Source organism: Danio aesculapii, chromosome 1 (assembly GCF_903798145.1).
Source record: "Danio aesculapii chromosome 1, fDanAes4.1, whole genome shotgun sequence".
Taxonomy (NCBI): Eukaryota; Metazoa; Chordata; class Actinopteri; order Cypriniformes; family Danionidae; genus Danio; species Danio aesculapii.
Genome location: NC_079435.1, coordinates 34,845,337 through 34,989,515, shown reverse-complemented (window position 1 = coordinate 34,989,515; position 144,179 = coordinate 34,845,337). Strand labels below are relative to the sequence as shown.

At 35.0% G+C, this 144,179-nt stretch overlaps 7 protein-coding genes and 1 pseudogene across 7 annotated transcripts; 5 read left to right on the top strand and 3 right to left on the bottom strand.

The window, feature by feature from the left end:
- Nucleotides 1–11,203: 11,203 nt before the first annotated feature.
- tet2 (tet methylcytosine dioxygenase 2) lies at nt 11,204–40,256 on the top strand. Its single transcript, XM_056459273.1, has 10 exons — nt 11,204–11,581; nt 26,710–29,350; nt 29,554–29,644; nt 29,724–29,817; nt 29,985–30,193; nt 30,325–30,475; nt 30,553–30,642; nt 30,824–30,961; nt 31,127–31,463; nt 35,325–40,256. The coding sequence occupies exons 2-10, from the start codon at nt 26,743–26,745 to the stop codon at nt 36,659–36,661; spliced, it is 5,055 nt and encodes a 1,684-aa protein (XP_056315248.1). The 5' UTR covers nt 11,204–11,581; nt 26,710–26,742; the 3' UTR covers nt 36,662–40,256.
- Nucleotides 40,257–43,983: 3,727 nt separating this feature from the next.
- On the bottom strand, nt 43,984–50,458 carry ppa2 (inorganic pyrophosphatase 2). The gene is made up of 12 exons (XM_056459260.1): nt 50,246–50,458; nt 49,876–49,940; nt 49,684–49,722; nt 49,552–49,605; nt 47,704–47,823; nt 47,519–47,605; nt 47,216–47,342; nt 47,005–47,132; nt 46,829–46,917; nt 44,904–44,973; nt 44,777–44,816; nt 43,984–44,702 (listed from the first exon to the last, which is right to left on the bottom strand). The coding sequence occupies exons 1-12, from the start codon at nt 50,418–50,420 to the stop codon at nt 44,680–44,682; spliced, it is 1,017 nt and encodes a 338-aa protein (XP_056315235.1). The 5' UTR covers nt 50,421–50,458; the 3' UTR covers nt 43,984–44,679.
- Nucleotides 50,459–59,375: 8,917 nt separating this feature from the next.
- On the top strand, nt 59,376–85,519 carry arhgef38 (Rho guanine nucleotide exchange factor (GEF) 38). The gene is made up of 14 exons (XM_056459248.1): nt 59,376–59,755; nt 65,633–65,817; nt 66,531–66,648; nt 67,979–68,126; nt 68,215–68,232; nt 68,930–69,129; nt 70,539–70,672; nt 70,770–70,874; nt 72,028–72,150; nt 74,600–74,911; nt 79,429–79,560; nt 79,633–79,834; nt 83,092–83,294; nt 85,135–85,519. The coding sequence occupies exons 1-14, from the start codon at nt 59,530–59,532 to the stop codon at nt 85,315–85,317; spliced, it is 2,289 nt and encodes a 762-aa protein (XP_056315223.1). The 5' UTR covers nt 59,376–59,529; the 3' UTR covers nt 85,318–85,519.
- A 1,012-nt stretch (nt 85,520–86,531) lies between these two features.
- Nucleotides 86,532–90,705, bottom strand: ints12 (integrator complex subunit 12). Its single transcript, XM_056479000.1, has 6 exons — nt 90,238–90,705; nt 89,991–90,149; nt 89,712–89,896; nt 89,103–89,262; nt 88,867–89,019; nt 86,532–87,341 (listed from the first exon to the last, which is right to left on the bottom strand). Exons 1-6 carry the CDS (start codon nt 90,391–90,393, stop codon nt 86,724–86,726), a joined length of 1,431 nt encoding a protein of 476 aa, XP_056334975.1. The 5' UTR covers nt 90,394–90,705; the 3' UTR covers nt 86,532–86,723.
- An 813-nt stretch (nt 90,706–91,518) lies between these two features.
- Nucleotides 91,519–104,545, top strand: LOC130246032 (ras GTPase-activating protein-binding protein 2-like). Its single transcript, XM_056478904.1, is given in 16 exon segments — nt 91,519–91,874; nt 92,307–92,427; nt 92,521–92,602; nt 92,676–92,849; nt 94,902–94,992; nt 95,366–95,368; nt 96,223–96,273; nt 96,276–96,321; nt 99,153–99,339; nt 99,482–99,583; nt 100,133–100,235; nt 101,755–101,814; nt 101,917–101,958; nt 101,961–102,041; nt 102,165–102,283; nt 103,964–104,545. Coding segments are annotated over 15 exon segments (1,518 nt in total). The 5' UTR covers nt 91,519–91,874; nt 92,307–92,332; the 3' UTR covers nt 104,246–104,545.
- An 11,155-nt stretch (nt 104,546–115,700) lies between these two features.
- LOC130221083 (rho guanine nucleotide exchange factor 38-like) lies at nt 115,701–119,440 on the top strand. Its single transcript, XM_056453403.1, has 3 exons — nt 115,701–115,817; nt 115,890–116,091; nt 119,316–119,440. The coding sequence occupies exons 1-3, from the start codon at nt 115,725–115,727 to the stop codon at nt 119,438–119,440; spliced, it is 420 nt and encodes a 139-aa protein (XP_056309378.1). The 5' UTR covers nt 115,701–115,724.
- Nucleotides 119,441–122,894: 3,454 nt separating this feature from the next.
- Nucleotides 122,895–126,570, bottom strand: LOC130245952 (integrator complex subunit 12-like; annotated as a pseudogene).
- A 1,925-nt stretch (nt 126,571–128,495) lies between these two features.
- On the top strand, nt 128,496–142,478 carry LOC130230283 (ras GTPase-activating protein-binding protein 2-like). The gene is given in 15 exon segments (XM_056459235.1): nt 128,496–128,593; nt 128,687–128,768; nt 128,841–128,887; nt 128,889–128,926; nt 128,929–128,984; nt 128,986–129,012; nt 131,064–131,154; nt 132,384–132,486; nt 135,320–135,506; nt 135,649–135,750; nt 136,312–136,414; nt 137,939–137,998; nt 138,102–138,227; nt 138,329–138,447; nt 140,135–142,478. Coding segments are annotated over 15 exon segments (1,518 nt in total). The 5' UTR covers nt 128,496–128,498; the 3' UTR covers nt 140,417–142,478.
- Nucleotides 142,479–144,179: the final 1,701 nt, after the last annotated feature.

Genomic DNA, 144,179 nt, shown 5'->3' with positions numbered 1-144,179 from the left:
TTTGAATATAATGCCACAAGCTTGGCACACCTGTTTTTGAGAATTTTTGCCCATTCCTCTTTGCAGTACCTCTCAAGCTCTATCAGGTTGGATGGAAAGCGACGGTGCACTGCCATTTTCAGATCTCTCCAAAGATGTTTAAAATGATTTATTTTGGCAGTATGCTTTGGGTCATTGTCCTGCTGGAAGATGAACTGTCGCCCCAGTCTGAGGTGAAGAGCACTCTGAAGCAGGTTTTCATTCAGGATGTCTCTGTTTATTGTTGCATTCATCTTTCCCTCTATCCTGACTAGTCTTCCAGTTCCTGCTGCTGAAATAAATCCCCACAGCATGATGCTGCCACCACCATGCTTCACTGTAGGGTTGTATTAGTCTGGTGATGAGTGGTGCCTGGTTTTCTCCAAACGTAACGCCTGGCATTCACTCCAAAGAGTTCAAATTTTGTCTCATCAAATCAGAGAATTTTGTTTCTTATGGTCTGAGAGTCCTTCAGATGCCTTTTGGCAAATTCCAGGCGGGGAGTGGCTTCCGTCTGGCCTCTCTACCATACAAGTCTGATTGGTGGATTGCTGCACAGATGGTTCTCCTTCTGTAAGGTTCTCCTCTCTCCACAGAAGAACGCTGAAGCTCAGACAGAGTGACCATCAGGTTATTGATCACCTTCCTGATCGATCACTCAGCTTAGATGGCCGGCCAGCTCCAGGAAAAGTCCTGGTGGTTCCACTTAAGGATGATGGAGGCCACTGTGCTCATTGGAACTTTCAGAGCAGCAGAAATTTTTCTGTAACCTTCCCCAGCCTTGTGCCTCGAGAAAATCATGTCTCGGAGGTCTACAGACAATTCCTTTGTTGTCATGCTTGGTTTGTGCTTTGACATGCACTATCAACCCTGGGACCTTATATAGACAGGTGTATGCCTTTTCAAAGCATGTCCAGTCAACTGAATTTTCCACAGGTGAACTCCAATTAAGCTTCTGAAACAGTGGAAGCAAATGATCAGTGAGCTCAATTTAGAGCTTCACATATGAATTTTCAGGTTTTTTATTTTTAGTAAATTTGCAACAATTTGGGGTATTGAGTGTAGAATGAGGAAGTAAATGAATTTAGTCTATTTTGGAATAAGGCTGTAACATAAAAAAAGTGGAAAAAGTGAAGCACTATGAATACTTTCCGGATGCACTGCATACAATCTAAAAGAAATTGCATCATAAGCTTTCAGACTCGAACTCCTCCCAATGTGCAAACTCCAGAGAACACACTGTACATACTCCAGGGAGAGTGAACGAAAAGTATAGATTGTCCCTTTACTTATAATAGCCTCAAGCTCAACACTGGATCCCCAAACTTTCTAGCTCATGCAGCACCTCAGCAATCAAAAAATTATAACAACAGGGATAGCCAAATCTGGCCATTCTTTCCTCAAAAAAAATGTACAAACCTTGAACAAGATTGAAGATTTTAAAATTTTAATTTGAAAGTAGTTCAATGGGTTCCTTTAGGCACAGCCTTTAGTCAGGACACGAAGATAACCCTGTGTTCTACCCCGAGGATAATGTTTCAATCAGGTAATGGTATGATTTCATATAAACTTTAGATACCTGCCACACCTGAGCAATGTTCCCATAAATCAGCTACTGATGTGGCACCAAGTGAACCCATAAAAGTGAACAGGTAAACTGTAGTTAAATATTTTGAATATTTTAGAAAACTTGTTCACAAAAGTGGCTAGTTAAAATCGAATTGTAAATATGTAAAAACTGAAATGAGAAAACTTAAGTAAAACTTGAAAACTTATTTTATTTATCATCAAGAAGATTATGGAATGTATGGAAATGAAGCAGACATAATAGTGCCCTCTGTTGACTTGGAGCTGATTCATTGGTCACAACTGTCAAGCCTATATACTGTGTTAGTTTTAGCTTGCATACATTTAGCATTTAGTTGTGTTTTCTTATTTCCAGCAAGCAAGCTAGATACAATTGTGGCAAGGAACCCTTTTCACATTTCTGTGTTTCTAAGCAGCAGAATTCATCATCGTTGATGAGCAATGAATGGGAGTGTACAACAAATAGCTTTTTTGCATTCCTATTCATTCAAATAATAATTTTTTTAAAAATGTGTGACACTGATAACTGCAGCCAGAAGAGAGAAGAATGGCAAATTTACTGTACCACCCATAGGCAATGCTTTAGAAACTCCTCACATAAGTTTATTGTGTATATTGATTTATTGATAATATAATGCAAAGTATATATGTAAAAACGTACATAGGTTCTTTGTTTTGTTTTGTTTTTTTAATTTTCTAGGATTTAAGATGCTGATGACAGGGTTTCTACAGGTTTCAACAAGTCACCAAGTTAAGACTTTTTAGATTAGATTCAACTTTATTGTCATTACACATGTACAAATACAAGGCAATGGAATGCAGTTTAGGTCTAACCAGCAGTGCAATAGCAGCAAGTGCAGGACACAGATATAAGTTATAAAGTGCAGTTATAGAAAAACTATGGTGATATTTACAGATGGATGTACTATGAAAATTATTTACAGGTTGTATTAGGTTGTATTTAAGACCATTATGAATAATATTTTAGACTTATACAGGTCTACATGCTAAGGATTTTCTTTCTAATGGCACAGTTGGTCTAGTGGAAAATATTTGTGCTTACCCCATCTAAAAAATGTATTAGTTATTCCCTAATGTGTCAAACAAGCAAACAACCCCTAGTTGTATACAGTACATCCACATTTTCTAACACTACTTATAAGCTCTTTAAAAGCTGGAATAAACTAAATGTATGCACATGCAACAGTCTATCCAGGTCAGTGTTCTCCACCTATTTGGTCTATAAATACATGGAGAACTTTCAAACAAATTTTATTGTAAAAAGATAATTAAACTATATTGGTTAGAAAAATATTAAATTAGCTATTATAATATTAGTTATAAATAAAGCTTTGTTAAATGTTTCACTGAGATGGATTGTTGGTGATTGGATGACTTTTTGCCTGATAGAGTAGCTTAACATGGACATAGTAAAATTAAGACCAGTTTAAAATGATTTAAGGCCTACAAGTTAATGATTCAGTCACTTTCAAACTTTTTAAGGCCTACAATTCCGTTTTTAAAATTTGAGACATTTTAAGATTTTTTAAGACCCCACAGACACGCTGGAGGCTGAGTCACAACTGTGAAAAGGGTCCATAGTGGGAAAACTGCATTTTGCATTTTAGAGTCAAATATTTGAATAAATACATTAATTCATTAATTCATTTTCTTTTTGGCGCAGCCCCTTTATTAATCTGGGGCCACCACAGCGGAATGTTTTATGCAGCGGATGCAACTGGGAAACTTCCACACATACACTATGGTCAATTTTAGCATACCCAATTCACCTACACCACATGTCTTTGGACTTGTGGGGGAAACCGGAGCACCCGGAGGAAACCCACGCGAACACGGGGAGAACATGCAAACTCTGCACAGAAATGCCAACTGACCCAGCCGAGGCTCAAACCAGCGACCTTCTTGCTGTGAGGTGATAGTGCTACCCACTGCGCCACTGACCCGCCCCTGAATAAATATATATTTCTAAATATTTATATTTTGAAAGATATTTAAATGGCATATGAGTTTTAATTATGGGTTTGTCAGTGTACCTCAGCTATAGCGTTAGATTGCTGCAATGACGATAGTTAGCCAACAGATGGGGCGCATTTCTTCTGTCCTTTGAAAAAGGTCATGGGTCACATTTCGTTGCACTCTGAAGCAGATGTTTATCTGGTTGTATATTTACAGACTGAGGGCACATGTCCCTTCAAGCCAGAAGTCCTGGGAAAATGTGTTTCTTTATTCAGATACTGTATTGAAAAAAGTCAAATCAAGTAAATGAAATTAATGGCAAGTTCTTATTATTAAAACTGGATATTTGTGTTCAAAAAAATCATATTTAAAAGTCACAACAAATTATTTTGCTAGCATTCTTTTCTGGTATTTATTGACTTTATTAACCCTTGAGCACTGTTCAAATTCACTACCCTTTTGTTATGTTAGAGATGAAAACATCCACTAAATTAAACTGCTGTAAAATGCATCAAATAATTTTTTACAATTTAAAAAAATAATAATAAAATAAATAAATAAATAAATCTGTTAATCAACCTCAGTCTTGATCAAAACTACTAAATTGCTTAGAAAATTACAGAATTTTAACTTATTAATTGCCAAGTTCACAAATGATGTCACTGATTTGGTTGAAAAAAACACAAAATGACGTATTTTCAATATAAAACGTGGTTTTGGACTGGATTTTTTTTAACCTTTTATCACAGTCTTGGACATGTGAACAAGTAGCAGCAAAATTGGCTTTGATGCATTGTAAGTTTTATTTTTTTTTCCCTTAATTTACTGTTGGTGACTGTTTTTGCCCCATTGACTTGCAGTTTAACCATATTTGATGGTGCATAAATACACAGTCTTTGTTTTTATTTGCTCCATGTAGTTCTGAGAGCTGAAATGTATATTTTGATTTTCTCAGACACATCAAGGTAAGTGCGCAAAGGTCACTCTCACACTCTCACAGACACACAAACACACACTTTAATTTGCTGTTATACTCCATATAAAATCCAGAAACTACGTTTTTTTTTTTTGCACAGGCCTATCTAACAGGTTAATGGTGCCAATTGATGATCAATAGTAAAAATTACACATTTTACCTCTTCCCAACAGGAAAAAATGCCAACAATCAAAAATGCATGATTATATGGTGTCATGGTTTTGTTATAAAAAACTGTGATTATACTAGAAGTCAATAGGGCAAAAGCAGCCACCAACAGTAAATTAGGGGGGAAAAAAATGAAAAACTAACAATGCATCAAAGCAAATTTTGCTGCTACTTGTTTTGCTGCAAAAACATACATCACCGGCAATGTTATTTCACATGTCCAAGACTTTCATAGAATGTAAAAAAATCCAGTCCACAATTACTTTTTGAAAATACGTCATTTTGTGTTTTTTTTCCCAAATCAGTGACATCATTTACGAATTTGGCAATTAAAGAGTTAAAATCCTGTAATTTTCTAAGCAATTTAGTAGTTTTGATCAGAACTGAGGTTGATTAACATATTTATGCAAAAAAAAAAGAAAAAAAATTCATGATGCATTTTTTACAGCAGTTTAGTTTAGTGGATATTTTCATCCCAAACATAATTAAAGGGTAGTAAATCTGTGCATTGTTGAGTTTTTTATTTTTATTATTCAAAGCATTTTCTCAAAATATGTCAAAATAACATTTGTCAGCAAAAAATCATTCTGCTAGTAGAAACACCGAAAAAAATTATAGCCAATGAAGACTCAAAATCCCCCCAGAGTGGATGAAAACATCCCCAACAGTACATACAAGTTAAATCTTTACAGACACTTCATTACTTTCACGTGACTTTCTACCATGATTAAAATCCCAATATGAGCAGTGTGCATGAGAATTTATACTGGACACCAATAAATGTGGAACAACAAAAGGTTTTGTATTTTAACAGTATGTTTCCACATACAATGTGTGACATTACAAAATAATTATTTATGAGCTTAAAATGTTTTATGTTTAGAGATGGAATATGCCTGTCTTTATATGTTTAAGCTACGTTTGTTAACATTTAATGGCAATTATTAAAAACAACTTGTTTTAATGTTTACTAATAAATCAATTCACTAAAAAGTTGAACCTTTTATTATTTTTTAATAGATCTGAGCTAATATGAACACTGAACATTCATATTTTTTATAAATTGTGTAATAACACATCATTGTTATTGTATTACATTTTAAATAATGACACCATTAAAGTACTATAGTTATCACCTTTGGTTTTAAAATTCAATTCATAAGTATATATAATCTCTGTGTTTGTTCAGTTGTGAATAAAATATTAGTCTAGAGTTTGTAAAGCAGAAGTGGCACTGATGATCACGGGAACTCCTCGGGAAAAGAGAGAACCAGCAGTGGCCACAATATGGTCTCATCCCCTCAAGCCCTCCGTGGCCTGTGTCTGTGCTAAGAGAATAATAAGCCTTTGTGAAAAGAGCCTCGTAAAATCCTGCATCCCTACAGAGAGAGAGAGAAGCAGGCACCTGTAATGCTTGAAAAGAGCTTCAGACCTTTTCTCTTTAAGCAACCGCTTAAGTGTGTTAACTGAAAACTGCTAGAGAAAAAAATAACTGGAAATTAAACTAGTGAAAAAACGAATTGTGAAGATTTTCACTACTGGTTCAGCTTTTCTTTCTTCGATTGGTGATGTGGCTACTGCTGCAACGTCTTGTCCTCTCTGTACCCTCCCGAACTCCCCAATTTGAATCTCTCGCCCTCCTGCGGGGCCTGTGGTAATTAGGAAATGTAGTTCTTATACTAACGAGTCTCGCAAGATAAGTGCAGAGTGGTCCTATTGTCAGTTGTGTATTAGCACAGAAGCTGATTTATTGCACTTAATGTTACAACCATAAAAGTCATAAGTTGGTTTTCAGGAGCACATCAAATGTCAGGTCTCATGTGGCTAGGATCTCTCTCGAGTTTACTTGTAGACCTGAAGCATCACAAATGTAGCCTCGAGCCCTCCAGCTTTCAAAATAATGCAGTTAAAGCCCTCTTTAACGCCTGTAATCAACCGGACTTGTGAGGTCACTCATGTTAAAAGAGTGTGCATTCTGTCTTTGTCCCTGGCGGTGTGGGGTCAGCCTCTTTTTCACACATAAAGTGAGGGGTTTCCCCCCTAAGAGGTGAGGAGTGATTTGAAAGGATGATTTGTCATTTCTGACACCTCTTCAAGAGGCATAACATTTCTGCAGAGGCTAGCAGGAGGGATGCTTAGTTTTGGTAGCTCATTATGGCAGCTATGTTGTTTTTCTTATGGTGTCTATAAAAGCTGCTCTGTTTTTATAATCCAAAGGGTTCTTCTGGACAAAAGTGGAAAATATTTAATTAGATATAAAAAATCATTTCACAAAAAGGGGGGAAATTGTTCTGTTTAGAACTGTTCACTGAAAGGTTCTTTAGGGAATAGTACATACACTGCTATTCAGAATGTCACTGCATTCACTGTAAAGACACTGCATTGCATTGGATTCTAGAAAATTGGAAAATGCAAGAGCCGTTGGTATGAGCACTAACCAGAACATGTAAAAAAATAAATAAATAAAAATCCCCCACTTACAATGCAATGTAAAGTGCATAAATGCATAATGCAAAGTATTGGGCTACCTTTACATGATAGGTTTTAGGGGGAAAACTCAATTTTGATAGTAGCACAATAAAAGAAAACTAAATTAATATAAATTAAATTAAATTAAATAACAATTATTCATCCATTTTCATACTGTAATGTGTATACACCCAAAGCGCTTCACTATCATGAGGAGGGTCTCTCCACACCACTACCAGTGTGCAGCATCCACTTGTATGATGCAACGACAGCCACAGGACAATGGCGCCAGTGCGCTTACCACACACCAGCTATAGGAGGAGTGGAGAGACCGTGATAGAGCCAATTAGGTGAATGAGAATAACTGGGAGGCCATGATCGGTAAGGGCCAATGGAAGGAATTTGGCCAGGACACTGGGGCTACAAAGTACCATGAGATATTTAATGACCAGGACCTCGGTTTAACGTCTCATCCTATAAAGACGGCGCTCACTGACAGTATAGCATCCTGCTTCACTATACTGGGGCATTAGGACACACACAAACAGCAGGTTGAGCGACTTCTTTCAACAGCAACCTTGTTTTCCCATGTGGTCTCCCATCCAGGTACTGACCAGGCTCAGCCCTGCTTAGTTTTAATGTGTAACCAGACTTGGGCTGCAGGGTGATCTGCTTCCACACAACTCTCCGTCCACGATATACCGCTGAAAACGCACCTCGCGTGACCACACACACTCTGGCATGCACTGCAGGGATGAGAGCTGTGCACGTTGGACTGTTACCGCTGGATCTAATCTCACTATATTTGTTAAACATGATATTCATCTTGTTGTTTATATAATTAACTACATATTCCCCATCTTTGGTCTTTTGAATCTATGACTTGTTCTCAGGTTTTGTGTTTTGGCTGAGTGCAAAGATTTATGTAACTGCGTACACTGATTCTGCACATTTGACTGATTGCTTGCATTAATTTACTATAATGTATAAACTTATTGTACGTTATACTTTTATAATGGCTATTATTGATGATTAAAACTTATATTCAGCAAAAGAGAGGGTATGTTTCATATGTTATAGGCTCCGTTTTGATATAAATATGCATACAGTGAAGATGGCGGTCATATAAATATGTAGCTACACAACGACTCAACATTTTTGATATCTGTTAAGTTGCTAATATCAAAATGAAAATTGACAGTTCCTCAAATCATGTTTTCATTTTATTGTTAAAATAGTGAAACAACGTAGCCTGGGTGATGTGAATGAGGTTATACAGTGCACTGTTCCCTTTACAAATTTACCCAACGTGTCCTTGGGAGTTTGTTTTCCATATATAACTTGCGAAGCCTGAACTTACAAGGAGAGGATGCAGGACTGAACTGTGTGTAGGCTACTTAAAATGAGGAAAAAGCCCCAATCAGAAAAAAACCTCCGTTTTCAGATGCAGCAGCAGTTTAAAATTAAAACGGCCTCTTCAGCGTTTCCAAAAAGCTCAATGTTTGAAAACTCCGGTGTAGTGTGGACGGATGGCATAACCATAGCAAAACTTATGCATTGTAAAACTAAAACGCATTAGTGTAAACAGAGCCTAAGCCACATCTTAATGATTCCACCTGCTATTATTATGTTTGATCGCCAGGTGGTCAACCAAGACACATTTCCATCTGGAAGTTAAATGTTTTTCTTGTGGCCACCAAATTTCTAACAATAAAGTCAAAGTTTATTATTATTATTATTATTATTATTATTATTATTATTATTATTATTATTATTATTATTATTATTATTATTATTATTATTTGCCTACACCCCACTTTAAATAATTTAGGTTTATGATTGCAATCAAACATATCTTTTGATTTTATAATATTCCATGCAATGTTTGTTGTTTTAAAATGGATTGAGTGCAACCTGCCTAATATTACTCTTATAAAAATAATGCTTGACAAACAGATACAGGACATATACAGTCAAAATCAGCTTAATAAGCCATCTGATGGAACATTAATCTTCTTCAGAGCTCAGAACAATGAAGTGTGCAGAACATCATCATCCACTTTGGGCAACAGCAGTGACTTTGGGCAGGTTATCTACAGCTAGAATCAAACTGGATTGCCAGGTTTTGATATGCTTTCCCACAACACATCCTATCTCAATCAAATCTTAGATCAGATGAGTATTTATTTATTTTTTATTTTTTTGGTGTGGCAGTATGAACATATTCTTAGTTGAGTGTTTATAATGTAATCATAGTTTATCCTATGATGCTTTTTTATGGCTCGCACCAACCAAGAGTATTTCAAGAAATGTGCTTTTTCAGTTATCTACGGAAGTGGAAAAAAGTAGACAAGATCAAAATATTCTAGACCACACTTCCATCTGTATTTACAGTCAGGGCCATTTGATTGTAATCAGAGTGTGTCTTCATGCACCTGTTGAAATAGGAATACAGCAATATGGGAATGCTCTCAGGAAGTCCAGAAGAGAAGAGTTACTTTTTGCCCCAGATGTGTTCCTGAATCTCCAGATAAAGAGAAATTCCATTGCAATTCCAGAGAGACCAAGACACGCTATTTATATATTTGTTATTAAATTTTATATATGGATGGCACGGTGGCACAGTGGGAAGCACTGTCGTCTCACAGCAAGAAGGTCACTGGTTCGAGCCTCGGGTGGGTCATTTGGCATTTCTGTGCTGAGTTTGCATGTTCTCCCAGTGTTCGCGTGGGTTTCCCCCACAGTCCAAAGACATGTGTGTGAATGAGTGTGTATGAGTGTTTCCCAATGATGGGTTGCAGCTGGAAGGGCATCCGCTGTGTAAAACATATGCTGAATAAATTGCGGGTCATCCCGCTATGGGGATAAAGGGACTAAGCCAAAAAGAAAATGAATGAAGCAATGAAGTGGTTGCTTTACATTCAAATCATATTATTTGTTTAAGTTTGATAATATAAATGTGTTATTCAGTAGTTATTACAATGTCTTAATAAATAAAACTATGAAAGTTACAAACATGTCAACTACATTTGTTCTTAAAAAATGGTGGATGCACTGAAATATTCTTTGCTAACTGTTATAAGCAAGCCTATTCCTTTCACCAAAGACTGATTGGAGGATACAATTATGAAGCATGCGCCCTTGCTTCACCATTGCTTAACTGGTCTATGTGGAATGGCCAGTTCTGGTGATTACTGCTCATGCAAGGCTTCTCTGCCTTCCCCCACTGCCCTTCCTCCATGCGGTGTAACAACAAATCTCCTTTTCTGCTCTCTGCCTGAAACTATTGAGTCAACAAACGTCACTCTAGCCAGGCTGCAGCCCACAGGAAAGAGGTGGGGTCTCCCTTTCACAACTGGAAAGGAGCCAAAGGCAGATTCTTTTTTTTTTTCAGACAAGAAACACCTGTTAAAATTCAGACGAAACAAAAAAAAAGGGATGTTTAAAAGCTCTAAACGGGGCATGGAGGAGGAGAGGAGTCAGTGCTAGCTTTCACATTTACATGACTGCACACAGGGGCCATAGTGTTAAATGAGAAGCTTTGAACTTACAGAAGTACAGAAGACACTGAGCATTAGTCCAAATGTCAAATGTCTTTTTTACACTAAATTTCTCAGTGGCAAATTTAACAGGGTTGTTCTGCTCCTGCCTGTCAGAGAACAATTCACTCTTCAGAGTTTTTCAAGTGTTGTCTATCTGGTCTAAAAACAGCCACAAACTTTTGTGCGCTAAAATAAGCCCAAGCGTGTCAAGGCTTTGCAGAAGGAGAGGCACTGCTTCACTATCTGATCTACGATCAAGAGAAAGACTGACAGAAAGGTTTCAGAATTAGTAAGACAGAATGACGTGAGCAAGTTTTTGGTTTCCATTTGTCACAGAAGCCATGAACTGTGCAATCCAGTCCGGTGCTTCAGGGCAGCCAGTAAAGTGTGCACTATTGTGTGCGGCTGGAAAAAAAAAAAAAGAGAGAGAGAGCAAAAAAGGAGGGGGAAGCAAAGAAACCCAGTTTCTTTGTGTGGAGAGGACCCAGCAGGAAAGTGGTTTTGCAATTACTTCAGCTTGCCGGCAAAGCAGTCTGAGTTCCTCTGTTCTGTACACACTTGCACACTGGACTGTCTCACTCTGTTCTGCCTTTACAAGCACATACAAGAGTGAGCGTGTGTTTATGGGCTGCGTCTGGACGCGCTTTGAGAGCCAACAGCAACGCAGGGCTTCTGCTGCTGATGATGAAAGCAGACGTCAGACCAGCCCATGAATATTGATATGGAGGTAGTCTGTTTCATAGACTGAACAGAAGGAAGCAAGATGGCTGCCCTTTAGGATTTGTTTAAGAGGAGACCTAGACGGTTTGTTGGAATTCTACAAAGTGGAGGGACTTGAAACAAGGTGAGAGAGTATTTTTCTGTTCGTGCCCTCTTCCCTCTGGCCCCCAGGCTCTTTTTAATGGCTTCCATCTCTCGGTTAGCATTGTACTGTCTTTTTAAAAACCGTGAGTTGACATAATAATGAAAGGATATTAGATAAAGCTTCACCAACATGGCTGACATTTTCTGGCTCTCTTTCTCTCTCCCTGTCTCTTTTTGTGTGTGTTGGCTCACAGCAGCCAACAGTATTTCAAGCATTTAAATCTCATTTGTTTTGTTGTTGTTGTTTATTTTTTTTTTCATCTAAGATGGTGTGCGGTAGACAGCTTTAGGAATGTGCTTGCTCTGAAAAAAATAGTGATCTTTGTGAGGCTGTTGGCCAATTCTTCAGGCATTATTTCTCAATGCATCTCGTGTGCTGGAAGCAAGACTAAACAGTCACACTGCTAACAAAATTATCTTATCTCTTCAGTCTCCACCGGCATCTGTATTGTGCAGTTACAAAAAAGAGGAGGTGAAAATAAGTTTGTTTTAATATTTATTCACAGAACAAAAAGCTTTTCTTTAAACTGGTCAAGGTTTAATATGGCATTATTCTTATTTTTTAAATTTCTCTTTTAATTGTAATGTGCATTATTTCAATGTGGGAGTTTGACCAGGAATATTAGAGCTCCTTGCTTTCGCTGCATTCATCAGTGAATGACAAGCAGACACAAAGACTAGCAAAAAAAAAAAGCAGAAGAGCGTAGTGGTGGAAGCCCACAAGGTCAGAAGCTTAAAAAGAACTGAAACCCAACCCCATAACACCATTAGATGAGGGCCACTGGAGAGAGGAATTTTTGCCTTGACTGACATTAATAGGATATGCACTTTTATTTGTATACAAAAACATTTCGTTTGTTTATTATATTTGAAGTATTTCAGCTATACCAATTTGGTTTAATTTGTTCGGATTTTAAGTCAACTGTTAAATACTTGAAAAAACATTTATTAATCATATTTAAATGTGAAATGTATTAATTATTCAAATCAAAAATCAATACTATTTAACATATCAGAGCTTTTTCATGAACTATCAATGTATTTTTAACAAACAATTTAAAATGTTACTTTTCACTGTTCATTAATGCACTGGTAAAGTTAAAGTGTTACTATATTCAGAGTCCATGGTGGGTCATAGTTCCCTGGAACATGTTTGACATTAAGTTCAAATTTGGCCGTTGATTTAATAAAGTCAACATTAAGCTGTATATAATCAAATCTGCATTATTCAGCTATAGTTTTGACGTCACTGTTGCTTTTGACGTGCAGCAATCAAATGTATTAGCTTAAGCCAACTGTTACTAAAGACAACAACAGCACTCTTTTATCAGTGCTAATGAATTGCAAACGCCACCTTTGCTTAACTGATTTTAACAGCCCTATTAGAATTTGCATCATAATACAGATAAAAGTCCTGTGCCCTTATTTTGTGTATTTAGTTTGTGTATTCTGACATTCTGTTGAGAAGTGTGGAAGTTAACCCATGCCTGCAAGGGGATGCTTTATTGAGTGTTGTCAATAAACACAACAGAAAGGTGGTGCGAATGCTAATGCAAACAACAATGAAGAGACCTGGAAAGAGTCAAGTGCAGTGTCCTTTATACTGTATAAACTTTCAATAATAAAATAGCTCTTTATGCGATTTGTTGTTTGGTATAAATTGTGAGTAAAAATATTTATGTTGATATAAATGGACCTCTGCTTACAGTTTTTTGTTTTTCATAAAAATACCATATATTACATAACTTATGACAACACTTGGTCCATAAAAGTCATTTACTTTATAACTTAATACTGCATAGTAACTTAACTTTATTGCACTTTATTTAGTAATAGTAATAAGTCACTATAGTTAGATAATTAAGCAATGTCTTTGTCTCATCTTTAAATAAGTCAGTAAATGTTTGACTTTAGCCATTCACCAAACTGTCCAAGGAATATTATTTTTTTTATTTAATAACTTAGTAAAGCATAGCAAATTAGTTTATAACTTGTATTACCCTTACTTGCAATTTCACAATACTTTAAGTGCAAATTGTTGCGAAAACTAGATAATAAAGCCATATCTTTGTCTCATGTTTTAAAGCAGTCGGTAAATGTTTAATGCTAGCTACGCCGCAAACTGAGGAGGTATTAGTGTATGTATTGTTGCAGCGATTTAATCTTGGACTGAATTTACAAGGGCATCAAATGAAGAGTGAACTCCACGTGCGTAAGCGCACATGCTCACTCTGTTTACAAACACTACCTCACAACCCAGTCACACGGTTAGGTAGAGAAGTGTACTTACACCGGCGAAGGAACTTATTGGAAAGCCAGCTCATTGACTACACCAATTTAGATCCTTTCCAGAATGCCTGCATTTACAAGACTTTATCTAAGTTAAACTCATGGCACATGGCTGGCACTGTACTGTCAAGTTTATAGAAATCTAAAGAGAAGTTCTTTGAGCTATATCTTTGTAAACTCAGCGAATAACTAAAAAAAATAAAACTACAGTACTTGTTCACTAGCTTAGTTTTTAAAATAAAGCCATTATTGGTTTTGTACTTTTCAGAAAGTTAAACATTGATTTCCTGTGAGGTCACTGACATGATGATGCATTTATAAATGTGGTTTCAAAAGGTTTTCTTTCCAGTTCCAGCGAGTGATGGGTTTCCCCCTTGGTGATCAAAGACTCAGAAAAAAAAGATCATGTGCCACGTGTAAATTTTTTAAAAATGTGGTGTCATTTCGGGGTTGTGGGGAATTTTTACCTATGAATTTCTCAGAAATAACACAACCAAGAAGTTGTTGCATGTGTCTGTGAAATCTGCTGTGTGTGTATGTGTGTGTGTGTGAGAGAGCGAGAGAGTCCACAAGTGTTTGTGTGCACACATCTAATACCAGCAGACACACTAATCACAACCAGGCTGCTCACAAGCCCAATGGCCTCAATGCACTCAGTGCAGCACAAATGAAACCTATAGGTAACACTTTACAGTAAAGTTGTGTTAGTTATTGTTAGTTAAGGCATTTACTAACATGAACAAGCAATGAACAATACATTTATTACAGTATTTCTTCATGCTTGCTATAATCAGTTAATGAATATGCATTTGTTTATTGTTACTTCATGTCAACTCATATGAATAGCAACTCTTTAACAAGAGTAATTAGTATATTAATTATAATTAAAACGCTGTACAAGTATTGTTTATACTTAATTAATGTTAGGAAACACATAAACTATTGGTGCAACCAATATTGAATATATATTAGCCAAAATATATAAGGATTTTTCACAAGGTCATTTTTAAAACAATGATATTCTGAAAAGAAGAGAACTAAATGTATCGGGAGTGTATCACCATTGGTTAGTAAACCTAAAGTAACCTTGCTGACAGCAGATTTACAACAGAGACAGCTGGATCTCAATGTTATTCAAGACTGTAAACTACCCATAAGCCTTGCATGACATTACAATCCATTTCTAGAGGTGAAAGATGACCAAGGGGTTGATCTGAATCTTATCGAATGAAATTTGGGTCAGACAGAGAGTGATTCAATGTAGTCAAGATATTCCTAGCAAACATTAAATGTAAACACATCCTCTCAGAGTCTTTTTCCCTGTGCATAGACCCCGCTTATTAAAACCTACAATTGGAAAACACTAAATAAAGGAGTAAACGAGGTCTGAAACATTTTGAACTTGTCCACTTTTCACCCCTTCTAGAGGCATTCAAAAACACATTTGACCGGACTGTTTTCATTGTGCAAGCGCTCATGAGGTTGAATGTGTTTGAACAGCCACGAAAGGCCTCCTCTCTGCCTACTGACCTAATTCTTAAACACTGTGGGACATGCTGCTGGAAGCGCTAAATACAAGTATAAACGAATTCATTTTGAATTTGTCTGCTTTCAACAATATTTAGAGCAGTGTCAAGCAGGCCTTTAAGCTAGTAAGTGTACACAAACCTTTTTACAGTACATGTTTACGGATAATGCCACTAAAACAGTGCAGGTATAAAGAGAAAGGACAAAAGACTGAGACATTTTTTTCACCTGTGTTATTTTGGACACCTTGTTATTTACACCAACAAAGTGATGATGATCCGTCATGTGAAATCTTACACCTCAAACAATCATGGAGTCCTAATCACCTGTCTGTGCACAGAACGGCGTTGTGATCATTTACACTACCCATCAAATTTAGCTTCCAACACTACATTTGAATGGTTCTAAGTTGGGGTTAGAGTTTGGGTAATATTACGGCTCACACCAATGCACATCAAAAACACACTGGTAGAACAATCTGCTGGGTAGCATATTTTGCCATCATCAAGATGTGCTACATATTTTTTTAAATGGGAGACTTTCTCTCTCATCTCTACCTAATGTTGGGTTGGTGTGTGGAGGCCTATCTGCTGCACTTTGGCTGCTATGCATTTCCTCCATCCTAGGATATAATACAACTGTCTACACTGTCTATACATCACATTACTGTGTGAACATAAATTAAAAAAGAATAGTAAACTAAACTAGGGCTGCACAATGAATAGAAGGTGATTGCTCTGTGTTTTTTGTTAGCAAATCCGGTTCTGTAATCAGCAGTAAATTTTCATGTGTGTTCAGATGGAGCAGCATTTACTACACAGTCTAGCTACACAATTGAAACGCATGCAATATAATCATGAAATAATCAATTCGCAGATAATCATTGTTCTATAATGGCAGGTGTTTCTGTAGCTTCCCTGTAAAGTGTGGCCCTAAGTGCATACTGCTACATTTAAAAACAAGTTGAAAATTACATGTAATGGCATGTTTTCACTACAAATTCACTTCATAACTTCAGGTGTATGTTTGAAAATAAATGCAAGCAACATATTTCATGGTATTCTAAGCAGTGACAGGCATTCCATTATTAAATACTTTATTATCAGGAAAATTATAATAAGAAGCAGATAAATCATATGTTGTCGTAATGTTGTGTTTGTTAGTCATGTCGAAGCAATGAAAGAAGTTAAATCTTCTGTTTATTCACTAACCGCTAGGTGTTTTTTAGAGCATCTTCCATGTTTGCGCGCAACTAGAGAGAGTGCCCTTTTGCCTTTGGAGGAGAATTACTACTGCTTTTCTGAAAAGATGTGCATGATAATTGCAAAATTTGCTGAATTGCGAGTGCAGTTTTATCTCGATTTATCATCCAGCCCTAAACTAAACCCAAACAAATGCAGTTGTTCGCTCAGTTCTCCAGTGCCTTGACTATGTTGATGCTAACCATCAGCATACCATGATGCATAAATAAAATAGCAAGATACAATTAATATAACCTATTAATATAACTTTTAAAAACTCCTGACCTTGCAGGTTTCAGGGCTTGGCTATACTTTCTTTCCTAAAAATGTTTAGCATTTTAAAATATTTTCAAGTGATTTCTGATAACTTTTAAGTTGTTTCACCAATCAACAAAACTTGGAAAATGTTAAGAAAATGTTGGAAATGTTGGCTTAGCATTTGAAGCAATGCTCCTGCTGAATTTGGTAGTTGTGAATAAGTTTGTATAACTTTTATGAAATAATGAGATATAATTACTCTATGATAGAACTTAAATTCTATGTAGACGTAAACATACAATATGATCATGGAGATGAAGACAGTCTTACAGTGGATTAGACTGAGCACAAATTTTTTCAGAAAGTCTGTGTAAATCAAATATTATTTTGTCTATTATTTGGCTATAATAAGCACTTCCAGTAATTTAAACTGCATATTATATTTGCCAAGGGTTCCAGAAGGGTTCTTTCATCCTGTGTCTACTCATTCACATTTGAAATATGAAGAAAGTGAGAGCTTTCCGGTTCAGTGCTAAATATTTGATAGTAGACAGATAAAATCTGGTTTATGTGCTGGATACGAGCTTAAGTTTTCTTATGGCTGGCCACCAGCATAACTGGAACAACCATGAAACAAACAAAATGCATTACAAAAACGTGCCTATGGCAATATATTTATTTTAGCAAAAATGCTAATACGTTGACATTTCAAAATGAAAGTCTGAAAAGTGGTGCTAAAATATGTTTAGTTTTCTCAGAATAAGATTTAAGTGAAAGTAGGAATATTTTATTATGTACAGGCCGGTATCCCAGCAGTTTGGATGTCAAATATCTGATTGGGGGAAAAAATGAAAATAGCATATCACATACTGTACACTATCAAATGCAGCCGATACGAATACAGAGTCCCTGTCATGGTGATCGGCCGATAGCGAGTACCGATTCTTATGCTTCAAGCTTTATAATGCATAAAGCACATTTTCCCTCTAAGTATGAAACTTAAGTGGAGATCTCACCTTACCTACGAGAATAAATAAAGATTGTAGCACATAATCCCATAAACACTTCTCTTATAACCATTAGTGTGGACATGTGAATGGTCAGAAGCAGCTTTACAGAAAATAATAGATAAAACAGATTAAAAACAATTTGGTAAAAAAAACGTTTGCGTTGCAACTTGACATATCTTTATTGCTCTATAAATTTAACCCAACAACTGTAATGCTTGGTTGGAACATCGATGTGTCTCTCGCAATCTGTTCTCTTGCTCAACATCCACTCTCGTCACCATGATTTGTGGGCCTCACGGAGCTGCTATGAATATGCGGGAGACTCGCCGATCGAGTCATACAATGTGATTATCGGCCGATACTGATCTTCGGCCGATAGATCAGAGCATCCTTACATGACAGTTTACCCTTTTTTACCCATCTTTAAGCTCTTTAATAAAACATTCTTACCAGTTTACATTGAAAAATCCATACATATAGAGGTAGCTCTGATGCAAGCACTAAAACTCTGTATATACTCATGTAGTATCAGATAAAAAAAAATAGAGAAACACAGGGGTTAAAAATTAGCTTTTTGTTCTATTGTAAATGACATCTGGGGGATTTTGTATGGCCTCTTATGTGGAAAAGAAATAAAAAAATGTATCCAAAAAAGGGTAACACTTTATAACAACTGCACACTATGAATAATCTATTAAGCATTATAGCAAATAGTTCATTCACCATTTGTTAAGCATTAACTCTAGACATAGTAAGCAGATTATACAGCTACAAATACTGAAATCGTAACAAGCACATTTATAATGTGCTTAATTATTGCATTACATTGTTATTGTTGTATTACATTATAATGATTTCATACTTTGTTAATGATTAATTTTTCATTACTAAATTAAGTATTGCATTATTTACAAACCAGTTATTTAAGGGTAGTTGGTGGTTTTCGCAGATACGTTAATGGTTACTTTGTATGCTAATAAATGCTTTATTAACACAACTTCATGCAGTTTAGTGACATGATCTAAAGTGAGCACTATTTATGCTTTGTAAATCCCTTATAAATGATAATTAAAGTCTCGTATAAACGATTCATGACAAAAAAAAATATTCATTTAATAATACAAATATCAAATGAAGAATAACAATATCAAATGAAGAATAATGGTGAGAGCCATTTTAATTTAAGGCCAATGGATTTATTGGTAGGCCGACTCAAATATCAACTACCAGGATATACTTTATTCCGCTTATTACAATGGCTATTTGCCAAAAAAAACAACCAAAAAAAACATTTAAAAATGTACACAAAAAAGTCGTAATAGTCTATTAATTATTTAACGGCAAATCTGGCAGAAATGAAAACAGCTGAATGTTGCATAAACTAACATATGTATTATTAAGTCACAAGATAAACAGTCAAAAACAGCAGCTTGACAGACAAGCATATCATTTATAAACATAAACGTATTCCCTGACAGTCACGATGATATTAATATTGATGTTATTAAATTCAGTGGTTGTTATCTTGGAATAACATACCTTGAAATGAAGCGAGTGAGAATATCAGAATCAATTATTTCAAACGTGTAATAATAACATAATGAAATTCTACCCTATAATCATAATTAGTGCGAAAAGGGAAAAAGTGTTGCATTTGAATGCCTCTGTTGTTTATTCAGCAGCAAAAATGCCATGAATTGCATTTATGTTTGTGTTATATTTTTTAGTTTTACTAAAATATTGGTAGAGGCCTTCTCAAGCTTGCCATGGGCAAATAATATATTTCAGCTTTGCTTTGTAGCTCTAAGGGCAATTGAAGGCCTTAACCTCTAAGATGGAAGATCTGGAGGATGAGCTTTCATGTGATGATAGTAAATAAAACCCTGTCACATATCTATAAACGAGATTCGATCACAACAGAATCAATGTGCTCAGCACATGCGTTCACTCTTTCACATTTTCTCTTTCTGTGTCAGTCAGTCATGCTCGGTTAATGTTTAGGGCAGATGGCCATGCAGAACCAATATAATGATCACCATGGCTACCACGCTCTCTGAAAAAAAATTTGCTTCGCGCTGAGCACAGTTCATCAAATTAGCCAGATATATTGACTGGTGCAGACACAAAGACATGGAGCTGAAGCAGCGGGAATAAGAGGAGAAAGAAAGAAGCCTAGAGAAACGTATAATAGAGGTGTAGTTTGAAAGTTAATTTTAGGAAAAAGCAGGATGTTGTATGGCAGAATGTGCTCAATTACATGTGAATCACACTGTAGTAATCTCTGCCTGCGTTTACTGTGCCTGCTGTCTGTGTTTGCATCTGAACCAAAAGGGTCAGTAGGTTTACACCGGTATAGCTAGACTTCTACAGTCAGTTGCAACCTATGCTGGGTTAATTATCAAACACTCTTAAACCACAACAGGGAAGGAAAGATAACCAAATAGAGTACTACAGCTTAATCTTTTGTTTATCAGCTCCTAGTTGCGCATGCTCCTAGCCGGAATTTAAGTTGGGACTGACTAACATCAGTACAAACAATCATTTCCAAAACAATACATTATAACTGTAAATCCTTGTTTTTAGCAACAGCTAAACTATTGTAACCGAATATCATAAATTGATATGCTGTATGGACTTTCATTAGAAGTAAAATTTAGAAATACCTTTGCAGCAATAGATGAACATCCAGACACAGTGATTATTAGATGAATATGCAAATAAGTGCTGTACTCTTTCCACTAATAACAAAATAAACAAACAAGAAAATTAATAAGGGTGAGAACACAGCCGTGAAGAAAACACTTGATCGTATTAATATGAACAAGCTCTGCAATGGATTAATAGATGAGGTAATCAAATTTGTACTATTAAGAAAGTTTGATAATAAAATAACGTTTAAAATGCAGAGTTTGCTTATACACAGATCTGTCTATACTTTCAATAACCCATTTTCTTTGCATGAAACATTTTAGTAAAGAGCTGCTGCATTACTTTAACAATGCATACCTATTCATTTCATTGTTCATGAAAACAGACAAAGGCTTTCTGAAACACAAGTAAACAGCACATACTTTAGATTTTCTTGTCAAAAAATGTCATCAGTCCTTTACTTACAAACATACAAAGTCCACAGACTTATTTTGGGGAAGGTCTAAAGTTTAGCTCTTTAAACACTGGCAATAAAAAAAGCTATTAAGACATTACAATTTTAAACATAGCCCCATTAACTTCACTTCTCCTTTTATTTCTAAAATGTAAATAAATATGCTGCAAGAAATTTAGAAGTAAAAAAAATCTGATTAAATGTTCAGCTAGATATATGTTTATAAATGTTTCTGATTTTATCAAAAATTTCAATGAATTTCATTTAACAGACATTTATTAATACTTCTTTCCAAAACAGTTTGTCACCACAAAGTTGGCACCCCTCAATCTTACAAAACAAAAACTAATTTTAACAATCATAGGTTGCTAATTTTTTCTAGGTCAGCTTGATTATGCAAAAATTTGGCACCAGTATTTTATGACAAAAAAAAACCTAAACTTTAACATAATCATAAGTTGCAGGTCATACAAAGGCCATTTGGAGTAAACGAGAGCACAAAGAATTCAAGTGACTGCAAAATGTTAGAGCACAGCCACATCTGCCTTCTATTAGCAACAAAGGACAATGGCAGGTTCAACACAGACTGGACTCTTCAGAGGGGACCAAGCTGTGGGTGAAATTACAAACAGAAGTGTATATCTGCCCAGCTTTTGAAGTAATCTACCTCTCTTCAAATCCTCTCCCACAAAGAGGATTTGAAATGTCATTGGGGATGAACAAAGAGTGCACAGGCAAGAAAAAAATGGAGCAACTTTAAAAGCATACAACTTTTAATTTTTTTTTTTCTGAAATTAAATTCTAAATATTATACATGTGAGCAATACATAACAAAATCAAATCTCTCACCTCCAAACTCTCTCTCTCTGAGACAAGGCTTATACCTTCCCCCGTACACATGCTGATTCTCTATAAATACCAGTTCATTTCAAAGGGCTTCTTCCTTTGTTTCCATTCTTATGCTTATGTCTTCTGCTTTCTTATAGAAAATAAGAAAATGTCACGGATATTGGCGGCACTCTTAAGGCTTAGGCTGTGTTGTTCAGAGCCCAAGCTAAAATAGTTTGTTAGGTTTAATCATTTTGTTTCCTGATGTCATAATGCTGATGTTTTGAATGGTGTGAGAGTAACAGTTTGCCCCCCTAAAATAAAAACACATTCCAATGGCAGCATGAAACTTTAAAGGGAAAGAAGCGCTGATCCTGATTACGTTTCCTGACTTGCGGTTTCTTTTGTTACTCTATATACCAATTTGAAAAATATGTTTTCAAGTCATAGTTGTTAAGCTCATGTCAAAATAGTAATTAAAAGTTGACTGTGAAGGCTGTCATACTTGCTGAACTTGTTTCCTTGTCTGTATGTAAAGCATGGTTAATGATCGGAGCAGAAGAGTGAGAAAGACACTTTTACAACCTTGCATGCGTGACATTTAAAGCACACTTGCACATGAGTTCTATGATCAAATTACAGTGGGAGGAACCGAGGGATGAAGTTTCACTCAAGGCAAATACTCAACAGCACCATGTTTACTAAAGCTCACATGCACATCATGCTACATGACGTTATCCATTTATATATTTAACAAATAATAAATAAAAAAAACAATAATAAAAAAAAATTATTATATATATCAATACATTATATATATACATTCAATGCTTTAGAAATTCAAGCGGATGACTTCATTATGGTCAGTTTACACACATATTGAGTCCAATCAAACACATATACCATTGTTAAATTTTTTGACCATGAACTTTTTTACATTGTGTGGGTTCAAATAAAATCTAAATACAAAATCACCTTTAAAATTGTCCAAATGAACTGCTTAGCAATTACTATGCTAATCTAAAATTTAGTTTTGATATATTTTCAGTAAAAGATTCATGGAAATCATCATGGAACTTAATATTCTTATAATGGTTGGAAATTAGGGCTGTGCGATTAATCAAAATCGAATCGCAATCTGAAACATTGCTATTTGCTAATCTGAAGAGGCTGTGATAAATATATATGTATTATTTAATTTTCCCCACCCAGAGCAAATGTGTGACTGCCGTTTGTGTGTGACAGTCTTACTAGCCAATTAATCAATCACAATTGTGCAACCGAACTAAAACAAACAGGAAAGTGCGGACAATTGGTATAGTGGCGTTTGCTGCTTTAAAAGCAATAGACAAATAATATTAAAGAAAAACTGGACATCGCTAATATGGGAATATATGGTTTCAAAATCACAGACACCCAACAAAAACAGGTAATTTTTAAGAGCTGTCGCAGAATTGTTGCCATGGCTTACAGATTATTGAGCTGAAGCTTGACTACAAATTTAAATGGCGAAATCAAATCGCAATCGCAATATTTGTCAGAAAAAAAAAAGCAATTAGATATTTTCCCCACATCGCACAGCCCTATTGGAAATTAAATGCATTGTATGTATTATTTTGACCCATACAGTATATTCTTGGCTACTGCCAAAAATATTCCTATGCAACATAAGTCTGGTTTTGTAGTCCATGTGTGATGTTTCGTATTAGTTCTGATTGTAAAACAAACGTAAATAAACATCAAGTCAAGTTTACTATCAGACCCTATAATTGTATTTTGAAACCTCTGACTTTTAAACACAAACTTCTCAAAACACAAACTCCTGCCTCGTCGTGATAGAATAATACTAATAATAATTCACTTGTCTGTATTGTAGGGTCAACTTAAATCATTTAAAACCTGAAAGTTCACTCCCAACTGACTAAATGGTGCAACCCTGAGGCTAAGGAACTGTTAAATAACTTAAGAATAAATGCTATTGCTGTACTAGCTATATGCTTTCTTGGTTGTATTGCTTCATCAAGCAAAGCACTGATCAGTTGTACAATTGTATGTGTTACAGTGGTAGATCACAATAATTTGAGGTCATTTTAAAATACACATAGAATTTGCAAAGGAGAAAAGAAAAACAGGATGGACAACAAACTGAATTCAAAGCCACTCCTACTTGTCAAGTGACAAGATAAAGAAGATAAGAATTTGTTTGAAAATGTTTGCTGTGTTTTAAGTAACAGAAAGACTCATTAATGCACTCACAGGCCCTGGATTATCCAGTGAACTTCTGATAGCACATATTTTAATAAAAAGTCTGTTTTAATTAAAAAATGTCTTCCTTTTTTAATTATATGTAATCCGATATATACAGTTGAATTCAGAATTATTAGCCCCCCTTTAATTTTTTTCTTTTTTAAATATTTCTTAAACAATGTTTAACAGAGGAAGGAAATTTTCACAGTATTTATGATAATTTTTTTTCTTCTGAAGAAAGTCTTATTTGTTTTATTTTGGCTAAAATAAAAGGAGTTTTTAATTTTTTTAAAAACATTTTAAGGTCAAAATTATTAGCCCCTTTAAGCTATTTCTTTTTCAATAGTCTACAGAACAAACCATCGTTATACAATAACTTGCTTAATGACCCTAACCTGCCTAGTTAACCTTATTAACCCAGTTAAGCCTTTAAAATGTCACTTTAAGCTGTATAGAAGTGTCTTGAAAAATGTATAGTCAAATATTATTTACTGTCATCATGGCAAAGATAAAAGAAATCAGTTATTAAAAATGAGTTATTAAAACTGTTATGTTTAAAAATGTGTTGAAAAAAATCTTTTCTCCGTTTAACAGATATTGGGAGGAAAAAATAAACAGGGGGGCTAATAATAATAATAATTCTGACTTCAACTATATATATATATATATATATATATATATATATATATATATATATATATATATATATATATATATATATAGTTAAAGTCAGAATTATTATTATTATTATTATTATTATTATTATTATTACTATTATTATTATTATTATTATATAGCCAACGCAATCTCTTTGTGTATAGCGCAAATGAAGAAAGCTTTCAGCTGAGATCTCGTGCTATGTCATTCCTTCTCAGGGATTTGTGCGTGCGTGCGTGTGTGTGTGTGTCTGTTGCTTTCGGTGTGGATTTATCCAACTGTGTCAAGCTGTTTGGCTTTTGTCAGCTGTTTGGAAGCTCTGAAACGGATCTGGAATGGATCCATATTCAAGCTTCATATAGCACACATGCAAGCTCTTAACCAGTCACACCCTCCTTGAAGATGACAATAGAATTAAATTTAAAACATGTCATTATGATCATCCAGTACTTGGTTACAGTATTTATTCAATATTACATTTTAAATATAAAGTAAAAAAAATATCCAATGTGACTGTGTACATTATGAATGTCACAACAAGGTATTTTGCAATGTTTTTAAACAATATAATATAATATAATATAATATAATATAATATAATATAATATAATATAATATAATATAATATAATATAATATAATATAAATAAAATAATCTGTTTCTAAACTCTACTAAATCAAAATCATAATCACTCAATGGTAAAGTGCGAGTAGACTAGCCATCCATTTCAAAGATGTTTTGTACTTAAATAGATAGAAAGAATTCATAAAGAATCCATGACATCTGTGCCAGTTATTTCTATATAAATCTGTAGATTTGGTGACAAAAATGAGGAACGTGTTTTTGAATTTTGAAAATGTAAATGTTCTACAGAGGACTGACTTTCTACAAACTAATGCAAGGGTAAATGCAAGTTAGTATAATAATTCCATATTGACCACAGCAAAAAGGTTTTTCTTGTCCCTAAAGGCACTTAGACGGATAGTTCACCCCCCAAAAAATTTATTGACTCACAATTTACTCACCTGTATGTGGTTTCAAACCATTGTGAATTTCACTCCTCTGTTGAACACGAAATAAAATATTTTGAAGAAAGCTGTGAGCCTGTAATGTGAAATGGTTACAGTTTTCAGCTTTCACATTATTTTGTGTTCAACATAAGAAAGAAAGTCAAAAGAGTTTGGAAAAGGATGAACATAGTACTAGGAGCTTAAAAATAAATAAATAAATAAATAAATAAATAAATAAATATATATATATATATATATATATATATATATATATATATATATATATATATATATATATATATATATATATATATATATATATATATATATATAAAGGGAGCTTTTAAGCATATATGGTCAAATCTAAATACTGAACATGGAGACATGGCCAACATTAAACACTGAGATGCCTAGTACCATTACTTGTAATTAAATATTTAGCTAATAATGGGGCAGTGGTTTTAACTGAATCTGTGAGATTCAATAACAAGTTAAAGCAGAGTAAAGGCCATTGGTATGGGTATATGTACTACACAACCCTTGCCTGTGAGCTACTGGAAAACCCAAAGCATGCAAAAAATGACAAGTGTTTTTTTAATTTTAAAAGACTTATTTCAGACATAGGCAGCACAAGCAGTGGCTAGAGAGGGAAAACAACTTTTTCTATCTTGTTTTTCTTGCTTACCAATTTTCAGCATATCTTAACATAATTCATGCTTCCTGTACACACAAAAAGAGTGAAGTAATGTTATATCTAGAATACATTAGATTGAGTAAACTTAAGGTCTTGATAAGGTTTCTACTTTCCATAATCTTGCAATTGTATAAACAGTGCAGATCGTTAGCCCTTGCCTCACTATTACATAAGAACATTATGCTAACTACAGTACATGATATATTTTTACAATTATTGATATTTTTTCCATTCTTCTATGTAGGGCAGCCTTGTGAATGGACCCAGAGCAGACCAGATGGAAACAGAAAAGACCAGCAATGAGACGGAAAAAAGTCATATACTTGCAAAAATCAGTGCCACTCAGCAGACAGACCTTCTCACCAAGCACCAAAATGGAGATCAGTCACCCGAAGTCTTGTCTCAGCAGAAGGTCCCTGCTAACTTGCAGGGGATATTTGATCAAAGTATGTTTGGAATGAATGGACAGATGAAACATGCTCTTAGTGAACATGAACAGGCACTTTTGGACTTTCACCAGACCAAAACATTGGTGAATGGAAATGAGAACCCGAGGATTTGGGATAAAAGTGAGGCAGGAATGGAAAAACGATTAGAGGTATTCCCCAAACATAACAAGGCAGGGGATTTAACACATGGTAAAATAAACTGTAACTTTTCAAATGGTGATTTATTCTCACTGTCACGGAACACGCAGGTTCAAATGCCCAATGGTGCTACAACAAGCCCCCCTTCAGTAAAGGGTACAACTGGTGACCTCTTAGAGAAAACATTGTCTCAGTATTACCCAGAGCATGTGTCCATTGCACCTCAAACCAATTCATCTCAAGTAGATCAGGTCACCAGCAACCTGCCTGATCAGGCAACTTCTTCACCTTCATTTACCTCAGGTTTTCCTATTTCACCCCAAATATCTGCCTCAGAGACACTTGTCAAGGCACCTCCTGAAGTACAAAACTCTGAACTTGCAGTAAATGGATACTCCAGCTTTGCAGCTGAGCAAAAGAAGCCTGCTTATTCTCTCTCTGACCTGCCAGAGTTGAGTCAGGAGGATTCAGAGTCTAATGTGCCATCACAGACAGTCGTCAATGGTTCCTCGCAAATTCAAGAAGATAGAGAAGGCCTTCCAAATGACTCTGAGTCTTTAAACATGTTTTCCAATTCCAATCAGAATTTAAGTCATGAATCTTACATACTGCCTCCGGTGACAGCAGGTTCCCCCACACAAACCTCTCAGACAGGTCAGCATAACCCCCAGATTAAAGTGCCACAGAAAAAAACAACTGATGAAAACCTCCATGGCATCAGAGACTTTTCCTTGCTTCAGCAACAGACTCATGAGCCACAAGCAGTAGAGAGCAAGTTGATTCCCCAGTCATGTACTTCCTCTTCTCAAAATCAATGCAATGACCAAGACAACAAGCCTAAATCAGGACTAGGAAAAACACAGTCAAAGAGTACAGATCCCCAGATGGAATGGATAGATTTAAACTCAACTTCTGCTTCAACGCCATCTACTGACCACTCCCAGATGTGGGATTTGTTCCCCCCACAGACCCACATGCAGCAACACACAGTCCCACAGAGACAAAGTCAATGTATAAATTCCATGCACCCAAACAACTTTCAATCTCACAATTTCAGTAATTCCAGTTTCCCCTCACATGAAATTAAGGCACAAGAGAACAAAAGCATGCTACCTCCTACACAATTTTCCCACAGTGCTGCCCCAGAAAGTCAACAGAGAAATTCTGGTATGCACAATCATATTAAGATGCAATTTAACAACCCGCAACATATGTCCCAGCAATTATGCAAAGATGATCAAGACCAGATACTATCCCCGAGCTTCCTTTCCCAACTACCACCTGCTGAGCCTCATCAGCAAGCCACCAGCACATTTTCCAATCAGCTCCCTCAGGATAGGCAGAATATGCAAGCATCTCCACTATCACGAGATGTTTCCCGTAGTCAAGAAGTTGAGCCACTCTTAAAAAGGCTTAAAACAGAGGACTGTCTTCATTCAGAATCCCAGATGTTATCTGCATGTGTCAAAACACCAGCACAAACTCAAGTTTCAAGTAAGGCCATAAGAGAAAACTTTCTCACAGAGTGCTCACAGAACATTAGTACACAACAACAAATCTACCAGCAACCTCAACAACATAGGATATACAATCATTCAGAATTCTCACAGTCTCTTATTTCTCAGTTAAAACATTCACAAGCTTCTGATGGTCTTCAGACACCTGTTCGAACATTGACCAAAGCTGAATTCCATGAGTCCTTTGCCCAAATCCAGAGAGAGTCTCTCCCAAGCCATGGTGCTCAAGTGGATGTTCAGAGGCATGCAGCTTTGCGAATGCACCTTCTGCAGAGGCAGGAACGGCAAAGCCCCAACAACATAAGACAAATGATGCCAACCATAAAAAGTGAAAACTGCTCAGGTTTTGAAATCCCAGCTCAACCTATGGAAGTGCAAAGGCAACATGAAGACCACACCAAAGTCATAAAGGCTGTGGTAAAACAAGAGCATCCTCATTCTTCATGTGATGAAAACCAGCAGAGGAGTATTCTAGCTACCATGGAGCAGCAGCTTAAACAGTACCAACTCTCACCTGTGTTTGAAAAAAAGTCTTTGGCAATTAAGTCTCCCAATAAGGTGAAAGTGGAGATGGCTGGAGCTGTGACTGTGCTCTCAACCAGTGCTGAAGGCAATGTAAAGGAACAGTGCAAACAACAACATTTTACCCCACCTAAAAAGATTGAACCTGGCTTACAAAGCTTTCTGGAGTCACCCATGAAGTTGCTTAATACACCAATAAAAAATCTGATAGATACACCTCTGAAGACACAGTATGAAATACCTTCATGCCATTGTGTTGGTAAGAGACTTCTAGTTTGTGCACATTTTGTGCTGCTTATGCACACTAGTTGAAATCGCTAACAATGCATGTTCATAATGTTAACAGTTTAATATTGCTTAGCAACATGTGCTTCTTTATTGACATTGAATAATTTTATATTAGTTATACCTTTTTGATAACCTTTTCCAGAATGCACAATTTTCCTATTCTTTAATCTACAGAGCAAATCAGTGAAAGGGACGAAGGCCCATATTATACTCACTTAGGATCAGCATTGAATATTGCAGGCATCCGCAAAATTATGGAAGAAAGGTATGTTTTTATGAACTCCTCTCGAGCACAATATAAATGCTCTATTTTCACTTACAATACACTGCATTTTCCTTGACAGATCTGGAATGACTGGAAGTGCTATTAGAATTGAAAAAGTTGTGTACACAGGCAAGGAAGGCAAAAGTGGGCTGGGTTGCCCAATTGCTAAATGGGTATATTTTTTCTTCCTTTGTTCTTTTTTGAGTATATTGCCTCTTTTTGTCCCTTTCAGTTATTAAAAATTCATTGTCCGCACAACCCACTATTGAAAGCAATGTCTGTTGAAAACTGCTTTCTGTAAAAAAAACATTTTTGAATATATTTTATACATATTTTGTAGGTAATACGAAGGGCAAATGTAGATGAGAAACTCCTGGTCTTGGTACGAGAGAGGGCTGGCCACACGTGCGAGACATCCTGTGTAGTAGTTGTCATCCTAATTTGGGAAGGGATACCAACCAGCCTGGCTGATCGTCTCTACATGGAACTCAGTGATACTTTAACAAAACATGGAGCCCTGACCAACCGCAGATGTGCTCTAAATGAAGAGTAAGGACAAATGCTTATTGCTTTTAACAAAAATTTGAAACACGCAAACTAAAATATTACATTCTAGAGATTCTTAATCAATGTTATTCATCTTAAACTTTAACATTTTGTCATTTCATCACTGTCCTTAGGAGAACATGTGCGTGTCAGGGTTTGGAAGCTGATGCTTGTGGAGCTTCTTTCTCCTTTGGCTGCTCCTGGAGCATGTACTATAATGGCTGCAAATTTGCTAGGAGTAAAATTCCTCGCAAGTTCAAGTTGCTTGCTGATGATCCCAAGGAGGTGAGATGCTCACACAAACACACAACAAATAACATTCAAAGTTAGAAATAACCAGAGTATTCTTGATTGCCTTACAGGAGGAGAAAATTGAACGAAACCTCCAAGGTCTTGCTACCTACATTGCCCCAGTGTATAAGAAATTGGCACCTGATGCTTATAGTAATCAGGTATAGCTCTCTACTTCAGATCATACTCAGTTAGCAATTATAAATCGGATTTTCTCTAAATCAGAGTTTCCTGAGACCTTCTATAATATGCAGCAGTAGTAGAGTTACATTACATATATTTTCTTAGGAGCATCTACCAATGTCATTTTTTAATTAAGTATCTATTATTGATATTTGATAGATAGAGCATGAAAACAGAGCTCCGGACTGCCGGCTGGGCCTAAAAGAAGGACGGCCGTTTTCAGGAGTGACAGCCTGTCTAGACTTCTGTGCTCATGCTCACAGAGACCTCCACAACATGCAAGGGGGCAGTACTGTGGTAAGATTTACAGTAAATGCACATAATATTTAAAAAATAATAACATTGATAAAAAAGGAATTAATTGTTATAGACCTGTACAATTAATATTTTCTAAAAGTAGAACAAAGTTGTGACCACAAAAATTAAAGAGGCCAAAACTCCCTGTCCATGCACCTCTTGCAGGTCTGCACGCTAACAAGAGAGGATAATCGTGAGATTGGAAAAATTCCTGAGGATGAGCAGCTGCATGTGCTTCCCTTATACAAGCCCTCATCCACAGATGAGTTTGGCAGTGCTGAGGCTCAGCTGGAAAAGACCAAGACTGGTGCCATTCAGGTGCTTAGTTCCTTTCGAAGGCAGGTGCGTATGCTAGCAGAGCCTGCAAAGTCTTGCCGTCAGAGGAAACTGGATGCCAAGAGAGCTAACAAACCAAACAACCACAACACACCCAACTCTAAAACAGACAACACCCAGCAAGTAAAGCAGAAACAGACTGCTTATGAGAACCCAACAGTGACAGGTAATGTTTTCAATCTTTATAAAATATATGATATGGCAAAGCAATGAAACATTTTAAGGCCAGATGTTTTGCACCACTGCAGTCCCTTGTTTGGTGTTAAAAACTACTGTCAGCATTTACAAAAAAAAACAGCTATTACAGTTTTTTATGACTGACCTATACTGCATATTAGTGGTGTAACGGATCACAAATCTTATAGTTCAGATCATCACATTATGTTTTTTTAGTCACGGATCGGACCATCCATGGACAACATCTATGTAAAGACATATAAAATTTTGCAGTAATGCAAAAAAAAAGTTTGGTTTCATAAAATAAAATGAAGAAATAACCTGCTGAATAAAATTAAATTGTAAAATATTCAGTACTGTGAAAAATTCACTGTTATTATTACTGTTGCTGATAACACTAAATGTATGAATGTAACATAATATGTACAACCCATATTTACTTTTAGTCTCGTTTTCAATAAATGATTCAGTTCTTTACTCAAAACTTCATTTTTCATTGCTAGATGGATCATTTTTGAAGAATTATTCAGTGGCATATTTTTGATGGCTGGTTGTCGTCACCTTTTGGTTAAATAATGTATTTGCTGCCTACAACTTTCATTTTTGAGCACATGAAGATTGGTAAAGATGATTTTAATCTTTACCATAAACATCAGTAGTTTTGTCTAAACTATAAACTGTTATCCCAGTACTTTTGTGTTATTTGACTGTTTATAACTTCATAACTAACTCAAAAGTCAGAGATTGAATCACTTTCTTGATGTTTGTGTTTTTCAAACACTGAATGCAGCGATTCAAACAATAATCATGCAAATCACTATCATTTAAAATTTATGTTGCATGGGTGTTGAGATCCCGAATTTTTAATGATTAATCGTGCAGCTTTACACTGAATACATTAATGCAGACTAAACAAGTAGTGACAGAAAACATCTTTAACCTAAGAAATCATGTGATTTGAATGACGCAAGAGGTGATCTCTCTGCAATCGTTACAAATTTTGGATTACTCTATAATAATTCATAAATATCATTTTTAATCTACAAGTAAAAAAATACAAGTAAAAAAATGGTTGATTCGTTACACCCCTACTGGATATGTATTTGTAGGAACTCTCCTTTCTGATGCTCATAAATTTGTACCATTATTTAACTCACAAAAACTGGTGCTTTAAAGCATTTTGCTCCTGTGTTACAGGCAGCGCTTGTTAGCCCTGGAATACACTGTAAAATTTTCTATGTGATTTCAGCATGTACCAACTTGCACTTTATAAGAAGATTGTATGTGGTGTAAAGTCTAAGCTCATGTTTAAAAGCAAATTCATGTGCACACACTATACAGTCTGATTGGTCAGCAGTAAATTGACTGCTCACACTATGGGTGTGTCTCAGTCAGCACCCTTGTTCAGTAGTCAGTGCACTGATTAGTGCATCAGCCATTTTTAGTGCTGTCTCAATCGCAAAATTCTTCCACTGAAATGTTCAAGGGGAAATGATGCACTCAGTCAAGTTTACATTATTTTGTACATTGACTCCACTTTAATGAAAATATATTAAACAAACTCGATTAATGTAACTATTTAGCAGAAAACGGCATGTTTTACTATAGCTTTAGACCTAGGGCGCCGCCATCTTGGAATGCCGCTGTGTCTGATGTCACAGGGTTGGTTCTGTTCCCTCAGCTGAAAAGACACAGTGGAAGTAAAGGAATGAACACGGAGACTGTAACCCAATGCGTGAAGTTGTGGACGTGCATCTTGTGAAACTACAAGCATCAAATGTGTGTCTAATATTTAAAAAAAAAAAAATAAAATAATATATATATATATATATATATATATATATATATATATATATATATATATATATATATACGCATTCTATTTTTCTTTTTTTCCCATTTAATTACCGATCAATTGATGCGCTTTGGACCATTATATTTATCTAATATTTAAATTATGCTGCCTGATTTGCGCGTAGCCGTGCATTTATACTTCTGTGTGTGTTGTTCTGCAATAACACTTCAGAAACGCTAGCTGGCAGTAGGTGTTTATGTTCCTCTGTGTCCAGTTTCTTCACTGGTGTTTTGTTTTTTCTGAACGCTACCTTAATGTACAAGTGGCTTAAACTCACTCTTTCGAGGCTGGAATCAGCGGACGTGCAACAACTTTAACCATAAGGTAAACACAGAACTAAAGTTTCCATCTGGAGCTTCTTCACAAGACTCGACACTTGTAAACATTCGCTCCATTGGGCTCACACGGCTCTCACCTCCGCCCACACTCATCAGGCACGTGTAGTGCCATAGCATATGCATGCACTTGACGCAAAAGTATATATCAGCCTTAATGCAACGATTAAAATCATACAGTACATGACATCACGCTTTACTAAGTCACGTCTTTGTGGATTATGTCAAGACATATTCCCTTTTTTAACTCGATCAACTTGATCTCTCAACATGTATAAAGGATAAAAAAAAATGCGCCGATCTTAGTTTGGTTTGAACATGGAAAGAGGAGAGGGGCTTTAGTAGTTGAATATTTAGTAGTTTAGTAGTTGAAACCCAGACAAGCAGTCAGGCAGCGTAATACAGAGAGTGGACCAAAGCACATCAAATTATCGTTAATTAAAAGGGAAAAAAAGAAAAATAGAATAAATACATATTTTTATATAAGACAGACACCTGATGCTTGTATTTGCAACAGCTGCATGTCCACAACTTCACGCATTTGGTTAAATTAGGCTTTACAGTCTCCGTGGTAAATCCATTCCTTCCACTGTGTCTGTTCAGGTGAGGGAACGGAACTAACCCTGTGATGTCAGACAATTAGGGCATCGATATGTACTATGCGCCTTAACAGAAGTTTGAAATTGCAAAATATGAATCATGTGACCCAAATCATCAAACGCAATGAACAACAATATACATTTTTCTACATTTTTTATATGAACGAACAAAACTAGATAGGTTAGAATATATCTAACAATCATTTGTAATTGTTTGATGGTTTAAATGTTGCTGAAATATGAAACAATCAAATTAGTTAGCTATAATGTACTTTTAAAAACTTTGTCAAATTAGTGTACGAAACGTATTAGTTTGGCTGTAATTGATATATTTCTGTTTTGATGTACAATGAGGACATTCTCATGTTACACTAATGTATTCCAATGTGCAGTGAACCAAGCTCATTATTGTTCTTACCAGTGCCCGAACCAGTGCACACAACCTGCTGATGAATGACCTCAGGGAGCTAGGGCGCTGAATGAGATGCAACCTATGTGTAAAATCAACACATCACACCCCCTTCTTCTTTTTCATTTAATGGTGTTTGGCAAACCAGTAAATGATGCATTTACGCCACCTAATGGAAAGGAGTGGGGAAGCTTGGGTGGAAGGAAAGAAAATAAAAACCACTACATTTTTTTTTGATCAGATCAGAATCCTGCACATATATGAACAGAATTTTTATACACTTTTAATTGTTTTTGTGTATTCTGGAATATATAGAGAGAGGTTAATTGCCTTTTCATCCCGCCGTAGGCTACACTGCACAAACAGAGCAAGACAAACGATGCAAGACAAAGCTGAAATTATGCCCAATTCAAGGAAAAGCCATACAAGTCAAAATTCTGACCAAAATTGCACAGTGTATGCATGGCCCTAGAAAAGCATCAAATTATGATCTGCACAGAGCTGCTCCACCTGTGTTCAAATTGTCACCCACAATGCTTTTTATTCCCATCATGCTGACAATAATTTTGTTAGTTAGTACATCTGGCCTCAACTGTTTATCAATGTTTTTATTAAAGTTTACATTTTGATCTTATCCCATTATTTCCTCCAGGACGAGGTAACATGAGAACAAATCTTGACTCTGGGCATCTTCCACAAACTCATGCTGCCCATCAGCCTCAGCAGCAGTTCCGGCAACAAACACATCCTAATACTTCTTACGCTGCCCCACCATTCACTCGATTCCCAAATGCTTCTAAACCATCAACTCCACATCCTCAAACAGCTTCTGTGGATCCCTATGCCTCCCCTTTGCATACACCCAACTCTTATATCAATGCTTCTAATGCTCCCTCTCCCTATTCAAGGTCTCTTGCACCCAGCCCTCTCTACAATGGCTACCAATGTAATGGGGGGATTCCCATGGACAACTATCATCCTTTCCACTCTTCCAATCTAAAGCATCCAGATATGTTTCATCCCCAAAGAAATCCACTTTATTCTGAGCAGCAGTACAATGCACCTCAACACTATGGAGTCAACTATCCACCACATTATGGAGAGCCTATGGCAACTAATGGTTATGGCAACTGTAACATGAGACCCGGAATACACTCTATGGGACACTACCCAGGCTTTGATTCTAATATGTCACCGAATGCATTCTCCAGGCCCCCTTCAGCCCATCTACATTTGGACTATGCAGCTGCTGGCAATGCTTACGCCAAACCTCACATTTCCCAGAATCCTCATATGTTTCCTCCAAATCTGAATACCTTAAGTATGCAAAGTCATAAAGATTTAGGGATAAACATGCATGAGGCAAACGGTATCTCTCAGGGGTTTCCTCCATTGGGAAAGGAATGCTTCAACTTGAACCAACCATCAAGCTTGAACCTTCCCAATGAAAATGCTCATAACCCGACTGTCAACCCAACACCACTACCCCAGGTTTCAGAAAAAAAGGAGGAAGATGTGTGGTCTGACAGTGAGCACAATTTCCTTGATCCTGAAATTGGAGGAGTGGCAGTGGCACCTAGCCATGGGTCTATTATTATTGAGTGTGCTAAGCGGGAGCTTCATGCTACCACGCCAGTCAAGAAGCCTGATCGCAACCATCCCACCCGTATCTCTCTGGTGTTTTATCAGCACAAGAACTTAAATGAGGCAAAACACGGACTGTCTCTGTGGGAAGCAAAGATGGCAGAGAAGGCCCGGGAGAAAGAAGAAGATGCTGAGAAGCATGGTGCTGAAAACGCTTCCAGCAAGAGCAGTGGAAAGAAGGCAAAACGAGAACATTCAGAACATTCTGAACCCTCGGAGCCTCCGTATAAGCAGTTCCTTCTCATGCTTACTGAACGGTCAATGTCCTGCACTACCAATACATACGTAAGCACATCTCCCTATGCCTTTACCAAGGTGACTGGGCCGTACAATAATTTCATGTAGAAACATCTGTAAATCCAGAGCATTCACATAGACAAGAACAAGAATGAGATCAGAAATGTGAAATGGTGCTACAATACAGCAGACCTCATTGCCACTGGCCATATAACCCATAATGCTTGTTCAGGAGATTATTGACAGCAGAGTGACTCTGTTATATTGCTATATGGAAAAGTAGAACATATGTGGGTTTTTAAGCTCTTAAAAGCTCTTAATTCAAGCTTTACTGTTTGAACAATTGGAAATATTTATTTATTATTTAATTACTCTCTTATGATAACACACTGTTCTTTATCCATGGTGCTCACAGTCCGACGAATCTGGACATATTACTGGAAAGATATATTCATATTTGGTGACTTTTTTTAAACTTTTCACTTTTTATGGTGCTAGGGAGTGTTTTAAATGCCTTTCTTTAACAACTCAAGACAAAACACCTTGTATGATACATAAAAACTTTTTTTTTTTTTTGGATTGAGCAATTTAGACAATATCTAGCCTACTTAGTGTTTTAAAAGCACTTTTTTATAATAGTGAGGGTAACAATTTTTCCCTCCAATCTGAAAGACAATTCATTACAATGCATTTATTTTAGATTCACAATGTGAAAACAACAACGATGAACTGTAGATACACAGTTCCACACAGTGGATAGTTGAACATCGTTTAAAAGGTGCTTTATGAGGTGCTTTCTCAATTTCACAGATCCTTTACATTTACCATGTGCATCAAGGAACACATTACAGGGTTACCTTTTCATCATTTTCACTGTTTCAGAGGCAGCTGGCTTGGCTTGCTCTACATTTTTTTTACATATAATGCAACTTTAGCTGTATTAAAAAAAGTTCAGATTTGTACAGTAAATTAATTTTTTTGAATGTATGCTTAGATAATGGTTTAGTAACTAAGAGTACTATTTCTTTGGGTTTAAATTGATCTTATTTCAAATGGTGCTTACTTGACCTACTATAAATATAATGTGAGTATCTTTAAGGGTGTTGAGAAGGCTTATGAATGATGTAGAAAAACCTACTTATCATATACCTCAGAAGTAGTTTGGCAATAGAATTATAATACCAATGTGTTTCTGTTCTTTTATTTCCAAACACTTTGTAGCAAATATAACACAGACCTTAAGGCCATTATTGATGCTAAAGTTCATTTCTTACTTTCTTCATACTTGATCTACTAGAAAGTATTACTTGAACTTCAAGTTTCAATGTAATGGCAATATCAGGGATATACTGTATCAGCTCATTTCTGTGCATCGCTTGTCATCAGTTGTGTTCATGTTGTATTTTCTAATTCAGGTTTGAGCCTTTGAATTTGAAATCCTTCTAAACTACTTGTAAATACAGTACCCCCCACACACAAACACACATCTTACTTTGTTAAGAAAGAATCTGAAATTGTATATTGTTGAAGAAGAATGCTGATAAAATTTTAAATAGTAATTTTAACCTTTTAACATGCACTGATTTAATTAAAGGGAAAGTGTCATGATATACAGTGGAAGTCAGAATTATTAGCCCCCCTTTAATTTTTTTCTTTTTTAAATATTTCCCAAATGATGTTTATCAGAGCAAGGAAATTTTCACAGTATGTTTGATAATATTTTTTCTTTTGGAGAAAGTCTTATTTGTTTTATTTTGGCTAGAATAAAAGCAGTTTAAAAAATTTTAATAAACATTTTAAAGTGAAAATTATTAGCCCCTTTATGTTTACAGAACAAACAATCATTATACAATAACTTGCCTAATTACCCTAACCTGCCTAGTTAAACTAATTAACCTAGTTAAGCCTTTAAATGTCACTTCCAGCTGTGTAGAAGTGTCTTGAAAAATATCTAGTAAAATAATATGTACTGTCATCATGGCAAAGATAAAATAAATCAGTTATTAGAAATGAGTTATGAAAACTATTATGTTTAGAATTGTGTTGAAGGAATCTTTTCTCCGTTAAACAGAAATTGGGGGAAAAAAATAAACAGGGGGGTTAATAATTCTGACTTCAACTATATATATATAGCAATGTATTTGCTCTTTACTGAAAGGTTAGACCAAGTCAGTTAAATTACCACATGCACATTTTGTTGCATTTGTATAGTTTGAGGCTAAATGTAAATACAACCACTAAATGTTAACGCCTCTTACACTACCCCATCCACTGAATTAAGTATTCAATGAGTTACTGTGGTAACACTTTAGTATAAGGGGAACACATATTCACTATGAATTCTGACTTTGTCTAATTTAGTGGTAATTAATAGTTTGTAAGGCACTGTAGATGTTTTAGAACTGGGCTATGAATAAGGGATCTTGAATATGTTAATACAGAATGAAGCACTATTATGTGCAATTTATACAAACTAATAAACAACCAATACACATCTAATAAGCAACTAGTTAATGTGAGAATCAGTCCCCATACTAAAGTGTTGTTACTAGTAATGAAATGAAAAAAAAAAACTCATTCCACTTGGACATATATGAAAAGATAGCACTTCAATTTGTTTTTCAGAAAAAAAATCATACAAAAAATATGTAAATTTAAAATAGTTAGAATTCTGTAAATGTTTTAAATAGTTTGTGCCACATTGTATATACCATATGCTTGCATTGCAGACATTTAAGTCCATTCTTTTTTATTATTAAGTTATGTTACATACGAAGATTAAATTCAGTGTTTGTTAAAAATACCATCACTCCACAGATCTAATAATTTTGCCCCTAAGCTCTTTGTCTTTTCGGGTGTTTGTTTCCCCTTACAACCGGGAGGTTTACAATTTTTTGTTTTCTACTAGAAATCACCTCGATGTAATAGAAGAAGCTGAATAGAAGCAGCTTCCAGCTGTAGATTAAAGCAGATGTTAAAGTTTAATGTACAGGACCCAGCTTGAGTAGCAGGTTGTGTATATGAAGCACGAGAAAAGGGTGAATAAAATTTAGTGAGTGACAAGAATAGCCATACTTGAAAATGTTTTGGAGTGTTTCTGAGTGGAGTCAACTTTACTTGAATGATTTCCTGATTTCAATGAATCAACTTTTACATCGAGCTAGCAGTTTATGTACACATGTTGGTATTTTTCCATTAGACACTAAAGGTTTAAATGTGCGATTTTCTGCCTCTTTTGTACTTATCCCCTTAAAGTTTGTAATGCTTAAAACATTGAATTAAGAATGGCTTTGATTACTGTAAGTATTGTAATGTACTGAAGAACTGAATGCAGTTTATTTGAAAGCTATTTGTTTTTGATTGTTATCATTCCTAATATTGCTGAAATGTGTTTGTTTTTTTAATAAAATGTATATTTATTTCAAGCATTTTCAGTACCATTTGTACAATCTGTACAATTTCTAATAACTTTGGCTTCTTTACTGAATACATTTAAACATAAATCATGTTTTATTTATAATTTGCAAATGGTACAAATACAATGTATTCTACCCTTGGAAGTTTTCATGTTTTACTTTCTTACAACATTTTATGATTTTTTTTTTTTTTTTTTAATCAAACCAAGGGATGAATATCTGTTATACGCACAGCATGTATAATTTTCACAATAACCAATAAAACTTAAATTATAATAAATGTAGAACACCATTCTTCTTTCAGTGCTTTGAGAAAGTATTAGTTCTTTATTTCACATATATTGAGATAGGAAATATTGAGTTAGTGGATTTGATTTCCTGTTTTCTAATCATTGATTCTCGTTTCATGGAAAGAAATGAAGCATTGCTTGTTTTACAATTATTAAAGAACTTCACATTCAGTCTACAGAATCTGAGCTGGTTATCATCTTACTAAAACTAATATATCTTGCCCTGCAGTCATTTGGACAAGATAGCAGCAAAAGTCTTGAAAGGTCAGAGTTCAGTTGTGTAGCAAAAAAAAGCAGCTATCTAAACAACAAGCAGTTTAGCCCATTACTGTTGTTTATGCACAGCAACATTTCTAACAAAAAGAAAAATGCCACAGCTTAATATTATAAAAAAATTGTCAAATGTGTCATTTCTTTTATTGCGTTCTAATTATTTTCCCTTAAAATGTTTTGTTGTGCATCGTCATTAGAAGAAGTTGGAGACACATGATCAATTCCACTGAAAATAAATCTATTATTATTAAATTACCAGTTATTGGCAGATTGACAGTCCTACCTAATGTGTGCATGCAAAACAGAGGTGGACATACACCACTTCCCGTGCAAAAAAAATAAACGTGACGGAAGAATGTACATAGCTGGAAGTACACATATTTAACTGAAATATTGACTTAATTTAACCACTTAAAATCATCACATGATCCATATGTGATGAATAAATCAATAAATTATTCTGCCGAAAGTTCATGGTTTCTAATGCAAAGTTTTATAAATGAGACAACAGAAGAGGTATTGACAGGTTAAAAAATTAATAGAGAAAAAATAGAGAAAAAGGAGAGCCACAAAATGCTGAATTTCAGAAAGAGGCACAGGTATGTTTGTCTCAAAGTTGAACTAGCAATATTATTATTAATAATAATTATTATTATTATTTAAGTGGGTAGCGATGTCGCCTCACAGCAAGAAGGTCGCTAGTTCGAGCCTCAGCTGGGTCAGTTGGCATTTCTTTGTGGATTATGCATGTTCTTGTCGTTTTCGCAGGGGTTTCTTCTGGGTGCCCCAGTTTCCCCCACAAGTCCGAAGACATATGGGTATGGGTGAATTGGGTAAGCTCAATTGTCCATAGTGCATGTGTGTGAATGAGATGTGTATGGGTGTTTTCCAGTGATGGGTTGCAGCTGGAAGGGCATCCACTGCATAAAACATAGGCTGGATAAATTGGTGGTTCATTCCGCTGTGGTGACCCCTAATTAATAAAGGGACTAAGCCGAAAAGAAAACAAATGAATTAATATTAACTTTGATATTTTTATGGCTAAAATTGTTATTATTTAAATAATTACTTTTATTTTTAGTATTATTAATACTATTTACAGCTTAAAGTACCTTTATGATGAAGTGTTAACAAGCTTTAGGGAAGCACCTCTCTAAGAATTTGTTCTTGGATTATTTAAAGGTATCCAATTTTGGCCTTTTTACAAGATGTAAAACAAGTCTTTGTAGTTTCTGGTCAAAATACACATTAGATCATTTTAACCCTGTTAAAAATGTCAAATATTGGGTCAGAGGGAAAAACAGTATCTTTTTTGCACATGTGCCTTTAAATGCAAGAGTTTCTCCCACTCTCTTTTATGACATTTTGCTTCAGTAAAGTAACTAGGCTCGGATGTCAGAATAAACAAAGCAAAATGACACACATCAACTCGATGAAATGATGAAACAGATCCACAGTCAAATACCACAGTAAGATAAATGGGCCACACACAAATAAACACGAGCGGTTTTTTTTTTTTTTTTTTTTTTTGACAGGATGCTCACTAAACGGATAAGTATGCTGCAGTATAGAGATCCATTTTGGCTAAGTTACTGTACAAAATAACCTTGGTTTCCCGTCCCGGTATACAGTTGTGTACACCATGCAGCTGTGTTGATTCCAGCGGTTTGAATAACGTAGCTCAAAAAGTATTTCAAAATGCTATAGAAAAGCAAAGAGTACCACTTACTGCATCTTGAAGTGCAGATTGATCACATAGAGTTGGAACAGATCTTGTAATCACAGTTTCTTTGCAAATCCTGTTTTGTGGACATGATTATACGAGTTAATAGATACTGACACGTAGTAATACGCACCTGCCAATCAATATTGGGCGGTGAAAACCGCACTGCTAACGTCACCTTGCGGTGGGCCTCAAAATCGCCGCGATCAAGTGATCAGGAAAATTTAAAAAAAAAATAAAACTTGTCACTTAAAAAGACTTGTGTTTATCACTCCAGTATGACTGAACACACACACATTTCAGTCCAAACAGCTTGCAAATGTTGATTTTGCTTGATAGGTGCCCCTTACAAAACGGCCACATAGATGTTAATGTAAGTAATAACAAGAACAATGCTTGAATAGCATTTATTAATCAGTTCAACATTAACTAATGCATTATTAAAATCCAACACTTTGCTTGTTAACACTCTGAGTTAGCCAACAAGAGTAGCGCTAGAGAGCCAACAATTATTTTCATTAAATAGCGTTAAAATGAAAAAGTTTAATATATGCATTGTTCATTGTTTGTTTATGTAAGTGAATGCATTAGCAAACATTATTACACAGCTGTCTAGAATACTTGATTCTGATTGGTCAATCATGATATCCCATGTTATAAACTGCTGAAACTAACATAGGCTCATCCAGGTACTTCAAATCATCTTGACAAGAAGCCGTGTAATAAGCACAACGAAGCTCTTCAGTCTTATAGTACAACCCTCCATGTCGATAAGACTGTCAGGAATTATTCATCAAACTGCCTGGATGTACTTTATCTGTTACTGGACTACATGTCCCATATTGTAAAGCGTTATTATAGCATTCTCATATATTCTCAACATTTTTTCTTGAAGTGTAACACATACAAATAAATACTTGAAATGTATTTAGATTATTCTCAAATTTTTAAGCATTTTTCTTGAAATTATTTTCTCAAAACACAAAGACTTTATTCTGTACACTTTTTGGGGGTATTTTTCTTGAAATTGTACTAGCTTGATATCTTGCATTACGATGACTTAAATCTCAAAATGGTTTTAATTTTTTATATTTTCTTTTGGCCCTAATCCACTTTTGGTAGCTTACAGCTGTTTATTTCTTCCGATCAAATCATGAGTGAATAACATTAAATGCAGGTGTAAACATTTTGAACTTGCCCACTTTCTCTTCAAACTGATCTAATGCTTAAAACATTACATGATGTATTGTTGGAGTGCTCAAGTGTTAAAATTTACTATTTGATTTGAAGGTGAAAACTTGTTCTGCACAATGTTCTCATAACTGCATTTCATTTCTTTGTGTGAATTCAGCTCACTGAACGAGTTACAGATTGATTATGTAAAACTAAACAAGTGTTAAGGCAAAAGTTGAGTGTTATCCTACACGCTGAAAGGAACAATTCTTTCACACTTGTTAAAAAAGGCCAATCAAGCAGTGTGTATTTAGAATGATGAAATTACATTTAGGCTGGTCTGTTTCAGCATACCAAAACTACTCAGTAATGTCACAATAACTAAAATTATAGAAGGCAGGCTTTGATCACTTTGAATTGAAAAGATTGAATAAACCATTTCATTTATAATTCAGAACCAAACATGACAAGTAACATGCTGCATTGTCAATACAAAAAAAATCCAGTTTGTAATCTTTTATTTCTTTAAAACAATTTGATTACTTAATTTTTTTATATTTCCAAACTCCCCATGTACAAAATAAAACATGCTCAAATGTTCATGGCATGATAATGGCTTTGCTACAGACCATTTGTGAGTAGAAATTATAGGTTATCTGGTAACGAGTGGAAGACAATTAAATGTACGTAATACAGAAATAAATTGCTGGAACACTGGAAGGCAAAAAAAAAGTTTATTTTAAAAGAATATGGTCACCAAAAATGCCCTTTGAAGCTAAAAAAAAACCCTAACCTGCAACAGTTAGTCTGATTTGTTTGTTTGTTGCAACCGGATGCCCTGAACAATTCTGAAAACAAATACTATATCTGTCCTTGATAATAAACATTTAATACAATCTTACTTAGAAACTCAAGTTGCAGAGACTGTTAACTATTCAAACTTCAAAGTATGAAAGGTGACATGATTTTGGCACTGAAAAAAAATGTATTTTGTAAATATGTAAATAACAATAACCATGTACAAAAACTGCAAAAATACACAAATGATTGGTAAGAAAATTCACCACGAGTAATCAATTATTGACAAGTGCTTTCTCCTTGTACTAATAAATAAAGCAATGTTTTAAAAATAAAACATTAATAAAACAAAAATACGTCGAGTACATTACACTGTACCCATGCAATGGCAGCTTTTGCTCTTTTCCACCTTATGATAGTAATCACTTCACAAAGATGAAGAGTTTGTCATTTTTAGAGGAAGTGCCACTTGTCCACTGCAAAACAGAAACAATAAGTTGAAGTTAAGTAGTTTGTAAATGTAAAGCCAATGATAAAGTCCAATATTTACCTTCAGGAGATATGGGAAGGGGTTCCCCATATTCTGCGGTCTACAACAACAAGAGAGTATTTGTCTTTTGTTTCCAAAAATGGGGAAGAAAAAAAAAGAGTGAGTATTAAAGGACAAAAAAACTCACAGTTTGAACCACAGCACTGGCTTCTGAATCACTGCATTTGAAGGGACTATCGCACAAGGAGGAGTTTTGACTAAGAAAGAACAAGAGCAAAAAAAAAACAACACAAATACTGCCATTATAAGGACTAAAAAATGTCAATTTAACAAACAATGTACATTAGAGGTCTACCATGATCAAGCCAACATTTTCAATTCCATTACCAGAGAAATTCTCTCCCTCACGTTTTTAAAATCAACTATCAAATCATATGTAAAATCACTATTTAACTAATAAACCAAAAACCCAACATATGCCATAATTTCAAGTAGGGCTGCCCAATATATTGTTATTGCATTGTGCGCAAAATTAAGTTAACAAAACATTTATCATTTAAATGTTTTTATCATTTAAGTCAGGTTAAATTATTCAGGCATAAGAAATAACATTTCTCACCTTAAAGATTAGAAAGATTAATTGTATTTATGTGTATATACACGATGAAGACTATACAGAGTTATTTTACATTGGAATTAGGGCTGAACAATATATCATTTGAGCATCAATATCGCAATGTATGTATGCACAATAGTCACATCGCAGGATTATATATGATTTATTAAAGATTAAAAGATTTACTTTTTTATTATTTATGCAATTATGATTGTTCAATATCTGTACTTGAATACCATTAGACTCCCCTGAACACCATAAATCACTTATTTTTGATCTGCCACATTTATATATGCTTGTAATTTATTAGGATATTTATCAGGATTATATGATGTATTGCAGAGTAAAAGACAACAACGTTGTTATTTAAAAAATTATTTATGTAATTTTGATCATGTTATTTTACATTTGATTGTTCAATTTCTGTACTTGAATACTGTTAGACTTCCCAGAAAACTATAAAGCACTGTTTAATTGATTATTTATTTTTTGCTTGTGATTTATTATAATGTATGCAGGTACACTGCACTGAAAAAGACTAATCATCCCAGTCTTGAAATCTTTCAAAACAGCTATTCAAATCATCGGGTGAAATTATATTCATATCGCAATGTATATCACGACAAATTAAAATATTATAATGTCAGATTTTTCCAATATCATGCAGCCCTAATTGGAAAATTTAATTTGTGTATCTTAATATTGGTCAACATCGAGAAAATGATAAAGCACTGTATATATTGTGTGTGCTGTAAAATTGCTCCACAGTATTTCTCAATTTTTGTGATTAGTTTATTATATTTTTTTGTAGATATACTCTCTTACAAAATCATTTTGATGCATCTAAAATTATTAATTCTTTCCAAATACAACTATATCATCAGGTAAAATTATATTCAATATTGTAATATATATCATAGTAGAAAAATAAAATATCGCAATGTCAGTTTTTTCCAATATCCTAATATCCAATCCTGTTTCCTAATTTCAAGTCTATTTGTTAGCGAAATAGTTATTTTGAACTTTGGCATTACTAGTAATTAAATAGTTAAATTTGATAAAAGTAAACATCGGTTAACATATCGGCCCCTAAAATCGTATCATGCATCAGCCATTGTTTGCCCTGATTTCTAACTTTACTCTTTTGGAATTAAGTAAAGTCAAGCCATCTTTGTTTCTATAGTGCTTTTACAATGTAGACTGTGCCAAAGCAGCTTAACATAGATTAAGATAAAATTTAAATCCAGAACATTATTTCAGATCGTGACAGGGAGGAGAGTTGTTGTAGAATGTTGGTGTTCAATTTAATTTAGTTCAATTTAAACTGTTCAGTTCAGTGGTCACCAGACATATGTCAGCTAAAGGATGATCAACTGAAGGGCAGCATTACAGCCCCATCAAGCAAGGAAGTAGTGACATTGGAAAAAAAAAAAACACATCGGTTGACGTCTGCAATCCAATGTTATTAAATCTGACATTAAAAATCTCTCACTTACCAAATTATTTCATCATCTTTCATCTTTTTTCGCATCACCAATGCTTTCCAGTAGCTGTGTGTTGATTTTATGACTTCCATGGCAAAGTCCTAATATGATAATGACAACAAGAACATTAGATGACTGATCATTAAATGCATTTACACATCTCTTTCATAATCAATCTACTAAGCTACCTTATCCTTAAATTGTCCATTGAATGCAAACTGATTTTCAGGTTTTCCATCAGGCACTTTATATTTTTTAAACCAATCCACTGTAGCCTCAAGATGTCCAGGTTTAATCTTTCTCACATCCTCAATACCTGTTAATGACGCACCATGTGAGATTACACGGTCATAAATGAAGACAACATCACCTAAATATAACATGTTAAAAATTACCCACTGTGAAGGCTTGATGAATCAGGGTCCTCTACATTGATGGCTATCACCTTCCAGTCAGTCTCTCCTTCATCTATCAAACCTAGAATCCCAAGCACTTTAACCTGAATCACCTGCCCCGTAACACACACCTGAGACAGAGATTAACAGGGGACTTAAAAAATTAAACAGATTTAAAACAAAAAGGAAAAATAAAATATGGTAGTAAGCTTATTTTATTTTAATATATTTTATTTTGCAAAACACAAAACTGAATTACACGTTAAATGATTTTGCAAGACATTATTAACCATGCAATTTTACCAACCTTCGAGCCAATCTCACACACGTCTATTGGGTCATTGTCTCCACAGCACATGGTTTCCTTGTCAGTGTGCTTGGGATCTTCCCATGTCTTCACGTATTGGTAAAACATATGAATGCCATGAAAATGAATATTAGTAAGAGCAGATTTTTTTTTTTTTTTTTTTTTTGCAAAAACCAGAACATCACCTGCGGAAGTGCACCATAGTTCCAAATGTATCCTTTGTGTGGAAAAACATTAGCTACATATCGTAGCTTGCCTTTCTTCACATCTTGCTTGATCGGGTTTAGTGGTTCCTTTGTGGCTATCTGTGGAAAAAAAAACCTGATAAACATTCAGAAATGTGACACTAAATCACTTACTATTGTATTGGATAATACAATATAACATACTATTGTATTGCTCATCAAAACTGTTTTTATTGATAGATGTTGCACTTAATATTTAATAAATAATACTGAATTACACAACTTAGATATTAAGCTATAGATCTATAATATAGATATAAATAATATATCACATTATTATATACAAAACTACATCTTTTATGATTTATATATAGAGCTATATATTCAAACATTTTTCCAACTAAATAGTTCTTCTAATCTAATTTAATCTAACTTCAAGAATTAGATTCAATGTTAAAATCCAACCATTGGCAAAATCAGACAGGACATCTAAGCCAAAATCAGATACTCAGATGATGAACAATGATCAAAAACCTTATTCTAGATTTTCAAGATTCACTTTTGTTGTTTATTTAGTTTGTTTTTCTGTTGATGCTAGATGCTAAAGCAACCTGCGGTCCTTTCATCGTACCTCGCTCAAATGATCTAAGATGATTTAGCACATCCTGGATTTTTTGATCTTGATAACTGATCTCTGGCTAATTTCATTCTTCAAACAAGTTCGCGAATCAGATTAAAATGTCTGGATGAACTGATCTGAGATCCCTGCATGTGTTGTGAAGGACTGATCTATATTGTGCTGTCAAATATTGTGCATGTCTATTATCATACAGAAATTGTACTAAAGCTGGATCAGTATATTAAAATAGTACGCATTTGTATCTAAAAAAAAATCCATATTAATAAATGTTCTCTTTAATCCCCTTGGGATGAAACACCCCGTTTTTGTACTTTTATTTCAGAGTGCAGATTGCATAAGTTTTATTTATATATATTTTTAAACTGATATGCATATAAACATAAATATTATTAATTATTTAATGTTAATAATTATTATAAATTATAAATGTGTATATATAAACTTTTTAAAACTATTTTACCAAGTGTATATAATCTATAGCAGGGGTGGGCAAACTCGGTCCTGGAGGGCCGGTGTCCTGCACAGTTTAGCTCCAACTCTGATCAAACACACCTGCTTATAGATAATTAGTGATCTTGGAGACACTGATTAGCATGTTCAGGTGTGTTTGATTAGAGTTGAAGCAAAACTATGCAGGACACCGGCCCTCCAGGACCGAGTTTGCCCACCCCTGATCTATAGGTTACTACTGTAAGAAAATATGAGCATTTGGTACATACTTTCAGTATTACCTTTGCTTGAAATGAGCTGATCTAATCTCGTTTATATGAAATAAACCTGCTCCCGATCCTGGATCGTGGTGCTGAAAAAAGTCGTGCTGAATTTGTTACAGAGGATGTCTGATGATACTGACATAAAATGACACAACTTTAAAATGTAATAAGACTTGCATAGTGTGTTACTGAAAAAACAACCTTGCTTTGATACGAGTAATCATCAACTGGAGCTTTTGATTAAACAAGCTCCTTTTCAATAATAAAGTCATATTTTTATACATTTAATTTAATGCGCATGACTGGACCCCTCTCTGTGGATGCACTGTTTTGATGATGATAAAGTTGAAGTGGATAATTTTATTAAATGGATTCTACTATCAATACCCCATAACATTACTAATTGATAATATTTTAACCCCAAGAGTAGTTATAACTGGTGGGCATGATTTGTACCATGTCTCAAGAATCAATGATAGAAAAAAATCCACATACCTCCATCTTAGCATTTGACCAACGAGGTACTTCTACAACCATATTAAAAAGGATCTGTTAAAGACAAAAAAATAACACTATTATCATATGCTTTACAATAATGTCCTGATGAATGGTGAATGGTTACAATACCCCATTCGTTTTCATTTTCTTTGGTGGAACACCACAGTCCTGAAATGAGAGACATACAATGTCATTGGAAAATAGAGTAAAATTATGCCAGTTGTCTAGATTTTTTTAAAAAAAACTTTCTAAATGAATTAATCATTTATTTACTAATGGCACTGATATAAAGTAGGCTGCACATATTCACATTATGCTAACCTGTTCATCAGCAACATACAGAGGGATGTCATGGAAGGGGGATAAGTATTTCCCATCTGAAGTTTCTGCAAAACAAACGTTGTAATATTTATCATTTTAAAATGTACACATTCATTTATCTCAATGTATCAATAAAGATGTATTTGTTTTTATATATTTCTGAATAAGGCTTCTATAATAACGTTTAAAAATAATAATTCTACGCCTTTGCCCTTTTTTAGTCCCAAGAATCTCCAGCCGTTAGCCTTGAAAGCGAGGTAACGTTAACATGTTTAATTAGCAATTATCATTTCAGATGAGAAAATGTGGAGGACCTAAAAGAATGTTCGTGTTTGTAGATGTCAGTCAAGCACGTGAAGGGCAACCTTACTTAAGTAAATCCTGTAGTCAGTCGAGTTTGGTCGTCCTCTCTGTTCTGTTAAGTAATGGACCATTTTTCTCATATGAATGGAGGCTGCTGAAATTAAAGACTTGCTTTGTCGAGAGGAATGTGTACAGAGAAAAGCAGCAGAAAACTTCGTCGCATGAATGATAACTGAGCACATTATTTACATCCACTTACATCGGTTCCTGATTGCGAGTGAATGTCTCACACATTCATCGTCACAAAATCTTTTAGTTGTTCCATACTGCCACCTATCGTCACATAAACGTAATTTACAACAAAGGAACGGGACCTGGAAACCATTTGGAAGTTTTTTCCTTAGAGGACAGAACATTTTAACTTACTTAAGGTGTAAATGTATGTGGCCTATATTTAGAATGTAATTTAAAACGTGAAAGTAACCACGTAAACAAGCTATGTTTTGGACTTCTGAGCAAAAAGTGCATGTGACAAGTGTCATAATCTATATAAAAAGTTCTGAAATGTAACAATGTTAAAATTAGGAGCATTCACAAAAGAGGGACCCCTACCTATAAAACAATAGATGATAAATTATAAAATAACAAATAAAACAAAGATAAAATATTAAGTAAAAAAGCAGCTGTTCAAATTCCAAAGCCGAACCATGGTGTTTAAAGTACAGCCAAAAAGGTACATTTAATTTCAGTTATATTCTACAGTCAGTAGACAACTCACAAAAGTAGTTATTTGACAATATGACAAACCCATCTGTGAGCAGGGGAAATCTTTCACATTTCTTATGTTTATCCTTCCTATGTTTCATCTTTGTGAATATGAAACATGCACGTATAATGTATTTTAATATAATAAATGCACACAGGGTATGCAATAAAAATTTGAAAGATAAAGATAAACAGCAATCAAAAACCAAACAGCACTGCGCAAACATCAATTTAACGATTTAAAAAAACAAAGCCCAGAAAAAATATGTTGTCAGGTTGGAATAGGGGATCATCAGATGTAACCAACTCCAGTGGTGCAGTAAATTACAAAGATAACATATCCAATCATTCAATTAAACAGAATGCTACTAGTGTAAAAACAATATATAAATAATACACCAAATAGAAATCAAGCAAAATAAATGGCAGCATGGATTTCCAGTCAGAAATCACTTTATTTTTATGTTTGTTTGTTCTGTTTCAGCACATGGCTGTATTGTTGCATTTACCATGTGCTTCTTTCTGCAATGGTCAGCTAATTAAAAGCTCTTTTCTCATAAATGCAATTTTTCTTTGGTGGAACAACAAATCAGCCTGTCGAGTGCTCTCTGCTGCCCCACTCCATAAATTTTTTTTTTTCAGTGGTCAGTCACTGTAACTGCAAATTAATTTCCTCTGAATCCAAGATGGCTGACAGACAGCAACACTTGCTGACTACTAATGACTCTTATGTTCCAGAAGAACCCACAATATATAAAAACAATGTGATCATAGTAATATCTAAGTAATAATATTATTCTTTTATTAGTCTTTTTTTTTTTTTTTTTACATATATTTCATTTCAAGTAAGTAAACCAAAGATGCTTCATTTAATTTTTTTTTTCTGCCAACAAAGCACTTGAATGCAACAAGCATTTAATCCCAACTTCAGGAGTGGGTGAGGAAACCATGCATTTGTTACAACCAAGTTCACATATGTATTGTAGTGAACAGGGTGCATTTATTTTCAAATTAGAATGCATTAAAGAACTTACAGAAGAGTCCATCTCTCTAGAAACCCTCAAATAACTTGTGATTTGCCATCTTGTAAAACTTCCCCATATTCTCATCTTCCCAAAGTTAAGGTTAAAGCCATGGGAAGTCTGGGAACTAATTTTGCAAACATTCCCTTATATAGAGAATAAAAAACAAGAAGGCAATAGATTTTAAACAACACAATTGTCCAAATCTTAAAATCTCAAAAATCTCAAATTTTAAGATTAAATGGATTATGATAAAAATTTAGATCCAACATTAAATAATTGGGGGGTGGGCCCATTTATCTCTCACTCTTTCATTCATACACACTTGAATTGATGTCACCTTGGCATTGTTTTATCAATAAAAGCATTTGTGAGTCATTGTTACAGCAGTCAATTATAGTGGAAACTAAGGATACAATATTGACTTGGACCAGCAGTCACATTAACAATACCTCACTGTAACTGCTGTCTTTGTGCATTTTCCTACTTTGATGGAGACACTGTAGGCTTTTAGTACAATTAACATAAACTACTTTTGCTGCATATCTAATAGCATAGGCTACATGACAAACCAGCTGTATTATGGTTGGCTCTCCCTGGATGATATGTAATTGTGAAATTAAAACCAGCTAGCTTAGCAACCCAATGATCTGTGGTCATGCTTAATTTAGCTGTTGCAGTTGTACATGTAGACCACCAAAGAGACATGTAATATTGGTTATCTCTGAAGCACTTTACCACCTTTATCTTTTATGGTGGTATATTTATCCACCTTATATTTTGTCTGTTCCCACTCATGGTTCCCTCACTAGAGTTGGGATCATCTCATGAGACCCTCTTCTATCATGCTGTCTACTATGAAGGCTGTTGTTAGCATTTTCACTACAGCTTGAGATGGTTGTCCTGCTGCAAAAGATGTAGCAATGGCACAAACAGTTCTGTGCTGGCTGCCCCAGAAGATTAAAGCCGGAACTTCAATCCACCTACTGAAAGAGATGGATTTACATCAAGAGATCTGATTTACAGCTTTGCCTGTTAATGCACCAGGTCTTAAATTCTCCTCTTGTCTTTCATAATTTTACATACTTCTTCCATGCTCACTTTATCACATTCTATACTTGAGGAAAGCATACAGTTTTGAGCTGCATACAGTAGATAGACCCCTCCAACCTGTCTGACTATTGCATTTTCATGCTGTCGCAGATCTTTTTTTATAGATCCACCGCAATTATGCAATCCATGTTCACAGAATGTCCTGATGCTCTACAGTCTTTTGACATTCCCCTGCTGACCACATTTAAAGCAGTGATTATGCTGCTCATTGCAACTGTCTTACCGTGACTTTTTTTTTTGGTGGGCAGCCATGACAGGAATGTGGTTTAAAGATGCCATGTAAAAAAAGAATTAATACAAGAACATTCTTAAGAATTTTTTTGGGGACAAAATATTCCTAATGCAACTACTGACAAGGTACCAAATATTCGAAAAGGCCTGGTTTGCACTCTACACTTTAATTCATCCCAAAGGTTTTCCGCTGGCTTCAGGCAAGGACTCCATGCAGGCCAGTTAAGTTCCTCCCCACCAAAACCATGTAGATGTCTTTATGGACCTTGATATGCGCAATGGTGTACGATCATGTTGGAACAGGAAGGGGTTATACTCAAACAGTTCCCAAAACATTTGGTGAATTAAATTGTCCAAAATGTCTTGGTATGCTGAAGCATTAAGCGTTCCTAACTGAAAATGTAAGGGGCCAAGCCCATCTCCTAAAAACAACCCCATACCATAATCCCCATCCAACAAACATTAGAAAAGCTTGTCACTCCAGTTTGTCACTCCAGAGAACACGTCTCCACTGGTCTAGTGTCTACTGGCCTGCTTTAAACCATTGCATTTCACTTTGCATTGCATTTGGTGATTTAAGGCATGGATGCAGCTGCTGGGCACTAGTCTTGAGGAAATTTGTAATCACATGAAGTTTGGATATCTGTAATTATTGACTTCAGATTCGCCAAACTGCCTCAACATGCCATGACTCCACTGATTTTTAAAGGGCCTGCTGCTTTGTGTCTGAGTTGCTGTTGCTGTCCCAACCATTTATCGAAGCAGTTTGCATGCCTAGGTGCTTGATTTTGTGTACCTGTGACCATGACGGTTATTGGAACACATGAATTCAGTGATTTGAATGGGTGTCCCAAAGCTTTTTGGCAATATAGTGTTACTCATGATTACAACTATTATGAATAGCAGCTAGGGCTGCACGGTGGTGGCACAGTTGATAGCACATTTGCCTCACAGCAAGAAGGTCGCTGGTTCTAAACCCAGCTGGGTCAGTTGGCGTTTCTGTGTGGAGTTTGCATGTTCTCCTCGTGTTCGCGTGGGTTTCCTCCAGGTGCTCCGGTTTCCCCCACAAGTCCATAGACATGTGGTACAGGGGAATTGGGAATTGGGTATGCTGAAATTGACCATGGTGTATGTGTGAATGAAAGTGTATGAGTGTTTCCCAGTGATGGGTTGCAGCTGGTAGGGCATCTGCTGCCTAAAACATGTGCTGGATGGGTTGGCGGTTCATTCCGCTGTGGCGACCCTGATTGATGGAGGGACTAAGCCGAAAAGAAAATGAATGAATGAATGAATGGCAGCTATGCTAATTTTCATTCTTTTGCTTACTCGTTCTACTTCGGAAGGCCTAACCAGAGGCATCTAGAAACTGTGCAACTCCTGTTGAAACCAGTTCTAAGACCTCTGAAGAGGTGATACCAACTCTGCAAGGACTTTGAGGACAGGCCAAACTAAGCATACAAAATTATGTTCTTAAATATTGTATTGACCAGATCACCTCTTTGCAAAAAGTATTTAATATTCATAATGTAGGGGCCAGTGCTTTGAAAATGTGTATTGTTCTGATTAAATATAATATATGCATATGCTTAATATCTGTAAAGTCCAGCCAATATACAACATCTTTAACTTTTTGTTTTGGAGTTTAAATCTAATAAATTGTACCTTTTGTAAAGCTGCTTTGCAACAATATAGTTTTTATTATAAGTTCAGGTGTGCTGTGTGTGATGTGTGAACATGATATACTGTAGTTCTGTCTTAAATGTGAACATGTATTCAAACTCTGAATATTCATTGATGAAGAGCGCTGGACTTTCTTTCAAGCATCCTATTCTTCATGCCATCCAGAAAGGCAGCACAGTTGAAAAGGTTTACATGTGTTAGCATGTGATTTTGTATGCAGCCTAAATGTGTAGTGCAGGACAGGTCGAAAAGTCTCTGCCTTGGTGGACTACAATTACTGTAACATTAAATTACCCTTATAAACCTTTAAGTGTAAATAAGGTACAGTTTTTGCTTATTTTTTCTGAGATTGCTAATTCTTAGATCTTTTTCTCATTTTTTGGGACTGTGAACCCAGAAAGGAGAGCCACTTCATTTTTTCAGGGATTTTTTACCTAATATATATACGTTGTGATCGCCAGCAATGCAGACCACACAAGATTGCTCCCTGTCATTCACCCAAACTACAAATCCCATCATGCCCTGCAGTCATACATTTTTTTCAGTTCACCTTCTGATTACACACACACAGGATATCATCACTGATTACAAGGACCATAAACTGTATATACCACTCTCATACACGTTGATGATTCTTGTTTCTCTGTAGTGAACTTTTCAAAGTGATTTTCCTTTTGTGCCTAGCAGTGTTTTGATGGTTTGTTTGTTTGATGCCACTCCTTTGCCTGTTACACTGTTTACTCTTTGGATTATCTTTGAATTTGTCTGCTCCTGTACCAAACCTTGCCTTCCTGACCCTCGAATAAACCTACATATTGCATTGCTTATTGGGCCTAAATCCACTGCACAGCTGATCTCACAACTTGACTTGCAATTAGAGGGATACAAAGTTAGCACTAGCTCTACTGTAAAAGATCTGGGTGTTATGTTAGATAGCAACTTAACTTTTGAAAATCATATCTCCCAAGTCATAAAAAACGCCTTCTTTCATCTTAGACATAATGCTAAGTTACAAAGTATGCTATCCATCTCAGATGCAGAAAAGCAAGTTCATGCTTTTATGACTTCTAGGCTGGATTACTGTAATTCTCTGTTCGCTGGTTGCCCAGCATCCTCTATTAATAAACTTCAGTTAATGCAAAATTCAGCTGCCAAAGTTTTTACCAGGTCTAGAAAATATGACCACATCATCCCAATTTTATCCTCCTTACACTGGCTGCCTGTTAAGTTCCATAAAATAGTGCCTCTTACCTTTAAAGGTTTAAATAATCTAGCTCCTGTTTATCTAACCAACCTTCTGTCTCGCTACAATCCAACCCGCTCTTTAAGATCTCAAAACTCAGGGCTTCTGGTAGTACCCAAAAAAGCAAAGTCTACTAAAGGAGGTAGACTTCCTGATAAGCCTTCCTGATAATGTTCGAGGCTCAGACACTCTCTCTCAGTTCAAAACTCCCATCCCATTTAAGTACACTATGAACAGCAGCTACGCTAATTATTTTCTTTATTGTCTTTTCCACCTGGGGATGCTCATCCCAAGGCCTCTAGAGATTATGCAGCACCTTTGATGCGATCCAAGACCTGTGAAGAAATGAGGCCAAGGCTTCCATAAACCTGAACCAGGCCGTATCCTGACCTGATGCTGTAACGGTCAGGAGTGGAGAGCATGACACTGATTCCTGAAGGACCACAGTTACAGACAGGCCTTCGCATTGAATCCATGGGCCAGCCTGATCACCTGCCGGTGACCTACTTATACCTGGAGTTCTCCACGATGGACGTCAAGTGTTCTCCAGCTTTTGGTGCCTAGACTGCAGCTCTGCACAAAAGTTTTTTGCTTTTCTGCACATAAGCTGCGGGAAATGTAGGAAGTATCACATGATTATGATAAGTACATTTTCTTACACTTTTATGGCTGTCAATCAAAGAGTGACTACATTCCAATTCTAATATTAAAAGTCAGTTGATTTCTGTCTGTGTGACAACTATTTTTCCCACCATATGCTCAAATAAAAAATGCGCTCTTATTTGCATATGCAGCAAACATGTTTTATATTATGTATGTGTGCATAGCGAAGAGTCACTTCCGTCTAAGCAAGCCCGAGACATAATTAGCATTTTTATATACTGTATATGAAAGCAGTATGGAGAAGAGTATGCTGTGTTGTAAATAAAGCCATGGCTGAAAATCCCTTCAACTCCTTCTTCTTGTTGCGGTGATCCACAAATGTGTCCTAGCCATGACTTTGCTTTATAATAAATAAAACACAGCTATTGACTAAACAAGGACTTGTACAACACCTGTCATATCGCCACCTTACAATTATAAGGTTCTATCTGACATTTTTGTCAAAATTAAGTTATTGACATATTCTGATTACAGTTTTTCTCAGTTGCTTTTGTCCATTTCTCACAACACTTTTTACATTTGCACAACAGTCAATGCATTTCTCAAAACAATTAGTCATTTGTGCACATCATAGTAGCAATTTTTCATTCCTTCCAACACATTGCAAATGCTTTTGGACACGCATCAATTGCTTTCATACAACTCTCTGCTGTTTTATAACATTATCATTCGCTTATGTCATGTCAGTCAAAATTAACTAAACTTATAAATACTGAATAGTCATTCCATATGAAGGAAAAATTGGAAAAAAATGTACAGAGTAAACTGTCATAACGAAAACATGCCAAAGCCATTTGACTATCTTGTTCATAAACAATGGTGTCAGGACTTTTCATCTTGATGACAATGACACTTTCATTGACATGAATACTTGCTTTTGAGCAATGAGCTATCCATTTTGAGCAAGTGACACGCTTTTGCAGGTTACCAACTAGGTTTTGCAGTTTGTACTAATTGTTTTGAGAAATGCATGAACTGTTGTGCAAATGTAAATAGTGTTGTGATAAATGCACCAAAGCGATTGAGAAAAACTGTAAATGACTACTTATTTACATTATAGGATGTTTTTATAAGTTGTTTACATTTTAAGACTTTAATTAAAAAACAAATGTTACACACATACTGTTTGCTATATGGAAATGTGCAAAAACTTTGAAGTCACCATCTCAAAATCATTCAGAACGCAGATAGAGCCTTATAATTCCAAGGTGACGATATGTAATGCAGTGTTCTTTATTTGAAAATTAGAATATTAATAATGTTTTTTGTGCTCAATCCGTATCAGCAGTGAACATCATGCCATCTTTGCACAAGAATCATTTTCCTGATTCTTTCTGTAATGGGCAGATGAATATGTTCATTTAATCATTACTTATCTACACGAGAAACTCATTGTTATGCATCTCAGAATTCCAGATAAAGCAGATTTCAGTACTACAAACATTAACTTGTACTTAACCATAAACATCCATAAAAGGTCTATAAACATCTTTTCAACGATTCCTCATTAACATACATTTAAGTTTTGATGGCACAATGAAATAAAAGAAACAAAAAACACAATCCAATTTAATAGCCTGCAGATTCCACATCACATGATTTTTCACAGGGTTTACACATTTGGTCTTAATGTTGATATATACACCAGTGTTGTCGTAATGCTATGTAAATGTTGACACAAATCGAAAACTTTACAGGCCTGTTTGATATGTCGACCTTTGTCATGCCCTTCAGAGTGAAGTCATTAGACCCTCCTTCTTGTTTAATATTAACTATCTGCACCCATCCAAAACAAAATTTCCAATAGTCGAAGAGGATTGTTTTGCTTCATACATGACACTGACAAACAGATTTTCAAGGTATGCTTATTACAATTTCTAATTTGTTTGTATAGACAGACAGATAGATAGATAGACAGACAGATAGATAGATAGATAGATAGATAGATAGATAGATAGATAGATAGATAGATAGATAGATAGATAGATAGATAGATGGATGGATGGATGGATGGATGGATGGATGGATGGATGGATGGATGGATGGATGGATGGATGGATGGATGGATGGATGGATAGATAGATAGATAGATAGATAGATAGATAGATAGATAGATAGATAGATAGATAGATAGATAGATAGATAGATAGATAGATAGATAGATAGATAGATAGATAGATAGATAGATAGATAGATAGATAGACAGACAGACCTATTACTTGTGCCATGTCTGGCTGCTGGTCAGATACTTTCTGTCTTTGTCATTTTCCACATGTCCAACAAGTATGCAAATGCTTTCTTGCAAATTCAGGTAACTCTGCAAGATAATTCCCTGTGAGAATCACAATTTAAGCCATATACCTACTACTTAAGGCAGACAAAACTATCAAAAGTTCAGAACACCTCATCTGTAGCTTCATAAGTGTCATTTTTTTTGTAAAGAGAAAATGGCGGAGGAGTGGCTACAGCTCTCCTGAGGCAGGTATGGCGGAAACAGAGCCAGGGGGAGGGTTTACCTGCATGGAGTGAGTTTACACAGCAGTAGACGCAACACTGCACCTGTTCCTCTTCCCAGACTCTCTCTTTCACCTCAACTCCAGGCAGCCAAACAAGAGGGAGCAGAAGAGGGTCAACATGGATCCCAGCCAGGCCAGCGGGCATGACAGGGAGAATGAAAAAGGGGAGAAAAGGGACAAGGACAAAACCATTAAAAGGAGAAATAGACTTTTCATAAGATACCTGGAAAGGAGGAAGACAGACACTATTGTGGATGATGACTCTTCCAAAGGTGACATCAGCATCGCAACATTGGTGAGAAGGAGCCAATCTGACAAGACAGAATACAGTTCTAAACTTAAAGGTAATTCATTTTATTATTCACAAGCTGGATGTTATGTGTTTTGTCACAAGCATTTTGTTAGTCATGAGTTATTTTTGTCGTAAAGCTCTGAGAGTCTTTGTTGTGCAAACAGCAACACATCTTTACTTTGTCACTCATTTTTCCATCATCCCGCAGAGCAGCAGGTTAGCACAGAGCTGCTTTAATTTCAATTATGCACTTTTGAAGGCCCCAATCTCAAATTCCATTAGATCTTTGTATGGAGTGAATTAAAACAGAGGGCATGTGTGTGTGTGTGTGTGCTGATGCTTAGCACCTGTTGCGTTGTTACGTTACAGAAAGAAAGATGTATTCCCACTGGACTGATGTCACATATGCAAACTGTTCCTCGGCCACAGTGTTGAGCATGGTTGTGGAATAGTCGTAAACAAGCCCAGCCACAGTACTTACCTTGTTTACTTTATCAGGAAGTTTCTAGTTATTATCTAATCTTTAGTGTGTGTTTTCCCACATTGCAGTTTTTTGCATGTGATGGAAAAGAAATATAAAGTTACACTCTTAACCCAAATAGTTGACTTTGCAAGAAAACCTGTTGCCATAAAGCACTTTGGTTTTTACTCAAGGTTAAACTAAATAGTCCTAGTTGAATGAACATATAATCTAAGTTATAGTATATAATACAATTAGGGCTGTTTAGTAGGCAAACAGTTGGCAACGGGTAGGCAACAGGTTTCCACACAGTTTTCTAGCAACAATTTGGGCTAAGAGTGTACTCGTTGATTCATTCATTTTTTTTGTGACCTTCTTGTCAGTCTGGTAGTAATGATATGACTGTCATCATAATCATAACTTCAGAATGACATCAGCTGTTGAAAACTAGTTCAACTAGATATGGGCTAAGGGATCAGGGGTATCTTATTTCAGTATTTATTATTTTTGCTGACCTCCTTACTTGTTTTTATCTCGTCACAAACTTACTGACAACTTTATTATTGTTATTATTATTATTATTATTATTATTATTATTATTATTATTATTATTATTATTATAGTTGTTGTTTGTATTATTAATTCATTTTACTATCACTACTAATGCTGTAAATATTTCTGTTATTATTTGTGTATTATTCTGGATTTTTTATTTTGTAATATTTCTCAAAATCTTATCAGATAATCTGATTTGTATGCTTCCTCCTGTACACAGACACATTTACACATGCACACACACACACACACACACACACACACACACACACACACACACACACATTAATACACATAAAAAGATTACAACTAGTTTATCTACATCAGCTGAAGAGGGAATGAAGATTTTCAGGGCAGCCAAGTCATGACATTGAGTACCTCTGACAGCTACAGGTATGAGGACAGTCTTGTCATACAAGCTTCAGTGTTTTCAGACAATAGCTCTTACATAAACAAAATGAGCTGTCATCCACTGAACTCGTGTCAAGGAGAATTCTGAGACTTTACAATTCATCTTTAAAAAGTAAACAAACCATTTTATGTTCTGAAATCTGCTTAATGAAACGATGTGTCTGAAACACTGAAGAATATATGCGCAAATTTTAATTTTAGTTGTGACCACATTTTTGTTTGAGGTTTAAAATACTGTATTGGCAGTCATATTTTAAAAAAATTAGATTTTAGGCTACTTCTATTTTCATTTTTTAGCAACAGCTAACTTTGTGTTACATGAATTGGCAATGACAACAAAAATGTAAAAATAAAAATGATTATTAGTTAGGGTTAAGTTTCAAAATGTACTCATACTAAACATTCAAAAAAACATGTTCGCTGTTTGCTCAAACTACTTATTTTAAATAGGCTAAAACATCACAATTCGTTTTAAAAAACGTATTTGTTTTATGTTCAATCCACTTTAATTTGTAGAAACTAATCAGTGAACTTAATTCCTTCATGTTGTTCCAACACAAATCGATTACGTGGAACCCAGCATTTTTAGTGTATGCTCAAGTGAACTAACAATGAACATGTGTTTTTATTAAATAACATTAGTTAACAAGATTAATAAATATTGCAACAAATTAATTATTAATTTTAATTAATCTTGTTACTTATTAGATTTGTTCATCGAATGTTAAAAAAATGGAATTACTGTTTACATCAGCTTACTTTCAAGAGATTTAGTCTCTACAACATACTAGACATTGACAGCCAGCTGTATATCATGTGGCACATTTAAAGTCAAATATGATGACATCATTGAGGAAATGTTGATCCCTGAACAGGAAACGCTCATAAACCTGATTGTTCTGGATAACTCAAGCCTCATGCTATGTTATGAAACAATCAACTAAATAAAATGACAGTGTATTAGCTGCTTGGTAATGTATGATTGTGTAAATGTGTTTGAAATATGATATCCCCTTTTTTAAAAAAAGAAAACAAAAAAACAATGTCCTAAGCAAACACTTGATCACATGAGACAGAAGCTCTTAATGGGCACTTGCAGGGCAGGTTCCACTTGTGTGTATAAGAGATATATTTAATGTGTGTTTGCTTTGTGTTATTAAGACAAACCAAGCGGAGAAGGTGCAGGATTGGAGTCTTGCTTGAGGCTTTTAGTTCATTGAAAATAATTTTTAAATAGTTATGGATGCAATACAAAGGCAACTTGGACTTCAGTAAATCAAGTTTAGTCAGGTCACGTTTACCTGCAGAAATGTGATCTGTTCTGCGCGGCACAGGTTTCCATTAGTCTGCCTTCAGTGAAAAGTCTTGTGAAAGGCTTTGTGCTTTCCTTTCATGAGAACCTTCTGCCTGTTTAAACTGCTCAGTCAGATAAATTCAAGTTCACTGGAGAATGTTTTAATAGTATTTGAATTATGCAACATTTGCTATAATTTTGAATAAATTGTATTAGCTTAAGCTTGGTGTCATATTCAGATTTATTCTGCATCAGTAAGCACATGAACTGTAGGTAAATTGTAGGGCAGCGATTTGTTATATGAGTCTGTGTGAATGAGATGAGTGGAATATAATCCTCTATTGTCATAAGCAAACTCTTTGTCTAAGACTTGCTCCTCAAATTTTATCTTTGCTTTGCACATTTCCTGCACATATGAGTGAGAGTATTGTGTCCTGGAAAGAATGCAATTGTATTTTTTCAGAAGAAATTAATGCAAAATGCAAATGTACAGAAAAAGTTGTTAAAGGTAAATTACTCCTACATGTACAGTGGAAACTTATAAATTAATTAAATATGCTGTAAATTTTACTGTAAAATAATGTAATATTCAATGCCATAAACAGCGAACAAGGACACAGATATTTCTGAGGGTGTCAATTAATGACCTTTGAGGATGATTTGGCTTTTACTACTTTACTAAACAATGATATCTTTCAATATTTCAATTTAAAATTACATTAAACTTTTGTTTTGCCTTGTGCAAAAGTTTGAGTGGTTTAAGGCAACAGGTTTCCGCACAGTTTTTTTTATCAACAATTTGGGTTAAGAGTGTACTCGTTGATTCATTCATTTTTCTTGTGACCTTCCTGTCAGTCTGGTAGTAATGATATAATAATAAATAAATTGTTTAATTGCTCCTCAAGTTCTCAAGACAGTTTTTAAACTTAATACAGTTAACAACTCATTTCTAACAACAATTTGTTTTGTCTATGGCTATGTCAGCACATAAAGTTAGTTATTTTGTAAGAATCGAGTATTCAGCTTAAAGTGCAATTTTTAGGCGTAACTATGTTATTTACAGTTGGTAGGCAAAGATAATTAGGCAAGTCATTGGACAACAGTTCTGTAGCCAATTGAAGAAAATAATTTCTTATGGGGGCTAATGTTTTTGTTCATACTAATCTTCCCAATTTTATATTTTTACAAATTACAGCCAGACAAAAAATAAATAAATAAAATTTCTCCAGTAGAAAAATAAATATAATAAGTCATGTTTGAAAAAGAACAAAAACATTTAACTTGAAGAAAAATAATTTAGTTTTTAGTATGGGAGCTTAGTGTTAAAAGCATCTATTTAAACTGTGTGGATCTTTTCATTAATTTAATTCATGATTATCATTAAATGCAAGGGAAACTCAGCTCCTTACTGCAGTCATTTTTTTATACTTGACAAAATTAAAAATACATGTAATGATTAGTCTAAATGCTAAATCATTTTTGAGATTGGACTACAGATATAAAAGGCATGGTTAAGGTTTTTACAGCATAGTAATACTGTGCCAAAAAGTAATATGAGACTTGACCCCACCTTTGCCTGTGGCCTCTGTCTTTCACTGTCTCTGTAAGGAGGAAGTGTTACATGGAGGTGATTAGAAAGAATCATCTCACTTCCCAGACTACATGCCGCTTTGTTAAACTTTCATTTTGCGGGCAGCATGACATAATTTTTTTAGCTTCATGTAGATTATAGCAAAAGTGTGCAAATTATGATCTATATTTAGATCTTTTATTCAATACAAAATCACATTGCTGATCGACTTTTAATTAAAGTTAACACAAACACACACACACACACACACACACACACGCACACACACACACACACACACACACACACGCACACACACACACACACACACACACACACCTATCTTCATGGGGAATTCCCATAGGCGTAATGATTTTTATACTGTACAAATTATATATTATATCCCCCCACCACAAGCCTACCATAAACCTGACCATCACAAAAACATTCTGGAATTTTACATTTACAATTTATGACAATTTTATCTCATGTGGGCCAAAAAAAGTCCCAAGGTTAAGATTTACTGACATTTCTGCATTAATGGCGAACATAAAGTGAGGAATACAAGTTATACACACACAGGTACATCCAAGAACCCTTTTCTGCAGGGCATGCTTCTACTACCCAGCAGGCACAGGACATCAACATGATATCAGATTGACGTTGTACCCCAATGACATCAGTATTTAAGATGTTGGCTCAATGTTGGATTTTGGAACTCTCCAACACAAAATAAAATCAACCAAATTATCAACATTATTTGATGTAATTTTTTGACATAAAATAATGTTGTCCTTAGACAGTGGCTAGACATTGAATTTTGGTCACTTGACCTAAATATAACTTAATAATAACGTCTTATGACATTGTGTGCCTGCTGGGTAAAATCGGTTAAGTACCTTTAAAGTGTGCCGACAACAAATATAATAAACACTGGGGAAAGGAAGGAGAAAGCCATGATGGAGCAAAGTTCATCACTAGCAGCTTTTCCACACGCTAGTGTAAATACTGATTGCAGAATGTACACATAAAGTCAAAGAAATAAATTATAAATACAAAACACCACAACACTCAAATAATTATTTTTAAAAAATACTTTTTGAACAGCATACTTTATGTTCTTAGCATTTTGTTACCGTTTATGTTTATTAAGGTTTTCAGTTTCATTTTATATTGTTAAATAAATGTTTATTGCAACTTATTACGTATTGCTTACTATGCATAAATGGTAGCAAATGCTAAGAACGAAAAGGCTTTTGTTCAGAAAACAAAATGTTAGAACAATGTTCTCATTGCATATTAAAAATGACAAACAATTTGTTGTTGGTGGCTTATTTTGCTTGATTTAAATCCAGCCTTACCATTACCTATCAAGATATTTTAGATATTAACCTCAGTTGGCTTTAAAGTTGTTCTACTCACTTGATTTAGCTCTTGATTTCTCTGATTCCACACTCAGTTTGTCCAAATTAAAATATTTAGATAAATAAATCATCATATTCCTCACCTGTTACTCAAGGCTTTGTCTTGGGCCTTCTTTTATTTACTATCTTCTTTTACCTTTTTAAATCTCATTTGTTTCTCATTGTAAACATAAACTACGCAAACTAATTGATCTTATTTTTTCTCCTAACATCAGAGAAAATGTCACCCCATGGTCGCTCCTCACTTGCATCTCCAGCCATGGATCCAGAAGAGATCCGTCACAGGAAGATGATAAAAAGGTCAAAGGTCATTGAGGAGCTGGTCAGGACGGAGGGAGATTATCAACGGGACTTGGAGCTTTGCATAAATGAAGTTCTGCTTCCTCTGAGAGAAGCACAGGCATGTTCGCAGTTCCACATTCTCTTAGATTTGTGCATGAAACGTCTGTCTTAGTCAAGAACTTTAAAGTCCTCTATAAATCAAAACTAACCATAAGATTTTTTTAATTCACATTGCTAGTTTTGTGGTGAACAATTCATCTGTGCATGTCATTAAGAAAAAAAAATTGAATCTTTAATTGAAATCTGTAAAAGCACGTTTTTCAGTTAAATAGTCAGATTATGTATATCTTAGCAAATGGGCGTGCCTAACCATGCTGTAGATAACCATGTGCTGCAACTGTCAGGTTTGACAACAAAGAGGAATGGTGAGGAGGAGGCGTCTGTTAGGTTGAAATAACTCTCCCTAAACTCTTTTTCCAATCTTTCTAAATGAAATGCCTTCTTTAATACATCAATTCAGCTCACAGTAGAAAAACAAGCTACGCCCACTGTTGTGTCATTTAATATTCCATTTCTCTATCTGTGTCACAATACAAAAAAATTACGGCCGCAGCTACCGGTTCATGTGAACCTTACTGATAGTTTGTTGGGCCTTTACATGTTAAACACACTATATTTTAACTGCAAAACTAGAATTCAGTTCATTTCACCTTTATTTGTATAGCACTTTAGAACAGGTTTAGAATATATTGGATTGTTAAGCATCTACTTGCCATTTCTATATTTGATGCATTAATTGAATTGGAGTCTAATGAATTTACTTTGTTGTAGGTTGTGGATGTGGATCGAATTTTCACCAACATTGAGTCTGTGTGTGATGTCTCTAGTGATCTGCTCCTAAGGCTCCAAGATGCCATAGCTGACCCTGACCCTGAAACACAGCTTATAGGTCATTTTCAAATATATTATTATTACATTAAAATATATATTATTATTGTGTTCCACCAGCATCAATAATTAACTCATACTTTAAGTATAAATATTGTGTTATTGTTTCAATCTGATTGTTGTTTTTGATTATTAGATTCGATTAGGGTTAGGATAACAGAAATTAATTTTCAGTCCTACAAAAACATGTCACACAAATGCGCTTGCTTTACTATAAAATACACAGGACATAGACTTCTTGACCTGTGGTATACAGACACTTTAGTCTATTTCCCTAAAATCATAAACAAATATGCCTAAAAAAATAAATACTATAAAACATTAATGGGGTAGTTCTCCAAAAAAATAAACATTTACTCCCAATTTACTCTCCCACAAATGGTTTCAATTCATGATGAGCTTTCAATTCTCTGTTGAACACAATAGAAAATATTTTGAAGAAGGTTGGAAACAAGTAACCAGTAGTAGAAATACTCACTCACTCACTCACTTACTCTCCTTTGGCTTAGTCTCTGATTTATCAGGGGCTTTCACAGCAAAATGAACTACCTGGGATGGGGACCATGGGACCATGACCTTATGCACTTTCACAGCAATTTTTGATATAATCACTGAAGCTGTACATGGGAAAATCTTCTTATGTGACTAACATAAATGTATCTGATCTACATTTGAGCTCAGACATATGTGTAATTGTTTAAAATGCAGTCTGCACTGCATGCAGTGAACTCTTCTCAGTCATGTTCACATGGTGCTCACCATTTAATATCTGTTTGTTTCATATGATATGTTTGTTACATCTGGGGAAAGTAAACACTGTTTTCTGAACTAAGGTGTCCATGTGAACTTCGCCCGAGTCTGCCTAAATCTGGGAAATAATTCACTCCTGATGTGAATGCATTTATGCTAAATCAGAGAAGTGAGCCACTTGTTGTGAATTGGGGTGATGACAAAGATAAGGTTTCAAATGCAGCTTTAATGAAATAGAATGATCTAACAGGCAGGGGTAAAACAGAAGCAAACAGTAGTGCCCAAGGCAATCCACAAAAGAGTAATCCATGATCCATGATTAGCAAATTATCATGACATGCAGAAACAGCCCAGAAAGGCAAAACATACACAAAAACCAGAAAAAAAAAATGCTTATAGAAGTCCACAATAGTGTTTTTAAAATACAGTATTTTATTTTGATAAATTTTTTGTCTGTTGTAATTTGTAGTTTATTTTGAAACACTTAAATTCATGGTATTTGGTATTTTATTATAAAATCATTTCATTGTATTTTTGCCCAACCCTGTCTCCAACTTTACCTTTTCATTTTGTTCTATTAGGAGAAGTGTTTATCCAAACCAAAGCTGTCATGGAGGAAGTATATAAAATTTACTGCTATCATCACGATGAAGCTAATGCCTCGCTCAAGTCTTATGAAGCACAGGAGGATATTCAGCAGCAGTTCAGAAGATGCATAGCAGCACTCAAGTAATGATGTTAACTGCATTCATCTCTAAAATATAAGTGTAAAGTTCTGATACTGACATTTAATGATGTGTTGTTTCTTCTCACACAGGAAAATATATGACCTTGAGTAAGTATGCATTTCTTGACCTAAACACTGTTATAAAGATTGCACACAGTAGTAGTGAACCAATAGAGATTTAATACAATTTAATACATTAATATAAGAATTACAATACATTTTATAAGAATGTAATTAAACCTGTGACTTTTAAAAATACACTCTAAAAAATCTGGCTTGTTGTAACAAAATGTTGAGTCAGATATGGACAAAAATACTCATAATGTTCAAAAGTGTCAATTAAAATTGAATTTAACGCAATATTGGGCTTGAATGATCTCACAAGGAAATATAACAATTTTACTTATTGTCAGAATAGTGGCTAATTTGTAAAAATGTGATTCCATTCAAATAAACATGTACAATTTTTTAAAGGAGACATGTCCCTAAACTTACACCTTATTGGGGAATAGAAAATGATTCTAAAATGTACAAATGAGATCATACGAATTGATACAAATTAGCCACTAAATCAAAAAGTTATGAATTGCCACGAGATTGCATTGATTTGATTCAATGTTGGGTTATGACATTCAGATTTTTAAGAGTGAATCCAATCCATACTTACTCTATGCTCTATATCATGTGAGCTACAAAAACATAAAACATATAGAAAACACAGTGTATTCAGTAAATAAAATGTCTAAACCATGTTTTAATGTTTCTGCTCCCCCCTCCCCGTTTCTTCATTTAATATCATTTTTAGAGGGAAGCCCAATTTGCTTGACATGGGTTCTCTACTCATTAAACCAGTGCAGCGTGTCATGAAATACCCACTTCTACTGGCTGAACTGTGGAATGCAACACCCACAGATCACCCTGACCACAGGCCTTTACAGGAAGCTCTTACAACTGTGAAGATCATTAACATCAACATTAATGAATTTAAGAGGAGGAAAGACATAGGTGAGACATTTACTCTAATGTTGAATGGATATGGTCAAAATTATCGATTTTCCTTTTTTGACAAAATTCATTAGAATATTAAGTATAGTCCATGGTCCATGAAGATGTTTTGTAAATGTAATACCATATACAGTAGTATATTATACAGTAGTATAGTCAGAATTATTAGCCCCCCTTTGAATTTTTTTTTTAAATATTTCCCAAATGATGTTTAACAGAGCAAGGAAATTTTTCAGAGTAGGTCTGATAATATTATTTCTTCTGGAGAAAGTCTTATTTGTTTTGTTTCGGCTAGAATAAAAGCAGTTTTTTATTTTTTTAATAACCACTTTAAGGTCAATATTATTAGCCCCTTTAAGCTATATTTACCTATTTACCCAAACTTGCCTAGTTAACCTAATTAACCTAGTTAAGCCTTTAAATATCACTTTAAGCTGTATAGAAGTGTCTTAAAAAATATCTAGTAAAATATTATGTACTGTCATCATGGCAAAGATAAAATAAATCAGTTATCAGAAATGAGTTATTAAAACTATTATGTTTAGAAATGTGTTGGGAAAAAAAAATCTCTGTTAAACAGAAATTGGGGGGGGGGACAGTGGGCTAATAATTCAGGGGGGTTAATAATTCTGACTTCAACTGTATGTATCAAAACTCATTTTTTATTAGTAAGGTGCATTGATTTAGACAACTTTAAATGCAAAATTTTGATTGTTTTGAGTCTAGATTTTCACATTTTTGTATCTCGACCATGCATTATCTCATCCTAACAAAGTTTGCATTAATTGAACACTTATTTATTCAGATAACACATACATCTCAATTTCCAAATATATACACTTTTATGACTGGTTTTGTAGTCCAGGGCCACATTTATTTATATAGCTTGAGCTACACAAGTTTATTTCTAATAGTGCAAGTGTTGTGTGAAAAATATTTCAGATGTGTTATGTTGACAAAATAATGTTGGCCATTCCGTTAACATAAAGGTATAGTTCAGTTTCTTTCTTAAACCATTCTAGGGTGAGTATTTTGTGAGAGCATTTTTATTTGTGAGTGAAATATCCCTTTAATAATGTAATTTATACTTAATACTTATACTTTAAGATGAAAAACAAAAAGAAACATGGCTTCATTAATAATAAACAAGTGAAATATTATATTTGCTTTCTGTTGACATTAACTGGTGCCAGGGTTACAACTCAAACTATTGGAGCAACTTCATTTAAAAAAATCAACTTAAAATGCTTTGTTTATGCTACAACTTATTGTAACTCAGTTTAACATTGACCTTTTGAGTAGAAGTTCTCAAAAACACTGGTGCATATTTATTTATTTAATTTGCATTCATTTTTTTTCCCTTTATGGGGTATTTGAGCGAGCAAATAATAAATAGCTTGTTGTTTCAGTGCTGAAGTATAAGAGGAGTGATGACGAAACCTCACTGATGGGTAAATTAAACAAGTTCAACATTCATTCCATCAGAAAGAAATCTGACCGCCTGACCAGCTATTTTAAAATTCTCACTGGTGTCGAGCCACAGGTACATTTAAGAAGCAGAAGAAAAATAAGTATGCTTTTACACAAGCCTCTGTAAATTCAATTTGAATGTGTTGTTGTGGCTTCTGTCTTATTCACAGGTGAGAGATGAAACTTTTGACAAGGAGGAAAAACTTTTCCGTAACCTTGAGAAAGCTGTGAGACAACTAGTAAAAAACATCAGCTGTTATTTGCTCTATACTCAGGTATGAAGATGTTTTATTAAACCCATGACTGTCTTACAATTTAAGTATCCCAAAAATAACACCAATAAAGGCACGGACCATAGTTTTACATGCATCAGTTTGACTAATTTTGGGATTTTGCTCTCATAACAATCTACAGTACAGTGAAAAGACAACATCGACAACAAAATCAGTCTTTAAGCTCTATGGGTATATTTATATTATCTATTTTACTTTTATGCCAAAAATTATTAAAATATCAACATACCTATAGATCCACAATGACATTTTCTTAAATAAAATTCTTGGTATAAACAAATAAACATTTAATATTTGATTGATATTGATATTCTTGGTAATATGTATTGCTAAGAACTCAATTTGGACAATTTTAAAGCTGGTTTTGTCAGTATTTAGATTTTTTTCAACCCCCTGATTCCAGATTTTAAAATAGTTTTTACTTCTAAACAGTATCTCAGCCAAATATTGTCCAACAAATCATATGTCAATAGAAAGCTTATTTAGTCAGTTATTTTTCCAAAAATGTACACTTATGACTGGTTTTGTGGTCACATTTTATAAGTATGGGAGAAACATAAAATCACCTCTGTAAAAACCTTAAACATATTTTATAACATCCCATAACATGTTTTAATAGGCCTTTCTGCATTGTAAATACAATTATTTCTTCTAAAGCAATTCTTTCTTCAGTTCTTAAAAACATTCATTCAATTATAGAGACCAAAATGAAAATGATTAGCTTATAATGTGATTTCAGGTCTAATTTGTTTTCAGGTCTAATGTGAAATTCAAAGTCTAATAAATATGTAAATTATTAAGTCATAATAACGCAATTCCAAACTATCTCTAAATCAGCCTCAAAACTGCTACATTGATGATGTAGTATTTTGCAGTGCTATAGTGACAAGCAATAATTTCAGCATTTTGGGAAGGAAAAAATCCAAAAGCTTCGAGCTGTGAATCTGAATGCATTGCTATTAATAAAAAATGTTTTAAATAAAGACTAAATAAAGACCTTTATGTAACTTTAAAATATAAATCTACTACGAAACTACTGTTTTTTTAAGATGTCAGATTACATCAAATGATTTAAAAGCCAAATAGTACTGTACCCTAATTTGCTTGTTTTAATATATTTATTTTTATGTTGTAGGAAATGATATCAGTTGCTGTTCAAAATGCACAGGACCTTGAAGCTATAATGAAGGATCCGGATAAAATAGACACAAATGGCTTTCATCAAAAGAAGAATGGCAATGACCCATACAAACACTTTGTAAGTCTTTTCTCTGTTCACAAAAATGAACCATTATGATGAACCACAACTATCTCACGCATTCATTGTAATTCTTTATAAATGAGCAGAGTTCCTCTTCAACATTACCTGGCAGCAATGGGAAGTAGAGTGATGTACAAGCTTAAAGTGATCACCAGAAGGCTACACTGTGAAATTAATAATTTTACTACACTGAAAAAAATATTTTCAACTGTTCTGATTTAAACAACAAATACTAGTCTATTTCATTTAAGTTATAGCTACTAGCTGTTTCTTTGTGATAACTGTTTCTGAGTTAGAAATTTCTGAGTTAAATACTATGCTCCATTTCTATTAAAGCATGATGGGTATACGTTCACTGGCCACTTTATTATGTTCACTGGTCACTTTATTATGTACACCTGTGCAACTGCTCATTACCGCAAATTTCTAATCAGCCAATCACATGGCAGCAACTCAATGCATTTAGGCATGCAGCCATGGTCAAGACGATCTGCTTTATTTCAAACCGAGCATCAGAATGGGGAAGAAAAGTGAATAACATGGCATGGTTGTTGGCGCCAGATGGTCTAGTCTGAGTATTTCAGAAACTGCTGATCTACTGGGATTTTCACGCACAACCATCTCTTGACTTTACTTGAGTTGGTACAAAAAAGAGAAAATATCCAGTAAGCAGCAGTTCTGTGCACGCAAAGGCCTTGTGTTAATGCTAGAGGTCAGAGGAGAATAGCCAGACTGGTTCAAGATGATAAAAGGCGACAGTAACTCCAATAACCACTCATTACATCCGAGGTATGCAGCACACACAACACGTCCAACCTTGGCTAAATGGGTTACAGCAGCAGAAAACCCCACCTGGTGCCACTCCTGTCAGCTATGAACAGGAAACTGAGACTACAATTCACACAGGCTCACCAACATTGGACAATAGAAGATTGGAAAACCGTTGCCTGGTCTGAGTCTCGATTTCTGCTGCGACATTTGGATGGTAGGTTCTGAATTTTGCATCAACAACATGAAAGCATGGATCCATACTTCCTTGCATTATTGCTTCAGGCTGGTGGTGGTGGTCCATGCCTTTATGATGGCTACTTCCAGCAGGATAATGTGCCATGTCATAAAGAGCAAATAATCTCAGACTGGTTTCATGAACATGACAATGTTGTGCAGTCAACAAATCTGCAGGAGCTGCATGATGCTATCATATCAATAGGGACCAAAATCTCTGAGAAATATTTCCAGTACCTTGTTGAATCTATGCCACGAAGGATTAAGGTAGTCCTAAAGGAAAAAGGGGGTGCAACCGGATACTAGTAAGATGTACCTAATAAAGTGGCCTGTGAGTGTATATCAATAAAAAGTGTAATTTATTTATTTTCATGTTTCTACTTTGCCACTGTTATCTACTTGTCAACAAGATGTTTTCATTGGTAAAAATATAATCGAATATGATCACTTATTCTTTTACATATTTAAAAAAAAAAAAAAAGTCCAAGTTGGAATGAGTAGACTCGTTGGAACAAACAGTTGAAGACAAAATGATTAACCCTCTTGTGAAATTCTTATTATTTTTCAAATACACACTTGATGTTTAACAGAGATATACACGTTCAAAGTATTTCCAATTCTTTTCTTCTGGAGAAAGTCTTATTTTTTTCGCTGCAGTTAAAAGTATATTTTAAAAAAAACATTAAAAACTGCTAAGGTCAATATCATTAGCCCATTAAGAGCGAACTACTGTTATTCAGTGACTTGCCTAATTAACATAATTAACCTAGTTCAACTTTAAATTACACATTAGGCTGAATGCTAGTACCTTGACGAATAACTAATAAAATATTACTGTATGTGCTGTCATCATGGCAAAGACAAAATAAATAAATCATTTATTCAAACCATTATTGTCTCTCCATTAAACAGCATTTGGGAAATATTTGAAAATGAATTTAAATTTCACAAGAGGGCTAATAATTTAATCAACGGGGTACACAAACGAAAAAATAAAATTTCAGTTCTCTAGTCTTTTCAATTCTCTAGATTTCAAATGTTACCATAAAATAAATCAACAACGAATTTCTTTTCAAACTTCCCATACAGCCTATTGAATCTGACAAGCATCAAGAATACACATAAAGACACCGTTCACAAATGAACATAAATACGATAATGATAAATCCCCTGTGTGTATGCATGTGTGTCTGAGTAAAATTCAAAATTCATGAATGTATATGTGCATGCAAATGGAGGGATTAACTATATCACATTTTATTTTCACAAAGCTTCTTTAAAACAAAGTCGATAAATGCATTAACATGCTTTTAATGTATTTGAAATCATGTTTACATTTAATTGTTGCAGACACCAAACTGAACCCCTTCTCTCTCACCCATATCAGTTTCCTAAACTTTCCTTTCATTAAAAGAAAATGTGTATGTATTTCATTTCTCAGAAAGATCACATGGAGCATCTGGTTGTGGCTCCTCTGTCCAGCCTGCTGGGAATGTTTGCGTCACCACAAAAGCTAATACAGAAGCGTTATGATAAACTCTTGGACTACTGCAGTCAGTTGGATTCCCGATCTTCAAAAGAAGAGCAGGGTCAGGCTAAAAGAGATTACCAGGCCCTCAATGCTCAGCTGCTGGAGGAGCTGCAATGCTTCAACCAAGCCGCCAGGACCATCCTCACCAACTGCTTGATTTGTATAGTGAAGTTAATACGAAAGCTGATGGATGCAGCTCAACCACCTGTCCAACAGCTACCGGTGAGTTAAGGCCTAATTGCTTTTTTTTTTTTTTAGATCAAAAAACTAGTAGGTAGCATTGAGAAAATGACAGAGCCATTTTTTTCATGCTAGAAAAGCATGAGGCCTGTTGCACAAAAACAGTTGAACAAATTCTGGGTTGCAGAGTAAGTTTCGGGTTAACAAAACCAAACAAATCCAAGATAAAACGTTCTTAGTTAACTTGTGGTTTCACCCAGAGTTTGTGATTAACTTTGGACCGCATGTATCTGAAAATGTAACACGTGCAGCAAACAGGCAATCACACAACACAGGAGAGGATCAGTTTAGAGTCAGAAATTCACTACTTTGCTGATAATTAGGAGACATAGATATCAGAAAAATAATCAATTTAAATACACTTACAAGGTGGAAATAAACACTGTTGATGCAGCAAAAATTTAAGGCAACTTAAAGTGAATATTATTATATCAATGCATATCAATACAATCAACAAGTTCACAAACTGCTAAAAGACATATATAATAAAGCAAATGGATATGTAAATATTTAAATGTAAATTAGAATTTAAAGGAATTATTAATATTTATTGGCAATTAAAACCATTTTTAAAAAATAAAGTAATAATAAAGTATAAATAATTATAAATCATGAAATATAAATTAGGGCGAAGCAGTGACGCAGTAGGTAGTGCTGGCGCCTCACAGCAAGAAGGTCGCTGGGTTGAGCCTCGGCTCAGTTGGCATTCCTGTGTGGAGTTTGTTCTCCCTGCGTTCGCGTGGGTTTCCTCCGGGTGCTCCGGTTTCCCCCACAGTCCAAAGACATGCAGTACAGGTAGGCTAAATTGTCTGTAGCGTATGCGTGTGTAAATGTGTGTATGTGTTTCCCAGTGATGAGTTGCGGCTGGAAGGTCATCCGCTGCGTAAAACAAATGCTGGATGAGTTGGCGGTTCATTCCGCTGTGGCGACCCCGGATTAATAAAGGGACTAAGCCGAAAAGAAAATGATTGAATGAATGAATGAATGAAATATAAATTATGGGGCATTTTGGTGGCGCAGTGGGTTGCATGATCGCCTCACATCGAGAAGGTCGCTGGTTTGAGCCCTGAGTCTGTTGGCATTTCTGTGTTTGAAAGTTCTCCCCATGTTTGTGTGGGTTTTCTCTGGGTGCTCCAGTTTTCCCCACAGTCCAACAACATGTTGTACAGGTGAATTGAATAAGCTAAATTGGTAGTTTATGTGTGTGATTTCAAGAGTGTATGGGTGTTCCCCGGGGTTGGGTTGCGGCTGGAAGGGCATCCGCTGCGTAAAACATATGATGGATAAGTTGACGGTTCAGTCCGCTGTGGAGACCCCTGATTATTAAAGGGACTAAGCCGAAAAGAAAATGATTGAATGAATGAATTAATGAAATATAAATTATTAGCAATAAAAGATAATTTTGGCTGAAAAAGGCTTTTATTTAGAGCAAAGAAATATGAATGGTACAAGGAATGGCTTTGTTGCATCAGAAACATCACTTTGCTCACAGCTGATTGGTTTAGTTTGGGTTTGGAATCTCTAACCCATAATTAAATCTGCACCGGGGCAGCTGTGTAATGTAAGTTACCAAGGCTATAGAAACCTGATCAAACCTAATTCACCATCATGAACTTGAAAACTGACTTTTGCTCTAACTAAATCCAAACTTACCTGGATAAACTCCCAGACCAGCTTTGTGAAACAGACATAAGATCTTTCTCAAGGGCAACACTGATTTTAAAACTAATCAGGTTACTTCTGTTGTCAAATGTCACAATTTACAGTCTACAATGTTTTGTTGTACAAACCATTAGCCTATTATACTGTTACCATAAAGGATCTTGAATCCATATGGAGTCTAGGGTTCCACAGAACCTGAAACAAGAATGTTACAATTAAACACTTTAATAACTAGCCTACATGATGCTTTCTAGTTTTATGTTGCTTTATTATTAAACAGGGCAAATAAGTGTGATGCCACCTTTCCATAAAAGCGCAGAGGGGGAGTCGACAGTTTCTTGGGCATTAAATAATGGTGCAGCTACCAGTAAACTGACTTGTTGCATGATTCATTTAAATCCTGTCATTTGTGTTGCAATACATATGCAGTAAGATCCGCTGACAAAATAACTGTGCCCAGGCCTTTTCACTGCAGATTTTTCATTATGGGGACAAGACATTTTTACACCCATTTTTTTTTACAATACATTCACTTGTACATGTTCACGATGTACAAAAAATTAAAGAGTAATCTTTCATTTTGAAAAGATTCGCCTAGAGATAGCAACATTGTCAAAATATGCTAAGCGCATACCAGGCCACTTTGTAAACACAATAGGCCTCATTCATAAAATCAGAATAATTTATTTTTGTAAATCATTCATAAAGCTGTTCTGATGTAAAAATTTGGATTCATGATTTTTCTAAGTGTAATATCTTAGTGTTAGTTGGTGTGAAACAAATGGCCACACCTAACCCCACTCCTAACCCTCACAGTGACGGCACTAGCGTCATTGGAAAAATGTACACCTGCTAATTAGCGATAAATTGCTGAATTTTGAGGGACTGGAAAGTTTGTTTGGTCTGTCTTTGTTTAATTTCTTTTTTTAGCTGAGAGTTGATAACTAAAACTTTGGCTAGAACAACACAATCATCACTGTCACTGTCATTTTTTAACCCCTTTTGTTACTTGTACAACTACTGAACAACAAAGGAGTTTTAGTCAATAGTACTGGTTACTGGATAACAGTAAAAGTCTTCAAGTTATTTAGGTTTTTCACGTTTGTAATTCAAGACAGTAACATATTACTTGTGTTACAAAACTAGTAATACTTTACACTCTTGAATTCCAAATCATTTCATTCCAGCATTTCAGCTGGAAAATGCTGTGCCATTCTGCCATTTTGAACCTGGACAGCCTAAAATGCTTTGGTAAACATACTTTCATTCATCATTAGGCATATAGTCTATAGTATTTCTTAAATTTGTGGAGTATACTGCAGCCAAATCTTAAAGGACTTCCAGAATATTCCATTGCAAGACAACATAGTTGTAGGTGGAGATTTTGCTAATTATGAATGAGTGTATAATCACACCCTACTCTGCATTCTTCTGATGCCGTAGAGTACTTAACTGTAATACAAACACCAAAGGCTAAAGAATGTACTTAACCTTAAAATGACTCTGAAAATACGTATGCACATTATGTCACAGTTTTTGCAAAAACTCAGTTTTGGTAGTTCACACACACACATGCACACACACACGCACACATACTATAGGGTTATTTTTTTTTTAAATGTACAAATTTAAATTATTTATACTGGTTTTTGAAATGACACCTTTAGGGTAAATGATGTTTTAACCATTACTGTGGTTGTTCAATCAATAGCAGTGGTTCACTGTGAATGCAAAGCCCCCCTTTAATGGGAAAATATTCAAAAGTCCATTGGTTATACAGTATGTACCTCTGGGCAGGGGTGTAAAGTAGAGAATTACATATACTCAAATTACTGTAACTGAGTAGTTTTTCTCAGGAATTGTGGATGCATTAAATGTGTTAAAGAAGATGCCAAATCATTATATGCAATGACTGAGAGGCTGTTTAGACTGCATAATGAGAAAATGAAGGATATCTACTGTATAAGGACTGAAATCACCAAATGGCTTTAAACAACAACTACAGAATGTTACGTTTTTAAACAAATGCACAATTTTTATGTATTTTATTAGTGCTGCATGAACTTGGTTTGTAGCATCTTGTTTAGTTAGGGTTCAAAGTTAGGGTTAAGTTAGGGTTCAAAGTGCAAAACCTGAGAGTTAATATATCGGCACAGCTAGATTTCTCCCTATAAGGTTACACTGATTTCACTTTGCAAGTAAAATTACATTTTAATTTAAGTAAAACTACATTTTAATTAAAAAAAAATTTTCACATCATTACACTTTTGAGTACTTTTAGAAGGACTACATTTTACTAGAACAGATATTTTTTCTTACACTACAATTTTTGGCAAATAATGTTATTTTTACTTGAGTATAATTTTTCAATGTTCTTTCCTCCATTACCTATGAGACTTAAGTTTTAATAAAACAAATAGACTCAAAAGCATAATGTTGTCATTTTTTTTAGCTTAGTGTAAATGAATGTTATTAATTTGAGTGTTTTAGATTATGTTAGAACAAATACATTACATAATTTGAATAGTTTCAGAGGAGCTCTGGCCTGCGAGAACAACTCATCTGAATTACTCATGTTTAAATATATGCAGAGTTCAGAAGCCTCTAAATGCTGTCTGAAATTTTCTCCTAAAGTGGACATTTTTCTCTAGCTCCTGTGTGAATGTTTAGTAAATCCACTTTTATGGCAAATAATATGTTCTTTGCATTGCCTTTTAAGTGAAATAACAGAACACAAACATAGGATGCTCATTTTAGAACAACATTTCAGAAGACACTTAGAGGTTTGTGCACCTGAACTCTTCATTTTTACCATAGTATTGCTTGTTCCATCTTAGGTTCCCTTGTCAAACTTCAATGAAGTCCAAAGTTCTATCATGGAAGAGCTGAGCAACCTTGGATTCTTCAAAGAAAATTCCCAAAAGCTGATGGAGCGCAAAGTGAGCTTTGAGAAACGAGAAAAGAAAATGGTAGGAGAGCCAAATGGTAAATACAAGTAAACTCAAATAAACTTCAAAGTCTGACAATAAAGTTCTGTTCAGGCTCCAGAGATCCTCAGACAAACCGAAGAACAGAGGGCTCGGCTCCTGGAAGAGTATCCTGTGAATCAACTCTACCAACTCAAGCGCAACTGCAATGCCTGTCAGGAAAAAGACATCAGCCTGCTAGAGGGAGAGCTGGTGGCTCTGCTGGAGGACAGAGACCCGATGGGCAGCAACAGCCGCTGGCTAGTGCACACTGGGGGTGAGTCTGTTTGGGTTTGTTAGACTTTTATAAGCGTCATCACTGAACGCTGTAAAATAATGCTGGGTTCCACACAAATCCTTTATGTTGTCCCAACACAAATCGATTAAGTTAACTTCATTGTTTTTACAGATTTAAGTGGATTGAACTTAAATCAAATCCTCCAAAACTCTAGATTTGTGTTGATTCAGGCCATTATAAATAAGTAATTTGAACAAGCAGCAGAATTTTTCTTTTTCCCAAGGCCACCCATAAATGCAAGTTCTATCATCATTATTCTTTTTAATGTTAATCATAAAAGATGTTTTGAAGAATGTTCGGGAACAGTACCCACTGGCTGTGGAAGTCTTTTCACCACTGTAATTTCAGTTTCATTTTTATGTTTTTGTGATTACAAGGAAATGTCACAGCACAAATGTGCATATTCATCTAAACATCAAACAAAACAACAAAGAATATTTACATTTAATTTATAAGAAAACAATAGAAGATGGATAGATGGATGTGTGGATGGATGGATGGATAGATGGATGGATGGATGGATGGATGGATGGATGGATGGTTTTTATCTAGCAAAGCTAAATTGCCAGCAGTTGTTTTCAGCAGGGTTACATGATTCTTTAGAAATGTTAGTTTGTACAATCACAGCATTTATGAATCAAGGTTAATGCCATTTTTTATATATACTGTTCTGAACCAATATTTATTTGTAGTACATATAATGTTAGTTTGTAAAGCTTGAAATAGCCTATTAAAATACAACATTAAACCTGAATGAAGTTAAAATTTACCAAAATTACTGAATCAGTGTTTGTTCATAACATAAGCTCAGGTCCTTTGAATTTTTAATCTTTCAATCATTTTTGATCAGGATGATCCAAAATTTTATACATTTATGTTCAAACACATTAATACAAATGTTACTTTATTAAAAATGTGGGCAATTTCTTTTGAACATTTCCCCTTATTTACACTATTAAACCACAACCTATAAACCAGGTGACATTTTCCAGGAGACATTAATAAGTATTAATAAGCATTAATAAGTGTAAACTTTAGATGCATCTATTGATAGCTGTAGCACACCATAACCTTACAGCAGAGAGTAATGAAATCCCGTAAGGTTTTAAGCCTTAGTCACATAGGCTACATGAACTAGACTCTCACCAGCTCCACAGAGAGCTGTTGCTTCCCAACAGAACCGCCATTATACTTGCAGTGTCAAGTGACTTTTTGTCTGTTATCATCTACAGTAGAGGTAGCTCAGGTCAACGGAGCAGACATATACCGATATTCAACAACTCAATATATCGTGATCATAAACATGCACGATATTGATATTGTGGACACTTCAAAACACAAAAGTAAATAATTATTTATTATTTCAACTTTTAGAGTGCTTCTTAAGAATATTCAGATTGTTAATGCAGTGGTGTTCATATAACAGCACCATATGATTGGAGACTTCATTGTTAAGCTTAATAGTTTAAACAATAATATTTTCACATGCTTATCTGGCTTATACTATGCTGAAATATTGCTTGAAAATTCTGTGACTATTTATAGGGCTATTGTATGTTAACATTGTGCATTAAGGTTCCAATAGTTAACATTTAGGTCAAATTTTTATCAATCTTAGATTGTTATTTTCTTAGTTAATGCCTCATAATAAACATGTTAAAACTGTAGTCATAAATTAATTTCATTTTATTAAATGGAGTAAATAACTAATAAAATGCAGTTGTATATGTTTTAACTAATATTAACATTGTAACTGTAGTAATCTGCCTTTTTCTCACGGTGATTTAAATTCATTAAGATTTACTGAAGAGGTTTTATTGTAAAGTATTACCTACTGTACTTTAAAAAAAAAATTCTCTGAACATATACATACATGACCTGATAAAAGTATTGTCGTCATCCCCAGTTGTAAGAGCAACAAATAACTTCTAGTTGATTATTTGGAAAAGTGGCAGAATTTGAGAAATAGATTTTCCTGATGAATCATCTGTTGAACTGCATCCCAATCATTACAAATACTGCAGAAGACTGGACCCTGCATGGACTCAAGATTTTCAGAAAATCAGTCAAGTTTGGTGAAGGAAAAATCATGGTTTGGGGTTACATTCAATATAGGTGTGTGCAAAAGATCTGCAAAGTGGATGGCAACATTAACAGCCTGAAGTATCAAGACATTTGTGCTGCCCATTACATTACAAACCACAGGAGAGGGCAAATTCTTCAGCAGGATAGCGCTCCTTTTCATACTTCAGCCTCCACATCATAGTTCCTGCAAGCAAACAAGGCCAAGGTGCTCCAGGATTGGCCAGCCCAGTCACCAGACATGAACATTATTGAGCATGTCTGCAGTAAAATGAAGCAGGAGGTATTGAAGATGAATCCAAATAATCTTGATAAAATCTGGGAGTCCTGCAAGAACGCTTTCTTTGCCATTCCAGATGACTTTATTAATAAGTTATTTGAGTCATTGCAGAGATGTATGGATGCAGTCCTCCAAGCTCATGGGGGTCATACACAATATTTATTCTTTTTCCACTGCACCATGAATTTATATTCTATGCTGTACATTTTTTTCTGTTAAGTGACAAGACTTTTGTCTACGCAAAATCAGACCTTACTGTCCTAATTAAAAATCAAGGCATGATCATATTTTATTTTGGTTAAATAAGCATAATCTAGAGGCCTTTGTCTTTCATATAAGCCACTTCTGATACCAAATGATCAACTAGAAGTCAAGTTATTATTTGCTGTTCCTAAAACTTGGATAGGCGACAAGACTTTTGTTTTTATATCTAAAAAACAATAAATAATACAATTAAGCAATACATTATGAAGTATTGTTATCATTCACATGATGATAATACTGTATCGATGCAAAAGGTTCAGCAATTAATCTGAAAAGAAAAAGAAAATTTGAACCATTATAAGCCTACAATGGAGAATAAACCAACTGAAAGTCACTAAAGCCCTTGAAATGACTCTTTACTCAAAAATTATTTTTTTCAGAAAATTTTATCAGCACTGTCACAAAACTGATCTTTCAATTGTATCGTTAAAGAAGAATGTGAAAATTGTAATCAGAGATCCCACAGTCAGTGTGTTCGAGGAATGAAACTGATCTGTCGAAGATCACATTCACTTTTACAGTCTCACAAAGCCGCCATTCTTTTGCTCCTATTAGGTGATCCAGACTCCTGCTGCTGCTTATAATGACATTTCTTTTTGTGTGTGTTTAGGTGTGCAGGGATATGTGTATTCCTCATTCCTGAAGGTTTATAACCCCCAACGGGAGGTGACGGAGAGGCCGGATGACTTTGACAATCTGAGTCTGTTTGTGTCGGCCAGCAGAAGCAACAGCATGAGGAGCTTTAGCACTTCAGACAGTGTGTCTCCTCAGTCTGGACCACAGGACGAGCTGGACACCTCAGATGACCAACATGTAAGACACATGACACAAATAAATTCCATGACTTTCACTGACTAAAAGGCTAAATTTTAATGACCTCCAATGAATGGAAAATGGGCTGCTGTTGCGCTTATATATTAATAATAACATAACAAATTAAAATAATAACAGTATTAAAATGGTTTAGCATAAATATAATTTTATGTGATCGTATAGCCACTCTGAGAACAACAATGAATAAAATATTTATTTCAGATTTGGAAACTGAGGTACTTTGTTTGAGTGGTTGTGAATTGATTTCACTGCCATATTTGATAACTCAGTAGTTTTATGAATTTTACATTTAGCTTTTCTGTCTTTACATTTTTAAATAAATATTTTTAGGGGGCTTTAACCTTTAATGATAGAACAGTGTAGACAATTGACAGGAAATTATTGGAAGCAAAGAGAGAGGAAGGTTCGGCAAAGGACCTCAAGCCGGGAATCAAACTCTGGTCTCCATGAGCACCTTGGTGCCAAAGCTTTTAAGATTGATATTATCCTGGCATGTTAGACTTAGTTAACCTGAACAATCTGCTTACTGCATAAATTGAGCTTTTTTATGGATAATTTATAGAAGCAAACAAAAATCCCTTATTCCATAACTGGAACAATAAATAAATAAATAAATAAATAAATAAATTTCCCTGACATTCAATATCTGGTTCGAACCCCGGCTGGGTCAGTTGGCATTTCTGTGTGGAGTTTGCATGTTCTCCCTGCGTTTGCGTGGGTTTCCTCCGGGTGCTCCGTTTTCCCCCACAGTCCAAAGATATGCGGTACAGGTGAACTGGGTAAGCTAAATTGTCTATAGTGTATGTATGTGTGTGAATGAGTGTGTATGGGTTTCCCGGTAATGGGTTGCGGCTGGAAGGGCATCCGCTGCGTAAAACAAATGCTGGATAAATTGGCGGTTAATTCCGCTGTGGTGACCCCAGATTAATAAAGGGACTAAGCCGAAAAGAAAATTAATGAATTTGAATTTAATGAATTAATGATCCATTAGTTATTGCTTCATTTCTAAATGAATCATCCATTTTGAACAAACCTTTGATTTTGAATAAACCAGTAACCTACCGTCCATGAAACAAAAACACAAATTGCAAATTGTTTCATTGTTGATATTAAATAATAAAAAGAAAAAAAAAATCTCTTAAAATATTATCAATTATTTACATTTATATTTCCACACCTGATACACCAATATTGCCAACAGAGGCAAAAAGCTAAATCCTTTTTGTCTCGAACATTTTATAAATCAGTTTCTATATCGTTTCCTGAACAAAATGAGGAATGCAATGTAAAATTAAACCAATATCACAGAAGGATTTTAGTGTTTTTTTTTTTGTTTTGTATTTTGCCTAATGTCAAGTAGCTTTCTGACAGATGTACAGGCAAGTAGAGTGAAACAGAATTTACTGAAACAGAAACATACTGTATACATAAGGGGGTGAAACATTCTATATATATTTAGAAAAAATAATTGTTTTAGAGGCTGAAACCTTATATACGATTTGATGATAATCATATAGAAGTATAATGACTAATATAATAGTAGTATTGATTTTAAAAAGATAAATGGTTGACAAACAGCTCCAAATTTGGTCAGACGGCGCCATCTGCTGCTTTGTCTTAGAAAAGATCTTAGAACGACAACCCAATTAGGCTACTTTTGATTTTTTTTCTTCTGTACACTACGAGGTTTTGTGTCAGTGAAGTTAAAACACAAATGATATCTGATGTTTAAAAGTTGTATTTTAGTGTTTTTTTCAGACTGGTGATATAAAGAGTGGATAACAACGAGAGATGGATTTAACTGTTCTTTTCTCCACAGTTCTATGCCGTTTATGCATTCAAGGCTCGCTGTGAACAAGAGCTCACACTTCAGGAGTACCAGCACGTTCGTATCCTTCAGTTTTCAGATCTCGGCGGAAACAAAGACTGGTGGCTCGCTGAATCTAATGGACAAAAAGGCTATGTTCCAGCAAACTACCTTGGAAAGATGTCATACGCCTAAAGCTATTTTTTACATGCAATATTTAAAAGTGATTCATGTTCATAAAAAAATATGAAGTTAATTGCTTAATGAAGGCCAATCACGCACAACCCTTTTGCACTACAAATGATGCTACCAACAGTGTTTGCTTAAATTTTATACAATGATCAACTTGTTAATCAGAAAAAAACTATTTTATGTAAATATAATAATACTAATATATGAAAAAAACTATATTGTGAATAAAATATTTAAAACCATCTTTTAAAATGTCCTTGTTTGTTTGTGAGCTGTCATCAAGTACAGGTTAAAACACCATCTCATGTTTATATTATGATGATATAGTGGGTGTGTTCTGTTAATTATGGTCAAATGTATAATACTTCTATTGTGCAAAGAAATAATTAAACATTTAAACACCCAATTCAATAAAAAAATAAAGGGTTAGTTCACCCAAAAATGAAAATTTTGTTATTAATGTTGTTGCAACCACAAGTTAATATATTTTATGAAATCTAAGAACTGTTTGAACTTCAGAAAAGAAATCAAAATTATTTGCAAAACTATCCCAGGGTTTCTGCAGGTTACACAAAGTCAAATTTAAAGACTTTTTTAAGAACATAATTAACGAAATTTCAGACTCATACATGTTTTTTTTTTTTACAAATAGTCCAGTTGGTCCAGCGCAAAAGACCAGGTCAGTGTCCTCACCACATGTGCTATAAATACACAAGAGAAGCTTTAAACAAATGTTACTGTAGGGATGAAAATTAAACCATATTGGCAAATTGAGATATAAATCGAGTTTTGTTAAAAGTGATTAGGTAGCTTTACATGGGCGTAGACATGGTCAAAATTAAGACCTAAATTTCATGTGACTTTGGCGGTACAGCAGTAATTATACGAAACTACAAATATATATCCTTGCTCCAAAAAAAAAAAAAAAAACCGAAAAAAATGGCTGTTTGTCTGTATCTTCCACGTCAGGGGAGGGTGTGGGCTTACTACAGGCATTACGATGCTAAGTGTTGTTGAGCCTCTGACTCTAACAGCAACACATTGTACTACCCTACCCTTAGCAAACACACATCCTGACAACGAAATTTTTATTAAAATGTTATTTTATTGGCTAGCTTTATTAAAATAAAGCTGTATTTTAGTTGGATGTTAAAAGCGCAATTTAATCTCTGACCTGTATTGAAATAAAAAAAACAAACAAGAATTTCTTTTTTTTTTAAAGGTGTTATTTATTAAACACGTCGTTAAAAGGAGCAGCTTCTTTTCAGTAATGTGCCAGGTTTAGAGGGAAAGACGCACATCTCCAAACCAAAGCGCTTTAAAATGACCAGTAACATTCAAATTCAAGTATGCGATCTGAAAACAGGATTTGACGTGCTCTTTATCATGACATTCTGCTCGATTCCTCCTCATTTCTTCAGTTTTTTCTGTGCTGCTTTCTTCTTCACCATCTGCAGTCGTTTCATAGCATTGAGCTGAGACTCTTGGGAAGTGGGTGCCTTGCCATCAGCAGAGGTTTTTGCTCCATTGTTGTTGCCACTGCTGCTGCTACTCCCAGCACTATTGCCCCCGTTGCCCCCTCCATTGCCTCCTGACCCACCATTGCCACCCAGGCTACTAGAAGGTGCCGCTCCAGGTGACAATGAGCCAGTCACAGTCATTTTCCCCAAACTATCTCCACTCGCTGAGCGGCTTAACACCTGTTTACCAAGAGTGAGCGGAGGAGGTGCTTTTAAGGGTACCGTACCAGAACCGTTGTTTCCATTGCCACTTCCGGCACTGCTTCCACCCGAAGGTTTAGTGGCCAGAGCTGGTTTAACATTGGCCAGAGCAGAGAGACCCACAGGTTTGGAGCCTGAGGCAGCTGGGGATGTTTTACTGTTACCTGGCTGACTGGTGCTCAACTTGGTGCTGGAAGGTCCTACATTTGAAGTTGCCTTGGTGAAGGCGGCCCATCCAGTAAGACCCGGAGGCAAAGACGAGCTGCTGCTACTGCTGCTGGATGAGTTTCCTGATGCTGCAGATGCCTGCACAGAAAAAAAAAAAGTTTAAAAAAAATAAAAGTGATGTATTATAAGAAAAAAAGAAGCTTTTAACGTCAACAGTTTGCACTGGTGCAACTCTTATTAAATCGTGTACTTGCAAGTCTTACAATACAGTCACGCTAAAGTACTACAATGATATTTACCATAAGACATATGATGAAAAGTGAACTAAAATGTACTGTTGTTTTAAAATGTACATTTGTGGATTCAAAAAGTGTGGGAACTGTATGAAATGGAACAAATAATGCAGAGCTAGTGTTTTTTAGCCAATGATGAACAAAGAAGAAAGCTTAATATGACTATTTTCAATTTCATAAGGTTTCTTTAACAGCATCGATGTAACTTAATTCAAATATAATCAGTATAAGACTTCAGTATTCATCTGATTGTTAAAGCGTAAAAAAAAAGAAACGAAAGACTGTTTAAACGCAGGTGCCGTCATTAGCAGCAGGCTAGCACAAAAACTCCATTGAAAATACATTTGCATATATTTTTAAGACATGGCACAGGAAAATAGAATTTAATACAGTGCTTCTTGTTTGGTCTGATACCCACTTTAAATCGTATCTCAGCCAAGCAGTGATGATTGTTGTTTTTTTTAAGAAATCAGATCTTAAATGGGATGGGATGACAATTCACCAGAAGCCCTGGGGCTGGCTGACTGAAATTAAAAATCTGTGTGCATATACCCCATTGAGACAAATGCTATTTTCCTAAAGATATGTCATACTTTTAATACTTTAATAACGAGCCATACTGTTATGATCATGGTCACTTTTTTCTTTCTCCACTTTCTTTATCTTATCCCTTTTTTATTAATCATCTTTTTCCTTTTTTATATGTCCTAAGGATGTTTTTCGTTTTCTACATATATTTACAACCATCAAGGTAGTTAGAAATTGATGGACTAATATGCAAAAAAAAAAAAAAACTTGCACTGTATTGTACTTTGCGCAATTTTCTTTATTCTATAATAAAAAATAAGTTTTAAAAAAATGCAAATTTGTGTAGACTTGGGGTTTTAGACATGAATAGACTTGAACTTGTTTCTGATTGCCATTGCACAGGGCCAAGGTGACACCAAAATATTTTTTGTTCAAACCTTAATATTGTTCATGTTTATAAGTGTGTTCTCCGGGAGTATATAATGAGCTTACAAATTTCAGATGTGCATAATTTATTAGATTTGATTTAACGAAACTGTTTTAGTCAACTAAATCTACAGTACACTGTAGATACTACTAGTAATATGACTAGTAATACTAAATTACATTTTAATCAAAAGACTAGGAATTTAAATTAAAAAGAAAGTGCCTTTAAAATGAACAATGTGTAGAGCATTACAAAAGAATGGATCTAGATTAGGTCTGAACACAAATAGTCATAAGAGACGCATTATTACACATGTTAATACCAGGTGAAAATGACAGAGCACTTCTGCTGACCCACTTATGATCAGATCATTGAAAAGAAGTTAATATTGTTATGCAGCTGTGAATACACTTACCTTGACCTCTGTTCTCTTAAAGGCCTGGAATGAACCTGTCGTTTCAGGTTTTGGCTTTAGTTCGGCTTTCTTGACTAGTGGATCTTTCAACAAAGGTACAGTTGTTGCCAAAGCAGGAGCTGGCTTTTGTGGTGGTTTCTGAGTCTTTTGGGCCTGAGAAATTAAAAACACATAACAGTTAATATTGCATTATTTCAAAGTGATGTACATAAAATTCATTGTCATAAACTTCTCACCATTCTTTTCATTTGCCTGGTGCACCGAGCACAGTACCACACCAGCCGCGGGTCATTCACGTCCTTGTCAGTAACCTGAGGTTTGTGGCACTCTTGATGATAAAGATTATGACATTCTTGACACTCTACAAGTTGATTGCCAGAAGTGACAGTCATTTGTCTGAGAGGAGAGAAATATGGATACATTTCACATTAAAACGGCCCGAAATAAATTTGAGAAACAGAGGACATCAACAACATTAGTGTAATGACACAAAAAAAACTTAAAAAGTTTATCTACCACTCACAAATTTCCAAAATAAAACAAAATAAAAATAGATCTCTGCTGTGACAAAAAAATAAGATCATTTACTCGTACTTCACTTGCTCTAAACCTTTAGTTGAAGTTTCTTTCTTCTGATAAACATCGGAAGACACTGATGAATATTGGAAAAATAAATTAATATGAATTTTCATGAGTAAATTAATCCCTGTTAGTAAACAACTTATCAATATTTTTATGTTTTTTCTAACTTTTTAAACACTCACATCCCCACTATAAATAGTTACTTATTCGAAGTAAAACAAAACATAACTCCACCAGAATTAGCATTTTTCTACATCACTCACCGACAAACCACACAAGCAAGACCCATTTCCATGGCAAAGTCATCTGCGTTGGTTTCATCAATATCTGTGAAATCTGGGATGGGAATGTCCTTGGTTTGAAAAGCAATCGGAGAGGAATGACTATCCTGCTTCTCTAAACGAGGTTTCTTAGGCGGCTCCACTCCTTCTCCAGGATCAACCCTAATCTGCAAATCATAGAAACATTCAAAAGTGAATTATGCTGAGATTTTCCAGTCATGTCACATTTACAATCATAAACAAATGTTAGTGCAAACTGACTTTTTCCAAAGTTCTTTTCTCACTCTCTTTCTTGGACTTCTCTGAGGTGCTTGATTTACTGCTGCTGCTGGTTATGGATGATGATGCTGAGGAACTTGAGGAGGATTTGGAGTCTTGTTTGGTCATTTTTGGCAATGACACTTTGCTCACTTCAGCTTCCTATTCAATGTATAACGAGTTAAATAATTTAAAATATATATATAACAATTAAAACCAAAACATAAAAATACCTTCTTGATTTGATCACCTTAATTGAAGTCCTATAGATGGAGTCACTGCCTCTGGCTAAAGACTCATCTAGCAGGGCCTTGAGTTTCTCTGCTGAGTCTTTGCTCTTGGAGTGAAGATACCCCAGTCCCTTCAGAAAGATGGGGTCTAACTCTAGACTTACTGTTCCAGCCATTGTTTAGCAATTATTATCTAATTTGACATAAGACAATGACCCGGCCCTCTACTTATGGAGTTTACTATGTTATATTCTCGAATATCACTAGAAAAGCTTCATTTCAGACTCGTACAATATCTACTCTTTCTGAGCAAACAAAAGCAACCTGAACTGACTAACACCGGATTGTGCTCAATCTTTTGTATAAAGAACGTTTTTTTTTAAACCGTAAAACATCAATATATTATCCTTAGCAGTAATTAACTAACTTAGCAATGGTTATTCTCCTGGTTGAAATGGTCCGACTATTAAACAAAAATAGAGCGAGTAGAAAGAAAGCGCTTGAAAAAGTAAGGCGACCTCAATAGGGCGTGGCTTAGCGGCCATGAGGTTGTCTCTAATTGGTCGGATGAATCTGTTTTCTGTTTTTGTAATAATTTACATTATAATTTATCTCTCTTCGGCATGTTTTCGATGTAAAAACAATATTTATTTTAAAAATGTCCTATTTTAATTATTGCTCTCATAAAAGTTGAAGCAACACTTAGCTAACGGTTTTGTCACGTGATAGTTGTTATTTTTCTGTCCGCGAGTCAGTTCTGATTACTAGATAAAAATAACCTGTTGATAAGAATTATGTACCAAATTATTAGAAATTAATGGACTTGCGTTAGACACAAGTTCTCGATATACTGATATTTGTATTGTTTTATTTATTAAGTTTCTCTGGAGGATTTTGATGGCTTCATAGTTTTGCATTTTGAGCCACCAAGTGCCCCCTACTGGATAAAAGTGTTCATAACGATATTTTCCGACTGTTATTTTATTTCTTTCTAATGACGCTTTGTGTTTCTACTAAATCATACCGACATAAGCGACTCGTTTCCGCCGTCATTTTCATCTGCAGCACCTCGACATGAAATGTCAACCTCCATATTATTTAGAAATATCACTGTATGTATTAATATATTAAAAGCACCAGGAATGCGAGCATATCAGCGAACTTAAAAATCAAATCAGCCGGACACTAATAAATGTAACACAAGGAAATGCTACGTAGTGCGTAAAATTGAAATTTCCTAGACCAAATAGGTCAATGAAGTCTCATAACAAACTCTCAAAACCATAATGTTATATAGCCATCCAAGATCATTTATTGTGCGAATTTAAAGGCATATCGTGCCCGTTGTGGCGTTGTTGACAAGGGTCTGAGGAATGCGTTGTAGGAGCGTCATTATTGTGTTGTCGAGTGTAAGAAGCTGATTGGCTGTTCCAGTGTGACGGGGGTTCTTGTCCCAGATCGCAGGGGTTAGACAATAAGAATCCAAACAGCAGCATTTCCATTAATAACAGAGCATAGATGGTATTTCTATCTCTCTGTGGTTTCAAGTAGCTGGCGCTGTCACAAAAACAGCTGTTCTAATTATATCAGACGACTCGAATAATTCTTCATATTTATTCAGTCACTTAGACAAATCAAATACATCCCAGAAAAAAAGGTAAGTGCCACAAATATATAGGTCTTCTAAGCATTTCCGTTGATTTCGACATGCTTCAATTCTTTTTAGTCTAACTGGATTCATTCAGATCAGTCATCAATTAATTTGGGTGAATGCGGGTTAATAAATGTTGATTGTGATGTTATTGACAGATATCAGATTGTAAAGTTAAAATGCTCAGTTTCTTTGTCATTTAAATGCTTTGAATACAGCCCTCGTGTAGGTATGATTATAATAAATGACACGGGATGCATTTAAAGCCTTTTTGAAGTATTGATTCCATTTAAATACATAAATGAAAATGCAAAAGTAAAAGTGACCAGGGGCTTTTTCATTTCTTAAGTGTTTAGTTTTATTTTTGTCTGTTGTTTATATTTGTTTATATATCGTTGTTGTTATTGTGGTTGTCATTAAAAATATTTTTTTTTTCAGAAAAAAATATTTTTTTTCGGAAAGAAATGGTGATGGAGAAGCCCAGTCCCCTGCTGGTAGGGCGGGAGTTTGTGAGACAGTATTACACACTGCTCAATAAAGCACCAGACTTTCTGCACAGGTATGCCTTATAAAATCATAATTTCATGACCTCTCCTCTCATGGCTTTATCATATTAAAAATACAAATTATTCAAAACATTTTTGTGATGCAGATTTTATGGACGAAACTCATCCTACGTCCATGGCGGACTGGATTCGAATGGGAAACTTTCAGAGGCAGTCTATGGGCAAGCAGTAAGTTTTAAATATAGTTGTGTGTTCAGGCAAGCTGAATTGTACATATACTCATATGTTGTCCCATCTACAGGAGATACACAAAAAGGTTATGTCCTTGCAGTTCAGCGAATGCCACACTAAAATCCGGCATGTGGATGCCCATGCCACGCTGAGTGATGGTGTGGTTGTTCAGGTGATGGGAGAGCTTTCCAATAATGGACAGCCCATGAGGAAATTCCTACAGACATTTGTGCTGGCCCCAGAGGTGTGTAGAACTACAATATACCATTAATATTATTACTATTATTATTATTATTATTATTATTATTATATATTTTTTGTTGATTCATCCTACATTTAGTATTTAATTAATATACAAGTACAAACTTGTATTTGTGAGATTGAATGGAGAGTTGCACATCTGGCCACTGGAATTTCTTTGCAGAACTGTTGAAGCTGTCAGATTGATAAGAGAATGCGAGTAAGGCTTTTTGGCTTGTTTTTTTTTTTTTTTAACACACCCATAACCTCTTGATTAAATTGAGATTTGGACTCTCACTTTGCTATAGGGCTCAACTTGTGTAAACAGCCACTATATTATGACTGTCTGTGTTAAAGATTGTTTGGCCAAACCCATTAACTGATCCTGGTGTTGTTGTAATGCTGCATGCCCTCTCTTTTTTTGGACCAAAAAATAAAATGTCAGTAAACAGTTTGAGTCAAATCAAGATTAATAGAAAAAGACAAACTAAAACCCTTGAACCTTCTTTTCTGTCATGAATGTACAACACCTGATGACGGTGTCAGTCTCATTATCATATACCCAAAAAAAGACTTTTAGCTATTCACTGCCACCATCCACAGGCCCGTAGCCAGCCTGGTGAAAGGAGTGATTCTTTTTTTCTCAAAAAGTGGACCTTTTTGGGGTTATTCGCCTCCATTTTCTATTTAATTATGAGATTCACATACTGCATTTTTGTAATATTTTAAGCACTACTTTTAGCTGGATTAGCTTGTCGGGTGGTCCTCACAATCACATGTTTTGATGTACCAAAAACATTTCCTAAAGATTTAGAACAAAGAAATATAAATAAATACTTATTTTTAAAATACAAATTTGTCATATTATATCATTAGAAAAAAAACGGAATCTTTTAAAGTCTTAAATTAAAAAAATGTGGCCTGTTGTCATTTATTAGGCAAATAACAAACTGGCCAACACACATTCAGCTTTCCTCAGTCAGAATTTGTCCATTTGAATAATAAAAATTAAAACATGATGATATTAATAATGGCAGCATGGTGGGGCAGTGGGCAGCACAATCGCCTCACAGCAAGAAGGTTGCTGGTTTGAGCCTCAGCTGGGTCAGTTGGCATTTCTGTGTGGAGTTTCAATGTTCTCCCCGTGTTCGCGTGGGTTTCCTCCGGGTGCTACAGTTCCCCCCACAACTCCAAAAGCATGTGGTGTAGGTGAATTGGGTAAGCTAAATTGTTTGTAGTGTACGTGTGTAAATGAGTGTGTGTGGATGTTTCCCAGTGATGGCTTGCAGCTGCAAGGGCATCGGTTGCGTAAAACATATACTGGATAAGTTGGCAGTTCATTCCGCTGTGGTGACCTCAGATTAATAAAGGGACCAAGCCGAAAAGAAAATGACTGAATGAATGATATTATTATTTAATAATAATAATAAAAATAATAATGTAGAGCTTCAAGATTTTTCTAGCCTCTCTTGAAAAAAGTACACTAGAATATTTATCGATAACAGTATTCACCAAAATAGTATTTAAATTCATTTTAATATGGGCCGCCTTGGTGCTTCATGCCTTTTTATTGGTCATTTTTTAGTTTCAGGAATAAGGTGCAAGATTTAGAATAAAAGTTACTTGTAAAATGTTTTCTCTTTTTAAAAACAATACAGCAGTGAAAGATTACTTCACTTATCTCAGATTATATGTTATCTTTTACAGCTGAATGTTGGACTCATGAAAAATAATTGTTTGCATTGATCAAAACTGGTTAGCTGAAGTCACATCGAAGCGACAGCCAAGGATTCCACTTGGTCTTAACCTTTTTTGAATTGTTGTTTTCACAATTTATGATGGCATAGCAGTCAAAATTAGACAAATGATCTCATGTATGGTAAATTTTGGACCTATGTCTGTGAGGTGTGGGTCACAGGAAAAAATAATTAAAACAAAAAATAATAAGGATCTTCTTCAATGAATTATTTATAGTAAACATAGTAATATTTGAATTATCAGTTTAATAATAATTTGTTTTTTAAATTTACTGACTCTTTTCTTAACTGGTGTCTAGGGTTCTGTCGCAAATAAGTTTTATGTCCACAACGACATCTTCCGATATGAGGATGAGGTCTTTGGGGACTCTGAGGCTGAGCTTGATGAAGGTTTGTTGAGAATTATTAAAGATTATTGCATTTACTTTGATTCATAGATAAAGCATCTGTAGGCAGGCTATCCAATAAAAGAATTGTAGCATGCGTGTCTTGCATTGATTTTTCCATCCAGTTGTTTTTGGCTAAGCTGTTCTAACCTTGTTACACTTTAAAGGGATAGTTGAACATTTACTCTCCCTCTGGTGGTTCTAAACCTTTGAGTTTTCTTCTGCTGAACACAAAAGGAGATATTTTGAAGAAAGCCAAAACCCTTTAACCTTCGTAGAGGAAGAGTAAACCATCGACTTCCATAGTTCCACTGCTGATGCTACGGTTACAGGTTTCCAGCTTTCTTCAAAATAACTTAATTTGTGTTTAACAGAAGAAAGTCAAACTGGGTTGGAACGAGTAAATGATGACAGAATTTTCAGTTTTGGGTGAACTGTCTTTTAAGTCATATTTACAGTCTTCTTCTGGTTCACTTGTAACCAATGATTTCCATGTGCATCTACATTTATTATTCTTCAATCACTTTGAACTTTTTATCCAATTGGTCCAGTTCACTTTACGTTGCGTGCATGCATAAATGATCTGTGGCTATTTATATTTGTCATTTTGAGATGGATGTGATGTGTAGTTGCCTAGCAACTAGTGATTAAAATTGCAATAGTCCAAACATCAGCACCGCTGCTGCATTTGAGCTAGAAACTTCTTTTTCACATGGAAATCCCTCTCTAAATGTACAACAAATTGGCTTAAGTATCACTATCTACAAAAGCTTTACGAATCGTCTAATGAATCTCTCACCTAATGAAGCTGATCTGTTATGTTTCTCTTTCTTAGATGTTTATGTTTGTAAAAATGTGATAGTATTGTTAGATACAGTATGCATATATTTTGAAACCATTTGAACAAAGGAAAATACTTCTGTGTACTAAACGCCATTGTTATATCTTAAAATAAGCTTGTGTTTATTTATTGCTTTTTGCACAAAGTCTGAATGGAACTGGACAAACTAAACTAGAACTAGGAGTTAAAAAGGACATTCTTAATTACTGTATGTGCACCTCAAATTGAGTTTTTGAGTCTGATTCTTGGAATTCACACAACTTTATTTCTGTGTGGATGACAGAATATAATAGGATATAAACTGTCAATTTTGCCTTAAGGATGGTGTTTGCTAGTGTGTTATTAGTTTTTTCACCCAGTGGTTCACCTTTTTCAAAATATACCCTGACAGAGTCGAAGAAGAGACTGATGAGCCAGAAGACAGACAACCATCGCCTGAACCCCTCCAGACAGTCCCAGTAATGCCAACTGCTATGAACCCCATCCTGTGAGGTAACCCACATTTCAGTTTGAACTTAAATGAAAACCTACTTGAACTAAAATTGCAGAGGATTCTCAGTTCAGTATGAATCTACCAGATAAAGCAAGACTGTAGATATACTCTTGACATTTGTGTGGACTTATGAATCTAACCCCTCCACCAGCATAAGTTCTCTTTTACACATTTAAAAACATGATTGTATCTTATACATGTCAATACCTATGTCCCATGCTGCAAAAGTCACATGACATGATTTTACGTGATATCGGGCTTTGCAGATGAACAAATGCTGATTGCTGAAAAGGGAGCAGGATATGATGCAGTAATCTTTTTATTTTAAATCCTTTTTTTTTTTTTTTATTATAACCATTGTAGGTCCAAATAAAACGAACTTGACTTTGACACCTATGTCTTACTCATGTTACCCATGTGTTACCAGTATGTCTCATATAGAACTGGATATTTAATTGCAGTTTTGGCATTGCTAACATCCAAACTAGCTACAACCTCGCATTAGATCAGGGAAAGACCGCAGCCGCTCACAGTGTCATGCGTGTTTGCAAAAGTTAGGACTCGAGTAGAGAACATGATTTAACCCTTTCGCACATTTAGTTTAGTGAGAGTTGACAAAGCATTATTTATTTATTTTTGGAGGGAATTAAATTATTGGTGGGGACTGATTTATTAATTGGTGGATATTGCTGGGGACTCGTCCCCTTCGTCCATGCTAACTCTATGCCTTTGGGGTAAATATCTTGAAAATCTTCAATGCCAGCTCTGTTTGAATACCTGCTTCTCATTTCCACAGTAGTGTAATGTAGAGATGTGTGCTATATATCATATAGAAATATTGTAATTGTTGTTCCGAGTGCACGAGCTGACATGCAGTAATTGAGTATTTCAATTACTTTGGAAAAAAACAAAGTGTGCTGAGGAGTTCAAAACAGTTATTGTAGAAATGAAGAAACCCGTTAGAATGCAGTTTAGAATGCTTTCCATAATTCAAGCCTTGAAAGCAGAAATATCCCTGTATGAATGGGTGGTTTTTATAGTTATCAGGGTTTTTCAAATATTTTCCAGTGCAATCACAGTGATTTATAGTGATTTTTATACCACAGTTTAACAAATAGAAATAATATTATGTGAGTTATATTTTATGTTCTATCCATTCTTAAATGAAGGTTAATCTGTCCAAAAACCCTTGTCCATATTTTGGCCCTTTAAAGCGAGTACCTGTAACAGAAAGTGAGCAACACTGTACCAGGTTTTAGAAACATCAAAGTTCAATGCCCCAGCAAGCATTAAATATACTCTACCTGATTTTTATACCTGGTATTTTGCAGTAAGCATATCCCTTCTGACTGCATTCAGGATCGTGTGTGGCTCCAATTTAAGATTGTTGATATCAGTAAAAGCATTTCACTGTTGATTTATGTTATTTAAATATAAGTTGGTAATATAAATAAAGTGTTGTAAATTTTATATTTATACAAAGGTTTTGTACATTTTTTTGTAACTATTTGTACTTTTTATCTGAAATAGAAGCCATATGAAGTAAAAGTTATGTTAAAGTAACTACTGAACAGATTTATTTTTATTTGGGGCCTTCAATCCCAATTGTGCACTTGCCAAATACAAGAAATATGTCATTTAAGTAGATGAGTTTACCACAAGTGTAGGTATTTGGACAGGCCTAGTTCACTTGACCCCCATATCATGGTTCGTTTGACAAGTATGAGTGCTCCATACAGTGCCTGAGTGTGGTTCAGCTGGCCTGGTTGGAAGAAGTGGGCCAGAACGAAGTTCAGTTTGGCACAAAACTGAAGTCGTAACGTCACTTTTAAGGGACTGTTCCATATGGATTTATTACTCATTCTTTCTTTTCAATGAATTTGAACTGTCATAGTTTATCAAAGATGCAAACCCCTCGCTGCACCTCAGCTACCAGCTTTTGCAAACCTCCTAATACATGCAGCACGAAGACTTTTATGAAAATCTATGAGCATCAAAGTCGTAGATCTGTTCATCAAAAGATTTGACTGCGTCACAGCATCCCAAATGACTCCAAATAATACAAAACAATATCAACTAAAAGTACTAAAGTTATCTCCATTGAACTGAGCCAGAATGCTTCTTTTCCTGTTAAACTGACTGATCAATCGCACCATCGATGACGTAAGTCTGCTCTGGCTTAGAAGGTAAAAATCTAGTGTGAATACACCCTTAAACTAAGTTGGGACTGAATGAATGGAGGATATGCCCAGAGACTTGTCATTTTGAATAAGCCCACTCAGGAACTTTCCGTGAACTGTCCTGTTATTATAAACTCACCGCATTAAGATTTGGTTTGTTTAAAGTCAATGTTCTTCACTGCTTGATTGAGATATAAAGTCAGTTTCACCTTCTGCACAAGAAGCACTGCATTAGAGACCAATTTCATGCCATGTGTGTAAATTACGGAAATTAATTTTACCGTAGTATTTTCAAGCTCGTCTGCTGCTCTTGAAGATGCTTGTGTTTAAACAGCTCATTTTAGCCTTGAGCAACTAAATTAATTCTTAAGTCTATTTGACTGACTGCAGGTATTTGATCAATTACAATTATTAAATTGAAAATAGACTCATCAACCTTTCACCAGACGTTTATTGGTGGGCTGAACAACACTTGCCATGTATATAGCCCATTAAGCAGTGACCACACACTGGCTTAGTTTTTTATGGGTTTATCTATGCTTAAAACAGCCAAGCAACCAGCAAAAAAAATTTAATAGATGAATAATGATTTTTGATTTTATTTAAGCCAAAATTACACACCACTAGTCTAATATGTTTTTTACTTACAGCTGTAACAATGGTGTGGAAGAAGCTCATGAGGAAGCAGTTATGGACCTAGAGTCTGAAGTTGCTCCAGATCCCAAGATTGAAGAGCCCAAGCTCAAGGTAGAGGAGAAGGTTGTAGAGGAGTTTGAGGAGAAAGCCCTGTCTCCTGTTCCACTGGAATCACCTCCCAACATACAAGAACCGCCAAAAGTAAACCTAAAATTTTTCTGTCATTTCAAATTTGGAAGTAGATTATTTTACGTCCAAGCTGACCAAATGGGACCGTTTTGTTTTTAGCATCGTTGTGTTTGTTACTGAGAAGTGAAATATTAAATTGTCTCGTCTCTGCCAGACCTCTTCTTGGGCTTCTGTAACCAGCAAAAATCTGCCTCTTAGTGGAACTGTTCCATCTGCTGGAGGTCAACCACATGTTGTTAAAGCACCAAACACACAGGTAAGTCAGTTGCGGTTTATTGTCATTTCTCTACATGTGTGCATTAAGTGGAATGGAATGTCTGGTCTCACAAGACCATAGTGCTACACAAATATATAATCATAAATACAAACACAACACTGGACATGAGAGCAATTTTTAAGCCTATGCATAACTAACATGGAGCGGTAATCTAACTATATACTGTAAATAGTTAACTATACAGACAAAAACAAACTATACAAGTTCTTTACGTAAAACTGAAACAATATTGTGCAAAATAGGTATCTAAGGTTGAAAAAGTAAATAGTGCAATGTGATTTTTGCTACATTCACAAGTAAATATTATTTACTGTAGTCAGTGCTTGTAAAATGGAGTTTAAGTAGTGTCTGAAGCATATAGAGAGAGGATTATTTCTATAGGTGTTTTGTCAAGCCCAATTTATAAATGCATCAATATAATTTATTTTCATTTATTACAATGCTGTTGACCCAAAGTTAAGATCCATGTTTCATGTGCATGTCTTTTTGATTTTTTTTATTTGATTTTTTTTTTTTTTTTATGATTAGCCCAGAGTTGAGACCAAGCCAGAGGTGTCGTCAGCTTCAATCCGTCCACGTGACCAGCGGATCCGTGACAGACCTCCAGTAACCTCAAGAGGGCCTAGATCTGGTAAGAATCTAGAATAATTGGGTCTTAATTCTCTGTGCTTGATGTGGCTTCTTTATAGCTCTTGTTGTATTAATTGAACATTTTGAACAAGATTCAAGGCTTTGACAGTATTTTTGTTTTCATAGGCAGTTGATCTGAAATGTTCTTCTAAAACAAATATCTCGAGTAATGTCTAAATCCACAAGTATCCCTTAAAAAACTAGTTTCCCTTGAATCCACTCAATCAGAAGATTAAAACAACAATACAAAATGGGCAATTATAATAAAACAATAGTTATGGAAAAAACATAATAAAAAATACTTAAACATAATAAAAAGACAAATAATCAAATGGTTAAATGTTAATAATGATTATAATTTTATAAATGATAAAATAAATAATAATTAAATGAATGAAGATAAATTAACATAAAGAAAGAAAATACAACATGACACAATAGAATGGTTGCTTTACTGAAGCAATGCTCCCAACAGGTTACCATCAGAACCTTTGTTGGATTCTCCAAGAGCTACAGAGGTTATAAACCAAAAAAGTTTTAACTTTTTATAAAGGTTTGATATAAATATGTAGTTGGTAAATTTCATGCAAGCTAGAGCATAATTTTCTTAATACCAGTGTGTAAGTATGAGTGTGGTTTCCATATAACAGTCCAGCACACAAGTTACTGAGTGAGAAGCATTTTAGACAGGGGTCAGGGGTTTTTCTATTTGTCAGAAATGCATGGCCATATGACCCTGCACCCAAGACCAGTTATTCGCTAAAGCGAAGCAGGGCTGAGCTTGGTTAGTACCTGGATGGTAGACCATATGGGAAAACTGTTGCTGTTGAAAGTGGTCTTATTAAGGCCAGCAGGGGGTGCTCACCCTGTGGTCTGTGTGAGTCCTAATGCCCCAGTATAGTGATTTGAGACACTATACTGTCAGTGAACACCGTCTTTCGGATAAGACAACATGGAGGTGGTGACTCTATGGTCATTAAAAATCCCATGGCACTTCTAATAAAGAGTAGGGGGTAACCCTGGTGTCCTGACCAAATTCCCTCTATCAGCCCTTACCCATCATAGCCTCTCAACCATCCCCATACACTGAATTAGCTCTATCACTCTCTCCTCTCCGCTGAATGACCTGTAAATCTGCTTTTTGATTTATTAAGCATTTAAGACGATGATTTAGTTGGTACATTTTAGAAGGAATCAGCCATTTTGAACAAACTGTTTGAATGATAAATTTATGAAATTGCTTATTATGACAGGCATTGACAGCATCGGTTAGTTTTAAATGTCAAATTTATTAAACCACTGAAGGCTTAACCAAATTGATTGCCATTAAAAAAATGTGCAAATGTTATTTATCAGATGACTTAATATGGTTATTATGGTGACATGTTTATTGTAATGTTTAGTATGCACAACATTATAAATGATTCCTCCAAAACCGAAAACAGCAGTTTGAAATTTTTGTAGATTTCAATCGCTCCATTTACAATAATTTTATTGTTTTCTATTTCCTAAATCATTAGATGGTGTCTCATCCTCTGAACCTCAAGCTGGAAAACCACATTTTAGCTTTGTAAATAAAGGTAAATGTCATATTTTTTTGCTCAGTGCTATTGTTTATATATGCAGACAAAATGGTGTTGTTGATCCTACAAAGTCAAAGCAGGTGAAATCTTGTTACCTAGGAAGGGCTGATGAGTCGAGTGAAATGGACAGTAGGAGGGTGGTCCGTATCCAGACAGTCATCAACTGTTTGTTGGAAATCTCCCTCATGACATTGATGAGAGTGAACTCAAAGACTTCTTCATGAGTAAGTTTTTTTTTTTTTTTTTTTTTTCGTGTTTTATAAATAGTTGTGATAACCCCTGCATTAATCCAGATTCTCTAATATTTCTTGATCTTTACATTTGCTTGTTGAATCTCTCTTTTTAAGCTTTTGGAAATGTTGTTGAGTTGCGAATCAACACCAAAAGCACTGGAGGAAAGATTCCCAACTTTGGCTTCGTTGTCTTTGATGACTCAGAGCCAGTGCAAAGAATTTTGGGAGTCAAGGTAAAGAAAAGCTATTTTTGTTTTGGCAAATAAAGTTTTAAATCCTCTATCCCTATAATTCCATTCCATGTTCTCTAAATATTAAAATAACACATTAATAAAACAACAAAAATTTAATCCAAATAGTAAACCTGCAACAACATGTTTCCTTGCTTTAAAAGATGGGTCTCAAACTCTATTCCTTGAGGGCTGCAGCTCTGCAGTTTTGCTCCAACCCTAATCAAATACAGCTGATCCAACTAATCAAGGTGTTCAAGACTACTATAGAATATTAAGCAGGTTTGAGTTGGAGGTGGTTGGAGCTCAAATCTGCAGAGCTGTGGCCCTCCAGGCATTGAGTTTGAGACCACTGCTTTAAAACATATCATTACAGATGTATTGAAGGTTTTGCAAGCATATTATGAAATATTCAGAGTACAAACCTAACATTATTGTTTAATTTCAATTGTTTAATTGATTTTTAAGTAGTTTAATAGAGCTGACATACAAAGCAAAACATGAACTAAAATAACTAAAGTATTAAATTGAAATATATTATTAGATTTTTATTAAAATATATATAAACAACAAAAACCTTCATTTGAATAATCTCTATGAACATGACATAATGGCAAAAAAAAAAACACTTTTTGGTGTCTGCAGTTAAAAGTGAATTCATGTACATAAAAAGCACATTACATAAAAGTCATTCAATGTAACTTATTTTTGTAAAAATGAAACATCATGCTTACTCTGACTTGTATTTATTAATATCTAAATTGTCATGCAGATTTTATCATTTTAAGGTCATCAAAAACTTCTTTCTAAGAGTTCTTTAAACCTAATGGCAGAATATAAAGAATTAAAATTATTTAGATTTTGGAGCTGTACTGTGATCTTTAAAGTCAATGTAAACTAGAAGATGCTGATCAACCTATTTCAGTATGTTGATGTGTTTTTAACAGAAACAGAACATTATGTAGCACATTTCACACATGGCAATTCAAAGTGCTTTACATAAACAGGAATAAAAAAACAAGTATAAGAAAATAAAATAAATAATAAAAGTAATTTAAAAACGGATAAAACAGATTAAAAAGTGTCAACCGGTTATAAAAGAATGAAAAAGAAAAGAAAGACATAATTGTGCGATCTGTCGGACGTAGCACAGTGCTCATTCAGGAAAGGCACAGCTAAACAGATGTGTTTTCAGTCTTGATTTGAATGTGCCTAATGTTGGAGCACATCTGATCATTTCATCTGGAAGCTGATTCCAGCAGCGGGGGATGTAATAGCTGAAGACGGATTCACCTTGCTTTGATTGAACCCCTGGAATTTCTAGTTTATATGATCCTAAAGATCTGAGTGATCTGTTAGGTTTGTATTCAGTGAGCATATGTATAATGTATTGAGGTCCTAGGCCATTTGTGATTTATAGACAAGTAGTACTACTTTAAAAGCTATACTGAATGTAACGGAGCCAGTGTAAAGACTTAAGGACAGGTGTAATGTGCTCAGATTTTCTGGTTCATGGTAGAAATGCATAGTACCCCCCCCCCCCCCACCCCCAGAAATGATATAAATAAACGGCTCATACAAACAATGTAACTTTGTCATTCGCACAGTCCCTGCTTGTAAGTTTCTTCAGGTGTAAGTACTGAGTTTTCTCCAATTGTGCTTGTTTCTGTCATTTGTGTTTAGCCAATCATGTTCCGTGGAGAAGTTCGTCTGAATGTTGAGGAGAAAAAGACGAGAGCGATGCGTGAGAGGGAAACCCGAAGTGGAGGAGGAGACGATCGTCGAGATGTAAGGCGCAGTGATCGGGGGCCTGGTGGTCCGCGGGGCATCGCTGGAGGAAACATGATGCGAGAGCGAGACGGCAGAGGCCCGCCTCCACGTGTTGCCACTGTACCCAAGCCAGGCTTGGCTTCCGGAAGGGGCTCGGGTTCCAATGAGAGCCGTTTTACTGCTCAGAGGCGTTGAGAGGAGCTCCCCCTGTAGTTTGGAAGTAGTACGATCTTCATTTATTCTGATATTGAGAAGTCTATGTAAAAAGCATATACATACTTCAGGTTTTTTTTTTTTTTTTTTTTTTTTTTTTATAATCTTTTTGTTTTACACTTGCATTTTTGCCTTTGGAATGTCTGCTGTTTCCGGTGAAGCAGTTCAACGACTTGAACAACCTAATGACTCATAACACACTATTCACTTTAAATTAGAATCGTGCTGCAAATCCTCTGGTTTGTAATTATCAAATGGAAACATTTGCAAACTTTGTGGGGAAACAAGGTGTTTTAGTGCCGTAAGAAGTTAACTGCTCTGTGGCATTTTGGATTTAATAACCTTCTAGTTTCTGTAAACTGTGCAGATGGAGAGATGGCCCTTTCTTTTCCTTATATTGATTTTGTTTAATTTTTCAGGCTAGCCTTTAAACCATATTGTTTTAAAATTACACTGAATAGCTCATTAATAAGCTAAAGGCTACCTGAAGTTGTTACTGTGAGCTAACACGATTTCAGCTTTACAAAACTGTAAAGAAAGACAAGAAATGATTTAAGTTTGTAATCTGAAAAAAAAAAAAACTTATGGGAGGAGAAAAGACATTGTCCTCTCCAATTCTGTTTCTATATAATTCTTTCTTTTTATTGTACAGGTTTGACAGCATTTTATGTTCTGTGTCTGCCTGAAATAGTGAATGGAGCAGTAATAGATGCGTTTGTAAAGGTACCATGATTTTTGTGCAAATGCGTTTCAGATTTGAATGTTTTTTTTCTTAAGGCAGAGTCACTTTATGAAATTTAAATTCTTAATCTCTTTTTTAAATCAGTTTTCATAACCTAAATCTCATTTTGTGATGTGCATTTCAGTTTACATCCAAGCCATTGTTCGTTTTTTCATGACAGTATTCATACAGGGTACAGAGAAACCTTGCTGGTGTATTTCTGATTGTCCCAAATAGACTTGTTTTGCATTCAAACTGAAGTTATTGTTATCAATAGCATTTTAAAAACGGTACTGATTAGAAAATAGTTTGAAACACATGAGATGGAAGAGGCTTCATTAATGTATGTTTTATACATTGTGTTTCCAAGTAGAGTTTTTATTTTAATATCTGCACCAAAGTCCTTTTTGTCTGTCATAATGAGGAATCCGTAATGCCGTTCTTCATGAATTAGAGGAACGACAGTACGATACAGTGGATATACACTGTTTTCTTTTTACAGTGGTACTCAAAAGTCTAAATTTGCACTGATTTTGTAAGTACAGTTTGATGTAGCGATATTTTTGATGTTTAATGTCTTCCGTGTCAGGTAGATTGCACTATTTGCAGTATTTCTAGGACAATCCTCATCAGGGACATTGCATTTTTGATTTGTTCATTAGTTTTGGGGACAACTTGTTCTGCACACAAAGACATTTTGGTTACAGATACTTTTACTATTTGGAAGATTTTGGAAGATAGTATATCAGTAATTCCTGCCTAGAGACTTCTTTCCCCATCCATTCTACCTAGCTCGTACATGTTCTCAGTTTGGGAACTGGTACGTTTTAATTACTGTGTAAATAAATGCCACAATGGCCTTTCTGTTTAGACTTAAAGCACTTCAATCAGCCAAATACGTTAAACGTTTGATTCACAGGGGAGAAAAAAAGAAGACATTACACAATAGGGCTTGGTCAAATAACTGTGCTTTTCATCCCAAAATATGCATCAGACTTCTGATTTATTTTGTTTAGTTCATAATCAGATTCCTTTAACCCTCTAATCCTAATGCAAACTGTTTTGATTGGTTTCCGTGCAGTTTCTCTAAAGGTTATTATAGCAGCTCTGTTCGTTAATGTGGTTTTATTTTGGTGGAACAAGAACATGGACTTGTATTAGCGGATGGCTAACATATTATTTTACTTGGACTGCATATTGTGTGAGTAGAATACGTTGCAGCTGGGTGTTTATTTATTCCGTTTTGTAATTTTTCTTTCATTTTCATTCAGTTTCAATGTGTTAGACTTCACATACAATAAACAGAAATCTGTGCTGTTCATTACAAGTGTCGTGGCTTTAATTTACCACCTATATTTTCCCAAATTACTGTACTGTGACCAATCTTATTACAGTTGCTTTTTGTTTTGTTCTGGGTGTTTTTAATTTCATTTTGGTTGCTGTTTTCACACAACATATATATTTTTAACATAAAAAAAAAGTTAAATCATGTTGGTCTTGTGGCTGAATTAAAGATGTTCCAGTATGGAGGCCAAGACTGTCACAAATACACTTGCATTACCCGAGTTAAATGACCCTTACAACATTTATTAAGGTTTAATTGCTCTTTCTTTTTATTAATTTGTCCAGTGCGTCATCAAATGTAGGATGAAGGTTAGGTGTTGTGTAGAACATTTTGCCTCTAATACAGTGAATTTTTTGCTATAGGATTGAACCTGTATTGTTTGACCTTTTCAGGGTAACCGTAATCTTTACATGGCAATCTCAAATCTTGAATGCTGGATTTGAGGTCACCTGACACGCTCGTTGATATGTCTTTGATCCACATTTATTGACTATGCATCTATTTTGATCTATGTGCACATTGCAAATCTATTTCTTTGCAAGATGCAAATCCATGCAGTGAATTTATATCTTTAAAAATGTATAGATTTGCCAAATAATTAACCATTTAAATCAAAGAAACTGTTTAAATGAGCCAGAATAGAGGCATGGGAAAGTTTGATAGTAGCGTTATAAAAGGTTATTGCTAGGCACACAGAATCCCGCACACAAAATACGCAGATTTGTAGCCGATTATTGATTCTGTGTATTTAATTGTGTTATGCGTGTAATTTTATTTTTATTCAGTTTTTAAATTAGTTTCACTAATATTATTGTGATATAATATATAAAAATATTCATATATTATTTACAATACAGTTTGTAAAGTAATATTTTGTCTTTTAGTAGATATATTATATGAGAGACTTGCTTTATTTACTAAATAAGGGGATCTAGATGGATTTGCATTGTAAACATTAAATAAAGTAAAAATGTTATTTTTTATTTCATATATTACGTTTTTAGTTATGATACTCCTAAAATTTCTGCTTAAATCTGCAGATTTTTTTTTACAAAATTATCAGCGGAATGGCAAACAATGTCCGCAGATTCTGTCTGTCCCTAGTTATGGCCTATGCAATGTTTGCTAGATAGTTAAAACACCTATTGTATTGGACAGTTTGTGATTTAATAAGACTAAATTGTGATTGTTTTAAACAAGTAGTTGAAAACATGATAACATTTTTGAAGAAAAGCAAATATTTAAACATTTTTCTTAAAAATACAGAATATATTTTTCGAATAGATTTAGCAACACAACATTGTGCAAGTAGTTATGAAATGATTCAAAATGTATTAGACATTTTTTGTCAGAAGGTCAACAGTAAAATGGGTAAAACTAAAAAAAATTAATCACACTTTGCAAGCAGAAGCATTTTCGAAATTATGAATTTGTTTTGTCAAAGATATGACAACAGCAAATTTGTGTACTGCCTTATGGATCAAAGTCTGAACTATTATTAACATTTAAAAAGGAATTTCAATCCTGTGCAAGATCCTGTTTATTTTTCCATTCTATCACTGAAGTTATTACCCTATTTCCAAAACTCGCGTTGTTTTTTATTTATTTTCGTTTTGTTGCTTGCTTGATAAAACACTACTGTATACGAAACGGCGTTTTTCTATTACTAGCTTTAACTAAGTTAATCGTTGTATCGGGTTTATGTCAACTGTCTCTTTAAGACATCGTCACTGTAACTGTGGTCAGCCACGTATTGCCACGATTCTGCAGTATTTTGCAGTGCTATAGTGACAAGCAATAATTTCAGCATTTTGGGAAGGAAAAAATCCAAAAGCTTCGAGCTGTTAATCTGAATGCATTGCTATTAAAAAAATGTTTTAAATAAAGACTAAATAAAGACCTTTATGTAACTTTAAAATATAAATCTACTACGAAACTAGTGTTTTTAAGATGTCAGATTACACCAAATGATTTAAAAGACAAATAGTACTACCCTAATTTGCTTGTTTTAATATATTTATTTTTATGTTGTAGGATGATATCAGTTGCTGTTCAAAATGCACAGGACCTTGAAGCTATAATGAAGGATCCGGATAAAATAGACACAAATGGCTTTCATCAAAAGAAAATGGCAATGACCCATACAAACACTTTGTAAGTCTTTTCTCTGTTCACAAAAATGAACCATTATGATGAACCACAACTATCTCACGCATTCATTGTAATTCTTTATAAATGAGCAGAGTTCCTCTTCAACATTACCTGGCAGCAATGGGAAGTAGAGTGATGTACAAGCTTAAAGTGATCACCAGAAGGCTACACTGTGAAATTAATAATTTTACTACACTGAAAAAATATTTTCAACTGTTCTGATTTAAACAACAATACTAGTCTATTTCATTTAAGTTATAGCTACTAGCTGTTTTCTTGTGATAACTGTTTCTGAGTTAGAAATTTCTGAGTTAAATATATGCTCCATTTCTATTAAAGCATGATGGGTATACGTTCACTGGCCACTTTATTATGTTCACTGGTCACTTTTATGTACACCTGTGCAACTGCTCATTACCGCAAATTTCTAATCAGCCAATCACATGGCAGCAACTCAATGCATTTAGGCATGCAGCCATGGTCAAGACGATCTGCTTTATTTCAAACCGAGCATCAGAATGGGGAAGAAAAGTGAATAACATGGCATGGTTGTTGGCGCCAGATGGTCTAGTCTGAGTATTTCAGAAACTGCTGATCTACTGGGATTTTCACGCACAACCATCTCTTGACTTTACTTGAGTTGGTACAAAAAAAGAAAATATCCAGTAAGCAGCAGTTCTGTGCACGCAAAGGCCTTGTGTTAATGCTAGAGGTCAGAGGAGAATAGCCAGACTGGTTCAAGATGATAAAAGGCAAGTAACTCCAATAACCACTCATTACATCCCGAGTATGCAGCACACACAACACGTCCAACCTTGGCTAAATGGGTACAGCAGCAGAAAACCCACCTGGTGCCACTCCTGTCAGCTATGAACAGGAAACTGAGACTACAATTCACACAGGCTCACCAACATTGGACAAAGAAGATTGGAAAACCGTTGCCTGGTCTGAGTCTCGATTTCTGCTGCGACATTTGGATGGTAGGTTCAGAATTTTGCATCAACAACATGAAAGCATGGATCCATACTTCCTTGCATTATTGCTTCAGGCTGGTGGTGGTGGTCCATGCCTTTTATGATGGCTACTTCCAGCAGGATAATGTGCCATGTCATAAAGAGCAAATAATCTCAGACTGGTTTCATGAACATGACAATGTTGTGCAGTCAACAAATCTGCAGGAGCTGCATGATGCTATCATCAATAGGACCAAAATCTCTGAAAGATATTTCCAGTACCTGTTGAATCTATGCCACGAAGGATTAAGGTAGTCCTAAGGAAAAAGGGGGCAACCGGATACTAGTAAGATGTACCTAATAAAGTGGCCTGTGAGTGTATATCAATAAAAAGTGTAATTTATTTATTTTCATGTTTCTACTTTGCCACTGTTATTACTTGTCAACAAGATGTTTTCATTGGTAAAAATATAATCGAATATGATCACTTATTCTTTTACATATTTAAAAAAAAAAAAAGTCCAAGTTGGAATGAGTAGACTTGTTGGAACAAACAATTGAAGACAAAATGATTAACCCTCTTGTGAAATTCTTATTATTTTTCAAATACACACTTGATGTTTAACAGAAACATACACGTTCAAAGTATTTCCAATTCTTTTCTTCTGGAGAAAGTCTTATTTTTTTTCGGCTGCAGTTAAAAGTATATTTAAAAAAAAAACATTAAAAACTGCTAAGGTCAATATCATTAGCCCATTAAGAGCGAACTACTGTTATTCAGTGACTTGCCTAATTAACATAATTAACTAGTTCAACTTTAAATTACACATTAAGCTGAATGCTAGTACCTTGACAAATAACTAATAAAATATTACTGTATGTGCTGTCATCATGGCAAAGACAAAATATAAATGATTTATTCAAACTATTATTGTCTCTCCATTAAACAGCATTTGGGAAATATTTGAAAATGAATTTAAATTTCACAAGAGGGCTAATAATTTAGTCAACGGGGTACACAAACGAAAAAATTACATTTCAGTTCTCTAGTCTTTTCAGTTCTCTAGATTTCAAATGTTACCATAAATAAATCAACAACGAATTTCTTTTCAAACTTTCCATACAGCCTATTGAATCTACAAGCATCAAGAATACACATAAAGACACCGTTCACAAATGAACATAAATACGATAATGATAAATCCCCTGTGTGTATGTATGTCTGAGTAAAATTCAAAATCCGTGAATGTATATGTGCGTGCAAATGGAGGCAATAACTATATCACATTTTATTTTCACAAAGCTTCTTTAAAACAAAGTCGATAAATGCATTAACATGCTTTTAATGTATTTGAAATCATGTTTACATTTAATTGTTGCAGACGCCAAAAGAACCCCTTCTCTCACCCATATCAGTTTCCTAAACTTTCCTTTCATTAAAAGAAAATGTGTATGTATTTCATTTCTCAGAAAGATCACATGGAGCATCTGGTTGTGGCTCCTCTGTCCAGCCTGCTGGGAATGTTTGCGTCACCACAAAAGCTAATACAGAAGCGTTATGATAAACTCTTGGACTACTGCAGTCAGTTGGATTCCCGATCTTCAAAAGAAGAGCAGGGTCAGGCTAAAAGAGATTACCAGGCCCTCAATGCTCAGCTGCTGGAGGAGCTGCAATGCTTCAACCAAGCCGCCAGGACCATCCTCACCAACTGCTTGATTTGTATAGTGAAGTTAATACGAAAGCTGATGGATGCAGCTCAACACCTGTCCAACAGCTACCGGTGAGTTAAGGCCTAATTGCTTTTTTTTTTTTTAGATCAAAAAACTAGTAGGTAGCATTGAGAAAATGACAGAGCCATTTTTTTCATGCTAGAAAAGCATGAGGCCTGTTGCACAAAAACAGTTGAACAAATTCTGGGTTGCAGAGTAAGTTTCGGGTTAACAAAACCAAACAAATCCAAGATAAAAGTTCTCAGTTAACTTGTGGTTTCACCCAGAGTTTGTGATTAACTTTGGACCGCATGTATCTGAAAATGTAACACGTGCAGCAAACAGGCAATCACACAACACAGGAGAGGATCAGTTTAGAGTCAGAAATTCACTACTTTGCTGATAATTAGGAGACAGATATCAGAAAAATAATCAATTTAAATACACTTACAAGGTGGAAATAACACTGTTGATGCAGCAAAAATTTAAGGCAACTTAAAGTGAATATTATTATATCAATGCATATCAATACAATCAACAAGTTCACAAACTGCTAAAAGACATATATAATAAAGCAAATGGATATGTAAATATTTAAATGTAAATTGAATTTAAAGGAATTATTAATATTTATTGGCAATTAAAACCATTTTTAAAAAATAAAGTAATAATAAAGTATAAATAATTATAAATCATGAAATATAAATTAGGGCGAAGCAGTGACGCAGTAGGTAGTGCTGGCGCCTCACAGCAAGAAGGTCGCTGGGTCGAGCCTCGGCTCAGTTGGCATTCCTGTGTGGAGTTTGTTCTCCCTGCGTTCGCGTGGGTTTCCTCCGGGTGCTCCGGTTTCCCCCACAGTCCAAAGACATGCAGTACAGGTAGGCTAAATTGTCTGTAGCGTATGCGTGTGTGAATGTGTGTATGTGTTTCCCAGTGATGAGTTGCGGCTGGAAGGGCATCCGCTGCGTAAAACAAATGCTGGATGAGTTGGCGGTTCATTCCGCTGTGGCGACCCCGGATTAATAAAGGGACTAAGCTGAAAAGAAAATGAATGAATGAATGAAATATAAATTATGGGGCATTTGGTGGCGCAGTGGGTTGCATGATCGCCTCACATCGAGAAGGTCGCTGGTTTGAGCCCTGAGTCTGTTGGCATTTCTGTGTTTGAAAGTTCTCCCCATGTTTGTGTGGGTTTTCTCTGGGTGCTCCAGTTTCCCCACAGTCCAACAACATGTTGTACAGGTGAATTGAATAAGCTAAATTGGTAGTTTATGTGTGTGATTTCAAGAGTGTATGGGTGTTCCCCGGGGTTGGGTTGCGGCTGGAAGGGCATCCGCTGCGTAAAACATATGATGGATAAGTTGACGGTTCAGTCCGCTGTGGAGACCCCTGATTATTAAAGGGACTAAGCCGAAAAGAAAATGATTGAATGAATGAATTAATGAAATATAAATTATTAGCAATAAAAGATAATTTTGGCTGAAAAAGGCTTTATTTAGAGCAAAGAAATATGAATGGTACAAGGAATGGCTTTGTTGCATCAGAAACATCACTTTGCTCACAGCTGATTGGTTTAGTTTGGTTTGGAATCTCTAACCCATAAGTAAATCTGCACCGGGGCAGCTGTGTAATGTAACTTACCACCTACTTTATTAGAAACCTGATCAAACCTAATTCACCATCATGAACTTGAAAACTGACTTTTGCTCTAACTAAATCCAAACTTACCTGGATAAACTCCCAGACCAGCTTTGTGAAACAGACATAAGATCTTTCTCAAGGGCAACACTGATTTTAAAACTAATCAGGTTACTTCTGTTGTCAAATGTCACAATTTACAGTCTACAATGTTTTGTTGTACAAACCATTAGCCTATTATACTGTTACCATAAAGGATCTTGAATCCATATGGAGTCTAGGGTTCCACAGAACCTGAAACAAGAATGTTACAATTAAACACTTTAACTAGCCTACATGATGCTTTCTAGTTTTATGTGCTTTATATTAAACAGGGCAAATAAGTGTGATGCCACCTTTCCATAAAAGCGCAGAGGGGAGTCGACAGTTTCTTGGGCATTAAATAATGGTGCAGCTACCAGTAAACTGACTTGTTGCATGATTCATTTAAATCCTGTCATTTGTGTTGCAATACATATGCAGTAAAGATCCGCTGAAAAAATAACTGTGCCCAGGCCTTTTCACTGCAGATTTTTCATTATGGGGACAAGACATTTTTACACCCATTTTTTTTTACAATACATTCACTTGTACATGTTCACGATGTACAAAAAATTAAAGAGTAATCTTTCATTTTGAAAAGATTCGCCTAGAGATAGCAACATTGTCAAAATATGCTAAGCGCATACCAGGCCACTTTGTAAACACAATAGGCCTCATTCATAAAATCAGAATAATTTATTTTTGTAAATCTCGTCATAAAGCTGTTCTGATGTAAAAATTTGGATTCATCATTTTTCTAAGTGTAATATCTTAGTGTTAGTTGGTGTGAAACAAATGGCCACACCTAACCCCACTCCTAACCCTCACAGTGACGGCACTAGCGTCATTGGAAAAATGTACACCTGCTAATTAGCGATAAATTGCTGAATTTTGAGGGACTGGAAAGTTTGTTTGGTCTGTCTTTGTTTAATTTCTTTTTTTAGCTGAGAGTTGATAACTAAAACTTTGGCTAGAACAACGCAATCATCACTGTCATTTTTTAACCCCTTTTGTCACTTGTACAACTACTGAACAACAAAGGAGTTTTAGTCAATAGTACTGGTTACTGGATAACAGTAAAAGTCTTCAAGTTATTTAGGTTTTTCACGTTTGGAATTCAAGACAGTAACATATTACTTGTGTTACAAAACTAGTAATACTTTACACTCTTGAATTCCAAATCATTTCATTCCAGCATTTCAGCTGGAAAATGCTGTGCCATTCTGCCATTTTGAACCTGGACAGCCTAAAATGCTTTGGTAAACATACTTTCATTCATCATTAGGCATATAGTCTATAGTATTTCTTAAATTTGTGGAGTATACTGCAGCCAAATCTTAAAGGACTTCCAGAATATTCCATGCAAGACAACATAGTTGTAGGTGGAGATTTTGCTAATTATGAATGAGTGTATAATCACACCCTACTCTGCATTCTTCTGATGCCGTAGAGTACTTAACTGTAATACAAACACCAAAGGCTAAAGAATGTACTTAACCTTAAAATGACTCTGAAAATACGTATGCACATTATGTCAGTTTTTGCAAAAACTCAGTTTTGGTAGTTCACACACACACGCACACACACACGCACACATACTATAGGGTTATTTTTTTTTTAAATGTACAAATTTAAATTATTTATACTGGTATTTTGAAATGACACCTTTAGGGTAAATGATGTTTTAACCATTACTGTGGTTGTTCAATCAATAGCAGTGGTTCACTGTGAATGCAAAGCCCCCTTTAATGGGAAAATATTCAAAAGTCCATTGGTTATACAGTATGTACCTCTGGGCAGGGGTGTAAAGTAGAGAATTACATATACTCAAATTACTGTAACTGAGTAGTTTTTCTCAGGAATTATGGATGCATTAAATGTGTTAAAGAAGATGCCAAACATGATATGCAATGACTGAGAGGCTGTTTAGACTGCATAATGAGAAAATGAAGGATATCTACTGTATAAGGACTGAAATCACCAAATGGCTTTAAACAACAACTACAGAATGTTACGTTTTTAAACAAATGCACAATTTTTGTATTTTATTAGTGCTGCATGAACTTGGTTTGTAGCATCTTGTTTAGTTTAGGGTTCAAAGTGCAAAACCTGAGAGTTAATTTATCGGCACAGCTAATTTCTGCCTATAAGGTTACACTGATTTCGCTTTGCAAGTAAAATGTATCAACCTTAAGCTAATTTTAATTTAAAGGATATAAATGTGAAAATTTTCACATCATTATACACTACTTTTGAGTAAATTTAGAAGGACTAGATTTTACTAGAACAGATATTTTTTCTTACACTACATTTTTGGCAAATAATGTTATTTTTACTGAGTATATTTTTCAATGTTCTTTCCTCCATTACCTGTGAGACTTGAGTTTTAATAAAACAAATAGACTCAAAAGCATAATGTTGTCATTTTTTTTAGCTTAGTGTAAATGAATGTTATTAATTTGAGTGTTTTAGATTATGTTAGACCAAATACATTACATCATTTGAATAGTTTCAGAGGAGCTCTGGCCTGCGAGAACAACTGATCTGATTCACTCATGTTTAAATATAACATATGAAGAGTTCAGATGCAAAACCTCTAAATGCTGTCTGAAATTTTCTCCTAAAGTGGACATTTTTCTCTAGCTCCTGTGTGAATGTTCAGTAAATCCACTTTTATGGCAAATATATGTTCTTTGCATTGCCTTTTAAGTGAAATAACTGAACACAAACATAGGATGCTCATTTTAGAACAACATTTCAGAAGACACTTAGAGGTTTTGCACCTAACTCTACATTTACCATAGTATTGCTTGTTCCATCTTAGGTTCCCTTGTCAAACTTCAATGAAGTCCAAATTCTATTATGGAAGAGCTGAGCAACCTTGGATTCTTCAAAGAAAATTCCCAAAAGCTGATGGAGCGCAAAGTGAGCTTTGAGAAACGAGAAAAGAAAATGGTAGGAGAGCCAAATGGTAAATACAAGTAAACTCAAATAAACTTCAAAGTCTGAAAATAAAGTTCTGTTCAGGCTCCAGAGATCCTCAGACAAACCGAAGAACAGAGGGCTCGGCTCCTGGAAGAGTATCCTGTGAATCAACTCTACCAACTCAAGCGAAACTGTAATGCCTGTCAGGAAAAAGACATCAGCCTGCTAGAGGGAGAGCTGGTGGCTCTGCTGGAGGACAGAGACCCGATGGGCAGCAACAGCCGCTGGCTAGTGCACACTGGGGGTGAGTCTGTTTGGGTTTGTTAGACTTTTATAAGTAGAAGCGTCATCACTGTACGCTGAAAAATAATGCTGGGTTCCACACAAATCCTTTATGTTGTCCCAACACAAATCGATTAAGTTAACTTCATTGTTTTTACAGATTTAAGTGGATTGAACATAAATGAAATCTTCCAAAACTCTAGATTTGTGTTGATTCAGCCCATTATAAATAAGTAGTTTGAACAAGCAGCAGAATTTTTCTTTTTCACAAGTTCATTCATAAATGAAAGTTCTATCATCATTATTCTTTTTAAAGTAATCATAAAAGATGCTTTGAAGAATGTTTGGGAAAGTACCCACTGGCTGTGGAAGTCTTTTCACCACTGTAATTTCAGTTTCATTTTATGTTTTTGTTATTACAAGGAAATGTCACAGCACAAATGTACATATTCATCTAAACATCAAACAAAACAACAAAAATATTTACATTTAATTATAAGAAAACAATAGAAGATGGATGGTGGATGGATGGTGGTGATGTGTGGATGGATGGATGGATGGATGGATGGATGGATGTTTTTATCTAGCAAAGCTAAATTGCCAGCAGTTGTTTTCAGCAGGGTTACATGATTCTTTAGAAGTGTTAGTTTGTACAATACAGCATTTATGAATCAAGGTTAATGCCATTTTTATATATACTGTTCTGAACTAATATTTATTTGTAGTACATATTAATGTTAGTTTGTAAAGCTTGAAATAGCCTATTAAAATACAACATTAAACCTGAATGAAGTTAAATTTACCAAAATTACTGAATCAGTGTTTGTTCATAACATAGCTCAGGTCCTTTGAGTTTTTAGTCTTTCAATCATTTTTGATCAGGATGATCCAAAATTTTATACATTTATGTTGCATCAAACACATTAATACAAATGTTACTTTATTACAAATGTGGCAATTTCTTTTGAAATTTTCCCTTATTTACACTATTAAACCACAACCTATAAACCAGGTGACATTTTCCAGGAGACATATTAAAGCATTAATAAGTGTAAACTTTAGATGCATCTATTGATAGCTGTAGCACACCATAACCTTACAGCAGAGAGTAATGAAATCCCGTAAGGTTTTAAGCCTTAGTCACATAGGCTACATGAACTAGCTCTCACCAGCTCCACAGAGAGCTGTTGCTTCCCAACAGAACCGCCATTATACTTGCAGTGTCAAGTGACTTTTGTCTGTTATCATCTACAGTAGAGGTTAGAGGTCAACGGAGCAGACATATACTGCTATTCAACAACTCAATATATCCCGATCATAAACATGCACATATTGATATTGTGGACACTTCAAAACACAAAAGTAAAATTATTTATTATTTCAACTTTTAGAGTGCTTCTTAAAATATTCAGATTGTTAATCAGTGGTGTTCATATAACAGCACCATATTATTGGAGACTTCATTGTTAAGCTTAATAGTTTAAACAATAATATTTTCTCACGCTTATCTGGCTTATACTATGCTGAAATATTGCTTGAAAATTCTGTGACTATTTATAGGGCTATTGTATGTTAACATTGTGCATTAAGGTTCCAATAGTTAACATTTAGGTCAAATTTTTATCAATCTTAGATTGTTATTTTCTTAGTTAATGCCTCATAATAAACATGTTAAAATGTAGTCATAATTTATTTCATTTTATTAAATGGAGTAAATAACTAATAAAATGCAGTTGTATATGTTTTAACTAACATTAACATTGTAACTGTAGTAATCTGCCTTTTTCTCACGGTGATTTAAATTCATTAAGATTTACTGAAGAGGTTTTATTGTAAAGTATTACCTACTGTACTTTAAAAAATAATTTCTCTGAACATATACATACATGACCTGATAAAAGTATTGTCGTCATCCCCAGTTGTAAGAGCAACAAATAACTTCTAGTTGATCATTTGGAAAATTGGCAGAATTTGAGAAATAGATTTTCCTGATGAATATCTGTTGAACTGCATCCCAATCATTACAAATACTGCAGAAGACTGGACCCCGCATGGACTCAAGATTTTCAGAAAATCAGTCAAGTTTGGTGAAGGAAAAATCATGGTTTGGGGTTACATTCAATATAGGTGTGTGCAAGAGATCTGCAAAGTGGATGGCAACATTAACAGCCTGAAGTATCAAGACATTTGTGCTGCCCATTACATTACAAACCACAGGAGAGGGCAAATTCTTCAGCAGGATAGCGCTCCTTTTCATACTTCAGCCTCCACATCATAGTTCCTGCAAGCAAACAAGGCCAAGGTGCTCCAGGATTGGCCAGCCCAGTCACCAGAATGAACATTATTGAGCATGTCTGCAGTAAAATGAAGCAGGAGGTATTGAAGATGAATCCAAAGAATCTTGATAAAATCTGGGAGTCCTGCAAGAACGCTTTCTTTGCCATTCCAGATGACTTTATTAATAAGTTATTTGAGTCATTGCAGAGATGTATGGATGCAGTCCTCCAAGCTCATGGGGGTCATACACAATATTCATTCTTTTTCCACTGCACCATGAATTTATATTCTATGCTGTACATTTTTTTCTGTTAAGTGACAAGACTTTTGTCTACGCAAAAGTCAGACCTTACTGTCCTAATTAAAAATCAAGGCATGATCATATTTTATTTTGGTTAAATAAGCATAATCTAGAGGCCTTTGTCTTTCATATAAGCCACTTCTGATACCAAATGATCAACTAGAAGTCAAGTTATTATTTTCTGTTCCTAAAACTTGGATAGGCGACAAGACTTTTGTTTTTATATCTAAAAAACAATAAATAATACAATTAAGCAATACATTATGAAGTATTGTTATCATTCACAGATGATAATACTGTATCGATGCAAAGGTTCAGCAATTAATCTGAAAAGAAAAAGAAAATTTGAACCATTATAAGCCTACAATGGAGAATAAACCAACTGAAAGTCACTAAAGCCCTTGAAATGACTCTTTACTCAAAAATTATTTTTTTCAGAAAATTTTATCAGCACTGTCACAAAACTGATCTTTCAATTGTATCGTTAAAGAAGAATGTGAAAATTGTAATCAGAGATCCCACAGTCAGTGTGTTCGAGGAATGAAACTGATCTGTCGAAGATCACATTCACTTTTACAGTCTCACAAAGCCGCCATTCTTTTGCTCCTATTAGGTGATCCAGACTCCTGCTGCTGCTTATAATGACATTTCTTTTTGTGTGTGTTTAGGTGTGCAGGGATATGTGTATTCCTCATTCCTGAAGGTTTATAACCCCCAACGGGAGGTGACGGAGAGGCCGGATGACTTTGACAATCTGCGTCTGTTTGTGTCGGCCAGCAGAAGCACCGCATGAGGAGCTTAGCACTTCAGACAGTGTGTCTCCTCAGTCTGGACCACAGGACGAGCTGGACACCTCAGATGACCAACATGTAAGACACATGACACAAATAAATTCCATGACTTTCACTGACTAAAAGGCTAAATTTTAATGACCTCCAATGAATGGAAAATGGGCTGCTGTTGCGCTTATATATTAATAATAACATAACAAATTAAATTAATAACAGTATTAAAATGGTTAGCATAAATATAATTTTATGTGATCGTATAGCCACTCTGAGAACAACAATGAATAAAATATTTATTCAGATTTGGAACTGAGGTACTTTGTTTGAGTGGTTGTGAATTGATTTCACTGCCATATTTGATAACTCAGTAGTTTTATGAATTTTACATTTAGCTTTTCTGTCTTTACATTTTTTAAATAAATATTTTTAGGGGCTTTAACCTTTAATGATAGAACAGTGTAGACAATTGACAGGAAATTATTGGAAGCAAAGAGAGAGGAAGGTTCGGCAAAGGACCTCAAGCCGGGAATCAAACTCTGGTCTCCATGAGCACCTTGGTGCCAAAGCTTTTAAGATTGATATTATCCTGGCATGTTAGACTTAGTTAACCTGAACAATCTGCTTACTGCATAAATTGAGCTTTTTTATGGATAATTTATAGAAGCAAACAAAAATCCCTTATTCCATAACTAGAACAATAAATAAATAAATAAATAAATAAATAAATTTCCCTGACATTCAATATCTGGTTCGAACCCCGCTGGGTCAGTTGGCATTTCTGTGTGGAGTTTGCATGTTCTCCATGCGTTTGCGTGGGTTTCCTCCGGGTGCTCCGTTTTCCCCCACAGTCCAAAGATATGCGGTACAGGTGAACTGGGTAAGCTAAATTGTCTATAGTGTATGTATGTGTGAATGAGTGTGTATGGGTTTCCCGGTAATGGGTTGCGGCTGGAAGGGCATCCGCTGCGTAAAACAAATGCTGGATAAATTGGCGGTTAATTCCGCTGTGGTGACCCCAGATTAATAAAGGGACTAAGCCGAAAAAAATTAATGAATTTGAATTTAATGAATTAATGATCCATTAGTTATTGCTTCATTTCTAAATGAATCATCCATTTTGAACAAACCTTTGATTTTGAATAAACCAGTAACCTACCGTCCATGAAACAAAAACACAAATTGCAAATTGTTTCATTGTTGATATTAAATAATAAAAAGAAAAAAAAAATCTCTTAAAATATTATCAATTATTTACATTTATATTTCCACACCTGATACACCAATATTGCAACAGAGGCAAAAAGCTAAATCCTTTTTGTCTCGAACATTTTATAAATCAGTTTCTATATCGTTTCCTGAACAAAATGAGGAATGCAATGTAAAATTAAACCAATATCACAGAAGGATTTTAGTGTTTTTTTTTTTGTTTTGTATTTGCCTAATGTCAAGTAGCTTTCTGACAGATGTACAGGCAAGTAGAGTGAAACAGAATTTACCTGAAACAGAAACATACTGTATACATAAGGGGGTGAAACATTCTATATATATTTAGAAAAAATAATTGTTTTAGAGGCTGGAAACCTTATATACGATTTGATGATAATCATATAGAAGTATAATGACTAATATAATAGTAGTATGATTTAAAAGATAAATGGTTGACAAACAGCTCCAAATTTGGTCAGACGGCGCCATCTGCTGCTTTGTCTTAGAAAGATCTTAGAACGACAACCCAATTAGGCTACTTTTGATTTTTTTCTTCTGTACACTACGAGGTTTTGTGTCAGTGAAGTTAAAACACAAATGATATCTGATGTTTAAAAGTTGTATTTTAGTGTTTTTTTCAGGACTGGTGATATAAAGAGTGGATAACAACGAGAGATGATTTAACTGTTCTTTTCTCCACAGTTCTATGCCGTTTATGCATTCAAGGCTCGCTGTGAACAAGAGCTCACACTTCAGGAGTACCAGCACGTTCGTATCCTTCAGTTTTCAGATCTCGGCGGAAACAAAGACTGGTGGCTCGCTGAATCTAATGGACCAAAAGGCTATGTTCCAGCAAACTACCTTGAAAGATGTCATACGCCTAAAGCTATTTTTTACATGCAATATTTAAAAGTGATTCATGTTCATAAAAAAATATGAAGTTAATTGCTTAATGAAGGCCAATCACGCACAACCCTTTTGCACTACAAATGATGCTACCAACAGTGTTTGCTTAAATTTATACAATGATCAACTTGTTAATCAGAAAAAAACTATTTTATGTAAATATAATAATACTAATATATGAAAAAAACTATATTGTGAATAAAATATTTAAAACCATCTTTTAAAATGTCCTTGTTTGTTTGTGAGCTGTCATCAGTACAGGTTAAAACACCATCTCATGTTTATATTATGATGATATAGTGGGTGTGTTCTGTTAATTATGGTCAAATGTATAATACTTCTATTGTGCAACGAAATAATTAAACATTTAAACACCCAATTCAATAAAAAATAAAGGGTTAGTTCACCCAAAATGAAAATTTTGTTATTAATGTTGTTGCAACCACAAGTTAATATATTTTATGAAATCTAAGAACTGTTTGAACTTCAGAAAAGAAATCAAATTATTTGCAAAACTATCCCAGGGTTTCTGCAGGTTACACAAAGTCAAATTTAAAGACTTTTTTAAGAACATAATTAACGAAATTTCAGACTCATACATGTTTTTTTTTTTTACAAATAGTCCAGTTGGTCCAGCGCAAAAGACCAGGTCAGTGTCCTCACCACATGTGCTATAAATACACAAGAGAAGCTTTAAACAAATGTTACTGTAGGGATGAAAATTAAACCATATTGGCAAATTGAGATATAAATCGAGTTTTGTTAAAAGTGATTTAGGTAGCTTTACATGGGCGTAGACATGGTCAAAATTAAGACCTAAATTTCATGTGACTTTGGCGGTACAGCAGTAATTATACGAAACTACAAATATTATCCTTGCTCCAAAAAAAAAAAAAAAACCGAAAAAAATGGCTGTTTGTCTGTATCTTCCACGTCAGGGGAGGGTGTGGGCTTACTACAGGCATTACGATGCTAAGTGTTGTTGAGCCTCTGACTCTAACAGCAACACATTGTACTACCTACCCTAGCAAACACACATCCTGACAACGAAATTTTTATTAAAATGTTATTTTATTGGCTAGCTTTATTAAAATAAAGCTGTATTTTTAGTTGGATGTTAAAAGCGCAATTTAATCTCTGACCTGTATTGAAATAAAAAAAACAAACAAGAATTTCTTTTTTTTTTAAAGGTGTTATTTATTAAACACGTCGTTAAAAGGAGCAGCTTCTTTTCAGTAATGTGCCAGGTTTAGAGGGAAGACGCACATCTCCAAACCAAAGCGCTTTAAAATGGACCAGTAACATTCAAATTCAAGTATGCGATCTGAAAACAGGATTGACGTGCTCTTTATCATGACATTCTGCTCGATTCCTCCTCATTTCTTCAGTTTTTTCTGTGCTGCTTTCTTCTTCACCATCTGCAGTCGTTTCATAGCATTGAGCTGAGACTCTTGGGAAGTGGGGCCTTGCCATCAGCAGAGGTTTTTGCTCCATTGTTGTTGCCACTGCTGCTGCTACTCCCAGCACTATTGCCCCCGTTGCCCCCTCCATTGCCTCCTGACCCACCATTGCCACCCAGGCTACTAGAAGGTGCCGCTCCAGGTGACAATGAGCAGTCACAGTCATTTTCCCCAAACTATCTCACTCGCTGAGCGGCTTAACACCTGTTTACCAAGAGTGAGCGGAGGAGGTGCTTTTAAGGGTACCGTACCAGAACCGTTGTTTCCATTGCCACTTCCGGCACTGCTTCCACCCGAAGGTTTAGTGGCCAGAGCTGGTTTAACATTGGCCAGAGCAGAGAGACCCACAGGTTTGGAGCCTGAGGCAGCTGGGGATGTTTTACTGTTACCTGGCTGACTGGCGCTCAACTTGGTGCTGGAAGGTCCTACATTTGAAGTTGCCTTGGTGAAGGCGGCCCATCCAGTAAGACCGGAGGCAAGACGAGCTGCTGCTACTGCTGCTGGATGAGTTTCCTGATGCTGCCGATGCTCTGCACAGAAAAAAAAAAAGTTTAAAAAAAATAAAAGTGATGTATTATAAGAAAAAAAGAAGCTTTAACGTCAACAGTTTGCACTGGTGCAACTCTTATTAAATCGTGTACTTGCAAGTCTTACAATACAGTCACGCTAAGTAACTACAATGATATTTACCATAAGACATATGATGAAAAGTGAACTAAAATGTACTGTTGTTTTAAAATGTACATTTGTGGATTCAAAAGTGTGGGGAACTGTATGAAATGGAACAATAATGCAGAGCTAGTGTTTTTTAGCCAATGATGAACAAAGAAGAAAGCTTAATATGACTATTTTCAATTTCATAAGGTTTCTTTAACAGCATCGATGTAACTTAATTCAAATATAATCAGTATAAGACTTCAGTATTCATCTGATTGTTAAAGCGTAAAAAAAAGAAACGAAAGACTGTTTAAACGCAGGTGCCGTCATTAGCAGCAGGCTAGCACAAAAACCTCATTGAAAATACATTTGCATATATTTTTAAGACATGGCACAGGAAAATAGAATTTAATACAGTGCTTCTTGTTTGGTCTGATACCCACTTTAAATCGTATCTCAGCCAAGCAGTGATGATTGTTGTTTTTTTTTTAAGAAATCAGATCTTAATGGGATGGGATGACAATTCACCAGAAGCCCTGGGGCTGGCTGACTGAAATTTAAAAATCTGTGTGCATATACCCCATTGAGACAAATGCTATTTTTCCTAAAGATATGTCATACTTTTAATACTTTAATAACGAGCCATACTGTTATGATCATGGTCACTTTTTCTTTCTCCACTTTCTTTATCTTATCCCTTTTTATTAATCATCTTTTTCCTTTTTATATGTCCTAAGGATGTTTTTCGTTTTCTACATATATTTACAACCATCAAGGTAGTTAGAATTGATGGACTAATATGCAAAAAAAAAAAAAAACTTGCACTGTATTGTACTTTGCGCAATTTTCTTTATTCTATAATAAAAATAAGTTTTAAAAAAATGCAAATTTGTGTAGACTTGGGGTTTAGACATGAATAGACTTGAACTTGTTTCTGATTGCCATTGCACAGGGCCAAGGTGACACCAAAATATTTTTTGTTCAAACCTTAATATTGTTCATGTTTATAAGTGTGTTCTCCGGGAGTATATAATGAGCTTACAAATTTCAGATGTGCATAATTTATTAGATTTGATTTAACGAAACTGTTTTAGTCAACTAAATCTACAGTGTACTGTAGATACTACTAGTAATATGACTAGTAATACTAAATTACATTTTAATCAAAGACTAGGAATTTAAATTAAAAGAAAGTGCCTTTAAAATGAACAATGTGTAGAGCATACAAAAGAATGGATCTAGATTAGGTCTGAACACAAATAGTCATAAGAGACGCATTATTACACATGTTAATACCAGGTGAAAATGACAGAGCACTTCTGCTGACCCACTTATGATCAGATCATTGAAAAGAAGTAATATTGTTATGCAGCTGTGAATACACTTACCTTGACCTCTGTTCTCTTAAAGGCCTGGAATGAACCTGTCGTTTCAGGTTTTGGCTTTAGTTCGGCTTTCTTGACTAGTGGATCTTTCAACAAAGGTACAGTTGTTGCCAAAGCAGGAGCTGGCTTTTGTGGTGGTTTCTGAGTCTTTTGGGCCTGAGAAATTAAAAACACATAACAGTTAATATTGCATATTTCAAAGTGATGTACATAAAATTCATGTCATAACTTCTCACCATTCTTTCATTTGCCTGGTGCACCGAGCACAGTACCACACCAGCCGCGGGTCATTCACGTCCTTGTCAGTAACCTGAGGTTTGTGGCACTCTTGATGATAAAGATTATGACATTCTTGACACTCTACAAGTTGATTGCCAGAAGTGACAGTCATTTGTCTGAGAGGAGAGAAATATGGATACATTTCACATTAAAACGGCCCGAAATAAATTTGAGAAACAGAGGACATCAACAACATTAGTGTAATGACACAAAAAAAACTTAAAAAGTTTATCTACCACTCACAAATTTCCAAAATAAACAAAATAAAAATAGATCTCTGCTGTGACAAAAAAATAAGATCATTTACTCGTACTTCACTTGCTCTAAACCTTTAGTTGAAGTTTCTTTCTTCTGATAAACATCGGAAGACACTGATGAATATTGGAAAAATAAATTAATATGAATTTTCATGAGTAAATTAATCCCTGTTAGTAAACAACTTAATCAATATTTTTATGTTTTTTCTAACTTTTTAAACACTCACATCCCCACTATAAATAGTTACTTATTCGAAGTAAAACAAAACATAACTCCACCAGAATTAGCATTTTTCTACATCACTCACCGACAAACCACACAAGCAAGACCCATTTCCATGGCAAAGTCATCTGCGTTGTTTCATCAATATCTGTGAAATCTGGGATGGGAATGTCCTTGGTTTGAAAAGCAATCGGAGAGGAATGACTATCCTGCTTCTCTAAACGAGGTTCTTAGGCGGCTCCACTCCTTCTCCAGGATCAACCCTAATCTGCAAATCATAGAAACATTCAAAGTGAATTATGCTGAGATTTTCCAGTCATGTCACATTTACAATCATAAACAAATGTTAGTGCAAACTGACTTTTTCCAAGTTCTTTTCTCACTCTCTTTCTTGGACTTCTCTGAGGTGCTTGATTTACTGCTGCTGCTGGTTATGGATGATGATGCTGAGGAACTTGAGGAGGATTTGGAGTCTTGTTTGGTCATTTTTGGGCAATGACACTTGCTCACTTCAGCTTCCTATTCAATGTATAACGAGTTAAATAATTTAAAATATATATATAACAATTAAAACCAAACATAAAATACCTTCTTGATTTGATCACCTTAATTGAAGTCCTATAGATGGAGTCACTGCCTCTGGCTAAAGACTCATCTAGCAGGGCCTTGAGTTTCCTCTGCTGAGTCTTTGCTCTTGGAGTGAAGATACCCCAGTCCCTTCAGAAAGATGGGGTCTAACTCTAGACTTACTGTTCCAGCCATTGTTAGCAATTATTATCTAATTTGACATAAGACAATGACCCGGCCCTCTACTTATGGAGTTTACTATGTTATATTCTCGAATATCACTAGAAAAGCTTCATTTCAGACTCGTACAATATCTACTCTTCTGAGCAAACAAAAGCAACCTGAACTGACTAACACCGGATTGTGCTCAATCTTTTGTATAAAGAACGTTTTTTTTTTAAACCGTAAAACATCAATATATATCCTTAGCAGTAATTAACTAACTTAGCAATGGTTATTCTCCTGGTTGAATGGTCCGACTATTAACAAAATAGAGCGAGTAGAAAGAAAGCGCTTGAAAAAGTAAGGCGACCTCAATAGGGCGTGGCTTAGCGGCCATGAGGTTGTCTCTAATTGGTCGGATGAATCTGTTTCTGTTTTTGTAATAATTTACATTATAATTTATCTCTCTTCGGCATGTTTTCGATGTAAAAACAATATTTATTTTAAAAATGTCCTATTTTAATTATTGCTCTCATAAAAGTTGAAGCAACACTTAGCTAACGGTTTTGTCACGTGATAGTTGTTATTTTTCTGTCCGCGAGTCAGTTCTGATTACTAGATAAAAATAACCTGTTGATAAGAATTATGTACCAAATTATTAGAAATTAATGGACTTGCGTTAGACACAAGTTCTCGATATACTGATATTTGTATTGTTTTATTATTAAGTTTCTCTGGAGGATTTTGATGGCTTCATAGTTTTGCATTTTGAGCCACCAGTGCCCCCTACTGGATAAAAGTGTTCATAACGATATTTTCCGACTGTTATTTTATTTCTTTCTAATGACGCTTTGTGTTTCTACTAAATCATACCGACATAGCGACTCGTTTCCGCCGTCATTTTCATCTGCAGCACCTCGACATGAAATGTCAACCTCCATATTATTTAGAAATATCACTTGTATGTATTAATATATTAAAAGCACCAGGAATGCGAGCATATCAGCGAACTTAAAAATCAAATCAGCCGGACACTAATAAATGTAAACACAAGGAAATGCTACGTAGTGCGTAAATTGAAATTTCCTAGACCAAATAGGTCAATGAAGTCTCATAACAAACTCTCAACCATAATGTTATATAGCCATCCAAGATCATTTATTGTGCGGAATTTAAAGGCATATCGTGCCCGTTGTGGCGTTTGTTGACAAGGGTCTGAGGAATGCGTTGTAGGAGCGTCATATTGTGTTGTCGAGTGTAAAGAAGCTGATTGGCTGTTCCAGTGTGACGGGGGTTCTTGTCCCAGATCGCAGGGGTTAGACAATAAGAATCCAAACAGCAGCATTTCCATTAATAACAGAGCATAGATGGTATTTCTATCTCTCTGTGGTTTCAAGTAGCTGGCGCTGTCACAAAAACAGCTGTTCTAATTATATCAGACGACTCGAATAATTCTTCATATTTATTCAGTCACTTAGACAAATCAAATACATCCCAGAAAAAAAGGTAAGTGCCACAAATATATAGGTCTTCTAAGCATTTCCGTTGATTTCGACATGCTTCAATTCTTTTTAGTCTAACTGGATTCATTCAGATCAGTCATCAATTAATTTGGGTGAATGCGGGTTAATAAATGTTGATTGTGATGTTATTGACAGATATCAGATTGTAAAGTTAAAATGCTCAGTTTCTTTGTCATTTAAATGCTTTGAATACAGCCCTCGTGTAGGTATGATTATAATAAATGACACGGGATGCATTTAAAGCCTTTTTGAAGTATTGATTCCATTTAAATACATAAATGAAAATGCAAAAGTAAAAGTGACCAGGGGCTTTTTCATTTCTTAAGTGTTTAGTTTTATTTTTGTCTGTTGTTTATATTTGTTTATATATCGTTGTTGTTATTGTGGTTGTCATTAAAAATATTTTTTTTTCAGAAAAAATATTTTTTTCGGAAAGAAATGGTGATGGAGAAGCCCAGTCCCCTGCTGGTAGGGCGGGAGTTTGTGAGACAGTATTACACACTGCTCAATAAAGCACCAGACTTTCTGCACAGGTATGCCTTATAAAATCATAATTTCATGACCTCTCCTCTCATGGCTTTATCATATTAAAAATACAAATTATTCAAAACATTTTTGTGATGCAGATTTTATGGACGAAACTCATCCTACGTCCATGGCGGACTGGATTCGAATGGGAAACTTTCAGAGGCAGTCTATGGGCAAGCAGTAAGTTTTAAATATAGTTGTGTGTTCAGGCAAGCTGAATTGTACATATACTCATATGTTGTCCATCTACAGGAGATACACAAAAAGGTTATGTCCTTGCAGTTCAGCGAATGCACACTAAATCCGGCATGTGGATGCCCATGCCACGCTGAGTGATGGGTGGTTGTTCAGGTGATGGGAGAGCTTTCCAATAATGGACAGCCCATGAGGAAATTCCCTACAGACATTTGTGCTGGCCCCAGAGGTGTGTAGAACTACAATATACCATTAATATTATACTATTATTATTATTATTATTATTATTATTATATATTTTTTGTTGATTCATCCTACATTTAGTATTTAATTAATATACAAGTACAAACTTGTATTTGTGAGATTGAATGGAGAGTTGCACATCTGGCCACTGGAATTTCTTGCAGAACTGTTGAAGCTGTCAGATTGATAAGAGGAATGCGAGTAAGGCTTTTTGGACTTGTTTTTTTTTTTTTTTAACACACCCATAACCTCTTGATTAAATTGAGATTTGGACTCTCACTTTGCTATAGGGCTCAACTTGTGTAAACAGCCACTATATTATGACTGTCTGTGTTAAAGATTGTTTGGCCAAACCCATTAACTGATCCTGGTGTTGTTGTAATGCTGCATGCCCTCTCTTTTTTTGGACCAAAAAATAAAATGTCAGTAAACAGTTTGAGTCAAATCAAGATTAATAGAAAAAGACAAACTAAAACCCTTGAACCTTCTTTTCTGTCATGAATGTACAACACCTGATGACGGTGTCAGTCTCATTATCATATACCCCAAAAAAAGACTTTTAGCTATTCACTGCCACCATCCACAGGCCCGTAGCCAGCCTGGTGAAAGGAGTGATTCTTTTTTTCTCAAAAAGTGGACCTTTTTGGGGTTATTCGCCTCCATTTCTATTTAATTATGAGATTCACATACTGCATTTTTGTAATATTTTAAGCACTACTTTTAGCTGGATTAGCTTGTCGGGTGGTCCTCACAATCACATGTTTTGATGTACCAAAAACATTTCCTAAAGATTTAGAACAAAGAAATATAAATAAATACTTATTTTTAAAATACAAATTTGTCATATTATATCATTAGAAAAAAAACGGAATCTTTTAAAGTCTTAAATTAAAAAAATGTGGCCTGTTGTCATTTATTAGGCAATAACAAACTGGCCAACACACATTCAGCTTTCCTCAGTCAGAATTTGTCCATTTGAATAATAAAAATTAAAACATGATGATATTAATAATGGCAGCATGGTGGGGCAGTGGGCAGCACAATCGCCTCACAGCAAGAAGGTTGCTGGTTTGAGCCTCAGCTGGGTCAGTTGGCATTTCTGTGTGGAGTTTCAATGTTCTCCCCGTGTTCGCGTGGGTTTCCTCCGGGTGCTACAGTTCCCCCCACAACTCCAAAAGCATGTGGTGTAGGTGAATTGGGTAAGCTAAATTGTTTGTAGTGTACGTGTGTAAATGAGTGTGTGTGGATGTTTCCCAGTGATGGCTTGCAGCTGCAAGGGCATCGGTTGCGTAAAACATATACTGGATAAGTTGGCAGTTCATTCCGCTGTGGTGACCTCAGATTAATAAAGGGACCAAGCCGAAAAGAAAATGACTGAATGAATGATATTATTATTTAATAATAATAATAAAAATAATAATGTAGAGCTTCAAGATTTTTCTAGCCTCTCTTGAAAAAAGTACACTAGAATATTTATCGATAACAGTATTCACCAAAATAGTATTTAAATTCATTTTAATATGGGCCGCCTTGGTGCTTCATGCCTTTTTATTGGTCATTTTTTAGTTTCAGGAATAAGGTGCAAGATTTAGAATAAAAGTTACTTGTAAAATGTTTTCTCTTTTTAAAAACAATACAGCAGTGAAAGATTACTTCACTTATCTCAGATTATATGTTATCTTTTACAGCTGAATGTTGGACTCATGAAAAATAATTGTTTGCATTGATCAAAACTGGTTAGCTGAAGTCACATCGAAGCGACAGCCAAGGATTCCACTTGGTCTTAACCTTTTTTGAATTGTTGTTTTCACAATTTATGATGGCATAGCAGTCAAAATTAGACAAATGATCTCATGTATGGTAAATTTTGGACCTATGTCTGTGAGGTGTGGGTCACAGGAAAAAATAATTAAAACAAAAAATAATAAGGATCTTCTTCAATGAATTATTTATAGTAAACATAGTAATATTTGAATTATCAGTTTAATAATAATTTGTTTTTTAAATTTACTGACTCTTTTCTTAACTGGTGTCTAGGGTTCTGTCGCAAATAAGTTTTATGTCCACAACGACATCTTCCGATATGAGGATGAGGTCTTTGGGGACTCTGAGGCTGAGCTTGATGAAGGTTTGTTGAGAATTATTAAAGATTATTGCATTTACTTTGATTCATAGATAAAGCATCTGTAGGCAGGCTATCCAATAAAAGAATTGTAGCATGCGTGTCTTGCATTGATTTTTCCATCCAGTTGTTTTTGGCTAAGCTGTTCTAACCTTGTTACACTTTAAAGGGATAGTTGAACATTTACTCTCCCTCTGGTGGTTCTAAACCTTTGAGTTTTCTTCTGCTGAACACAAAAGGAGATATTTTGAAGAAAGCCAAAACCCTTTAACCTTCGTAGAGGAAGAGTAAACCATCGACTTCCATAGTTCCACTGCTGATGCTACGGTTACAGGTTTCCAGCTTTCTTCAAAATAACTTAATTTGTGTTTAACAGAAGAAAGTCAAACTGGGTTGGAACGAGTAAATGATGACAGAATTTTCAGTTTTGGGTGAACTGTCTTTTTAAGTCATATTTACAGTCTTCTTCTGGTTCACTTGTAACCAATGATTTCCATGTGCATCTACATTTATTATTCTTCAATCACTTTGAACTTTTTATCCAATTGGTCCAGTTCACTTTACGTTGCGTGCATGCATAAATGATCTGTGGCTATTTATATTTTGTCATTTTGAGATGGATGTGATGTGTAGTTGCCTAGCAACTAGTGATTAAAATTGCAATAGTCCAAACATCAGCACCGCTGCTGCATTTGAGCTAGAAACTTCTTTTTCACATGGAAATCCCTCTCTAAATGTACAACAAATTGGCTTAAGTATCACTATCTACAAAAGCTTTACGAATCGTCTAATGAATCTCTCACCTAATGAAGCTGATCTGTTATGTTTCTCTTTCTTAGATGTTTATGTTTGTAAAAATGTGATAGTATTGTTAGATACAGTATGCATATATTTTGAAACCATTTGAACAAAGGAAAATACTTCTGTGTACTAAACGCCATTGTTATATCTTAAAATAAGCTTGTGTTTATTTATTGCTTTTTGCACAAAGTCTGAATGGACTGGACAAACTAAACTAGAACTAGGAGTTAAAAAGGACATTCTTAATTACTGTATGTGCACCTCAAATTGAGTTTTTGAGTCTGATTCTTGGAATTCACACAACTTTATTTCTGTGTGGATGACAGAATATAATAGGATATAAACTGTCAATTTTGCCTTAAGGATGGTGTTTGCTAGTGTGTTATTAGTTTTTTCACCCAGTGGTTCACCTTTTTCAAAATATACCCTGACAGAGTCGGAAGAAGAGACTGATGAGCCAGAAGACAGACAACCATCGCCTGAACCCCTCCAGGACAGTCCCAGTAATGCCAACTGCTATGAACCCCATCCTGTGAGGTAACCCACATTTCAGTTTGAACTTAAATGAAAACCTACTTGAACTAAAATTGCAGAGGATTCTCAGTTCAGTATGAATCTACCAGATAAAGCAAGACTGTAGATATACTCTTGACATTTGTGTGGACTTATGAATCTAACCCCTCCACCAGCATAAGTTCTCTTTTACACATTTAAAAACATGATTGTATCTTATACATGTCAATACCTATGTCCCATGCTGCAAAAGTCACATGACATGATTTTACGTGATATCGGGCTTTGCAGATGAACAAATGCTGATTGCTGAAAAGGGAGCAGGATATGATGCAGTAATCTTTTTATTTTAAATCCTTTTTTTTTTTTTTTTTATTATAACCATTGTAGGTCCAAATAAAACGAACTTGACTTTGACACCTATGTCTTACTCATGTTACCCATGTGTTACCAGTATGTCTCATATAGAACTGGATTATTTTAATTGCAGTTTTGGCATTGCTAACATCCAAACTAGCTACAACCTCGCATTAGATCAGGGAAAGACGCAGCCGCTCACAGTGTCATGCGTGTTTGCAAAAGTTAGGACTCGAGTAGAGAACATGATTTAACCCTTTCTGCACATTTAGTTTAGTGAGAGTTGACAAAGCATTATTTATTTATTTTTGGAGGGAATTAAATTATTGGTGGGGACTGATTTATTAATTGGTGGATATTGCTGGGGACTCGTCACCTTCGTCCATGCTAACTCTATGCCTTTGGGGTAAATATCTTGAAAATCTTCAATGCCAGCTCTGTTTGAATACCTGCTTCTCATTTCCACAGTAGTGTAATGTAGAGATGTGTGCTATATATCATATAGAAATATTGTAATTGTTGTTCCGAGTGCACGAGCTGACATGCAGTAATTGAGTATTTCAATTACTTTGGAAAAAAACAAAAGTGTGTCTGAGGAGTTCAAAACAGTTATTGTAGAAATGAAGAAACCCGTTAGAATGCAGTTTAGAATGCTTCCATAATTCAAGCCTTGAAAGCAGAAATATCCCTGTATGAATGGGTGGTTTTTATAGTTATCAGGGTTTTTCAAATATTTTCAGTGCAATCACAGTGATTTATAGTGATTTTTATACCACAGTTTAACAAATAAGAAATTAATATTATGTGAGTTATATTTTATGTTCTATCCATTCTTAAATGAAGTTAATCTGTCCAAAAACCCTGTCCATATTTTGGCCCTTTAAAGCGAGTACCTGTAACAGAAAGTGAGCAACACTGTACCAGGTTTTAGAAACATCAAAGTTCAATGCCCCAGCAAGCATTAAATATACTCTACCTGATTTTATACCTGGTATTTTGCAGTAAGCATATCCCTTCTGACTGCATTCAGGATCGTGTGTGGCTCCAATTTAAGATTGTTGATATCAGTAAAAGCATTTCACTGTTGATTTATGTTATTTAAATATAAGTTGGTAATATAAATAAAGTGTTGTAAATTTTATATTTATACAAAGGTTTTGTACATTTTTGTTTTTGTAACTATTTGTACTTTTTATCTGAAATAGAAGCCATATGAAGTAAAAGTTATGTTAAAGTAACTACTGAACAGATTTATTTTTATTTGGGGCCTTCAATCCCAATTGTGCACTTGCCAAATACAAGAAATATGTCATTTAAGTAGATGAGTTTACCATAAGTGTAGGTATTTGGACAGGCCTAGTTCACTTGACCCCCATATCATAGTTCGTTTGACAAGTATGAGTGCTCCATACAGTGCCTGAGTGTGGTTCAGCTGGCCTGGTTGGAAGAAGTGGGCCAGAACGAAGTTCAGTTTGGCACAAAACTGAAGTCGTAACGTCACTTTTAAGGGACTGTTCCATATGGATTTATTACTCATTCTTTCTTTTCAATGAATTTGAACTGTCATAGTTTATCAAAGATGCAAACCCCTCGCTGCACCTCAGCTACCAGCTTTTGCAAACCTCCTAATACATGCAGCACGAAGACTTTTATGAAAATCTATGAGCATCAAAGTCGTAGATCTGTTCATCAAAAGATTTGACTGCGTCACAGCATCCCAAATGACTCCAAATAATACAAAACAATATCAACTAAAAGTACTAAAGTTATCTCCATTGAACTGAGCCAGAATGCTTCTTTTCCTGTTAAACTGATCAATCGCACCATCGATGACGTAAGTCTGCTCTGGCTTAGAAGGTAAAAATCTAGTGTGAATACACCCTTAAACTAAGTTGGGACTGAATGAATGGAGGATATGCCCAGAGACTTGTCATTTTGAATAAGCCCACTCAGGAACTTTCCGTGAACTGTCCTGTTATTATAAACTCACCGCATTAAGATTTGGTTTGTTTAAAGTCAATGTTCTTCACTGCTTGATTGAGATATAAAGTCAGTTTCACCTTCTGCACAAGAAGCACTGCATTAGAGACCAATTTCATGCCATGTGTGTAAATTACGGAAATTAATTTTACCGTAGTATTTTCAAGCTCGTCTGCTGCTCTTGAAGATGCTTGTGTTTAAACAGCTCATTTTAGCCTTGAGCAACTAAATTAATTCTTAAGTCTATTTGACTGACTGCAGGTATATCAATTACAATTATTAAATTGAAAATAGACTCATCAACCTTTCACCAGACGTTTATTGGTGGGCTGAACAACACTTGCCATGTATATAGCCCATTAAGCAGTGACCACACACTAGGCTTAGTTTTTTATGGGTTTATCTATGCTTAAAACAGCCAAGCAACCAGCAAAAAAAAATTTAATAGATGAATAATGATTTTTGATTTTATTTAAGCCAAAATTACACACCACTAGTCTAATATGTTTTTTGCTTACAGCTGTAACAATGGTGTGGAAGAAGCTCATGAGGAAGCAGTTATGGACCTAGAGTCTGAAGTTGCTCCAGATCCCAAGATTGAAGAGCCCAAGCTCAAGGTAGAGGAGAAGGTTGTAGAGGAGTTTGAGGAGAAAGCCCTGTCTCCTGTTCCACTGGAATCACCTCCCAACATACAAGAACCGCCAAAAGTAAACCTAAAATTTTTCTGTCATTTCAAATTTGGAAGTAGATTATTTTACGTCCAAGCTGACCAAATGGGACCGTTTTGTTTTTAGCATCGTTGTGTTTGTTACTGAGAAGTGAAATATTAAATTGTCTCGTCTCTGCCAGACCTCTTCTTGGGCTTCTGTAACCAGCAAAAATCTGCCTCTTAGTGGAACTGTTCCATCTGCTGGAGGTCAACCACATGTTGTTAAAGCACCAAACACACAGGTAAGTCAAGTTGCGGTTTATTGTCATTTCTCTACATGTGTGCATAAAATGGAATGGAATGTCTGGTCTCACAAGACCATAGTGCTACACAAATATATAATCATAAATACAAACACAACACTGGACATGAGAGCAATTTTTAAGCCTATGCATAACTAACATGGAGCGGTAATCTAACTATATACTGTAAATAGTTAACTATACAGACAAAAACAAACTATACAAGTTCTTTACGTAAAACTGAAACAATATTGTGCAAAATAGGTATCTAAGGTTGAAAAAGTAAATAGTGCAATGTGATTTTTGCTACATTCACAAGTAAATATTATTTACTGTAGTCAGTGCTTGTAAAATGGAGTTTAAGTAGTGTCTGAAGCATATAGAGAGAGGATTATTTCTATAGGTGTTTTGTCAAGCCCAATTTATAAATGCATCAATATAATTTATTTTCATTTTATTACAATGCTGTTGACCCAAAGTTAATTGATCCATGTTTCATGTGCATGTCTTTTTGATTTTTTTTATTTGATTTTTTTTTTTTTTTTTTTTTTTTATGATTAGCCCAGAGTTGAGACCAAGCCAGAGGTGTCGTCAGCTTCAATCCGTCCACGTGACCAGCGGATCCGTGACAGACCTCCAGTAACCTCAAGAGGGCCTAGATCTGGTAAGAATCTAGAATAATTGGGTCTTAATTCTCTGTGCTTGATGTGGCTTCTTTATAGCTCTTGTTGTATTAATTGAACATTTTGAACAAGATTCAAGGCTTTGACAGTATTTTTGTTTTCATAGGCAGTTGATCTGAAATGTTCTTCTAAAACAAAATATCTCGAGTAATGTCTAAATCCACAAGTATCCCTTAAAAAACTAGTTTCCCTTGAATCCACTCAATCAGAAGATTAAAACAACAATACAAAATGGGCAATTATAATAAAACAATAGTTATGGAAAAAACATAATAAAAAATACTTAAACATAATAAAAAGACAAATAATCAAATGGTTAAATGTTAATAATGATTATAATTTTATAAATGCTAAAATAAATAATAATTAAATGAATGAAGATAAATTAACATAAAGAAAGAAAATACAACATGACACAATAGAATGGTTGCTTTACTGAAGCAATGCTCCCAACAGGTTACCATCAGAACCTTTGTTGGATTCTCCAAGAGCTACAGAGGTTATGAAACCAAAAAAAGTTTTAACTTTTTATAAAGGTTTGATATAAATATGTAGTTGGTAAATTTCATGCAAGCTAGAGCATAATTTTCTTAATACCAGTGTGTAAGTATGAGTGTGGTTTCCATATAACAGTCCAGCACACAAGTTACTGAGTGAGAAGCATTTTAGACAGGGGTCAGGGGTTTTTCTATTTGTCAGAAATGCATGGCCATATGACCCTGCACCCAAGACCAGTTATTCGCTAAAGCGAAGCAGGGCTGAGCTTGGTTAGTACCTGGATGGTAGACCATATGGGAAAACTGTTGCTGTTGAAAGTGGTCTTATTAAGGCCAGCAGGGGGTGCTCACCCTGTGGTCTGTGTGAGTCCTAATGCCCCAGTATAGTGATTTGAGACACTATACTGTCAGTGAACACCGTCTTTCGGATAAGACAACATGGAGGTGGTGACTCTATGGTCATTAAAAATCCCATGGCACTTCTAATAAAGAGTAGGGGTGTAACCCTGGTGTCCTGACCAAATTCCCTCTATCAGCCCTTACCCATCATAGCCTCTCAACCATCCCCATACACTGAATTAGCTCTATCACTCTCTCCTCTCCGCTGAATGACCTGTAAATCTGCTTTTTGATTTATTAAGCATTTAAGACGATGATTTAGTTGGTACATTTTAGAAGGAATCAGCCATTTTGAACAAACTGTTTGAATGATAAATTTATGAAATTGCTTATTATGACAGGCACTTGACAGCATCGGTTAGTTTTAAATGTCAAATTTATTAAACCACTGAAGGCTTAACCAAATTGATTGCCATTAAAAAAATGTGCAAATGTTATTTATCAGATGACTTAATATGGTCATTATGGTGACATGTTTATTGTAATGTTTAGTATGCACAACATTATAAATGATTCCTCCAAAACCGAAAACAGCAGTTTGAAATTTTTGTAGATTTCAATCGCTCCATTTACAATAATTTTATTGTTTTCTATTTCCTAAATCATTAGATGGTGTCTCATCCTCTGAACCTCAAGCTGGAAAACCACATTTTAGCTTTGTAAATAAAGGTAAATGTCATATTTTTTTGCTCAGTGCTATTGTTTATATATGCAGACAAAATGGTGTTGTTGATCCCTACAAAGTCAAAGCAGGTGAAATCTTGTTACCTAGGAAGGGCTGATGAGTCGAGTGAAATGGACAGTAGGAGGGTGGTCCGCTATCCAGACAGTCATCAACTGTTTGTTGGAAATCTCCCTCATGACATTGATGAGAGTGAACTCAAAGACTTCTTCATGAGTAAGTTTTTGTTATAAATAGTTGTGATAACCCCTGCATTAATCCAGATTCTCTAATATTTCTTGATCTTTACATTTGCTTGTTGAATCTCTCTTTTTAAGCTTTTGGAAATGTTGTTGAGTTGCGAATCAACACCAAAAGCACTGGAGGAAAGATTCCCAACTTTGGCTTCGTTGTCTTTGATGACTCAGAGCCAGTGCAAAGAATTTTGGGAGTCAAGGTAAAGAAAAGCTATTTTTGTTTTGGCAAATAAAGTTTTAAATCCTCTATCCCTATAATTCCATTCCATGTTCTCTAAATATTAAAATAACACATTAATAAAACAACAAAAATTTAATCCAAATAGTAAACCTGCAACAACATGTTTCCTTGCTTTAAAAGATGGGTCTCAAACTCTATTCCTTGAGGGCTGCAGCTCTGCAGTTTTGCTCCAACCCTAATCAAATACAGCTGATCCAACTAATCAAGGTGTTCAAGACTACTATAGAATATTAAGCAGGTTTGAGTTGGAGGTGGTTGGAGCTCAAATCTGCAGAGCTGTGGCCCTCCAGGCATTGAGTTTGAGACCACTGCTTTAAAACATATCATTACAGATGTATTGAAGGTTTTGCAAGCATATTATGAAATATTCAGAGTATAAAACTAACATTATTGTTTAATTTCAATTGTTTAATTGATTTTTAAGTAGTTTAATAGAGCTGACATACAAAGCAAAACATGAACTAAAATAACTAAAGTATTAAATTGAAATATTTATTAGATTTTTATTATGAAATATATATAAAACAACAAAAACCTTCATTTGAATAATCTCTATGAACATGACAATGGCAAAAAAAAAACACTTTTTGGTGTCTGCAGTTAAAAGTGAATTCATGTACATAAAAAGCACATTACATAAAAGTCATTCAATGTAACTTATTTTTGTAAAAATGAAACATCATGCTTACTCTGACTTGTATTTATTAATATCTAAATTGTCATGACAGATTTTATCATTTTAAGGTCATCAAAAACTTCTTTCTAAGAGTTCTTTAAACCTAATGGCAGAATATAAAGAATTAAAATGATATTTAGATTTTGGAGCTGTACTGTGATCTTTAAAGTCAATGTAAACTAGAAGATGCTGATCAACCTATTTCAGTATGTTGATGTGTTTTTAACTGAAACAGAACATTATGTAGCACATTTTCAACACAGTGGCAATTCAAAGTGCTTTACATAAACAGGAATAAAAGAAACAAGTATAAGAAAATAAAAATAAATAATAAAAGTAATTTAAAAATGGATAAAACAGATTAAAAAGTGTCAACCGGTTATAAAAGAATGAAAAAGAAAAGAAAGACATAATTGTGCGATCTGTCGGACGTAGCACAGTGCTCATTCAGGAAAGGCACAGCTAAACAGATGCGTTTTCAGTCTTGATTTGAATGTGCCTAATGTTGGAGCACATCTGATCATTTCTGGAAGCTGATTCCAGCAGCGGGGGATGTAATAGCTGAAGACGGATTCACCTTGCTTTGATTGAACCCCTGGAATTTCTAGTTTATATGATCCTAAAGATCTGAGTGATCTGTTAGGTTTGTATTCAGTGAGCATATGTATAATGTATTGAGGTCCTAGGCCATTTAGTGATTTATAGACAAGTAGTACTACTTTAAAAGCTATACTGAATGTAACGGAGCCAGTGTAAAGACTTAAGGACAGGTGTAATGTGCTCAGATTTTCTGGTTCATGGTAGAAATGCATAGTACCCCCCCCCCCCCCCCTCACCCCCAGAAATGATATAAATAAACGGCTCATACAAACAATGTAACTTTGTCATTCTCACAGTCCCTGCTTGTAAGTTTCTTCAGGTGTAAGTACTGAGTTTTCTCCAATTGTGCTTGTTTCTGTCATTTGTTTAGCCAATCATGTTCCGTGGAGAAGTTCGTCTGAATGTTGAGGAGAAAAAGACGAGAGCGATGCGTGAGAGGGAAACCCGAAGTGGAGGAGGAGACGATCGTCGAGATGTAAGGCGCAGTGATCGGGGGCCTGGTGGTCCGCGGGGCATCGCTGGAGGAAACATGATGCGAGAGCGAGACGGCAGAGGCCCGCCTCCACGTGTTGCCACTGTACCCAAGCCAGGCTTGGCTTCCGGAAGGGGCTCTGGTTCCAATGAGAACCGTTTTACTGCTCAGAGGCGTTGAGAGGAGCTCCCCTGTAGTTTGGAAGTAGTACGATCTTCATTTATTCTGATATTGAGAAGTCTATGTAAAAAGCATATACATACTTCAGGTTTTTTTTTTTTTTTTTAATAATCTTTTTGTTTTACACTTGCATTTTTGCCTTTGGAATGTCTGCTGTTTCCGGTGAAGCAGTTCAACGACTTGAACAACCTAATGACTCATAACACACTATTCACTTTAAATTAGAATCGTGCTGCAAATCCTCTGGTTTGTTAATTATCAAATGGAAACATTTGCAAACTTTGTGGGGGAAACAAGGTGTTTTAGTGCCGTAAGAAGTTTAACTGCTCTGTGGCATTTTGGATTTAATAACCTTCTAGTTTCTGTAAACTGTGCAGATGGAGAGATGGCCCTTTCTTTTCCTTATATTGATTTTGCTTAATTTTTCAGGCTAGCCTTTAAACCATATTGTTTTAAATAATTACACTGAATAGCTCATTAATAAGCTAAAGGCTACCTGAAGTTGTTACTGTGAGCTAACACGATTTCAGCTTTACAAAACTGTAAAGAAGGACAAGAAATGATTTAAGTTTGTAATCTGAAAAAAAAAAAAAACGTATGGGAGGAGAAAAGACATTGTCCTCTCCAATTCTGTTTCTATATAATTCTTTCTTTTTATTGTACAGGTTTGACAGCATTTTATGTTCTGTGTCTGCCTGAAATAGTGAATGGAGCAGTAATAGATGCGTTTGTAAAGGTACCATGATTTTTGTGCAAATGCGTTTCAGATTTGAATGTTTTTTTCTTAAGGCAGAGTCACTTTATGAAATTTAAATTCTTAATCTCTTTTTTTAAATCAGTTTTCATAACCTAAATCTCATTTTGTGATGTGCATTTCAGTTTACATCCAAGCCATTGTTCGTTTTTTCATGACAGTATTCATACAGGGTACAGAGAAACCTTGCTGGTGTATTTCTGATTGTCCCAAATAGACTTGTTTTGCATTCAAACTGAAGTTATTGTTATCAATAGCATTTTAAAAACCGTACTGATTAGAAAAATAGTTTGAAACACATGAGATGGAAGAGGCTTCATTAATGTACGTTTTATACATTTGTGTTTCCAAGTAGAGTTTTTATTTTAATATCTGCACCAAATGTCCTTTTTTGTCTGTCATAATGAGGAATCCGTAATGCCGTTTCTCATGAATTGGAGGAACGACAGTACGATACAGTGGAGTAGACACTGTTTTCTTTTTACAGTGGTACTCAAAAGTCTAAATTTGCACTGATTTTGTAAGTACAGTTTGATGTAGCGATATTTTTGATGTTTAATGTCTTCCGTGTCAGGTAGATTGCACTATTTGCAGTATTTCTAGGACAATCCTCATCAGGGACATTGCATTTTTGATTTGTTCATTAGTTTTGGGGACAACTTGTTCTGCACACAAAGACATTTTGGTTACAGATACTTTTACTATTTGGAAGATTTTGGAGGACAGTATATCAGTAATTCCTGCCTAGAGACTTCTTTCCCCATCCATTCTACCTAGCTCGTACATGTTCTCAGTTTGGGAACTGGTACGTTTTAATTACTGTGTAAATAAATGCCACAATGGCCTTTCTGTTTAGACTTAAAGCACTTCAATCAGCCAAATACGTTAAACGTTTGATTCGCAGGGGAGAAAAAAAAGAAGACATTACACAATAGGGCTTGGTCAAATAACTGTGCTTTTCATCCCAAAATATGTATCAGACTTCTGATTTATTTTGTTTAGTTCATAATCAGATTCCTTTAACCCTCTAATCCCAATGCAAACTGTTTTGATTGGTTTCCGTGCAGTTTCTCTAAAGGTTATTATAGCAGCTCTGTTCGTTGATGTGGTTTTATTTTGGTGGAACAAGAACATGGACTTGTATTAGCGGATGGCTAACATATTATTTTACTTGGACTGCATATTTGTGTGAGTAGAATACGTTGCAGCTGGGTGTTTATTTATTCCGTTTTATAATTTTTCTTTCATTTTCATTCAGTTTCAATGTGTTAGACTTCACATACAATAAACAGAAATCTGTGCTGTTCATTACAAGTGTCGTGGCTTTAATTTACCACCTATATTTTCCCAAATTACTGTACTGTGACCAAGCTTATTACAGTTGCTTTTTGTTTTTGTTCTGGGTGTTTTTAATTTCATTTTGGTTGCTGTTTTCACACAACATATATATTTTTAACATAAAAAAAAAAAAAAAAAAAAAAGTTAAATCATGTTGGTCTTGTGGCTGAATTAAAGATGTTCCAGTAATGGAGGCCAAGACTGTCACAAATACACTTGCATTACCCAAGTTATATGACCCTTACAACATTTATTAAGGTTTAATTGCTCTTTCTTTTTATTAATTTGTCCAGTGCGTCATCAAATGTAGGATGAAGGTTAGGTGTTGTGTAGAACATTTTGCCTCTAATACAGTGAATGTTTTGCCATAGGATTGAACCTGTATTGTTATTTGACCTTTTCAGGGTAACAGTAATCTTTACATGGCAATCTCAAATCTTGAATGCTGGATTTGAGGTCACCTGACACGCTCGTAAGATATGTCTTTGATACACACATTTATTGACTATGCATCTATTTTGATCTGTGTGCACATTGCAAATCTATTTCTTTGCACGATGCAAATCCATGCAGTGAATTTATATCTTTAAAAATGTATAGATTTGCCAAATAATTAACCATTTAAATCAAAGAGAACTGTGTTAAAATGAGCCAGAATAGAGGCATGGGAAAGTTTGATAGTAGCGTTATAAAAGGTTATTGCTAGGCGCACACAAAAATACGCAGATTTGTAGCCTATTATTGATTCTGTGTATTTAATTGTGCTTTGCGTGTAATTTTATTTTTATTCAGTTTTTAAATTAATTTCACCAATATTATTGTGATATAATAATATAAAAATATTCATATAATTATTTACAATACAGTTTGTAAAGTAATATTTTAGTAGATATACTTTTAAAGTAATACTTTTAGTAGATATATTATATGAGAGACTTGCTTTATTTACCAAATAAGGGGATCTAGATGGATTTGCATTGTAAACATTAAATAAAAGTTAAAAATGTTATTTTTTATTTCATATATTAAGTTTTTAGTTATGATACTCCTAAAATCATTCTGCTTAAATCTGCAGATTTTTTTTACAAAATTCTCAGCAGGAATGGCAAACAATGTCCGCAGATTCTGTCTGGCCCTAGTTATGGTCTTTGCAATGTTTGCTAGATAGTTAAAACACCTATTGTATTGGGACAGTTTGTGATTTAATAAGACTAAATTGTGATTGTTTTAAACAAGTAGTTGAAAACATGATAACATTTTTGAAGAAAAGCTAATTTTTAAAAATTTTTCTTAAAAATACAGAATATATTTTTTGAATAGATTTAGCAACACAACATTGTGCAAGTAGTTATGAAATAATTTAAAATGTATATAGACTTTTTTGTCAGAAGGTCAACAGTAAAATGGGTAAAACTAAAAAAAAAATTAATCACACTTTGCAAGCAGAAGCATTTTCGAAATTATGAATTTTGTTTTGTCAAAGATATGACAACCAGCAAATTTGTGTACTGCCTTTATGGATCAAAGTCTGAACTATTATTAACATTTAAAAAGGAATTTCAATCCTGTGCAAGATCCTGTTTATTTTTCCATTCTATCACTGAAGTTATTACCCGATTTCGAAAATGAGCGTTTTTTTTATTTATTTATTTTTCGTTTGTTTGCTTGCTT

Coding starts and splice junctions, on each gene's coding strand:
- tet2 (XM_056459273.1), top strand. CDS start 26,743: ATGGAAACAGAAAAGACCAGCAATGAGACGGAAAAAAGTCATATACTT. Junction 29,351..29,553: donor ACCTTCATGCCATTGTGTTG/GTAAGAGACTTC, acceptor TTTAATCTACAG/AGCAAATCAGTGAAAGGGAC. Junction 30,194..30,324: donor AGATGTGCTCTAAATGAAGA/GTAAGGACAAAT, acceptor CACTGTCCTTAG/GAGAACATGTGCGTGTCAGG.
- ppa2 (XM_056459260.1), bottom strand. CDS start 50,420: ATGTGCTCAGTTATCATTCATGCGACGAAGTTTTCTGCTGCTTTTCTC. Junction 49,606..49,683: donor AGAAAATGAAAACGAATGGG/GTATTGTAACCA, acceptor TGTCTTTAACAG/ATCCTTTTTAATATGGTTGT. Junction 47,133..47,215: donor TGATTCATCAAGCCTTCACA/GTGGGTAATTTT, acceptor CGTCATTAACAG/GTATTGAGGATGTGAGAAAG.
- arhgef38 (XM_056459248.1), top strand. CDS start 59,530: ATGGATCCCAGCCAGGCCAGCGGGCATGACAGGGAGAATGAAAAAGGG. Junction 65,818..66,530: donor TTCCTCTGAGAGAAGCACAG/GCATGTTCGCAG, acceptor ACTTTGTTGTAG/GTTGTGGATGTGGATCGAAT. Junction 79,561..79,632: donor AGAAACGAGAAAAGAAAATG/GTAGGAGAGCCA, acceptor AGTTCTGTTCAG/GCTCCAGAGATCCTCAGACA.
- ints12 (XM_056479000.1), bottom strand. CDS start 90,393: ATGGCTGGAACAGTAAGTCTAGAGTTAGACCCCATCTTTCTGAAGGGA. Junction 89,263..89,711: donor CTTGCTTGTGTGGTTTGTCG/GTGAGTGATGTA, acceptor CTCTCCTCTCAG/ACAAATGACTGTCACTTCTG. Junction 89,020..89,102: donor CCAGGCAAATGAAAAGAATG/GTGAGAAGTTTA, acceptor TTAATTTCTCAG/GCCCAAAAGACTCAGAAACC.
- LOC130221083 (XM_056453403.1), top strand. CDS start 115,725: ATGGAAGAGCTGAGCAACCTTGGATTCTTCAAAGAAAATTCCCAAAAG. Junction 115,818..115,889: donor AGAAACGAGAAAAGAAAATG/GTAGGAGAGCCA, acceptor AGTTCTGTTCAG/GCTCCAGAGATCCTCAGACA. Junction 116,092..119,315: donor CTGGCTAGTGCACACTGGGG/GTGAGTCTGTTT, acceptor GTGTGTGTTTAG/GTGTGCAGGGATATGTGTAT.